Genomic DNA, 144,179 nt, shown 5'->3' with positions numbered 1-144,179 from the left:
CGCGCAACCAGCAAAATTAAAATTCGAATTCAAATTCGAATCTGCTTTTAGAGCTGTCGCTTTCGGAAAAGGGAGTCGGCTCAAAGGTCGCGGACTGACCGAAAATCAAGCTCTCACCTAAGTACAGGCTCTGGTGTCCGAGAAGAGGCGGAATAACCTCCAGCAGTCAACGCCTAGGGGAAATCTGTGGCCTACGTGGGAGCTCTCTTTTCAAAAAGCTGATCCGCGTGTTGGGACAGACCGAGAAGCATCCTTTCACCCTTCTTGTGCCACGTTTGTACAATGAATAGTCCAGCGGGGGGCAGTGCCCCCAAAGGCGACGACCCCTTCAGAAGAAGCTCCAGGATGTCGAGGTCTCCTACGAGAGGAGTTGAAATAACGGTGCAGGGTGCTGGTACCCACGCGCCGGCGGTTGAGAGAGGGGATCAAACGGGCCCCCATACAACGGCGGCGATAACAAGCAATCGCAGTGCTGTAGTAGCTAGCTTGGCCCCGGCAGCAACCATAACAACAAGCCAGAAAAAGATCAGTGATCTCATCAGCGTGCCGACGCAGAATATAGCGTCGAAATCTCCACCTGGTTCGCCAATACGGCCTTTAGACCTGTCAGCGCTCCAGCACGAGAATCTGAGGAGCGTCTTGGACATGATGAATGCCAAGATAAATATGGTGTTGTGCGCATTTGAGACGCAGCGTCATGTCACCAAGGAGACGAAAGGTGCAATAACGGATCTGGCTGCTCTTAATACAAGAGCGATCCAGCTGCAGCAAAGCACTGTCAAAGTAGCGGCCCCGCTAAAAACATCGCTATACAGACAGAGGCAGAGGTTCAGAAGAAGCGTCCAGTGACGTCGGCCTTAAAAAGCGTCACGAAGAAGTTGCCAGTGTTACCTCCTCCAAACAAGGCTCCCAAAGTGGCTGCTACCAAGGCAAAGGTGCCAGCCCAGGCAAAAGGTGCCCAGCCAGCTTTGCAGCGGTTGCTAAAAACACTAGCAGCACGGTTGAATGGACAAAGGTGAAGCCTAAGCGCATACGCAAAAAGCCCGAGGCGTTTATATTAAAGAAAACAGGCGAAGCATCGTATGCCGATGTACTGCTTAAGATGAGAGCAGATCCGAACCTAAGCGAGTTTGGCAAACAAGTGAGGAGAATAAGAAGGACTCAAGAGGGGGAGTTACTGCTCGAGGTAAAGGGCAAAGCCTCCGAAAACGTACCCTTATACAGAGGAGCCATCGAAGAGTCCCTTAAGGAAATGGCGGCGGTACGCACGGGTACGCAGAGAATGGCGCTAACTTGTAGCGGAATGGATGAGGCGACCACGGTTGAGGAACTCCATAGATGCATGGTCTCACAATTTGAAGGCATCAATGTTGCCCAAGAAGATGTGAGGGGCCTGCGCAAAATGCGTGACGGCACACAGATAGCGACTGTGATGCTCAGTGCAAACGATGCAATCGCTGTGCTTAAAAGGGGCTCGCTTATCGCTGCTACGCCCCGCCTAGCGACAGCACTGACCAATTCGAGGAGATGCTGGACACTCTTGTCAATCATGCGAGAGGGCGCTGTCCGATAATTATTGCTGGGGACTTTAATGCCTGGGCAGTCGAATGGGGCAGCAGGGTATCCAACCGCAGAGCGGTGATAGATGCTATGATGATGCTGGACCTGACCTTGCTGAACGACAACCGCGTGCCCACGTTTAATAATGACAGGGGAACCTCATTTATTGACGTCACTTTTGTCAGCAGAGGCTTAGTGGCTAACTCAAGCTGGACGTGGTAACGCTGAGCGATCACGCTCTGATCACTTGTAGCGTCTCTTCGACTGGCACAATCAGAAGTCAACCGAGAAGATCACTGGGGCAAGCATGGGATACCAGGAAGTTCGATAAGGATATGCTGCAATATCAGATCGACACCCTACTAATCCCAACGGGTGACGCAGAGACAATTGCGGCGGAGCTTATGAAAATACTCGTAGCAATGTGCGATGCGATAATGCCTCGCAAAAAAAAGGTGCAGCGTAAGCCCCCCCTATACTGGTGGAGCCCCGTCCTTCAACAGATGCGATCGGAATGCCTCAAGGCTAGGAGGAGAGCACAACGAGCCAGAGGTAGCCCTCATCAAACGGAGCTTCTGGAAGCTTTTAAAGCCAAGCGAACCGCGTTCAAGCACGGAATCTCGGCGGCCAAGGCACAGGCCTACAAGAATCTGCTGGATAGCGTAGACGACGACACCTGGGGTCTGGCCTATAAGCTGGTAAGCAACAAACTGCGGAAGAGAGATGTCCCCCCTTCGGATCCTGATGTCCTGGCCAACATCGTCGCGGAGCTATTCCCGATGCAGTCGACCACATGGCAGCCATTAGCCGCTGCATACGAGGTTGTGGAGGCAGCAAGGCGCATCAAGGCTAACAAAGCCCCTGGACTTGATGGCATTCTGGGAGTAGTCGTCAAAGCAGTGGCGTTGTCTAGACCGGACATCTTCAAGGACACCTTTCAGCAGTGCCTCCTGGACGGAGTCTTTCCAGCAAGGTGGAAAAGCCAGAAGCTGGTACTTTTGCCTAAAGGTAGAAGGTTCAGCATAAGCTGCAGTCAGCTACCGCCCACTATGCCTTCTGGACATAGTAGGAAAGGTATTTGAACGCATCCTATATGCCCGAATAGATGTTATAACCGAGAGCACAAATGGTCTAAGCAGCCACCAATATGGCTTTCGAAAGTGAAAGAGTACCCTCAACGCACTCACGGCAGTGAGAAACATTGCCAAGAACGCGCTCGAGGGCGACAGATGGCTAGGTGGCAGAAAAGATTGTCACGCTGGACGTTAAAAACGCATTTAACACGGCAAGATGGCCTTTAATCCTCGATGCTATGTACACGATGGGTATCCCGGAGTACCTCAGGATCGCTGTAGGCAGCTATTTTAGAAATCGTATCCTCTGGTATGATACGGAAAATGGACCGAAAAGTTACCGAGTCTCGGCTGGTGTTCCACAAGATTCTGTACTTGGACCGATCCTGTGGAACATCATGTACGATGGTATACTGGCAATCAGGAAGCCCTCAGGAGCTGAGCTGCACTGCTTCGCAGATGACGTGGCTGTAACTGCAGTCGCCAAAACGATTATGGAAACCCAGGAGAAGTGCAACGCAACAATTAGAGCGGCCATCGACTGGTTTGAGAAAGCTGGACTAGCAATAGCGGCACATAAAACTGAAGCTGTCTTATTAAGCAGGAAAAAGGTGGAGAGCATCCAAGTCTCAGTCAGCGGAACCCAGGTATCTTCAGCTGAGTCCTTTAAGTACCTCGGAGCCCTCATAGACCACAGGCTATCTTTCAAGGATCATGCTAAGTACGCTAGCAGGAAGGCAGCCATCACATCGGCAGCCATATCTCGACTTATGCCCAACGTGGGAGGCCCCAGAGACCCAGCCAGGAGGCTATTGGTAACCGTAGCAAAGGCAACGCTTCTATACGCTGCGCCAATTTTGAGTGACACCACAAAGAAAGGCTCATACTTAAATGGAGCACGGATGGTGATAAGGTCGATGGCCCTTAGGCTAATAAGAGGCTTTAGAACGTTATCTCAGGATGCAGCATTAGTTCTGGCAGGCATGCCACCAGCCCAATGCCTATACTGCATTGATGCGGTGGAAACGGCGAAACATGTGCTAATGCACTGTTCTAGGTTCTCGGCGGAGAGGGAACAGCTGAAAGAGTTAACTGGAGACCCGCTTAGTCCAAATGGATTGATCACGGCGATGACGGCTAATGTAAATAAATGGGAGCTGGGACACCGCATCATCATAAATATGATGAAACGAGTCCGTGCCGACGAGACGGCCAACAGAGCTGGCAATTAAAACACAGAAGAAGTGTTCCTGTGAGGTGGCGGGATAAGAATACTACCTCAGCGTTCCCGGCTTGTCGTAAAAGGCGACTAAAGGGTGGAAAGAAGGAGCGCTACATGGCCAATACATCAGGAAGGGAGATGGATGGCTTCACATCCTGCTCATCGAAGTCTTACCTTGACTGGCAGTTCCGGTGAGCGTTTATAGGACTGAGGAGCATACGGAGGTTTTTGTTTTAGTACGTAGGCATAATCCCACCAGGGGTTATGAATCGTGCATGCCACCTACGGACGGTAGGTGGTTTCTTTAGAAGATTTTAATTTTCCTACCGTAAGGCAATACAAAAAAAAAAAAAAAAAAAAAAACATCCCGCACAAAACCCCGCACACCCCGCACAAAGAGGGTAACAAAAATTCGGAGTGGACCAAGGTGGCATCTAAGCGAAACCAGAGGCCATCATAATTAAGAAGACTTGAGAAGCCTCGTACACGGACACGCTCCGTAAACTTAAAGCAGACCCGTGCCTGTCAAAACTGGGCAGCCACGTTAAAAAAATCAGGAGGACCCAACAAGGAGAGTTGTTGCTCGAAGTGGAGGGGAAAGCTGCTGCAAGCATGTCCGAATACAGGGGAGCTATCGAAGAATCCCTTTGGGAAATGGCTGCGGTCCGCACGGGCGCGCGGAGAATGGCGTTAACCTGCAGTGGCATGGATGAGGCGACGACTGCAATGGAGCTTTATAGCTGTATGGCCTCTCAATTCGAAGGGATTCAGCTGAAACCAGAAGATGTGCGTGGGTTGCGCAAAATGAGAGATGGGACCCAAGTGGCGACGCTCAGCGTTAACGACGCAATTGGCGTCCTGAATAAAGGGGTCAGTAAATGTTGGCTGGTCTCGCTGTCGCATCATCCAGGACACACGCCCCATAAGATGCTATAAGTGCCTGGGCTACGGCCACAGGGCACTCAACTGCAAGGAGCCTGATCGCTCGGACTGCTGTCTCCGGTGCGGCGAACAAGGTCACAAAGCGAAGGGCTGTGTCAACCCGCCGAATTGCCTGATCTGCAACAGCGACGCAGACAGGAATCACCCGACAGGTAGCTTTACATGCCCTACCGTCAAAGCGAGCACAACAAAAGGAGTCTTAAGTCGCCGCGTTCATGATTAACATGATTACTACAACTAAATGTCAATCACTGCGCAGCTGCACAGAGCCTTCTGTCCCAAACAGCGATAGAGCACTATGCTGACGTCATGCTACTAAGTGAACCGTACGCCCCTGGTGTGGAAAATTCAGGAGTGCTTTTCGACTCTACACGAAAGGCGGCAGTCATATGCTGCAGAAACCTCTACATAGAGGACCAGGAAAGTGTGCCAATGCGTGGCATTGCGTACGCTAAAGTGAAGGGTGTCCACCTATATAGCTGCTATGCCCCGCCTAGTGACAGCCAGGACCTTTTCGAGGACTTTTTAGACAACCTAATACACCACGCTAGGGGCCGCAAGCCTGTAGTCATTGCAGGTGACTTCAACGCCTGGGCAATAGAATGGGGAAGCCGGATATCTAACCTCCGAGGAAGGGCCGTTATTGATGCCATGAACCAACTGGATCTGGTGCTGCTGAACGATGGTGGCAAGCCCACGTTTAACAACGACAGAGGTACATCATTCATCGACGTCACCTTTGTTAACCGAAGTCTAGCCTCCACTGCAAATTGGATGGTTCAGGAGGACGTAACTCTGAGCGATCATGCCCTAATCACATTCAGCGCCCGCTCGTCGTGCATCACACAACGACAGGCAAGGAGTACCCTTGGACAAGCATGGGACATCAGAAAGCTGGACAAGGACATGCTGGCCTTTAGCATCGAGCAAATGGAGCAAACAAATGGGCATGCGGAATCCATGGTGGCGTCGCTCATGAAGATGCTGCATGCGATGCAGCGATGCCGCGAAAGAAGAAAAATGGCAAACGCAAACCTCCGGTCTACTCGTGGAACGGCTCCCTCAACCAGCTACGCTCGGAATGCTTCAGGGCAAGGAGACAGAAGCAAAGAGCCAGAGGACTTCCTCAGCACGCGGAACTTCACGAGGCTTATAGATCGAAACGTGCAGATCTTAGAAACGGCATAGCTGCTGCGAAAGCAAATGCTTTTAAAGAATTGCTGGCAAGTGTCGACGAACACCCCTGGGGAATCGCCTACAAAATGGTTAGCAACAAACTGAAAGCCGCTGAAGGTGGTACTCCACAGGACCCAGTCCTACTGTCAACCATAGTGCAAGAGCTATTTCCAAATCAGGATACCCTATGGCAACCCGCGCAAGAAATCCCTGCCCCGGATTTCACTTGCAGTGGCAAGTGAGGTAATCGAAGCGGCAAAAAGGATAAAGCCCAACAAAGCCCCTGGTCTCGATGGCATCCCAGGTGTTGTAGTTATGGCTGCCGGAAATGCTAGGCCAGAAATCTTCAGGGACACCTTCCAACAGTGCCTGATTGATGGTGTCTTCCCATCCCGCTGGAAGAACATGAAGCTGGTACTGCTGCCGAAAGGAAAGGGACCAACCAACGATGCAGGCAGTTTCCGCCCACTTTGCCTACTGTACATCGTGGGAAAGCTCTTCGAACGCATCATATACGCACGTATTGAGGTGATCACTGAGAGCCCAGATGGCCTACAAAGGCACCAGTATGGCTTCCGGAAAGGTAAAAACACCCTCGACGCTCTCACTGCCTTAAGAGATCTGGCCAAGACCGCCCTTGATGGAGACCGATGGCTAGGTGGCACCAAGGAGTATTGCGCCATCATCACGCTTGATGTAGAAAATGCGTTTAACACGGCTGGATGGCCAAAAATCCTCGGGGCCATGCGCAACATGGGTATTCCTCGATACCTCAGGATCATCATTGGCAGCTACTTGAGGGACCGTATACTTTGGTACGATACTGACGCCGGGCCAAGAAATCACCACGTCTCCGCAGGTGACCCACAAGGGTCGGTTCTTGGACCAATCCTGTGGAACATAATGTACGACGGGTTATTGTCCATTAGCAAGCCCACAGGAGTGGAGCTACTCTGCTTTGCAGACGACGTGGCAGTAGCAGCGGTTGCCAAAACAATACCGGAGTTACAGGACAGGAGCAATGCAGCGATTAGCACAACTATTAGCTGGCTGGAAAACGCCGGTCTAAGTATCGCTGCGCACAAGTCCGAAGTGGTGTTGTTGAGCAGCAGAAAGGCCGTCGAGAGTATACGGGTCTCGGTCAAAGACGCCCAAATAGAGTCAGCTGGATTCCTTAAGTACCTGGGAGTTCTTATAGACCAAAGACTGTCATTCAAGGAGCATGCGAGATACGCCAGCAGGAAGGCAGCGATGACAGCAGCAGCACTGGCAAGACTCATGCCAAATATAGGCGGACCCAGGATGCCGGCCAGAAGGCTGCTCGTGGCGGTCGCGAAATCCTCGCTCCTATACGCAGCCCCCATCTGGAGGAGTGTCACGAATAAAGTGTCGTACTTGGACAACGCGCGTGCAGTATCACGGACTCTGGCCCTTAGACTGATCAGAGGATTCAGAACAATCTCGGAAGATGCGGCCCATGTTCTTGCGGGCATCCCCCCGATCGATCTAGAGATAGAGGCCCAATATCTTAAGCGAGAAGGTATTTCCGGAGAAGAGATCGCAGACTGGCTTCATGGAGTGACTCGCAACAAGGGAGATGGACCTATCAACTGATCCCAGATCTAGTTGAGTGGGCAGGATGCGAACACAAGGAGGTGGACTACCACTTGACGCAATTTCTCACCGATCACGGCTGCTTCCGGGGTTACCTCTTCAGGTTTCGCCATGTGGACTCAGCCCTGTGCCTCTTCTGCAGCGACTCAGCCGAAACAGCGGAACATATCCTGCTGCACTGTGTAAGGTTCCGTACAGAGAGAGAGATACTGGAGACTCTTGCTGGATCTCCGCTCAGCCCGAGGAACTTAGTGCGCACAATGCTGGCGGACAAAACCGTGTGGGTAAGAGCCCATGGCATTATCATCGCCATGATGAAACGAGTTCGCATTGATGAGAAGACCAGCAGACCCGTTGGATAAAGAGCACCCCCGTGTGGTGGCGGGTCAAGAATACCACCTCAGCGGCTCGGCTTGTCGTAAAAGGCGACTAAAGAGTTAGCGAAGGAGCGTTTGGCAGCAACGCAACCAGAGAGGGGTTGCGATCTGGCACCACATGCTGCTCACCGAAGTAATACCTTGACTGGAAGTCCCGGTGAGCGTAGCAAGGACCGGAGAGCGTTCGGAGGTTTTTGTTTAGTACGTAGGCGTAACTCTACTTGGAGAGTTATGAGTCGTGCATGCCATTCACGGACGGCGGATGGTATCTTTTGAAGATTTTATTTTCCTGCCGTATTTGTAATAAAAAAAAAAAAAAAACACCCCGCACATCCCGCACAAAACCCAGTACACCCCGCACAAAACCCCGCACACCCCGCACAAACAGTAAATCCAACCCTGGCAGAAGGGATAAATCTACAACATAAACCTGGCAGTAGGTATAAAATGCATCCAAGTGAGGAATGTCGGTAACTAACATTACTACTCCAGGTGGCAACCACTTAGTTGGAAATCCAGCCGTGGTTAATTCCACGGCAGGGGCACGGATTCTGGCGAGGTGGTGGCAAGCTTGGCCGCCTCGACAGTGATCGCAACAAGCAAACACTATAGCGAAATGGACAACGCGGGAGCTTTTCAAAACAGCAAAAAGATCTTGCGTTCGCCGATCCTGCCAAGATCACCTGGGCCACCACAGACTGGTAGGTCAGTCCTGGCCGAGATGGACAGGACACGCCGAAGCGGGCAAGGACCCCGAGCAGCCCCTCCGGCTCGAGCCGCAGTACACCTTCAAAAAGGACGAAGGCGGATGGGCAAATCCGCTGCGCCGACAAACCCGGAAATCGGACGGGTCCTGGATCAGCTGATAAACCTGACCAACGTAAAGCAGGTGAGGCACATAAACGTGCAGATGAAGGCGATGTTCGCCAGGATGAAGGCCCTCCAAGAAGACGCCAGCCGGGAGCTGGACATGGAGGACGAACAGCGCCACGCCCTCCCAGGGTGCCCCAAGTGTGGGGACAAACGAGTGAAAACCGAGCAAAAGTCGCAGCAGACCACCCCCAGGCGAAAAAGGGACAGTTTCGCGCAAACGGACCAAACGACAAAGGAAAAGAAGCCTGGGGATAAGAGAGCGAGCCCCCCAAGACGGCAGGCGAAAGCAGGCTCAGCCAGCGGGAGTCCCAAGCCGTGGGAAGCCGGACACGTGGACGAAGGCGGAGACTAGGAAGAAGGAACGCCTATCGCGGAGACCCGACGTTGTAATAGTCGAAGCGAAGGGAAAAACCTACAGCGAGGTCTTGGCTTTAGTCACCAGGCGAAGCGACGGACAACTGCAGGAGTTGGGGAGGAACGTGCACAATGTTCGCTGCAAAGCTAGTGGAAACCTCCTGCTCGAGCTAAGCAGGGATGGAGAGAAGAGCGCATCGCTAATGAAGAGCGCATCGCTAATGAAGGGCGATCTGGAGGCGGTGCTGGATGGAGTCGCATCTGTGCGAGCACTGACGCAAGACTCGAGATGCAATTCCTCTCGATCTGCGACTTGGACCCATTAGTCGCTAAAGAGGACCTGTCAAAGGCGTTGGTGGACCAGTTCCAAGTTGAGGCAAGCTCGATTAAGCTGAAAAGCCTCCGACCTTCCTTCAGGGACACCCAAACGGCAGTAGTGGGCCTGCTAGCCATCGCTAGCTGCACTCAAGAGGCCAAGTGCTCCCTATGCACCAGTGCCAGGAGAGCCGACGCTAGGCATATTGCGGGCAGCAGGAGATGTCCTATGAGCACCAAGCCACCGAGGAAATGAAGATCGTCCAGATCAACCTAAATCACTGCGAAGGGGCGCACCACCTGTTGAGCCAAACCATGCGCGAAGTCCAAGCTGACGTAGCGCTAATAAGCGAGCCGTATAAAAAAACCCCCGGGGCAGACTACATATTGGACGGTACAAGAAGCGCCGCGATCCTGATCAACGGGACAAGCCGACCAAGAAACCTGCGCATTGGCTCATTCGTTGTAAGGGGGCTGGTTGGCGACCTGTGCCTGTACAGCTGCTATCTGCCACTACGCCTTTCCCTTCCGGAATTTTCGGCAGTTATTGATGAGCTGGCTAACGACGCAAGAGGCGAGCGAAACGTGGTCATCGCTGGGGACTTCAACGCCTGGGCAAAGCAGTGGGGCTCAGTCCACACGAACGCAAGAGGGCGAACACTTCAGGAAGCCTTCGCGTCTATGGACGTAGCTCTCCTGAACACGGGGACGGAGCACACCTTCAGCCGAGCTGGAGCAAGGTCGGTAGTAGACCTGACCTACTGCAGTGGCTCGCTTTTCCAGCGCGCACAATGGTCCGTCAGCGATGCATATACGGCAAGTGACCACAAGGCGATTATCTGCGACATCACCAGCAGAGGATCTTTCACAGCCCCATCAGCGAAGAGGCACTTCAACCCAAAAACGCTCCAGCGGGACGCGTTCCTGAGGGAATTTGGGAGCCCCGACATCGGTAAGAACGCAGCGGCAAGCGCAATCAGCCTGACTAGAGCAGTCGAGAGGGCATACATAGCAAGCATGAGGGTGTCAAGGAGCCACCACCGCCACCGGGAACCAGTCTATTGGTGGACCGACGAGATCGCGGAGGCTCGCAGAACCTGCCTTCGGGCAAGACGGCGGCAGCAAAGGGAGCACGGCCACCCCAACAACGAGATTCTGAGGCAAGAATACGCTGACAATCGAAGGGCCTTAAAGAGACTCATCAAGCAGTCGAAGAGGAGATGCTTCTTTGAGCTGTGCGACTCAGCCGAGCAGGACCCTTGGGGTTCAGCTTATAAAATAGTGGTAAAAAAGTTAAGCCAGGCAAAACTACTAAAAACAGGCGACATGGGCAAGGCTTTCGAGCGCTGCATCAGCCTCAGACTGCACGAGGCCATCTCCGCGGCAGGGGACCTCTCGGAAATGCAGTTCGGCTTTAGGAAGGCGAGATCGACAGTGGACGCTATAGCAGCGGTCAAGGAGATCGCCTCGAAGGCAATTGAAGGCACAAGATGGCACGGAGGCAGCAAGGAGTACTGCTTGGTAGTAACATTGGATATTAGAAATGCGTTCAACACAGCGAGATGGGGCGTCACCATAAGAGCATTACAGCACCTAGGGCTACCGGACGCTCTGGTGGGCATAGTCAAGGCCTACTTCAGCGACAGAGTGCTACTGTACGACACAGACGGAGGCACACTTGAGCACAGGGTGACCTGCGGGGTCCCCCAAGGTTCGGTACTCGGGCCGCTGCTGTGGAACGCAATGTACGATGGTGTGCTACGGCTGCCACTACCAGGGAGAACCAAAGTGATTGGCTTCGCTGACGATATTGCCGTGGTAATCGTAGCAAAAACCGTTAAAGAAGCCGGGAGCCTCGCGAATGCAGCAATCGGCATCATAGTGGAGTGGCTCTTAGCGGTCGGCCTGGACATTGCTCACCACAAAACGGAGACAACAGGATCCTAGCTAGGGAAAAATGAGCGCATCCTGGCCCTGCGAAGCATAGCCTCGCGGTAGTACCGCAGGGACTCCAGGATTTCTCGCACCACACAACACCTTACACCTCACACCATCACACACACATCGAGTCGCTATAAAGGAGCGCGTAAACAATATAAAAACAGAAGGAGGAATTTTTGCAATCGGACTGACTCTGCAACTTTTTGTTGTAGGTCAGCTGTTAAATCAGCTGTTGGTGCTGCCAATCTATTGCAGTTGGCGATCAGGTCCGAGCGGCGTTGCCAGACAAACGGCGCTACCAGATCTGCATTGGAGATCGGATGGGGCGCGCAACCAGTTAAATTCAAATTCGAATCTGTTTTTAGAGCGGACGCTTTCTGAAAAGGGAGTCGGCAAGACCGAAAATCAACCTCTCACCCTTGCGGTGCCTAAGTAGATGCTCTGGTGTCCGAGAAGAGGCGGAATAACCATCAGCAGTCAACGCCAATGTCGACAATGTCTCCAACCAAAATAGGTATCATGGTGCAAGAAGTTGAAACCGTGCAGGCGACGGCGTTTGGAGGGCAAGTTGGCTCAACAACAACAGCTCCTGTTGTGGAGGACACTTTGGCCTCTCCAAAACCATGCCAAAAGAAAATTGCTGACCTAATCAGCGTACCGATGCAAAAAATAGCGGTAAAATCCCCGACTGGCTCGCCAATCCGTCCTGCAGACCAATCGGATTTTAAAAACGAAGACCTGCGGAGCTTACTGGGCTTGATGAACTTCAGCATAAACTCGCTCCTGACTGCATTTGAAACGCATCGTCACGTAACGAAAGAGTCCAAAGGTGTAATCGCAGAGCTGGCTGCAATAAACACTAGAGCGATCCAGCTTCAGGAGGGTGCTGGTGAGGAGGAGGCCTCCTTCCGAAACACCGCCACCCAGACGGAGGCGCGGCAGGCAAAAGACCGCAAAGCGACGGCGCCGAAAAATGCGTTAGTGAAGCCACATTCACATCCAGTGATACCATCCGAGCCCACCATTACGAAGGAGCCAAAGCCAGCCAGCTACGCGACCGTTGCCAAGGACGCGAGTACAAGGGAGGTGTGGACTAAGGTGATGCCAAAGCGTTTGCGCAAGAGGCCAGAGGCCATTATACTTTAAAAAACTGGCGAAGCTTCGTACGCTGAAAGCCGATCCCAACCTAAGCGACTTTGGAAAACAGGTTAAAAAGATCCGAAGGACCCAAAAGGGCGAGCTACTGCTCGAAGTAGAGGGCAAAGCCTCTGCCATCGTCCCGGCTTTCAGAGGAATTATTGAGGAGACCCTCAAAGAAATGGCTGCGGTACGCACGGGGGCGCAGAGAATGGCGCTAATATGCAGTGGAATGGATGAGGCAACAACAGAGGTGGAACTCCAAAGTAGTCTCGCCTCCCAATACCAAGGCATACATGTAAGCCAGAAGATGTTAGAGGGTGGCGCAAAATGAGGGATGGAATTCAGTCGGCAACAGTGACGTTATGCACGAACGATGCAATGTTCTTAAACGGGGTTCGGTGCTTCAGGTGCCTAGAATTTGGCCACCGGTCTTACACCTGCAACTCAGACGATCACCCGCACACGTGCGTCCGCGGCAATACCAGGCGGAGAGCAGAGACGTCTGGACAATCGAATTCCGTTGTAAACTAAGCACAAATAAAGACCCAAGAAACAAAAACTGCAAGTGTCATTACTGGTAACCGGGTGATCACGTTATATTATAAATTTGGTGGGACGAACGCACAAATCTACTGAGCTAGCCGCACGTATTCCGTAGCAAGCAGACCAAACAAATCAGTTCGTTACATCTGGCGCACAAATAACGTGATTATCCCGGCAGTAAACACAAATAAAGCAGTATGGGTAGAAGTTGGATCTACCGCCTCAAAAAGGAAGATTTCGCATATGTCGCACAGAGGTTGCGCATATCGCTGTCCGGAAGGACAGAGGACATGCGAAAGGCCCTAGCGGAGTACTACGCAGAGACAGAAAACGACCCGAAGCTTGCAGCAGTCTGGACAGAATTGGAGGCAGCATATCCAGACAGACCAGGACCAAGCGTAAAGCTTACGAACCCCGAGGGTGAAGATTTAATCGCCAGCCTGAACATGGAGGAGATGTTGCGAGAAGGTCAACGGAGAGAGACGAGCAGGGAAAGGAGGCCAAGTCCAGAAAGACCCAGGCCCAGCCAGCCGGACTACGAAAAAGTAGCGAAACAAGTAAGAGAATGGTCTTTTCGCTTCGACGGAGAAGAAAAACCTCTCGAATTCCTGGAGCAGGTGGAATGGTCCGCAAACACTTACGGTTTGGACCTAAACATGATTCCCCGAGCCATGCCGGAATTAATGCAGGGAAAGGCTCTGAAATGGTACATTTCAAACAACAAACACTGGAGGACGTGGGCCGAATTTATAGATAGCTTCCAAACGTATTTCCTGCCCAGGGGATACTTCACAAAACTCGCGGACAAAGTGAAACAAAGGAAGCAAGGGTTTAGGGAAGCATTTAAGGACTACATGGTCGAGATGCAGACCCTGAAAAGACCCCTTGGGTATGGGAAAAAGGAAACGCTGGAGCTCATTAAGGAGAACTGCACGCCAGACCTCCGAATAGCGTTGATATCCTACCACGTGGACGACCTAGAGGCACTAATGATCCTGGCAGATGAGGACGAGGAATTGCACAGGGAACGCGAAGCCTTCGCGGAAGAGCATAAATTCAGGTACGCATACCCGGGAACAGTGGGCGCAATATACCCCGGTCCAGTCCAGGCGACAAAACATGACCCTATGGAGGCCACCAGTCACCACCCAGAGACACACTGGAACGACGCCTGGGGGCAACTCGAATCAGAACCCAACCCATATTGCCAATCCGCAGGAAGCGTGTCGGAGGTGCGGTGGACACGACCATTGGGCAAGATGCTGCCGAAAACAGAGGCTGTTGTTCTGTTGGATGTGCGGAAAAATAGGAATCCGAAGCACTGAATGCTGTCAGAGAGCGGGAAATGGCCAGCGATCCCAGCCGCAGAGAGACGAGCCGGGGTCGCAAGATCCCGCCTCTCCAAACCAACCGGAAAACTAATCGAGGGGACACGTACAAGGCCACGATCGACACCGGGGCAACAGCAAGCTTCATAAGCGAAGAGCTGGCGGACAAGCTGGCTGCCCGTGGAGCGATTATAAGGATACGACGGCAGGTTAGGTTGGCAGATGGAAGGTGAGGCGAAATCCACGCAATGCTCGAAATAGGAGTGGAGTTCGGCAACAGGCGACTCAGCATGAGCCTGCTGATATTACCAGGAATAGTGGATGCGTTGGTGCTGGGGTGCGCCGGTCATGAAATCCGGATACCGGCCAGAGGCAGACACAACGGGTGGCTCGAGGACACAAGGATGGCGAAGAAGATGACATAAATAAATTTCTGGAAGCAGAGCTGGCGGAGTTTCACTCCATGACCGGAACATCTAGTATAGCCAAGCACACGATAACCATGAAGGATGATAAACCAATTAAGCAGAGATACTACCCCAAGAATCCAAAGATTCAAGGGGTGATCAATGCAAAAGTGGATGAACTTCTGGAGAAAGGAATGATAGAGCATTCAAGGAGCCCGTACAGCGCACCCATAGTCATGGTAAAGAAGAAAATGGGGACTATGCGTGGACTTTAGGCAGATAAACGCGATAATTCATAAAAGATGCCTACCCGATGCCACGGATAAACTACATCCTCGACCAACTAAGGGAGGCGCGCTTCATTAGCAGCCTGGACCTCAAAGATGGGTATTGGCAAATACCGTTGGAAGAGTCAAGCCGAGACTTCACGGCTTTCACGGTCCCAGGGAAAGGGCTGTTCCAAGGGAGAGTGATGCCGTTTGGGTTACACTCCGCGTCGGCCACGTTTCAACGAGCCCTGGATCAGGTGATTGGACCGGAAATGTCGCCACATGCTTTTGCGTATCAAGGTGACATCATCGTGATTGGCCGCACTCTAGAGGAACACACAAGAAACCTCAGGGAAGTGTTCCGTCGGTTGATGAGCGCGAACCTAAGAATTAACCCAGAGAAATGCCAGTTCTTCAAGCAAGAACTGCTGTACCTAGGGCACCGCGTCACAAGCCAAGGGATAGGCACGGACCCAGAGAAGGTAGCGGCCATAGCCCAGCTAGAACCACCGTCATCGGTCCGCGAGCTGACACCAGAAGGCAGAACGGAAAGGAGGTAGAGAGGGATCGTCACCGACGTAGGCCGCCGTGGGACATAACGGTAAAGGTCTAAAAGGGAGAGGCGAAACCGAGGTGTAATGGAGAGTTGAACAAAGGGCTCGAGTCACAAGAAGTTCGACAATCAAGATGAGCGCAGCAGTAGAGATGCACCGCACAAGGAGGCTGGTCACTATGGGTCAGAGTCTCGAAGGGCCCGCCGACGGTCGGGAAGTAGGCGTTTGCTAACCCTTGGCCCACCCAAGCTCCGAGGCGTGGTGCCGAGGACGATCGGGGAGAAGACCCGGAGCCAGTGGTCACGTCGGACGAGAGCGAGCTGGAGTGGAAGGAAGACCCGGCGGCTTAAGAGGGCCAGGAGCGGAGCCGCTAACCGAATCCTTCCGGGGACCGCACCGGTGTTCGAGGAGGCGAGGCGGAACCCTAGAGGAAGCGGGGAGACGTCGGCAGTCATGGCGAACGCCATCGTTAAGATGCGGAGGCTGGAGGCCGACCGAGTGGTGGCAATAGGAGCCCCGCAACCTGAACGGATGGCAGCCCGGGAGGAGTACGAGGCCGCCAAGGCAACGCGCGTCCGCATGCAGCAGCGGGCAGTCATGGCGGCCATGCACAAAGTACTGCAGAGGTCAAGGTCCAAGGAGGAGGAGGAGGAGAGAAGGTGGCTCCAGGAGCTCAAGAAGGCGAAGGAGGAGGAGTGCGCGGCATGGGAGCTGGTCGCCTGGCACGAGGAGGGAGTAGCCGATGGCAAAGAAAGAGAGGTACCCGCCACCCCGCGGTACATACATACATTCGGAGGAGGAAAAGACCCCGGAGCCGTCCTCACCCCCGTCACCCATTGCGACGGCGAGGATCCCGCCTACACCCCGGTCACGGCACTGGCCACCCAGCCCCCCACCCTACCCGGTGCCGACCGCCCGTACACCCACCCACCCGGAAACCCGGACCCCATGGAAGACAGGGACCCTCCGACCCCGCACGCCCGGATGTCGCACCAGGTGCGGGTTCGCCGAAGGAGGCAAACGATGGCGGCAACAGGTCGTCACTTGGACATGGCCGGTTGGCCCAGAGGTGCCCAAGGAAGAGGAGGCGCCGGTCCATGGCGGTTGGGCTCCGCCAACTCCGGATACTGCGGCCGAGCTGGAGAAGGGGCCATGGGTATGGCCATCACCCAAGGACCGGACTCCAGCGTCAGTCATCCGCTCCAGCGGTGGGTGTCCTGACATCCCGGCCGTCCTGGGTGCGGACGGCATCGACGTCGGAGGTCCTACGATGGGCTCCGATTCCGGAGGCGAAATGGCCCGCGGGAATCAAGGATGAGCCGGTGATCCGGGACGCCAAGCGCCGAGGTAGCCGCCAGTGCGTGGTCCTGCACCGCGGGAGCGAAAGGTTCCGAGTAAGAGTAGCGGCGACAGGGATCCGTTTATTTGGGTTGGTGAGCGATGATCGGGTAGCTGATCACGCCCGGAATTAAAAATAATAAAAGAAAAAAAAAGAAGAAAACGCAAACACAGAACCTAGCACATTATTTAAAAAAAAAGGACGGATCACATGAACGCGCACAAAACATGGAATATATACGAATCAGAGATCGGCACCGGTGCCTGATTTGAGCACTACAAGTATACTCGCATAAAAAGCGGTGGCGCTGTTACTAATACCGCATAATATGCGGTTGCGGAGTTTTACAACCGTGTGGGAACACAGACAATACACAAAAATATGCGACGGAATAAGACACACTCAAAAATGTACTCTGTCTCTTGGGTCTATTTTTCGTTCTGTAAGTCGCACACCGCGTAGCAGAATAGCCTTTTTTAAGCCCGGTGCATTGGTTTTGTAATATTTCTATTTACTGACTTTATTACTCGAGAGTCTTCAGTCGTTGCGGATGTAGCAGAATGTCGGACCACGCATTTATCGCCGAGCAAATTGCAAGTGGCTTTTACTCCATGGAGCCCAAGCGCAAGGGAAAGAGTTTCGTCTGGAATGTTTTAAGCGGTATTATTAAGGATGATGGATCAACTATAAACGACTTGGTTTACTGCCGCTCATGTCGAAAAATCCTAAAATGTGTTGGCAATCAAACTTTAAATTTAAACAGGTAAATCTTTTAAGCAACCAACTGCCCTGCGGATTGTGTCTACTCCAGACAAAAAGGAGGCGTTGAATGCACTTTCGAAGTGGATTGTGGAGGACTGCCGCCCGTTTTCGGCTGTGACTGGATCCGGATTTAAGTCAATGGTCCAATTTTTTATGAAAATTGGCTCTACCTATGGAGAACTAGTGGACATCGACGACCTGATTCCAGACCCTACAAGTATCGCTCGTAAATGCCAAAAAGAAGCTGAAGAGAAAAAGGCAGATCTTAGCACTGAGTTGAAGGAAGTTGTAAGTCGAGGGGGAGCATCACTGACTATGGATTTGTGGACCGACAATTATATAAAGCGAACATTCCTTGGAGTAACGATGCATTTCGAAAAGGATTTTCAAATGGTAAGCCTAATCTTGGGTCTTAAATCGATGGATTTCCAAAGATCAACTGCAGCAAATGTACGCGAGAAGTTAAAGTCCCTTCTGAACGAGTTCGACATAAAAAAAAAGGAAAACATTAAATTTGTAACAGACAGGGGAACTAATATAATTAAATCATTAGAATCTAACACGCGCCTCAATTGCAGCAGCCATTAATTTGCTAATGTGCTAAATAAATCCTTTGAAGAAACAGTTGAACTGGCTGACGTGTTACTTGTTTGCAAAAAAGTTGTCAAGTACTTTAAAATAGCAAATTGGCAACACAAGCTAGTAACATCATTAAAAAATACTTGCCAAACGCGGTGGAACTCGAATTATACTATGTGCAAATCTATTTTTGATAATTGGCCCGAAATTAATAATATATTAACGGAAAGCAATGAAAACCATAGACTGCAGCAAATAAACATAACTACGTTAAATGTGATAGTTGAGCTCTGTAAAAATTTTGAAATTATATTCAATGAAATGCAAACTTGCAGTTCAGCATCAATTTGCTTTGTTATTCCATCAATTTTCAAAGTTAAAAAATTATGCGAAGGAAATATTTTAGATACGGGTCCAATTTCAATCTTAAAAGAAAAAATTACTCATTATGTTAGTGAAATATGGGAAAAAAACTTGCCCATATATCATAAAGTTGCCTTTTTCTTGTATCCACCAGCTATAAATATCCAAGAAAATGATACATATGAAATTAAGAATTTTATTTTAACCAAAATGGAAGAACTAAATTTTAGCTACTTTTCACAACAAACGCCTACAACTAGCGACAGCCCCATAGCTCCAAGTCCACATAGCCCGGCCATATCCTCATCAAAAAATTCCGATACAGATTCTCCTATACTTAAAAATAAATTCTTTTTTTCCGATATGCTGAAAAATTCCTCTTCAAACTTGCTCAGCCTTACCGCTTATGATGAAATTGAAAAATACTGCAATGAAAAAGTCTTACCTAAAATTACTTCTGTTGTCAGCATTTGCGTTGTCACCATGTGCTTAGGGAAGGGGGCGCCTCGATCACAAGGCGGTTGATCGGCACTCGATAGTGTCAATCGATGGGCAGAAATATCGGAATTAGCAGCACATGACGGGTCACACTACGGAAATACCATGGTCACCAAGTGGCAACGCCGCCCCAACGGGAATTATCGGGATCTATCGGTAACAATCGATCAACGGCGAATGGTGTGACCAGATGAGGAGAAGACGAAAATGTGGAATGCGGGAAGAAGAGCGTAGAACGAAGAAGCGTCACGGAAGTACGAATGGGCGGCAAAATTTGAAATTAGGAACGAGGAATATACTCAAAGGAGATCGGTGTGGAACTCGAGACGGAGCTGTAAGCGTCGACGGAATCCCAAGAGTGTTCCGCGGTAACCGCAAGGCCGGATTTTAAACTTTCCCGAAGAAAGGGGGAGATTCGAGGAGTTAAATCTCCGCACAAATGCGAATAGTGATCGCATGAGGAGGGCCTGCCGTTGCCAGTTACGCAACAAGTCAACCCGTTGTAACGGCAGTGCGGAACGGGAGAAAGCGTGTTTGGAGACTCTGAACTGGAGAAAGAGAGTTCGGAGACTCTGAGAGAAGAGAGTTGGGAGACTCTAAAACTGGAGAAAGAGAGTTTGGAGACTCAGAGCCCGGAGAATGAAAGTTTGGAGACTCTGAGCCTGAAGTCAGAAGGTTTGAGGAAGAGTACATGATACATGCACGTACACGGTACATGCTCGACTTTGACCGGGCCAACGGTAAAACCGTGGACTTTGGGATCCGGAGACTGGAGAAGGCCTGTAGAGAGAAGGCCTATAAAACCGGGACTGGCAGTCCCGGTGAGCATGTCAAGGACCGGAGATGGAGCGGAGGTTTTTGTTTAGTACGTAGGCATAACTCTACTTGGAGGGTTATGAATCGTGCATGCCATCTACGGTCGGTAGAAGGTATCTTTAGAAGATTTCATTTTCCTGCCGTATATATAATAATAACAAAAAAACACCCCGCACCCCGCGAAAAAATCCACAAAAAAATCCACTCACAATAGTTTAAAAAATCGCGCGAAAAATAAAGTCTTATTAAAATTGCGCCGAATAAAAATATTGTTTTAAAAATATTGCGCTTATGGGGGTCGTCTACCTTCGCGGTTTGAAAAAATCGATTTTTTTTTTTCATATTTCTGGCGAAGACCACATACCAGGTTGCGAGGATGACGGCCTTGTTGGAGGTTTTCGTGAAGGGGAAGGCGAAGAATGTGGCTGTGTAAGTGGCGTTCCCAGTCACATCGGAAGAAGACCTGGTGGCTTTAGAGCTGAACATAAGCTCAGGGTCCCAAAAACGCTACGTAAGTAAAGTATATATGGTCTAAGTGATCGTAAAATTCATTCTGTGTTTTTATTTTTTTCTTTCAGATGGAAGCAATAACAAAAATTTTAAAGAGCAACCATTTGTCCAAGGCAATAAAGGGCGTTTTGTCAAAAACGCTCTTGTGCGCCCACAGCATAGACGGCCGAAACGGGAAAAAGTCCTTAAAAGCATTTCCCAAATTCTTTTTCGTTCTGATTGGTATGTATGTATATTTGTTATTTTGCTATAATATATTAATATTATTATTAAAATACCTTTCCTTACAGATAGCATAAGCACATTAGAAGGCCAGCAGCCAGCAGAGAAGGCCTTGGCCCACGCACTGTCATGTGTAAAAAAACATGCTAACAAAAAAGGAAAAAAATAGTATAATAAAAGAAAAAATAAAAGTTACCGTTTAAATACATTTTTTACTTTTTTGGAAGATTTTTCTGGATTTACAGGTATATTCCTAAGGAGTGGCGTTAGAGTGGGCGTGGCCACATGAATCGACAAACTTGCGATGCGTATATGTCCCTGAAGTCTGAATGCTTAATCTCAACATTCTAGCTTTTGCAGTTCCTGAGATCAGGACGTTCATACGGACAGACGGACAGACCAAAGACATTATAGTAACTAATGTTTTGGTAGGTGCCAACGAAAAGAATCGAACTTAAATTAGGAAATACAAACTTTTCATGGCGCGTGGCCTTGTTTTTAGGGTGCGTTGACCAGAATTTAAGGCAAACTTTTCTTTAAAATATAATTTTTTTAGGGCGATTTTCTAATATGCAGAAAATGTTTCTATTAGTGCACGGTCTGGTAACATTAACTGATTTCTTAGTTGGCTCGGATGTTTCACCATAAAGTAGAATACTGTTTTATTTAATCTTTTCTTTTGCACTGCACTTGGTTTATCTTTATTATGTTCAAGAGACGTCCGATCGGTTGAGTTGTCACAGAAAGAAGGGAAAAGGAAACACGCAAACATTACTAAAGTGTTACCAAATTTATAAATATTGTGTTGCGATATATATTGATATTATTTATAGGATTTTTTAATATCGATACTTTAACACTTCAATTCAAAATTAAATTTTATATACAATTTGGCAAAAACATTGAAAATGAGGTTAACATATAATTTTATTTATCTTTGCAGCTGCAAACCCCCGCTAGAAGGGCGGCAGCTCTGAGTCTCCGGAGGCCTAAGGCTCATGAACCGATCCTTGGCCGCCGAACTTTTTCAGCCGGAAGAACCGTGCAACTTGCATCATTTCAAATCGGGACGGCGGTGCAGGTAGGTAGGTGGTGAAATATCCCTCGCAGTGGTCATTTTGTGGTAACTTCTACCACTTCCGCGGCAGTTATTCGCAGTTTGAAACCGAACTGATTTCAATTTCAGGGACACTCCACCAGTCATCAAAGAGTGGAATTTAGAAAGTGATTCCCGCGCAGCCGATATTGGTGGAGTCTGCCTGGATTGGGGCAGGGAACTCATCGCTAGAGAAGGCAGCTCGTCGATGGTCCCCGAGCGTTGCCATGAGCGCCTTGTCTTGTGGCCGTTTCGCCGGGACTCGGCCAACTTGGAGCCGCCGGGCCAGAATTTGTTGCCGAGGGCCGCGCTACAATTGAGACCATGGAAATGGTCGCGAATTTTGATTTGCTTTTTTAGTTCCTGGAATCGAGGCGTTAATACGGAAAGACAGACATGGCCAGATCTCTATTGATCCTGATGAAAAAAGTTAACAAAAGAGAACGCTCGATTATCAGATCCCGTTACTCAGCTATTTTGTGCGAACAAATCCACAATCTTTTTGGCATGTCGATAAAAATTTGCAAAAAATATAATAAAATTTAAAAAATTCAAAAAATCAAAGAGTGGGGGTTATGGGCGTTAGAGTAGATTTAAAAAAGTCATAAAACAAAATAAAGCAAATGTCAGTGACTCACAGCTTATTTATTGCAGTGGGAAAATAGCTGTAACTAAGCATATACCTATAACTATTGCTGCGAAATTAAAAAATATTACTATAAGTATAAACATGTTTAATAAAAAAAGAAAATATTTTTAATCATAAAAATAATACTAATATTCAACAAAACCAAAATTTTTCAGTCTTTTTTAATGCCACAGAATATTTTGTACATTTCGTTGCGCTTTAAAGCTAGTATTTAAAACGCTTTCCCATGAAGAAACTAATGTTTAAGTGGATTCTACCGGAATTTTCCCCCACTTTTCTAGGACAGCACATTTAAATTAGTTTTTCTTGGAAATCTTTTCTTATGGTAATGTCCAAAATTTCCCAGAAATTTTCAATCACATTCAAGTCTGGGGACTGTGCATATTGAAAATGTTAAAATTACAAATATTTTCTCCAGTTTTACGAGAAAAACAACCATTTATTCAATGTTAGCGAACTGCACATAATAAGCTAAGGCATAAAAAACTCAGTTTTTGGCCTTTTTTAACTTTTTGTATTAAAAAACCATTAAAAATTGATTTCTTAGTATCTGAAATATAGGAATTCAGTGTTTAAATACCTTCTTTACATTTTTTTCGAAATTTTCAAAAGCACACCAACAGTGGCGATTCAAACTTCTATTTATGATCTTCACAAAATAAGCTGCGAACCACTGTAAATTTTATATACTATTTATATTTTGCATTGAAAAAGAATGTTTACAGGAGGATTTCTACTAATTGATACTTCTAATCAGAGCTCGCAAATAACAGTTGACCGTTTCTTGCAGTCACCAAATAACTGTTTTTTGCGCACCACTTGTGCAAAAAATCAGACAAGAACCGTTCACCAGTGTCTCTTGAACGAATGGTCTGTGCTCAACCAAAAACCAATTTCGTGTTTCCCTTTTGCTCTGCTTATTCGCTGATCGTTTTGCAACGAGCGAAGAAAATAAAAGTCTTTTGCATTTGCATTTGTGTATGTATATGCGAATTATCAGTCAATTTGTAAGTCACACGTGCTTGTGGATTCGGTGCGTTTGGAGTGTTTTAATTTTTGTGCCAAAAATGGGTCGCGAACAAAACAAAAAAGTTAGCAGGCTCTCACGCAACAAATTCAAAACGGCATTTAATTGCAAAACATGCGGAAGTCTTTAATGAATTCGAGATTGACGACGAAAGTCAACAAAATATAAAAAAACGAAAAATTTCATATGAAACCAGTGAAGAATCAATCGTCTCTTCGATTATAAAGATTGTGACCACCGATGGAAAGCCTCTTTTATTTCTGGACAGCGAAGGATTTCGACAGATATTAAACCCAATTTATAACGCGCTTTCGATGAACCCCTTAACTTCTCGAAATGTTATGGAATATGTGACTGTTAAAGAGCAGACCATTAAAGAAAATATAAGTGCGCTTGTTAAGGGAAAGCTTGTATCTCTGAAAATAGATGTTGCTGGATAATGGATAAGGCTACTTTGGGAGTGAATTTACAAATGATACAATCTAATATGTCTAAAGCTGAGATCGTCAACAAGACTTTCGGCATGATACAGCTTCGGCATTCGCACACTGGAATGTACATTAAGGAAAAAGTTATTGAGATCATAAATGACTACGGAATAACCCTAGATCAAATCTTCAGGTAAAATTTGAATTGCAAAATCTGTTTTAAATTACTGTTATTGAAAACTTAAAACTATAATCACAGCATTACATCGGATAATCGAAAAAACATGACAAAAGTCATTCAAATTTTAAATGATGATTCGGAGTCTCTTCTTGGCGATGACACACACGATGACATTAACGCGAATTTTTCATAATATGGATGGAGCTTAAGCTAAAGTGCGAGAACAGCCCAAATTATATTAAAAAAATTACTAGGACAGATGAAAATTCGAGAATGTAAGTTACTTGAAAATGATGCGATGTTAACTGGAATCTACATTGATCCACGCGTCAATTGCATCTTAAATGACCAGCAAAAATGCCTAGCAAAGCAAAATCTAAAAAAAATAGCATATCGTTTATTTGAGCTAAAACAAGTAAGGCTAAGTGTGTTTGAAGTTAAGGTCCTGTTTTATTGTTGTTAATTGCTGTTAAATGTTTTAACAAAGTATATTGTCTATGTAAAAAACTCACAATTGTTCTAAACTAACATTGTGAAAAATATGTTCAAATTTAGTTTTTATTTAAGGTGCATTCCCCACCACAATGTGCGCCATCATGCGAGGGTTATATCCAAGACCAGAAGAAGGAGCTGACATCTGACGGTGGTGAATGTGCTGACAAAGAAGAGGCTCTGTTTTCCGCCTATTTGGGTGGCGTACAACAGACAATATCCGAAACTAAAGAAGAGCCTGCATCTAAAAAACTGGTCCAGATCTATGCTGACATAGAAAATTTCGACCTTATGTATGGACGTTTGCCACTTAATGCGAACATTTTGCAGTATTTTACTGATATTAAGCTGCAGTCGCCACACCTGAATGCGCTCGCACACGTTGTACTGGCTACACCGACTCGGGTGTCTATTGAGAGGGCCTTTTCAGCGCTTCATTACATTTTAAGCGAGCGACAAAGCTCTTTAAGTGCAGAAAATGTTAATTCGCTACTAGTTGTAAAGCTTAATACTGAATAAGTAATAAATCTAATGTTAACATCTAATAAATATGTTAAAATTTTTGCTAAACTTTGTTTAAAAGGTACTGAAGACAAAAGACCGTTTACGATGAGTCTTTCGTTTTTTCGCTCTTCTGCTGACCCTCAACGAGCGAGCGTTCAGTTGGCTCGCTCTCTCTGAGTTGTTGTTGAGTGAGCATAACAAGAATCACGCGACTGAGAACAATTGACCGAAAACCAAAACAAAGAGAAACGAAAAGTTCTGTTCAGAGCGAGAGCACACGCGCATCGTCTTTTTCGGTTGTGTTCGAGTGCAGACCGCAAAACGAACAAGAGAGAACGCTATAGTCGAGTTCCCCGACTATCTGATACCCGTTACTCAGTTAGTGGAAGTGCGAAGGAGAGTCTTCAGCACTGACAGTTTTTGGCGGTTTGTGGGCGTGGCAAAAAGTTTTTTGGCAAATCGTTAAAAATTTACAAGACTAATACAAAAATGAAAAAATATCAAAACATTTTTTAAAAGTGTGGGCGTGGCAGTTTTGGGCGGTTTGTGGGCGTGGCAACATGAATCGACAAACTTGCGCTGCGTCTATGTCTCTGAAGTCTGTATGCTTAGTCTCAACTTTCCACCTTTTGTAGTTCCTGAGATCTCGACGTTCATACGGACAGACAGACGGACATGGCCATATCGACTCGGCTATTGATCCTGATCAAGAATATATATACTTCTGCCTCTTACATACTTGCAACGAATCTAGTATACCCTTTTACTCTACGAGTAACGGGTATAACAACGGTTGACAGTTATTTGCGAGCTATGCTTCTAATGATACTCCTGTGATTTTGGGCTGAGTAATAGTTTTAGTTAAGAATTATGTAATTTATTATGTTTATTTACACGTTGTTGGCGATAGAGATGTAACGAACTATATTTAGGGATAACATTTATGAGATGACAATATACGCGATATATTAAGGTATACGAATTGTGAATGTGCTGCCCATTGTATTTCCAATAAATACAAATGAATTGCGCAGAAATTACAAATACTACATCCAAATAGAACCGAGACGAAATCAATTTCAATGTCACGAAGACGTGAGGGGAAAGCTGAAAAAATGAGGGAGTGAATATTGAGAGCAAAATCTCTCTTAAAGTTATCGGAAAGCTATCGGTTTTAGCTTCGTCTCCTTCTGGATTAAAATATTACTTTCCCCTAGTTGGTTTGGGAGTAAGCTAATACAAAAAAATATGCTGGTGCGAAAAGAAAAAATTACATTTGAAGCCGAGAAATTAAACGCCTTGCCTTTTAAAGTTGGGTTAACAAAAGCCCCTCCCCACCTGTAAGTAGGTATTGCTGGGCAATATTGAAAGAAAAGCAAGATATTTTCCTGAGGAATTCTAAAGGATGTCTCGAGGAACTCTTTGAGTTATTTCGAAAACAAATGCAGGGTAAGTCTTCGAAAATTCCACACGATTTTCTTGTTATTTGCTCTCGGGATTTTCTGGGGAATTGCATAGGAATTCCTTGGGATTACCCAGGGAATTTCCTGAGATTTTCTCTAGAATTATTGCCTCTGTCATTCCTAAAGTATTCTTTGAGAATTCCTCACGAAAGTAATTGTAAATTCTCCGTTTTAAAATACAGAAAAATCTTTCCAAATATCGTACTAAAATTGTTACATTTCATTATATTTTAATATTTTTAATTATTTTTTTTTCTGTAATTGCTTTTTTTTTTTTTGGCATTAGTTTTAACCCATGTCAATGCGTGTGCCCGGTCCTTTTCCAATGGCTGCCGGCATTTCAACAAACTAATACTATCTCTAAAAAAAAAATCAATTAATTGAGGTATCTGCAAAATTGTCAAAATCGGACTCGGCTATTGATCCTGATCAAGAATATATATATTTTATATGGTCTGAAACGCTTCTTTCTATCGGTTTCATACTTTTCAACCAGTCTAGTATAGCCTTTTAGGGGTACAGTAAACATACATATACTAGAAACGGTTTTTTTTTAATGTACCAAAACATTGTTTAATACCCTTCGACCAAAGACATTAGAATAACAAGATGCGCAACGGCCATACATTGGTTTTGCACTATGCAGCCACTTTTTTGGTGACGGCCAAAATTGCTCTCTTTTCGCTCGCCAAAAATTGAGAGCGTAAACTTGCTTGTGAGTAAAACTTGCTTGTGTGAGTAAAAACTATAAAGGAGATAGTGTGTATGTGTGCGTGCTTGTGCTAGAAGGCGATTTTCGGGCCGAAATCAATTTTGATCTAAGAAACAAATTTGATTAATGTTTTGGTCAATTTCGATTCGTAACTATTATGGTTTGAAAGAATTAGCTACCGTTTACATATTTATATTTATATTGATAATTAATAATATGTAATATATCTAATAATCGGTACCCAGGGAACACCACGGGGATCCCATTACAATTGTAATGGGGTCTTATATTTATATGACCTTCGAGTCTATTGAAACTATCAGATAGCACTGTAATCTCTAACACAAAATCTGTATCGATAGTACTTACTGCAGTCACTAAAAGTATCGAATAAAGATATCTCTCTTGTGTATATACTCAACAAAGTCAGACGTGTTTTTACTCAAGCGGAATAAACATCAAGAGAGTCGACTTGAAATGTTTAAATGTTCAACATTAAAACATTTCCATGTTCCCCAACTAAGCTAGTTTTCTAACTATTGCTTTTTATTATATATTGCCTCTTTTTTTAATTATATAATTTAATTTTTTAAGTCGTCAATTATTTGAATGTTTCTTTTTTTTCACTTATGAGATAAAATGCTGAGTTTAGATTGACTTTTTTGTCTATCAGCAATAACAGTCCACTTGCAATGTTTAAATAGCAAAACTTTTATAAGTTTTTTTAAAAGATCTATTTTATGCTCATAACATTCATTTTCTACATGAAACCATAATGAGAAATCACTACTCTCATTTGTGCACTTAATGCATTGGTCTACAATAAATTTTTGTATACACATTTGTTTTTTATTATTTTGAAAAATATTTTCAAAAACTTTAATGTGTATTTTACAAATATGAAAAAATAGATCAGATGGTGCCTTTAGTTTTCCAAAGTCCGATTCTGTCGAGTAGTTTTTCTCATGTATAAAAAGCTCTGATGGAGCTGTTAAATGCTCGGTTTCTTTTAAAATTACCGATCTGCATTTATCGCAACTTGATCCCTTTGCAATATATCCAACAAAATATCTACTCGAAGTTAATTCAATGGGTATATCATTGCACAAAAAATTATCTATATTTTGGTCAAAGTACCTCTCATTGCCTTCTACAATTTCAGAAAATGATACAGAGTATTCTTGCTGCTGTATTTCTTTTTTTCAATGCAAGGCTGATATATAATCGAATCGAACTCTATTGGCAACATCACATCATAATCTGATTCGCAATTTGAATTTTGGGAAAATTTAAAAATGTGTAAATAATATAAGCTTGGCAATTATTATATTAAACTCATTAACTGAAGGATTTCTGCAGTTAATACCTTTTGCTCGAACGCACGCAAATATATTTTCAAGGGGATCCTGGTTAACTCTACTTGTTAAAAAGAAAAAGTGGTCCGTGTGATCCCTAAATATATATTTGACGAGTCCAAATATATCTTCAGTAGTTTGGATCAAGCCATCAAGACAATATATATTATTCCCGTGATATTTTACGCTCTTTAGGTATTCCTGCATTTTCTTCAGTTTATGCCAAACAGTATTGTTTACTTGAAGTGCGCATTTCATGGGGTTTTTGTCAGTTAATACTCTGCTATTCAGGCAATCAAAGTAATCATTAACTTTTTGGACAAATGCAGCAGTAGAAGCTGCAACTTCGGGACTATTTCGATTAAATTGCTTGTTTTGGTTACTAGTTGGTTACAACTGTGTGACTAAGTGTCTGAGTTGCCAAACATCTCAAATCTAGTTGGATTAACGTGACTCTTTCGTAAACTTCTCGGATGACATCAAAGTCAACTCGTCCGTCAGGGGTTTCAAAATTAGCTTTTAGAAAATTATTTCTAATAGACTTGAAAAGATGCGGAATGTCATAAAACATATAATATTTCTTACTATTTAAGGTAAAGTAAGGTTTCTCATTGGTGACTTCAAGTAATGAGGTACATTTTCTGTTGTTACCTCCTTGATCATAAACAACACCCCTTACTTTGAACCCTATATTTTCAGCAATATTAATGTTTTTATAAATAAGCTTTTTGAAGCAATCGCCTTTTATATTTGTTTCCGGCACGAAATAGTTCAATATAAATTTCCATTTCTTTAAAATACCCCGAATCACAAATACGCAAATGTGGCTTCCCATTTTATTAGAGCGATCAATTAAATGCTCTAGTCCATCTATTATATCAACTGATACATTATACGTTAAGTTTTTTTTTATTGCTACTTCATCACAAGTTAATATGCATTCTTTATCCGATTCATTCATTTCCTTAATGGTTTCTCTAAGGGCTGAGTACAAACATTTGTTGTCTCCCGGCTGTAATTTTTAATGCTGTTCCACTTTTGTAATGATGATGGACTGGGAAGATTTAATTTTAAAGAGTCCCTTAAAAACGTATATGTGGAAGTCGACCTGTAATATATGCTCTGAGCAAACAATTTTTCGGAATCATTCCATCTTGTATTTGTGCCTTTTTTTTCTTTCAGAAGCATTTTTGCCAATATTTTTTCATTTCCCGTTAAATTGATTTTATCAATTTGAGAAAGTAGGTTTTTTTCGGACTTAGATACCAACCTTATTATCTTTCGTTTTAAATTTGAGTTTTCTTTCCTCAGCATTTTAATTCGAATTTGTCTTTCATCAGACATTTTTTTATAGGAAAAATATTTTCTTTGAAACACTTTTAATGTTTTAGTGTTTTTATGACACTGACGACATATTTCAACCGGGGACTGTGAGCGGTATCTTTTTTGCGCAGGCGACCATACAGCATTAAAATTAATTTCATCATTATTATTATAATCCATTAGGTTTCGATCTGGAATTGTTCCTTTCTTCAGATATCTTACCCCAATATCATCTGGGGAGAAATGAGCGTGGCATAAAAACAGTGATGAAGTGCTTGCCACAAAATCCTCCGTAAATTGGCACTTTTCCGCCCATTTCATTAAAATTGTTGGATCCTTTTTAGGAAACCTAAACAATTTAAGGGTGGGGAAATCGCGCCTAGATTTTTTGCAGTGGTAAACTTCACTTGTTCCCACTTATGTTTCTCCTTTTCTTTTCGGCCATAGCCAGGCAATTCCAATGGGCCAATAAAATATTTTTTTATTAAAAATAATAAATTTTAACTCTAACCTTTTTCAAAAAGCAGCAGTAGCAGCACCACGTAGTATTAGCGCGTAAAATTACGAAATTAAGTTTAATTCAGTTAACTGAAATTTTCTCTTATTTATCACTACCAATTCGAATTTATAACCCGCACATATATTTCCGTACTTTAGCAATGCAACCAAACAACTTTAATTGATTGTAAACACAATTTTATAGCGAAATTTAAAAAAAATCGAGGAGCTCTACGTATAGTCAGCTTTAAGCAAACGTATTAAGAGAAAAAGAAAACGTATTAAAAGGAAAAACAAAAAAATTTGTGCGCTTTTCTTCCCACCCATAATTGCGCGCTTTTTTAAAAACAACAAAATAAAAAAAAATAATTTATCTGAATCTTATTTGCATTTTAAATATTGAAAATTGGTAATTTTTAGACTAGTAATTTGACTCAATAACTATAATAAATAATAAAAACATATACAAAGTAAATTTTTAAAACTACTGTAATTTAAAACAAAGAATTTTCAAAAAAAAAAGAAATTACATTTAAAAAATAAATATTTCATACAAATAATTCATAAACTAAAATATTATTTATAAAATAAATAAAAATATGGAAACTGTTTATTGCAAAATTGATTTCTTGATGCACGAAGTGCGTAAATAAGCACCGAAGAATCATGGTCTTATATCTTTCACACGTCGCACGCTGAATACCCTAATGACAATTATTCTAGTATAAAGTCATATTTGAAAATTATTATGCATTATTATGTACATAGATTATGCTATTGTTATTTTTTTGTTGAATTTAAATGATTGTTATGTTAAGGCTATGCAAAACTAGAGTTTTTAAGTGGTGGCAATTTATGAAAAATAATATAGATTTAAAGTCTAAGAACTTCTAAAATGAAGGGCATATTTTTTCATATTTACAATGCATGTGCATACGTGTGCACTAATACAGTGGTCAGCTGTCGCTGTATGCGTACAAGAGAGCTGGTGGCTCTAGAGCTCTCCGCTCTCTGGCTTTTGAACAAAATTTCGAGTGAGCCTGGAGCCACTTGAAAAGCCACGACGAAAAAATCGTGTGCAAAAAAATCGTATGGCGTTACGCATCTTGTTATTCTAATGTCTTTGCTTCGACGTTGCGAAGCAAGTTTCCTTGTTATAATTGGATTCGGTTTATCTAGTCATAAAACAAAATGGTGATCAAAAATAGTCAGTCCCTAATGTGTACAAACGAGACGTGAATAGAGAGGGCGGCATCACCCGACCAATGAGATGGCTGTCCCAGCATGCACAGTGCGCCATTGCAGTTATTTTGCATGTGTGTGTGTTTTGCTATCAATGCGTAAGAAAGGGACAGATAGTGAGTACTGGGAAGTTTGTAATGGCGTACAGAACAGTGATGCTCTTTTGACTTTGCAAGTGGTCTTGCTACAGGAAGAGCCATCGCGATATTCACGTGCTAAAAGTTAATAAGGGAGAAGGCTCGACTATCAGATACCCGTTACTCAGCTATTGGAAGTGCGAACGAGAAAGTTCAACAATCTTTTTGGCATATCGATAAAAATTGACAAAATAATAAAATTATAAAAAATAAAAAAAATTCAGTTGGCGTGAAGGTTAGGGAGTAGGAGTAGGAGTGGCAAAATATGTTTGTCATACCGATAGAAATTTGAAAGACAAATAAAATGAAAATATGTCAACACATTTTTCAAAACTGTGATCGTTGTGGGCATTAGGGTGGGATTGGCAACATGGGTCAACGCTCTTGCGCTGCGTCTATGTCTCTAAAATCAGCATGCTAAGGCCTAGTATTCAGGCCACAAAAACAAATAACAAACGTCCAAATCAAACAACTTCATATAAACAGAAGGAACAACATTTTTGGGACAGCAGTGTGGTCGAAGTCTTTGGACGGTATTATTCATTCATTCATTATTCATTATTATTCATTCGGCCAAAAAACCACTATCGAGCACTCTCGATAGACCGCCGCGTTTTGTTTCAAATCTGGAAATGAGTTTTGATCATTCATAACCATTCATTCATTCATGACCAATGCTGCAGCAGCAACTACAGCATAAGTTTAAATTTTTGTAATTACTATGTCCATGTTTATATATGAGTTTTTATTAGTTATGTATTTATACTCGTTACTCGTAAAGTAAAAAGTATGTAACAGGCAGAAGGAAGCGTTTCCGACCATATAAAGTAGATATATTCTTGATAAGGATCAATAGCCGAGTCGATATGGCCATGTCCGTATGAACGTCGAGATCTCGGGAACTATAAAACATAGACGCAGCGTAATGTTGTCGATTCATGTTGCCGCGCCCACAAACCGCCCAAAAGTGCAACGCCCACACCTTTGAAAAATGTTCTGATATTTTGTCATTATTGTATTAGTTTTGTAAATTTCCATCGATTTGCCAAAAAACTTTTTGCGACGCCCACTCTAACGCCCACTGAAGACTCTCATTCGCACTTCCACTAGCTGAGTAACGGGTATCAGATAGTCGGGGAACTCGACTACAGCGTTCTCTCTTGTTTATTTTATTTGACCGAGAAATTTATGGCTGAACTAATTATTTTTGGACCAGTTTCTGTTTGCGTGAGTACTGGACCTAAACAGCAACGAGCTTAAGCTTAGCGCCTCTACCGGAATAGCGCTCTCCCTACTGTTCTTCATACCGTGGTTGGACCCGGACCACCTATTGCGCAGTGAACTGCTCTCTTCATCAATTACTGTCCAGTGTAGGCGCTACTCTTTACCGGTCGTTGAAATAGCTTATCGTCGTGCTATAGACGAACTGAAGAAGCTGCTGCATAATCTACTTCGCAATGCTGATCCCACAAAAGCGCATGGATTTTACCTCTGGAAAGCAGCTAGATCAGTAACACGGCACCCCCCTTGCAGAATCCCTATAAAGCGTGCTGACAACACTTGGTGCAGAAAGCTCCAGGATTCGACGGAAGTGATAGCAGAGTTTCCAGGGCTCTGCCAAAAAAGGGTACGTTTCTCGTGCTCCTGTTCAACTCCATGTTACGTATCCACCACTTCCCTACACAGTGGAAGTGTGCTGTGATATCGATGATGCCAAAGCCAGGCAAACCAGGCATTCAATTGGTCTTGATTATATAAAAAAAAACCCACTTTCTTATGGACTTCCTGCCCAGAACGCATTTCGCTTTCCTATCACGAACTGACAGCTATTACACCAACACCATCAATCTACTAATAGGAAAACTGCAACTAAATGATATTTTCAAGACATAGCTGGCATGAGATCCAAGACAGAATCTGTCTTCTGCTTAGCTCCGATTACGATGTTAGAATGTGGAAACCTGGGTTAACACTAACTTTTACTCGGCATCTATCTGAATCAATCTAAGAGACGATGGTGTTGTTGTGGCTGTTCGCCGTACTTATTGTAGTACTCTTAAAGAACTTTGACTCGATTTTGGATCTGTTTGTTTGTCTGTCTGTTTCTGACACTAATGGGAAACTGCTTTTTGTGGCTTTTTATATACCCCCTTTCGCCATTAACTTCATTTGAGTATATATTTGATTATAATGCTTTATTATAAAAAGGCACACAGAATGCGCGCGTATTACAAGTCAGTATAGAGAGAACGACGCTTAATAATTAAGTGGTGCCGTATCGCTTAAATCTGTCATTATTTTAGGGTTGCCAGATGTAGGTGACGCTACCGATATATCGGTGCCGCCACAGTGCTATGGCGATGTTGGTTGTGAATTTTGGAGCGCTGGCATGGGAGACATAATCTACACCATTTGAGGACATCTTTGTTCATCGAAGGCCAGACAAACTTCTGTTTGATTTGACGGGCAGTTGCTCGCCCACTGGGATGAGATAGATTGTGGATATATGAGAAAGCCTGTTTGCGAAGTGATCGCAGTACAAAAGGACGAAGATTTGGTGTGGATAAGTCACAGTATATCGAACTTTCTCCACCGAAACAAACTTTCTTGAGCTTTAAGGAAGTAGTTCCTTGCAAGACGCGTGTCAATTCAGAATCTGAGACTTGCTCCTCCTCGAGCTGCGCCGCGGTGATCGCAGTTCTGAGTCTCTAAACGGTTCGGAAAGGGAACTCGGCGATTTAACTGAACAGTTCCCGGAGTCTGGCGCGGCACGCAGCAATATTTTTGAGAAACTTTGAAAACGCGTCGAGGTGAACCTCTTGACCAATTCGGCAGTTGCCAAATCGATCCGGAATAGGAAAATAGTTTAAGGTCGTGGTTATTTTTTATGTGTCCTTTTTTTTTAATAGTTATATTTGTAAATTAAATGTGGAACGAAACGAGGCAAAGCAGTTAATTCTAAAGGCGGTAAGGAAAAATGTAATGTAACCAATATCGGCCTGTATGCGTTTGTTCGTTAGATGATGGCGCCATGTCAGCCTGCGGTCCAAGGTCAGCCATAGGTACTTAGGCGTGGGCACGTTGGGGATAGTGGGTTTACCGTGACGGTGAAAACGTGGCTTAGGTAGATTTCCCCGCGTTCACTACGATGTTCCACCTTTTAAGCCAGGGATGTAGCACAGAAGTGTTTCCATATTATTATACCCGTTACTCGTAAAGTAAAAGGGTATACTAGATTCGTTAAAAAGTATGTAACAGGAAGAAGGAAGCGTTTCCGACCATATAAAGTATATATATTCATGATCAGGATCAATAGCCGCGTCGATCTGGCCATGTCCGTCCGTCTGTCCGTATGAACGTCGAGATCTCAGGAACTACAAAAGCTAGAAAGTTGAGATTAAGCACACAGACTCCAGGGGCATAGACGCAGCGCAAGTTTGTCGATTCATGTTGCCACGCCCACTCTAACGCCCACAAACCGCCCAAAACCGCCATGTCCACACTTTTGAAAAATGTTTCGATATTTTTTCATTTTTATATTAGTCTTATAAATTTCTAACGATTTGCAAAAAAACTCTTTGCCACGCCCTCTCTAACGCCCACAAACCGCCCAAAGCTGCCACGCCCACACTTATGAAAAATGTTTTGATATTTTTTCATTTTTGTATTAGTTTTGTAAATTTCTATCGATTTGCCAAAAAAACTTTTTGCCACGCCCACTCTAACGCCCACAAAACCGCCAAAAACTGTATGTGCTGAAGACTCTCCTTCGCACTTCCACTAGCTGAGTAACGGGTATCAGATAGTCGGGGAACTCGACTATAGCGTTCTCTCTTGTTTTTTTTTGTTATCATTAATGCCCACAATAACCTCTAGATTCACAGGAAAATCACCCGGAAGCGCTTTCGTCGTTGGATTTCCCAAAAGTGGGTAAGTGGACATTTTGGTCGGTTTACTTAATAAAAAAAAATGACATAAGGAAGTGAGCTGATTCCACCTATTCACGATCCTGGTCCCACGGTGCGAAAGGAGCCGTAATATTCTATCGCCCAAGTAGGTCTCTCAGATCAAAATGGAAGAATTGGTTTTCAAGGGCAACTCCCCGATTTGTCTTTTCAATTTAATATAATTTCATTTCATTGTTTTTTTTTTCGTTTGGTTTTTGGCTGCCAAATGTGGTGATCTATGCAGAAAATATATGTTCTTATACCCGTTACTCGTAGAGTAAAAGGGTATACTAGATTCGTTGAAAAGTATGTAACAGGGAGAAGGAAGCGTTTCCGACCATATAAAGTATATATATTCTTGATAAGGATCAGTAGCCGAGTCGAACTGGCCATGTCCGTATGTCCGTCCGTCTGTCTGTCTGTCCGTCCGTCCGTATGAACGTCAAGATCTCAGAAAAGCTAGAAAGTTGAGAAGTTGTGTGACGATCTGTCAGTGCTCGGATGGCCAGGAGTCGTCTCAGATATTTATTTTATTCAGGTGGGGTTGCTGGAAGAGAATCCGACCCGGGTCCCAGAGGGGAAGACGGGAGAATGATACAATAATTGGGTCTTTATTCGTGAATAACCAAAGTGTTCACAGTCGCTTCAGATGGGTTACCGTCCTCGCGGCGAGATCGACGGCTGGTTGGGGTGTGACTGCCACCCGGTTGCCTAGCTGCGGCATCCTAAGGTTCGTGGTCGCCCGCGGCGTGTGCGCCACTCTTTGTCTCCCGCCGGCCGTTCTCGTCGTTGTGGTCTCGGCGGGGGGGATCGGCGCGACCTCATTTGATCTTGGTTGACCCATTTTGGCCGGCGCTGTCCTTTTCCGGGCCCCGCCTGGCCTTACCGTTGCCTCCATCAGCTGGGTTCTACTCGTAGCGGCCTCTGTCTTCCGGTGCGATTCTCGAAATTTCTTCACGCTTTCTTGCAATCGTTGCATCTTGGTGCGTGTGCGCTGTAAAGAATTGAATTGCGTCGTTATTCTTATTGTTGTGTAGTGTTGTGCAACGTATACTGTGATGTACATTGGTTAGTGTGAAGGTGTGAATAAATTAGTGTTGGTTTGTAATGAAGCTTAGTGTTGTCTACTGCGTGTTGGTTAGTGTTGTAATGCGTCCTGGCTTTCGATATATGGCTTCGTATCCCCGATATATGCTCGTTTCGTTTTCCGCGTTTTCGTATCCTTTGCCTGGATGATCACTGGTGACACAAATGTATCCACCTTCCATGGTCCATCGTATTTCGGTTCCAATTTCGCGTTGACTTTGTCCGCGGCCTTTGACAAGAGATGAGTGTTGCACCAGATAACATCTCCGACGCACAGTGGTGGTTTGCCTTTTTTTTTGCAGAAATTCGAAATGTTGACCTAATTTACCAAATTTGGTTTGTGTTACTCTTTACTTTCCCCAAGGTGGCCCACAAAGTTTCCATTGATTTGGTCAACTTTTTCATATAGCTGCCATATAAACGATCGTGCCGATATGCCATAAAAATATTTACCTTACCAAAGAAAAAGATTTTTTATCTATATTTAAGTATTTACCAATGAAATACAACATTCATTTAAATTATTCTGATCAATTGTTTTAAATATATGCTGCCTAACTGCATCCTCAGAGCGACTATTGTTGCTCCAAATGTCTTGCAGCTCTGCATTCCCAAACAAATATTCAACTACAAAACCGTGATTTTTTCAAAAAGTAACAAAAAGGAGCATATGAAACTAGTTGTATAATAATATACACATGTTAGTTAATAACTTTAACGTTAAAATTCTTTTGAAGGGGTTTGAGATACAAAAGTTATATTCCACGAAACAGCTACATTTGGTAAGTTGACTGTAAAAACGGCACATAAACAAAACACGATAAAACTACACAAAAACGTATAACATACACAAAAATGTTAGTGAACTACAAATCTACATACCTGTGCTACTGTTTTTCATGACAACACTTTAAACTTTTTTAATTCTCTGACGAAAATATAAGCCACAAATGTTGCAAAATGATTTGCCGCCAATTTTGTCTTACGCATGTTATCGACAATCAGCTTTGAGAGGTTGGCGATAAGCCTGTGTTGCATATAAAAGTAAAAATCGACTTATTTGTATCTAATTAGACTATCCTAAATATAAAATAACCATACATTTTTTTATTCCGTTAAAATTTTTTTTGACTTTCTGCCAAAAAACACACAAAAAAAACAGTGTGCGACGGCCGGTTTCCACTCTCTTTTTCGCAAGTTATAGTGGAGTTTTTGGTGTTCTGCGGCGTCCTTTATGTGTATCGTTGCTTGTCTTCGTACATCCTTAAGCCTCCTTCACGTTTTCCGCCACGTTTCTCGAGGAAATCCAGAGCCTGGCAGGCGAATTCTTGAAAAGTTATATCTTCGTTACCATTGGCGTAGTGGGAGGAGCTTGCTCAGATGTACAGCAGACCATTTACGAAGTTAATATATTCGCCAAGCGATCCAAGCTAATGGAAATCCTTCGCGAGCAAGCGGATGCCACCATTGTGTTCGTAGAGACAAAGCGTGGCGCAGCTTCGTGGCGTGGCGCAGCTTCGTGGCGTGGCGCAACTTTTTTCGTTTAGCTTCGTTCCTGTCAGAGACAGAATTTCCGACGACCTCAATTCATGGCGATCGTCTCCAGAGTCAACACGAGCAGGCCTTGCGTGAGTTACCGACCCATCGGTACATTACATACATATTCACTGTTGGTCTATTAAAGACCAAGAATAAAGACGACAGTCAGTCGATTTCGAACAGCAAACACTGGTGGACACTTTTACTAAATCTCGCAACAAATAGCCGACCGAATTCTCTGGAGACAGCCGCAGCTAGCGTTTACATATTTATATTTATATTGATAATTATTAATATGTAATATATGTAATAATCGGTACCCAGGGAACACCACGGGGAGGACATTACAATTGTAATGGGGTCTTTTATTTATATTTATATGACCTTCGAGTCGACTTGAAATGCTTAAATGTTCAACATTAAAACATTTCCATGTTCCCCAACTAAGTTAGTTTTCTAACTATTGCTTTTCAATATATATTGCCTCGCTGTTTATTAGTTATATAATATTTTTAAAATTTATATATATACTATATATATTTAATTTTTTAAGTCGTCAATTATCACTCAGTTTTTCATTTATGAGATAAAATGCTGAGTTTAGCTTGCTTTTTTTGTTATTCATTTGTTATTTTTTTGTTAATCACAGTCCACTTGCAATGTTTAAACAGCAAAACTTATATAAGTTTGTTTAAAAGATCTATTTTATGCATATAACATTCATTATTTACATGAAACCATAATGACAAATTACTACTATCATTTGTACACTTAATGCATTGGTCTACAATAAATTGTTTTATACACATTTGTTTTTTATTATTTTGAAAAATATTTTCAAAAACTTTAATGTGTATTTTACAAATATGAAAAAATAGATCAGATGGTGCCTTTAGTTTTCCAAAGTCCGATTCTGTCGAGTAGTTTTTCTCATGTATAAAAAGCTCTGATGGAGCTGTTAAATGCTCGGTTTCTTTTAAAATTACCGATCTGCATTTATCGCAACTTGATCCCTTTGCAATATATCCAACAAAATATCTACTCGAAGTTAATTCAATGGGTATATCATTGCACAAAAAATTATCTATATTTTGGTCAAAGTACCTCTCATTGCCTTCTACAATTTCAGAAAATGATACAGAGTATTCTTGCTGCTGTATTTGATAAATAATCGAATCGAACTCTATTGGCAACATCACATCATAATCTGATTCGCAATTTGAATTTTGGGAAAATTTAAAAATGTGTAAATAATATAAGCTTGGCAATTATTATATTAAATTAATTAACTGAAGGATTTCTGCAGTTAATACCTTTTGCTCGAACGCACGCAAATATATTTTCTAGGGGATCCTGGTTAACTCTTTTTGTTAAAAAGAAAAATTGGTCCGTGTGGTCCCTAAATATATATTTGACGAGTCCAAATATATCTTCAGTAGTTTGGATCAAGCCATCAAGACAATATATATTATTCCCGTGATATTTTACGCCCTTTAGGTATTCCTGCATTTCCTTCAGTTTATGCCAAACAGTATTGTTTACTTGAAGTGCGCATTTCATGGGGTTTTTGTCAGTTAATACTCTGCTATTCAGGCAATCAAAGTAATCATTAACTTTTTGGACAAATGCAGCAGTAGAAGCTGCAACTTCGGGACTATTTCGATTAAATTGCTTGTTTTGGTTACTAGTTGGTTACAACTGTGTGACTAAGTGTCTGAGTTGCCAAACATCTCAAATCTAGTTGGATTAACGTGACTCTTTCGTAAACTTCTCGGATGACATCAAAGTCAACTCGTCCGTCAGGGGTTTCAAAATTAGCTTTTAGAAAATTATTTCTTATAGACTTGAAAAGATGCGGAATGTCATAAAACGTAAAGTAAGGTGACTTCAAGTATTAGATTATAGCAAAATAACAAATATACATACCAATCAGAACGGAAAAGAATTTGGGAAATGCTTTTAAGGACTTTTTCCCGTTTAGGCCGTCTATGTTGTAGGCGCACAAGAGCGTTTCTGACAAAACGCCCTTGATTGCCTTCGGCAAATTGTTACGCTTTAAGATTAGTGTTATTCCATCTGAAAGAAAAAAATAAAAACACAGAATGAATTTTATGATCACTTAGACCATATATACTTTACTTACGTAGCGTTCTTGGGACCCTGAGCTTATGTTCTGATCTAAAGCCACCAGGTCTTCCTCCGATGTGACTGGGAACGCCACTTCCACAGCCACATTCTTCGCCTTCCCCTTCACGAAAATCTCCAACAAGGCCGTCATCCTCGCAACCTGGTTTGTGGTCTCCGCCAGCTGCTTCGTGTTGGCCTCCAACACCGTCTCCAATGACCGAACCCTTTGGCTGATCTCGGCCGTCTCCGCCAGCTTCTTCGTGTTGGCCTCCAACACCGTCTCCAAAGAACGAATTTTTTGGCAAATCTTGGCCATTTGGTCGTTTATTGTCGGGAGTTGCCGGGTTTCCATTACCAGATCATCCTCTATTAAATAGAAATTGTACTGATATAAAAATGACTGCAATAACATTTTATATGGTTCACTTACCCTAAAGGGAGAAAACAAATTGGGTGAGCTTTTGGCTAGTTGTCGGCTCTTCAGACATCTTAAAAAGAACTATAAAAAATGATATTGTATTTTATCTGTTTTTCTTGTTATACTTTAATTAAATACGTTTTTTTTTTTGGTCATCGAACCGAGGCAGGTGAATCTTCTAAAGATACCTAAAACGCCGTCGTTTAAGGTATGCCCGATTCATATTGAAAAATACGCCTAGGGACTAAACACCTCCAAAATAAAATTTAAATAAAATTAACAAAGGGAGAATGTAAACCCTACGAAAAATGTATATATTATATTAGTATTTGTGGTGTCTTTATTGTGCCATATTTAAAATCTGTCCAGGCAAGGGACAATTATTAAATGTTTTGACGCGTACGTTGGCAAGGGGAAAGGGTTACAGATCGTGGGATTGTTGTAGGTTTACATAGAAGTTTCAGGATATAAAGCTATCAGGTTAACAGAACATCATTTTAGCAGAATTTCATGGATGTTGTTCAGATGGGTTTAGAGGTGGAGTAGCCGGTATCATCTCGGTGTCATCTAGTTAATCCTGTCTAGGGGGTGCGTCTTTTGCAGTCTTCTGTTGCTGCGTGGCTGGCTGTCGCGTAGTAAATTGGTCGCCAGGGTGTTGGGGTGGTTGGTCAACTTGTCTTTATGCCGTCTGCATGTCTTCTCAATGTCGTCCTTCACCGTGGGAACACCCAGGGCCTCGTGGATGGCCTTGTTGGTGTGATACGGATGGGCTCCCGAGGTCATCCGTAGCGCTTTATTTTGTAGTTTTTGAATGCTGCTGATGTTGGAGTTGCAGGCCGTTCCCCACAGTTGGCATCCGTAGGTCCAGATTGGCTTTATTATCGAGCTGTAGACCAGTGTCTTATGTCTGGTCTTCAGCTTGGACCGTCTGCATAGTAGCCACTGGTATTGCCTTAGTCTATCCTCGGCTTGCCTTCTCTTGCGGTCGATGTGGGCCTTCCATGTAAGCTGCCGGTCCAGCGTCATTCCCAAGTATTTCGGGTGTGGTTCGTTTGGGATTTCTACTCCGTTGAGGGTGACCGGGGGGCAGTTTCCTCGTCGTGGGGCGAAGGTGGTTTGGGATGATTTCTCCTCGTTAACCGTGATGCACCATTTGCGCAACCAGGGCTCAATGGTATTAAGCTGTCGTTGTAGGGTAGCGGCAGCTTCATCGGGTGAGCGGGCGGTTGCCAGAAAGGCGGTGTCGTCCGCGTAGGTGGCCACCAGGAAGCCCTCGTCTTCGATGACTGGGAGGTCGGCCGAGTATATGGTATATAGGATCGGACCTAAGACGCTCCCCTGTGGCACTCCGGCGTTAATGGTTTTGGTGCCCGAGTAGGCTTCTCCACTTCGCACGACGAATGTCCGACCCTCTAGGTAGGATTGTAGCAGTGTGTAGTACGGGAGGGGGAGGTGCCTGCGGATCTTCAACAAAAGTCCCGGGTGCCAGACCCTGTCGAACGCCTGCTTGATGTCCAGCAGCACGGCACAGCAGTAGCTTTTCCTTTCGAAGGCGTCCAGAATTTTACTGACCAGCCGGTGGCATTGCTCTGGGGTGGAGTGAGAGCGCCTGAAGCCAAACTGGTGATCCGGGATCAAACCAGCCTCGTCCAGCTCTGGCAATACTCTACGCAATAATATTCTTTCGAATATTTTGGAGAGGATTGCCAGCAAGCTTATCGGACGGTAGGAGGCAAGCTTAGCTTCAGGTTTGCCTGGCTTGTGGATTAAAATTACCACAGCCTTCTTCCATGGTGCTGGGAAGTGACCTATTTGTAGGCAGCTGTTGTAAACGTTGGCCAGTAGTTGAATGCAGGGTGTGGGAAGGTGCTTGATGGCGGCCGCCTCGAGGCCGTCGGCTCCAGGTGACTTAGTGGATTTTAGCCCACGGATCTCCGCTTCTACTTCCTCAACCGTCACCGGGTCTGTGTCGTGGAGGTCGCTTTGTACCGGCGGTACCTCCTCATGTAGGGTTTCGTTGATTTCTTCGGGAGTACACCTTAAAATCGGGGTGAAGGCCTCTTCCAGGTGACCGGCAAACGCCTCTGCTTTATCTAGGTCGCTTCGACACCAAGTACCATCGGCTTTCTTGACGACCGCTGCCCTCCTGGTCGGTCGCCTGATGCTGCCGGTCACCCTCCACAAGTTGTGCTGTGGGTCTCCTGGCTCCACTTCGCTTAAAAAGCTGTCGAATGCGGCTCTCCGTAGGACAAGGAGCCTGTCCTTGAGACGTTTGGTGGCTCTATTGAGGGCCCTCTTGTCCCGTGGGTTTCGCGAGTGCATCCAAACCCTCCTGAGTCTCCGTTTCTCCGCTACCATATCGGCGACTTCCGTCGACCACAGGTGTATATCCCTGTAGGGGGGCCTAGGTGTGCCTGTGGCCCTTGGTGTGGCGTGCTCAGCCGCGCTGTGCATTTCGTTGGTCAGTTTGTCGATGCTGGCATCGACTTGCTCTGCCGAGGATAGGTCCACGTCCGGGTTTATTGCTTCGACCAGCCACTTGTCATATTCCCACTTGCTAAGCAAATACCTAGAGCCAAAGACGATACAGGCGCATTATAAAAGCTACGAATATCTAAAAATCTCCTACCTATAATAAAAATACCTTCTGCGTCCTGTTCAAAAGAATCTACTTCAATCGAGATGTGTTCTAGTACATAACAATAACTATCTGGCCTTTTATTCCTAAGCGTACATCCCTTCAACTTCAAAACACTACCTTCTAAATTTACGGGATCATTGTCCACTCGAATCCCACTATCCTCAACAATCTTCCTATAAATTTGTTGTAATATTTGTGTCGGCTTTCGGACAAATCTCTTAAGAGTTTGTAAATAGTTCTCGAAATCGTAAGAAGAGCCTGAAACCGGATCTCCGATTTGCTTAATAGTCTCTTTTACATGAAGTAAACCGTGAACATTGTATGAAATACTACTTTCTCCATAAATAATTGGAAAAATTCGTCCAGGAATTCCTGGGGAAAACCCCTTGCTTATTTTTCGATATTCCCGAGGAATACCTGAGGAATTTCAGAGGATTTCCTCGGGAACTTCGAATTCCTCGCTACGAACGCCTGTTGTATGGAAATTCCTGTCAGATTTGTATGGAGATTTCCCCTAGGATTCCTGAAGGGAACTGAACCCTTCCTACTGAAGGGTTCTTTAAGAAGCATTTTCAACCATATTTTTTCATTTCCCGAGAAATTAGTTTTATCAATTTGAGAATGAAAGTAGGTTTTTTCGGACTTAGATTCCAACCTTATTATCTTTCGTTTTAAATTTGAGTTTTTTTCCCTCAGCATTTTAATTCGAATTTGGGTTTCATCAGACATTTTTTTGTAAGATTTTTTTTTAAACACTTTTAATGTTTTCGTGTTTTTATGGCACTGACGATATATTTCAACTGTGAGCGGTATCTTTTTTGCGCAGGTGACCTTACAACATTAAAATTTATTTCATCATTATTGCAAATATTATATTTAATAAGGTTTCGATCTGGAATTGTTCCTTTCTTCAGATATTTTACACAACTCCAGGGGCACGTGTTCGGCACGGGGTTTCATCGAGCAACGTTAAATAAATAAAGTAACACTCCCCTCAAAAACGTTTTTTAAGCACAAACTTCGACATGTTTGATACTGCACAACAATTGCTATGAACACAATGTCATATACTGGTAAAGATGCGCTGTCAGCAGCTTCCAGCAGAGTATTTACTTTGGTGTGTGACTATGAATAGTTGGCTAGCGTCAACTTTCGTAAAACGCTACAAATTAATTCCAACACCTAGTATTTCAATGTTAAAAAAAGACGTTTTCACATTCCTCTCCATTATGAGAATCATCCAAACATTCTGTCATTGGAAGCCATGAAAGCCGATCAATAATTAGTTCCCCGGTCTTAAGGCACAGTTGTTTGTACTTATCCAGGACTATTGGCAATTGACATGACAAGCATATTAAAATTGTCCTCATGTTTAAAATGATTTGGATGTCAACGATAGTTATATCAGAGAAGACCTGGAAGTTGTTGAATGCTCGGCGAGCAGTATTACCAACATTTGTGCTTTCGAATCCTCCTTGTTTTAGTTGGTCAACCCTAAGCGATAGCTTTTTCAAAATAATTGCTGAATGTTCATTTTTCTTTCCGAAACCATGCTTTTGTCGACGGGACTCTCGATTCTTCATTTCTCTACACCGATTTTATATCCAGCATGAAGCACAAATTCAAAAAGCTAATCCAGCAATGTAGTGGACTTACACCATGTTTTAGGTTGCCCACAATCGGTACACACTTAAGGCTCTCAAAATTGTTCTTGCACAAAAAATCTTTTGGAGTCGCATTGCAAATGGGGCAGGCCTGGAATGAGTTCGTATTTGTAAGGGCGTTAAGGACTTTTCCTTCAATAACAGTCAAGTACAATAAAACTTAACGTAAAGGATTTTATTATTATTGAGGATTACTTTGCATGATATTAAATTTTTGATTTCCGTTTGTACTATCAAATTTTCAAATTACATTTTTAGATTCTTTCAGAATCTCGAGTTTGAAAAGCCGACCAAATCGTATGCTTTGCGGGGTACGATTGTTTCACAAAACGTTGCCTGACGAATCTATAAGGCGCAGAGGCGTTACTGTCGTTGCGAAAAGGGATGAATCGTCTTCATCTGACTGTGAATCAGTGTGCGCCTGGTTGTATTAAGATTGTCCAGTGCTTCCATCAAAACCGTAACTTAATATCAACTCAGTGGATCTTGTAGGCTTACTTTCGCTACGGTATCTGTAACATATTGACTGGACGACATCATTCTTTTTCAGCCACTACCTTATAGTTGGTATAAATTGCAGCCTTTCTGTTCTTTGCGTCCTCCTGAATCGAACAGTACTGGTCCTTTGCTGTGTCATCGCACAGAATTTTGTTCGGGCTTGCTTATCCACTTCCTAATAATCTTCGCTTTAGCTGGATTAAAGGCTTTTATTTTTAGTACTGCAGCTATATTTATGTGCAGCTATACTCGACGCTTGCAAGAATAATTCAGGGTTATGTTTCTGGAGTCTTTAGAGGTTGTTTGCTTGATTTCTCTGCCCTGGTATTTTACTGCAAACTTATCCAGCTTTCTCTTGCTTATTTTCTATTTATGCAACAAATTCATATGAAACATGAGCGCTTTATCCCACATGTGATTTTTATGAATTTCAAAAATGCTTTCGTCGATATGCCCACAAATAAATTTGAATATTGCTATCAGTTTTTCACAAGCTACCCATTGCGAGCGCCACACTTCTAGGAGGGATATGAGGCAAATGGCTTTGCTGGATGAATCAACCATAAAAACTGTGGCTTCAAATGACTGTGATGAAACATAATGTTTTTGATTCTCTAACTGAAAAAAATTTCGTATTTTTCATTCATGCAAAATTGTGAATCTACGGATTCGAAGTCTGATGAAAATCTAAATAAAAATTCCACTTGTCTCGAGAATACCGATCCGGTGGCTGAAAATGGTGATAAAATGGAAGAAAAGAAGATTTAGGAACAGATTAGACGCAGTGAGACAACTAAAGGTACAAAAAAATTATCATATAGATTTTTAGAAAAGTGACTGATGAATACCCAGCATGCTTAAATGATATTCCCAATACATATGAGAGAATAAACCTCGTGATGACAGAACCTTGTGTTAGGATGCAATTAAAAGCTTAAAATAAAAAAAAATTGTAGATTGCAAGTGGGTTTTTAGTATAAAACAAGATAGAAATAACAGTTTAATAAAATATAAGGCAAGATTTGTAGCCAAGCGCTTCACCCAAGAAAATGTGATGGATTATGATGAGACTTTTGCACCAGTTGCACGAATTTCAACTTTTAGATATCTTTAAGCTCTTTTAAATCAATATAATTTATCCACCGAAGCGGAATATATGGTCTTCTTCGAAGAAGTAAGGGAAACATTAAGGCTAAAATCATTAAGCAAAGTTAAAAACACAAGCTGAGGCTTCCCCGCTTTAGATCGACTGCTTGAATTTTCTATTCTCTGTAATACCGACAACCACCTTACTGGATTGCAAAAATGCAATGCTTACACAGACAAAAGGAAATCTAGCACTGACTCAAACTACTAGGGGTATGCAGTACGACACAGAAAGCCCTGAACTGACGACAATTAAGAAGACCCCAGGCAAACGCACTAACAAAGACATGACCTCAAAGACCCCGAACAAGAAATTCTGCCCCCCTTCCGCCAATCCTGTCCTAGCTACCCCCAATTTCCTGGAGATGTAAACCCCTATCTTCACAAGTAAAACGGCCAACCTTGTTTCAAAAGAGTCTAGGCTAGCCCCCTCCCGCAATGAACCAACTGCGACAAATATTGCCCCTGTTCGCGACGCCTCAATGCCACCTGCAACTGACACACCACCCCCCAGAGCCCGGCTGATAATCTACCTCCGTGGCGAGTCGCGCCCCTTAGCGGAAAAATTTTCCTCAAATACTCAAATGAACAGGTTATGGGCCCAGGCCATCGCGAGTAAAATAAACTGCAAAACTGTAAAAGTGAAATCCTAAGTGTTCTACTATTGTCAAGTTTGCCTCAGTCGCTTGAAGGTTTTGTGATTGCCCTAGAAACACGAGATGAGTTGCCATCACTAAGTATGCTGAAAATTAAATTGCACGAAGTCAGTTCGCCTGAGAATAGCAACGAATCGGTAAAGACGTGCTATCGGAAGAGCTTCGGTAAATCCACCAATCACAAAAACAAAGTTCTACCAAGTTTGGTAAAAACAAATAAGCGCACAAAGAAGATCTAAGAAAAAAGCACAAAAACAATTATACAGGAAAACAGTTACACAAACGCAAGTGTACCGGGCAGCAGCCCAAGCACAAACGAAATGACGAAACCGCCTGACTTAAATTACCCCGCACTTTGTGGCAAGACCCCCATAACCGAATCGAAGTTTATAACTATCACTAGAACAGACACCAAAACATTTGAAAACGTATCACCATTTGTGATTAAAAAAGTAATTGACTTTACATGCGGAAGCGAAGTAGAGTCATGTAATAAAACTCGGAACGGAACCTTATTAGTGAAGACCAAGAACCTAATACAAGCTAGTAGGCTACTGAAACTAACAGCTTTCCATGACTTTACCGTATCCTCATCTGAACATCAATCCTTAAACTATTCAAAAGGTGTTATTTACTCCAACGAACTACGCAACATTGACGAAACGGAAATATTAGAAGAACTTAAACACCAAAAAGTTATTAACATTGAAAAGATTCGTATGTTTAGGAACAACGAGCTGCAGGAATCTGGACTAATAATTGTCACTTTTGGATCAACTATTCTACCAGAAACAATGATGATCGGATATGAACGAGTTAAGGTTCGACCCCATGTCCCTAACCCACTCAAATGCCGCAACTGCCTCCGATTTGGACACCCTTCTAAAGCCTGTAAAAGCCATAAAGCCTGCAAGAACTGCTCGGCAGAAGAACATACTACAGAAGACCAGGAATGCGACAAGCCAAAATTCTGTGTAAACTGCAAGTACGACATCAATGACCAATTCAACCACAGCCCCCTAGATAAATCATGCCCCGCTTTTATAAAGCAAAAAGAGATAACAACAATTAAGACTCTTGAAAAAGTGGACCATAACACCGCAACAAGAATATACAATCTTCGACATATCCATCAGCCTACTCCGTACTCCAAGATAACATCTGCTCAACAACCTGAAAAAATAATGATGCCAACACAACAGAATGACAAATCCCAAGGATCTACACACAAAAACCCTAGCGCACACCAACTCAATCGCCAAATAAGATCGTACAGCGACATCATCGACACCCAGCCCAGTACCTCATCGAAGTCAATAAACCCAAGAAAAGAATTCGTCGACGAAAAAATGGATACCGAAACTTCAGCAGCCCCCAAGATGACCCACTCTAACAGACTAATTCCAGAAACTGATCGTAAACTTAGAAGCCAAGTTAAAGATAAGTCTAACCCTATTGCAAAACCCTCTTTAAAAGCCAAAAACAAAACCGAAAAAATTAAACCTAACTCCTTAAGTCTGGCAGAAGAATTAAGTAAAATAGCCAATAACAACAGCTCCGAAGAAGAGCTCTAAGCATTTATTTATAAAGTTTAATTCTCATTTCATTTGCATTTTCCCTTTACATAAGTATTTTTGATGATATTAATTGTTCAATGGAACTGTAACGGTTACCTAAATAATTACGACCAACTTCAATTACTATTAAAATATTATAAGCCAAAAGCCATATGCCTGCAAGACACCCATCTTCACTCCCTTCATAACATCCCTATCCCTATCAACTTCACACTTATACACGAAAACACGTCAAATAACACTCACGGAGGAGTAGCAATACTTGTCCACAACTCTATCCAATATGAATCTCTAACTCTAAGTAACGACTTCGATGCGGTTGGAGTACTTTTGCACTCCAAACAAAAAATACGACTTATATCAACGTATATTGCCCCAGACAAAAAAGTTGAATTACACAATTTAGAAAACATGTTTGGAAACCCTAACGACAACACTATTATAACTGGCGACTTCAACAGCTGGCATTAGAGCTGGGGATCGCCGAATAATAACAAGAAGGGCAACACTATTTTTAAATATGTTAGCCAGTCAAACTTAATAACAATTAACGATGGATCTCCCACTCACTTCTCAACACACCATACTATGACACATGTAGACCTAACAATTATAACTCCAAACCTTTTCACTTTCACTAAATGGAAAACTGACCTCGATCTCTACGGAAGTGACCATTTCCCAATCCACATTTCCCTCTTTGAAAATGAGGTAACGGGAACGAACCACCGATTACCCAAGTTTAAAGTAGACTCTGCGAATTGGCCCCTCTTTACATCTCTAACGTTGACATACCACATTGAAAAACCAATTGGCAACCAAGTTAACCAAGAAGCCGCCAACATCATTAAGATTATTCGGCAAAGTGCCAACATCGCAATACCCCAAACAAACCCAATCTTTAATAAAAAACACACTGTGCCTTGGTGGAGTAAAACTCTCGACCAATTAAAAAGAAATAAAAACAATTCATGGTACAAATTAAGAAGGTGTATTAACATCGAAAACATTATACAGTTTAAAAAAGCCAAGGCTTTACTGAGAAGAGAAATAAAGCAAGCAAAACGTAGCTCACTCCAAAACTTCACTGCGGAAATTAATCCCAGCTCATCTCCTTCAAAGATTTGGGCAAACATCAACACCTTTTGTGGCAGAAAGATTAGAAATGACATTCACTGCATAACCTCTCCCACTATTCCTACCCTAAACATTATTGATAAAAAAACCATCGCCCAAATTTTCGCCACCCACTGGTCAGAATCGTCTTCCGACTCTAATTTCAGCGACTCTTTTCAAGCAAATAAGACACGATCAAAAGATATAATCCCCACCTACGAAACATCATCAGAGTCATTTTTGATAGAAAGTAAAATCTCATACATAGAATTTAGAGCAGCACTAAATAGCCTTAAAGGGAAGACCCCAGGGCTTGACCGGATTTCATATCCCATGTTAAAAAACATCAGTTACCCTGTATCACTCCGCCTTATAGACTTATTTAATAACATTCTCGATAGCCACATTCCACAGCATTTTAAGAACAGCACAATACTACCAATCCATAAACCCAACACAGCCAAAATATCCATAAACTCATATCGACCGATTTCTCTAAACCCTTGCATATCTAAGGTACTAGAAAAAATCATAGCAAACCGACTATGGTGGCTTGCGGTTAACAGCAAACTTCTCGATAGTCGACAACTCGGATTTCGGAAGGGAATGTCAGTATCTGAGTGCCTAACTCTGTTAGATTACCAGACTACAGCAGCCCTATCCACTAGAAGCCACCTATCAGTCATAAGCCTTGACTTTGAAAAAGCCTATGATAAAATTGGAATACACAGTATAATCGACGAATTGCATAGATGGAAAATCGGCCCAAAAATACTGAATTTTATAAAAAACTTCCTGACCAACCGAAAAATTAAAGTCCAAGTCAGCAACGAATTTTCAGACAACCAACCACTCTACAATGGGATTCCACAAGGTTCCCCATTATCAGTGGTTCTATTTTTAATAGCCTTCAACAAACTCTGTCGTACCATCGAAGTCCATAGGGGCTTCCAGTTCTTCTCCTACGCAGACGACTTCACTATTGTAAAGAAAATAAACAAAAACGTAAATTCCTTGCAAATCAATCCCCTTTTCAAAGACATAATAAAATGGTGCGAGTATTCTGGAGCGAAACTCTCGATTCATAAATGCCAGCACCTACACATATGCAGAAAACACAGATGCAACTTCAAGATCAATTCTCAGGCTTACCCCCTTATCCAAACTAACTCCCTTAAAATCCTTGGATTAATAATCTCGAACAAATACAGGTGGAAAGACCACATAGAGTCATTGGCAATTCAGATCTCCAAAAGATTAGATATTATAAAATGGTTAGGGAACCAACGACTCAACTGCGACTTCAGATCTCTAGTAAGTACAATAAATGCCCTCTTAATGTCTAAAATCGACTACTGCCTACCGTTTTACGGGAATTGCCCAACCTCATACCTAAAAAAACTGAAAACGCTCTACCACGCTGCCTTAAGGTTCGCTTTTGGTGCCTTCCGCACCACACCTATTAATAATCTTCTCTTTGAAGCTGAAATTATGCCATTAGAGTTAAGACTTAGTCTGACATCTGCAAGAATATGTAAGTCGTTCCATTTCGCAAACAACACTCCTCTTCAAAGCGTCCTACAAAAAATTAAAAAATCTAGACGAAAACCCAGAATTCCTTCTATCATACACAGAGTATCCAAATTTAGATACGAAAATGGTTTATTTATTCCTCCTTTAAAATCAGGAAAACAAAAAACTCCCCCATGGTCTTTTTCAAAAGACACAATAAACTTAACTTTACACTACACCTTAAAATCCTCCACCCCACCAGAAGTATTTCAAAGAAAGTTCCTCTCCCTCAAAGAACACTATAACACCTACACATTCATTTACACAGATGGATCGAAATCTACAAAAGGAGTCTCTTACAGCATTACGACTGACACACACGTTATCAAATCCACTCTCCTACCAGCACATAGCACTATATACACGGCAGAAGTGGCAGCCATTTATGCTGCCTGCCAATACGCGGAAAGCCAGAAGCAGAGATTTATTGTCTGCTCTGACTCGCTGTCATCACTACAATCAATAGGCAATATTAATAATCAAACTTTTTATACGTCCCAAATCAGGGACATCCTTAACCGATGCCAACCAAAAATAATATTATTGTGGATCCCAGGCCACACAAATATTACTGGGAACGACACGGCAGATTTAGCTGCTAGGGAAGCTCATATCTTCCCACAAATATTCGAAATCAATAAAAATTATAAAGATACACAAATATATATTAAAAACTTATTTAAAAAAGAATCCATATTAATATGGGAAAATACATCGGAACACTACAAATACATCAACCCCAACAAAACATCAATTAAAAACTATAATATTACTCCACAAGACAACATCAACCGCAAAGATATGGTGAAATTTATAAGACTAAGGTTCGGACACACCAAATACACAAAAGAACACTTATTTAACAAGCAACCTGCACCCCAATGTGGGCTCTGCAACGCCAGTATCACGATACGCCACATTTTTCTAGAGTGTCCTCTTTTTGAGGCGGAAAGAAAGAAGTTCCTACCAGCTAACCCAATTGATTCCCTATCCCCAAGTACCATGAATATCATCTCTTCCCTGAAATTCCTAAAGGCTACAAACTTATATCACTTAATGTAAAACATAGACAATACTTTTATTCTAACCAATATCTACTCATATTACTATTAAAACTCAATTTAATGTAAATCCAAGTATGTAAATATAGCTTAAGGCCTAGTAGCTATAGCTTAACAATCGGTTAGAGGTAATTTGTAATTGCCCCGGAACCAGAGTATAAATAAAATAAATAAATAAAATTGCACGAAGAAGGGCAAAGACGAAGGGAACAAGAGAATCAAGCAGAAAAATCTGAACAAACGATTTTTGGAATTCGGTCCACGAATGCAAACGAGAAGAGCGAGAATAAACAAAACGGACAAAGAGAACACAAGCAAGCAGCAAACGGTAAAAGAACAGTTATATGCTGGAATTGTGGAGGTAGCGGACACAAAGCTGCAAAGTGCAAGGCAAAGAAAAAATCGCAAGAGAGTTAGAGCGCAAACCCGAAATCATATTCTGTATTCTGCTCTGTCGCTTAGCTAGACAAATTGCCGAAAAACATGTGGTGTTTGCACTCGGGAGTCACTGCTCATTTGTGCTCTGAGAGAGCATTATTTAAAAATATAAGAGAATATAAAGATCGCATTCTCTTGGCTGGAAATCATTATATTGAAGCTGATGGTCGCGGAACAGTTATTTTAAAGTGGAATTCTACTATGGAACTGATTAACGTACTGTGCGTAAAAGACTTGCAATGCATTTTTATGTCGGTAACGCAACAATTGAAAGTAAAATTTGAAAATAAAAGTGCGGCTATCAAAAACAGAGAGAATAAGATTATTCTGGTTGCTGAGTTGAAAAATGAATTATTTTTATTTAAAAATGAAGCAAATGGTGCTAAACAATCATGTTTTGCTGCACAGGCCAATCCATTGGAAATATGACATCAAATATTTGGACATCTAAATTTTGCGAGTTTGAGTAACATGAACACTAAAGAAATGATTTATGGTTTGAAAAAACAAGAATTTAGTGGTACAAAAGAACGACAATGTATCACGTGTGCAAAGAGCAAAATATGCGTGAAGAAGTTTTCAAGAGCAAGTTAAAGTCGTGCCACCGAAGTGCTTGAATTGGTGCATACCGATATATGAGGTCCTATGCAAGATGCTTCCACGAGGGGTGCACACTATTCTGCTACATTCATAGATGACTAGTCTCGATATGTGTCTGTCCTTTTCCTGAGGACGAGAGATGAAATTCTAGCAAAATTTAAAGAATTAAAAGCATTTGTAGAGGATCAGACTAACAAGAAGATTAAAGTCGGGAGAAGCGACAACGGGCGTGAGTATTTAAGTAATGCATTTCAGTCTTTCTTGACAGAAAATGGTATCAAACAGTTGACGGTTCCCCACACCCCTTAGCAAAATGGTGTGGCGGAACGTGCCAACCGAACTCGGGTAATGGCTAGAAGTATGATGCTGGAAGCTGGTGTTGGTGATTGGCAGGGATAATAAATAATAATATCTGGCATCAGGAAGTCATTAGGTAAGAGCTTTTTATTTAAGCTAAAAGTATGTTCTAGTCTTGCTGATATATAAAGTTTGAAACCCTTGCAAACTCACCTTCAGTTCAGTAAAAAGTCTAAACAAATCATCATGAACACAAGATCGAAAGTCAAGCATAACAGTAGACATTCAATATTTACTAGAAGAAAATATATATGTTTTTTAAAAGAGTTAGAACCCATGCCGGCTGGAACTATCATAACTAAATTTTGTCATATTAAACCTCCACTTAACATATAAGAATTGTATAATGAGTCTTTTAAGCATCAACATCTAAATCAGCAGAATATAAACAGATTAGACCAATCAGCTGGAGATATTCCGTATACATGTCTCGTGAAATTAAGAAATGCTATGCAAAAGACTTTGAGGCATTACCACAAAAGAGACAATACTTCCGCGCCCAAATTTGAAGACAGTGCAGCCCTGAGATTTCTACGAACATGCTCACATCGATAATATAACACGCTATCGAACGCCCCGCAGTTGGCCACACTAAACATACCAGCTGACCAAGGCAACTGGGCCTGAACAGCGCGTTATCGGAAGGAGCCCACAATCCCACAGTACGACTTGGGCACACTAGCTGTGGGCTATATAAGCAGCGCAAAATTTCAAGCAAAGCTTAGTCACTTTTGGACGGCAATCAAGGAACATCAGAAGTAGCAGTTGTGAAGATATGTAATCGTATCGATGACATATTAATTTTAAAAAACTTTTAAAAGGGCTAAAACCAATCGATATTGTTACTAGAATCTGCATGTCTAATCTAAACTTTTTATCATTCATAGTTTCCGAAGTCTCGACATTCATACGGACATGGCGAGATCGACTTTTTCCCCTGATTAAGAATGAACAGAATAAATAATTTTTATTAATGTATCCAAACTCTATAAGAACTGAAATTTAAAGTCATTTGGAGTAAATTTACAAAAATTCTTCTTTAAATTTAACCAGAACAGCTGAATCACAACAGATTAATATAGATAGGATTTACCTCACAAAATGTATCCATTTTTAAATCTAAAGAAATTAAATAGTTATTGATCGTTATTAAAACGATAAGGATCGATGCTTTACGTTCAAGGAAGCCAGAGTTCGCCGATTTATCTTCCGAAGCTAATGATGAATACAATAAATCATTTTAAATAACAAATTAATTGAACGTTAATCGACAGAAAGGAAAAAATTCGTTCCACCGTATGTTTGAATTTGATGTCGCAAGGCACAACACGAATCGAAGGAAGCGTTTCCGAACCTTTTACTTTTCAAAAGTCTCATCTATACATTAGCATCTATACATTATGCTTAGCACATAACCATCATTATGTAAAAAATCCTTTTTATCAATACTAGCAAATAATATTTTCATCGTACCATTTCGAATGTGATGTTCATACGAAATATCAACTGTTATTGGAGCTAACTTTTTCAATGAAACATCATTACATTTGACTGTAATCGAGTTTTCATAGGAGTAAGGAAATTTATTAACTAATACAAAATGGATTTTTCATACTATTGGCAAATTTAGAAAAGAATCTCCTTTTTCTTACTAAATTCTCTATATTTGTATACGATAATCTTCTTGCCGAGTCAGCATCAACTTCTCTTCCGTTAGTTAACGGAATTTTATTTTTCATGCTATTAAGAATTACATCCTTATTTATCCAATTTAATGAACAATTATTTCATTTTTAGGGTTTATTTTCCATAGTGAGGAAAAGCTGTTTGCTAATGTATTATTTTCAAAATAAAAGTTATTAATAATTTGCATAAATTTTCTATTTTCATTTGAATTATAGAGCATTGTATACACACTGTCATATATGCGCGAGCTGGCGCCAACCAACTTCATTCTTCTGCTTGCAGGAAAGGATCTCAACTTACCTGTTTGTCTCCACATTTGTTTTTTTTTTTTTTTAATTACTTCTATTCCTCTCGGGAACTTAGGGCTTCTACGAGAGCTTTGTGGTGTTTATTTGGGCTAGTTCTTGGTGAGCGGTTCCAGACTGTTCGCTTTTCTACGAATAACAACACAACACCGTAGACGCCACTCCCCGATGGCGACAGGTGGCAGCCCCACCACTGGGATAAGCCGCATCTGGCCAATCACCAGATCGGTCGAAAAACTTACAACGATTACTGAAACTAATACGAGAAATTTAAACATAAACGGCTCCCCAAATTCGATGACGACCATAGGCATTTCAAAACATTTCTTGTATATATTTATTATTCATCCATATAATAAAAGATTCTTTAACAAATGCGCTTTGATTGCGCAAATTTTCTATTTCATCATTCTTAGCAACTAGTTTGGGCGAATCAAGTCCTTTCATTATTGTTATTATAAAATTGTTAGTTATAGAAACTGTTCCTGCTGATTGAAAAAGCACCTTTCCACTTAATTGATTTAGTTGTAGACATTCTAAAAATCGTATACCATTTATCTTTAAATATTGATTTATTCTAACAATATATACTGCTGTTTGTGGGTTGCTCTTTAAAAAGAATATCGCTCCTTTATATACTTTCCATCCTATGAGATGATCATGTAAATCTCTCATTTTAATGTAGTCGTCGACATTTACAGCGTAATTTTTTCGACGAATAATATTAGGATAATATTTTAAATAAATCATTAACATTATATGATGAAGAGTGAGCACAAGCGCCACCTTCACCGTTAGTTATTTTTAAATAGTTAAACTTACGCTGAGCAGCATCATTTCCTTTAACAAGTCTATATTTATTTAAAGAGAATGGAGACGCGTCCTGCCCTTCAATTAGAGCTAGACTACCGACTTCCACACCCCACGCTACAATTTGCGGATCAAATTCAACCTGCATTTGCTCTGTTGAATTACAGAGGGGCGTATTTTCCGAATACATAAAACTTATTCTACCTAGCAATCCTGCGAAACCGCTTATGCACTTCTGAAACAAATTAAATAAAATCTCACCTGGGTGAAACCATGACACTTCATAACACGCAAGCGGCTGAGCGTACTCGCTCTTCCATGCTTGCATTTGTAAAGCCTGCTCTCGCAATACTTACAGCGGCTATTTTAGTTAGCTTACTGGTATTAATTGGCGAATAATTTATAATGTTCTTGATGAGAGGTACATTAAACATTAATCTTAAATCTACAGATCTAAGAAAGCCATCAAAAACTCCCTGTCCGATGAAAGGCGAGAACGATGGATTAAAAATCTCATAATTATTAACTGCTTTTAAATCATGTATTTCCTTATAAGCCACACTTGAAACGTGATTTCGTGCATCTCTCTCAATACCCATATTATTGATAGCATATAAAATAATTTTTCTATTTGTATCAAGTATATCTTCGTCACCTAAGCACGTTAACTCAATGTGCTTTGGCGGCAATGTTCTTCGTGGTTTACAAGCGTTTTCTATTGTACGGCCAGTAATCGTCTCTCATTTATGCGTTGCCTCCCTAGAGCCGAGTGTCCGCTTGCCGTGTGGAAAATCAAGTTATCAATGTGTACCTTGTTATTTTTCAGAGTCTTGATTCGCATTTGAAGATTTTGCAGTTCATTAGTGTTGTTGACAATCAAGTGCTTCAGCGGGACCACGTTCCATGTCTCCTTGTCATCTATAATTGGGGTTTACAGTTGTGGCTACGTTAGGTGGCTCTTTGCGCTTGCCTGCATTCTTCTTTGCAACAAGCGTTTGCAAACCACTTTTCTTAGAAGTGGCCAAAGCCGCATTATTCACTGCCATAGCGTCTTTGCCCATGGCAACTGCATGCAAAAGCACGTATTTTTAGTTTTGCCTTTTCTGTATATGAATGCGCGTGTGTGTAACGTTATTCCTGGGTTTTCAATTGCCAATCAGGTCACTCGGCCCGTCGATGAGAGAAGGTGGGTCTCTGATACTAAATCGTATAAAGAAGAAGACGTCGGTCACTGACAGCTCCAGCTCCAGCACCAGTGATAGCGAATCTGATAACGGATCCGTGGAACCAGGTGAGGTACGCCAGTTCACCGTGCCCCAAAGGAAAAAGATAGCTAAACTGGCCAAAATCAATGAGGTCAGCGATGCTGAGGAACTGTCGTCAAACAATAACCGATTCGCTGCACTGCCTATAGAAGAGGACGTTGCTGCCAAGGGACCAGCTAAACCAGTGGAGGCAGCTGTACCCAAGCCCCCTCCAATCATAATACCTGTGGTGCACAACATCGCAAATATGCTAGCTGATCTTGGAGAAGTCACCGAGCCAGGTAGCTTCGCTTATAAGGCTACCTGATGAGGTAGCGTAAGAATTATGCCGAAAGACAGCTCGACTTATCGGAAAATCGTTGACCACATGGACAACCACAACATGGCCTTCAGGACTTTCCAGCTCAAGGAAAATCGAGCTTTCCGGGTGGTTATCAAGGGGCTACATTCCACAACGCCAGTTGATTATATCATTGAAGAACTAAAGGGGCTCGGACATATTGTTCGACACATCAAGAACGCCGTCTCAAGAACCACAAAGAAACCTATGGCTATATTCTTTGTAAACTTGGAGCCTTCAACCAACATTAAAAAGGCGTTCGAGCTAAACAGGCTCTGCCACGCTGTGGTCTCAATTGAGGAGCCCAACCAACCAGGTGGATGTGATGACCCACTTTACAACGAGGTCTTACTTCAAAATCCCTGGCTACGAAGGAACAGAGGTGGAGCCACAGTAATCGTGAGAAGTGGGTTGCTGTACGAGGAGATGGAGCCGGTGCAGCTGGACTGGATGCAATGCGCCAGGATTAACTTGTTGACACATTCAGGCAAAACTTGTATCGCGGCAGCATACTTGCCGCCGCGTTACACAATTAGCCATCCCAAATTGTCATCGCTGAAAAACTTGGGACCGAAGTTTCTTATTGGCGGAGACTTCAACGCCAAGCACACTTCGTGGGGCTCCAGGATCGTCAACCCCAAGGGCAGCACTCTGCTGAGGTGCGTCAGAGAGTTGGGCTGCAATCTGCACACAACGGGGGAGCCAACATACTGGCCCAGCGCCCCTTATAAGATACCGGACCTCCTTGATCTAGGCATCAGTAGAGGCATTGATCCGGCTAAGGTATCTACAGCTGGGTGCTACGAATTGTGCTCTGACCACAGTATGGTACTACTTAGGACCTCCTTCCTAAGGACTCCCGGAGGCACCAAAATGATTAGGCGAAATACCGACACAACTGTGTTTAGAAGATGGCTGGAGGAAAACGTTGACCCACATCCGGCTATCAGCACTGGAGGAGACATCGACGATGCCGTTGCTAGTCTTACTGGCAAAATCCACCAGGCGACAAGAATGGCCACACCCACACCTCGTACCTACAGTGGAAGACCCCAAGTGGCCCGCAGGGATAACCACCTATGGTCGACTGAACTGGCGTCGCTGGTATCGGAGAAGTGGAGGTTGAGGAGAGTCTGGCAGTCCAGCAGAAATCCATCTGACAAGAGGGCTTACAACAGAGCCTGTAAGCAGCTCAAACAGATGCTCCTTGACTCGAGGAGCAAGGCGCTTGAGGAGTACCTGGAAGAACAGGAGCCTGGCAATGCTGAGCTTTCGTCAAAATGTTTAGGAGCTCCAATTAGAGGTCTTCCCACCAGAAAATTACCCGGCGTTAATATGTCCTCAACATCGTTTTCGCTCCTTAAAGTGACTAATGGACGCGAGTTTAGAACTGCTTCGATTTGACATAGCAGCGATGCAAATTCTTCATATGTAAAGCTGTTTCACTGATTTTACACCGGCTTCCCATGAACCTCCCATGTGCGGGCTTCCGGGGGAATAAAGTGCCACTTGATGCCTTCTTTTTCTAGTGTAGGTGCTAACTCATTATTGTTTTTAATGGCAGCTACAGATTCTTTGTCCAATACTCTTGAAGCTCCCACGAAGTTTGTTCCATTATCTGAGTATAGGTTCTCACTCTTGCCTCGTCTTGCAAAGAATCGTCGAAGAGCCTCCAGGAATTTGTCTCAGGAAAGGTCGCTAGTAGCTTCCAGATGTATCGCTTTTGTTGCCATAAAAAATAATACACAAATGTATCCTTTATACGTTTTTTGACCTCTTCCCTTTGAGCAGCGAATCTGGAACGGTCCGGCGTAGTCTATTCCAGTATTTTGAAACGAGTAATCAGCCGTTACTCGATAAACTGGTCAATTTCCCATCAGTTGACTGGACATCTCTTGCTTGTATCGTAGGCATACAATACACTCCCTTAAATATTTCTTTAAGGAATTTTGAATGCCAAATATCCAGAACTCCCTCTGAATATAAGTTCTCATAATGTTAGTTCCGCCATGCAGAGTTTCTTTATGAGCATCCTTTGCAATTAACCAAGTCAAATGTGACTTATCCAGTATAAATGGATGTTTTACATTATAGGGTATCATTGCGCTTTGTAGTCGTCCACCAACTCGAAGTACGCCATCACTATCCAAAAACGGATTTAGCGCCTGTAACTTACTCTTTGGGTCTAATGGTCTTTTGTTTTTGAGTAGTCAGACTTCGTGTCCAAAATCCAGCTGTTGTTGTATCTTTACGACGGCAATCTTCGCTAGCTTTAATTCCTCCACCTTAAGATGTGACGGCTGTTGCGATTTTCCTCTCAGCTTTGTTATGAAGCGTAATACATACGCCATTACTCTAAGAAGTTTGGCGATCGATGAATACTTCGATAAAAAATGGTTTTGCAGATATTCGGATGTTATCAATGTGGATACCACAACAATTTCCGATTCCTCTTGAGTGGGCCAGTGTTGTGCATCTATAGCTAGCCAATTCGGCCCTCTCCACCAAATTTCACAGATTTTAAGAGCTTGCGGTAATATCCCTCTGGAAGCCACGTCGGCTGGATTTTCTTCCAATTTAACGTAATTCCATTTGACATTGGGAATTAGTTTATTGATTTCTTCCACTGTAGTTCTGACGAACTTATCTTTGCTGCGCTTGTTCTGTATCCAAGCAATAGTAATTTGCGAATCACTCCATGCATGCGTTGTAATCTTGTTGCTCCATATAGCCTGCACCTTCGCTAATAACTTTGCTAATAAATGCGCAGCACGGAATTCCAACTTTGGAACTGTTTTCCTGTTTTTATAGGATTTACTTTGCTTTTTGCTGCTAGCAAAGTAACTCTGCCGCCTACTTTTGTATAAACAGCCGCTGCATATGCTTTCTCTGATGCATCGCAGAATCCATGTAGCTCCATAATACCTTTGGAGCATCCAGTCCAGCGTGAAATGCTAATTTCTTCTAAATATGATAGACCTTTAGCATATTCGATCCACCAGTTAGCTAAGTTGGATTCCAATTCAACGTCCCAAGTCATCGGTAACTTCCACAGTTGCTGAATGAAACATTTGCCTTGAATCGTGACAGGTGCCAACCATCCTAGTGGGTCGAAAATTCTGGTCAACTGTGACAACACTAACCGCTTTGTTATGCGTGTTAGCATTGGGTTTTCTGCCGAAAACGTAGATGTATCCTTTTTCGGATCCCATTGAAATCCCAAGGTTTTGATCGATTCATTCTCCTCAATGCAGATTTTCTCCGTGGCACCGTCGTCCTGAATGTCGGCTAAAATACGTTTGTCATTTCCAACCCATTTTCGCAGATGCATGCCGGCCTTCTCCATCACTTGTCTCAATTTCCTTTAAAGTTCATAGCATTCGTTGACTGTGTCTCCACCAGTTATGAGGTCATCCATATAAAAGTCGTCTCTAATTGTTTCTGCTAAGACGCTATCCTCTTGGCAAAAGCGATCTGCCAACTCTCGTAGACATCGGACTGCTAAGAAAGGTGCTGCCGATGAGCCATAAGTTACGGTTGTTAACTTAAACTCACTGATCGGCAATTTTGGATCATCTCTCCATAGGATATATTGGTATTCTTGGTCTTTCTCAGCAACCTTTATTTGGCGATACATTTTTTCAATGTCAGCTACCATAACATATTGCCACTTGCGCCATTTAATTAGAATATTGAATATATCCTTTTGAATCTTAGGACCAGCTATAATAACGTCATTTAGGCTTAGTCCATTTGTCGTCTTTGCGGATGCGTCAAAAACTACTCGTAGCTTCGTAGTTAAGCTTCCAGGCCTGATGATTGCTTGATGGGGTAAATAGTATTTACCTTGACCCGTTGTCTTTACAGATTCCATATGTCCCATCTTAAGGTATTCTTTCATGAATTCGTTGTATGCAGCCCAGTTTTTTGGGTTTCTTTGAAACTTCTTTTCCATTTGCATGAGCCTTGCCATTGCCTGTTTGCGAGAGTCCCCCAGCTTTGCCTCTTGGCGGAATGGAATTGACACCACAAATCTGCCTTCCTCGTTGATGACAGTTGTTTCTTGGAATTTTCTTTCGCATTCTGCATTGTCTGTAATCGTCTCATCGGCTTCATCTTACAATTCCCAAAAGCGATCCAGGTCCTTTAGATTTATTGTTGTAGTGGCACTTATAATTTTTTGCTTTGCTGCTCGAGTTATATTTCCGGGCACAATCCATCCAAATCTGGTTTTTGTCTCAAGATTCCATTCACAGTTTTTATTTTCTCCATCATAATCAGGGGAAATAGATCCACACCTATCACCATGTCCATTCTGCTTGGCTCGTTGAATCGTGGATCTGCTAGCCTGTAGCCCTTCCACTCTTTGTTGCTATCAATATCAAACTTTTTGCTGGGAAGGGCTCTATGGAGTGTTGGTAAAACCAATGCTTCCGTTGATGCTTTGAAGCTGCTTGGAATTTTTGGTTTGATCGTCAGGTGGACACTATTTTTTGATAATTGAGTAGTCTGGGAGATACCTTCGACCTCTATAGTACTCCTTACTCTGGGAATCCTTAATATTTGTGCTGCTTCCTCTGAAATCAGCGTCTTCTGGGATCCACCGTCAATAAGCGCCCTCAACTCGTTGTAACCTCCAGCTTTGTTTTTCACTAAAACAACAGCTGTAGCCAATAGTGTGTCTTGGCCTTGCTTGAGACTATTGCTGTTGATACTACGTTTTGTGTCTTCATGAAGAAGGCTGATGTGTCCTTTTGAGCATCGATTGTATGTAATTTCCTTTCTGCAGTCGATAGCATTATGCTTTCTTGTAGCAAGCTGAGCGGTATTTTTGGTAATGGCATTTACTGAGTTGTATTGTTGCTCAATAAACTCCAGTACGTCTTGTAAGGACTGTATAGCTCTTGACTTTTTTACATGCTGTTCATACAGCTGCAAGGCTTCTGGCGAAAATTTCCGCAGTAGAATTTCTGCTAAAATTACGTCAGCAGAGCTTTCTATTTTTCCTTTTTCCTTTATGATGAATATGCTCTCGGTCGCAGTATCCACTGCTTACTTTTGAACTGTTCCAACTTCATTTGAAGTACTATCTCTAGTGCGGCAACTTCAGATTGCAGAATGTCTGCCTCATCTTGATCAAAGGCAGTTCTGTCATACTTGTTTCCAAGCAGTTTCAGTGTTTCCGTCACGTTGGACCAATGACTTTTCATCATTGCCAGCTGCTTGACTAGTTCAATCTCACTTGAACTATCTAGGGTTTTGTAGATTAGGCTCATCTGTTGCCTTACCCTGTCCGCTCTTCTATCCACCAGTTGAACTAGATTATCAACTGGACTGGAGCTCCGAGCTGATGCGGTATCAGATAATTTTGATCCGCTTGGTATATTTATCTCTTCAAGTGTTTCTACCTTTAATTGCGACACCTTGTAGGCCTTGACAGCATCCATAGTTTTAATAAATATTTTGTCATTAAAATATTGATGATCGCCAACTCCCAATTTTACCAGCGCATTGTTGTTAGTAGTAAATTGGTCTACCAATGCTTCTATTGCTGGTATAGATGCCTTGTCCTTGATGGCTTGCAGTATTTTGCTCTGCAGCACTCCTTGGTCTTGCATCAATTTCACAGATCTTTCCGACAACATCTTGGGAAAACAATCACTGTGACTTGTGCTTTCTGCTTGTATTCTTTGGCGTGATCCGTTGGAGGATTTTTTGCTTGGTCGCCCAGTTGACCTAGCTGTGCCTCGACTCACAGCTGATTGATCAGCCAAAGAAAAGCAAGAACACAATGTTTCACCTTATAGTCCTAGTACTTTAAGGCGTGGTCTTTTATTCTGGGTTTCTTACCACTGGTGGGGGAAACAACAGAATCACTCGAATAACCTTGCTCTTTTTACTTTGAAGCGCTGGTTTTTTCTTCTGTGTTTGAATGGAATTGAATGGAATGAGAACACAGTAAATTGAGACGCTTCATTCGAATGATTCGAGTGACAACTGAAAACAATGAAAAAGAAATTAAATTTGTTTTTATAGTTGTAAATAGTAAATTAAAACAAAACGTTACACAAATACATACAGATTTGTCGGCTTCTTTTGAAAATAATGCGTCCATTATTGCGTCTTTGAAGTACAGCTGTCAAGAATAAGCAAAGGAATGGACCGAATTCGCACGCAACAACTCGAATCATTCGAATGTTCTAGGCATTTCCAAATGTTTCATTTCATTTTACGCCTCATTCATTTACGTTCATTTCGTTGCAGGTAGTAAGTTATGAGTGGAATGAGAACCTCTCACTCATACAATGTCGTTTCATTTCGTGCGTTTCACTCATTCAATTCAATTCCATTCGAATGTATTCTATGTGACGTATGTTATGAGTGGAATCATGCAGATGTTTAGTTTGAATCTAACTTACTCGCTACTTCGAGGCCTTCGCCTTTTATTCATTCTTTAATAGGTTCTTATTATCTAATTATATATAAGACGCCGCAGTCTGCGTTTGTAAATGCAGCTGAGTTTTATTCTTAAATTTATGTTTGAGGCCTATGACCGCGCTAATCACCTCCCGCGTGGTGACACATCGGCAATAGGCTGCTGCAATCGTACTTATCTGTAGTTGCCACTTATGCTGTCCAGTGACATGTTTATTTGCCTATTTATCACGTCTAAACACATATTTAGACAACTTGTTGTCCTAAAATGAAATTCAAACACAAAAGTGGTGTAATCCTAATAAATATCTCCCGGACTCACAATCGAATTTAATTGCGAAAATTGACTGATTTCTGATTTCCTAAATCTAAAACTTTGCCTTATTGAAGGCAAGCAGGGATAATAAATAATAATATCTGGCATCAGGAAGTCATTAGGTAAGAGTTTTTTATTTAAGCTAAAAGTATGTTCTAGTCTTGCTGATATATAAAGTTTGAAGCCTTTGCAAACTCACCCTCAGTTCAGTAAAAAGTCTAAACAAATCATCATGAATATCAAGCATAAAAGTAGACATTCAATATTTACTAGAAGAAAATATATATGTTTTGTAAAAGAGTTAGAACCCATGCCGGCTGGAACTATCATAACTAAATTCTGTCATATTAAACCTCCACTTAACATATTAGAATTGTATAATGAGTCTCTTAAGCATCAACATCTAAATCAGCCGAATATAAACAGATTAGACCAATCAGCTGGAGATATTCCGTATACATGTCTCGTGAAATTAAGAAATGCTATGCAAAAGACTTTGAGGCATTACCACAAAAGAGACAATACTTCCGCGCCCAAATTTGAAGACAGTGCAGCCCTGAGATTTCTACGAACATGCTCACATCGATAATATAACACGCTATCGAACGCCCCGCAGTTGGCCACACTAAACATACCAGCTGACCAAGGCAACTGGGCCTGAACAGCGCGTTATCGGAAGGAGCCCACAATCCCACAGTACGACTTGGGCACACTAGCTGTGGGCTATATAATCAGCGCAAAATTTCAAGCAAAGCTTAGTCACGTTTGGACGGCAATCAAGGAACATCAGAAGTAGCAGTTGTGAAGATATGTAATCGTATCGATGACATATTAATTTTAAAAAACTTTTAAAAGGGCTAAAACCAATCGATATTGTTACTAGAATCTGCATGTCTAATCTAAACTTTTTATCATTCATAGTTTCCGAAGTCTCGACATTCATACGGACATGGCGAGATCGACTTTTTCCCCTGATTAAGAATGAACAGAATACATAATTTTTATTAATGTATCCAAACTCTATAAGAACTGAAATTTAAAGTCATTTGGAGTAAATGAATAAATTTAACCAGAACAGCTGAGTCACAACAGATTAATATAGAAAGGAATTACGTCACAAAATGTATCCATTTTTAAATCTAAACAAATTAAAAAGTTATTGATCGTTATTAAAAAGATAAGGATCGATGCTTTACGTTCAAGAAAGCCATAGTTCGCCGATTTATCTTCCGAAGCTAATGATGAATACAATAAATCATTTTAAATAACAAATTAATTGAACGTTAAAATCTCTTAATAATTTAATTTCTTATTTAATTTCTTCAAACATTTTAAGATAAATGGCTTTTTATAAACGCGCGAGATCAGTCGTAACTTTTCCCGTCTTGATCCGATGTTCCTCGAATCGGCCTTGGCTGTTCTTTTGATGTGCCTTTGATCCTTTCTTAGGTCCTCTTGAAGCTCGTTGAGATTTAAATTTCTCGGTAGTGGTTTGTCCCTCCTGAAGTGCTTGATTATAAATCATTTCCATGGTAGAGAGTGATGGTCAGACAAGTCCGATATCAAAATTTAAAAAATGTATAATGAAATTGAATGAAAAGTCTAATTTTAAAAATTAAATGCAAGAATTGTAAGAAAGTCTATAAACTTTATTATTTGAGTCGATGCTATACAAATCTTTTGTTTAACTTATAATATTTTAACAAGATATTAATGGCCTCGTCTCTTAGCATCAGAAGCCTATGACACTGGCACGTATCCGGTCCTTCCGAAGCGTCATCATCACTCCAGGGACAAAGCTTGTAGTGGAATCCATACTTAGAGTGGACTTATCCACTCCAAATTCTCCATAATGCGCTTCAAATATTTAAGCTTCGTCACGTGCTCCTCAAATATCATCTCTTCGAACTTCCACCTCATCGGAAATTTGTGCCTTTAGTTTGATCATGTGAATTGACTCATTTATAGAGTCCATTTACATTCTTAATTGCCTAGCTGAGTTGGCATTCACATTGTCAAGCTCAAGGAGGCGATTCAGTTACTCTGAAAATATTTTTCTTTTATTTTCATACCGCTTGATTAATAACTCCCAAGCGGCATCATAATTCTCCCCAGAGCCCAGTAACAGGTGAGATACCACGTTTCTGGCTTCTTCCTTTACTGAGATCTTGAGATAATTAAATTTTAAGGTCGGACTTAAATCCTCCCTTAAATGAATAAGTTCAGTAAACAACTCAAAATAGGTCCCAATCTTTGGAATCTCCATAGAATGTGGGAACCTGTATTTTTTGAGTTGGCAAATCACCAATTTTTGATTTCCAACATATACCTTTAATGGCACACTTCCTTGAAGTTTAATATTCATATCATTCTTCATAGTTGAAATATCGAATCTCGAATCATAATTCCTATCCGTGACATCAATCTGGGCGGCTTGTTTTAAATTCACAAGCTTTTTCCAATAAAAATAAATTTTCTTCATCCTAATCTCAAAGGTTTTAAACGTATCCTCCTGAATCGCGCTAAGCGTTTCCTCTAAATAACCCTCTAATTGTTCGAGTGCCTTTTCTAAATTAAAAACTTCTGTTTTAGCCTCAGTTTTGTCTGCCTTTTCTAATGCAATAAAAATTTTTTCTTTAATGACTTTGAAACATGCCATCATCTCTTATTTCATCTGCTTATTTTTGAAGTAGTCATGATCGACTACTCCAATACGCAACAGTGCCGAGTGATTTCGTACGCATTCCGACTTTAAATCGTCAAATTGCTTTAGGAAGGCAAAACTGAGGCTTGAAAAATTAAGTAATTTTCTACTGGCTTCGGTAATTTTAATTTGCCTTTTTATAAGGGCAACCGTTTCAGCGGACATTTGTATTTTATTTTTGTAATTTGAACTTCTGTTTTTTTAAGATTTCTTTTTTGTTTGAATACAACTAAATTTTGTTCTTATATGTATGTGTGTATAAATTTTCTTTATGTATAATTATTTTTGGGATTCACTTTTCCCAACACTTTTTTTCGATGTTTATGGCCCTGAAAACGTCCACTATAAACACTTTGATTATGTCGATTTCTTGACCACAAAATTTATATTAACCAACCAATTTTGTAGTTGGGCAATTTTGTTTTTAAACAATAAAGACTCTTTCTATCCTTTTGCTTTTCTATTTGTACTCTATTCGTTACCATAGAGGGGGAACAAGAGCCAATTATTTTGCTTCCTTTAGCTGCAAGTGTAGTTTTGCGTTGCTTTAAGGAGCTGGCCGTTTTTCTGAGTCCTTACCTCTGGTGGGGGGAAACTGCAGAATTGATCGAAGGCTCGATTGACCAAAATGAAAGAGAGTCAAAATAATAAGACTTTCCTCATTGAGTTTTTGTAAGAAACTGATTTTATTTAGAAATATCTTCGGTTTAAGTAGGTGACATGAGAATCGCATGTTAAAGTAAATGGCCTACGCAGAGGCCTAAGTAAATAGTCCCCGCCTTTTCGAGGTCCCACGCTCCGTCACATCTGCATATCTTGAGCGGCGAGGACCTTATCTGTGGTCTCCCACTAAGGGACTAATTTTAGGAGACGGGGAACGATCTCAAGTGGCTGACTCATGTGGTGTGCACTTAGATTACATGTTTTTGAGCACTGCACCCATTTCGCCTTAGATAACAAAATCCTAAATATTGATTAACAATACATTTTATTACGTGCAAAACATACGACATAGTTATTTTATTCTTAGATTAAGGAGTTTTCTGGTTGCGTGCGTGCGCGTAGTCTCTGACGACGGGTCAATCCAGGTCGTAGATTTTGGTCAGGCTGGACGGAAAATATAGAACGTGTAAAGTTACGTCCGCAACACTTCATCCAAGGATGGGGATCCTTCAGCGGTGTGTCCTCGCCCCTGGGTGCTGAGGCCGAGTTCTGTTGTGGATCCCTATCCTCCATGAATTCGGCACGCAAGAATGCTAAACGGTAGCTGCTCATACTGAAGTCACGGTCCAACGGCTCCCTCTGGTTCTCGTTTCTACCAAGATCTAAGATGCAGGGGTCGAATAGTAAAAAGTGTGAATAACCCTGCCGCTGGTCTTCCTGATTTGTAGCCATGTTTTTATAAGACGTTTACGTCCGATTTTGGTAAGCACTGAGCAAGGAACAAAAGCTACTAGTAATCAGGAGATTACAGTTCCCGACAAACAAAAACAAGTATTTGGTAAACTAAGCGGAGTTGCAGTAGAAGATCGGTGCTTGTACCTACTAATGGAATGCTACAAAGAAATAGACCAGCAAGGCGGAGTATAATTAGTGTTGGACAAGACACACTTGTACACTACTTCTACCACGGTAATATGATAACAAAACGCTTAAAACATTAAAAAATAATGTATTTCTGCATTTCATATTGAATGTTCGCCTTATGTATGTACCAAGTACAGAGTGGTGTTAATATTCATAGTTAAGGTAACCACCCAAGTTCGTACCAAAGTACGTATTAAAGTATGCAGCTTAACTTATGTGATAAATTTAAATTTAACACATTTAACACCCTCGATTCATTTACACAAGATATGAACGGAGCCCAAAATTGTAAGTCTATAAATATATTCGTGTTCGTCTGAACATCTGCTTTATCCAAAAACTGAAACCCTGAGAGGGGTAAGGGCTGACTCATAGCCCACCCATATAAATTATTGGCATCAATATAACTTAAAAAATTGGTCGGTTTTTTTGGATCGAAGTTTTTTAAGTATTTATTATTTGCTATAGAAATGCGCTGAGTGCATTAAGTCAACCCTCCCCGAATTGCTCTATTTAAAAAATTAAAAAATTATTAAATTTACATTAGTGGACTTAAGCATAGCATCCCATGATATTGATGGCGCAGTAACATAATTAATGGGATCTAACTTATAAATTTTTTTGCAAATTTTCCTAAAATTTTCAAACACATCTGCTAAAATTAAAACGTCGCTTTCTAAGTATAGTTTTAAATAGTCATTAATAGTTCTACAGTTAAATGTCTCCCATACTTTCTGTGCGAAATTAAAGTCATCTATACTACAATTTTCTTCACTAAGAGAATTATAAAAACTATCAATGCTTGGAAGTTGGGTATCAATAAACTTTTCAAAACTATCTAAGTAGTCATAGGGAAACACCCCCTTCCTACTCATTTGCTTAAATTTTTCTCCCTGAAATTTCGTACTTAGAATTTTAAAATCTTTATCCTCCATATAGTTTGATAGTTTTTCTAAACTTGAATTTAAAAATCTGACTGAATCTATGTATCTTATTTTGTGTCTGCTTGTAGCATTGATTTTAATAGTTTGCGTAAGTGCTATATAGAGCTCTTTATTGCAAGGTATGGGACTTAAGTCCCCCTCTAATTCAGTAATAAATAAATGGATATCATATTTAGATAAATTATGGAACACTACAGGAAAGAAAGGGTCACTTAATCTAAACTTAGGCTTACAATTTCTATGGATAGGACCTACGTATTCTCCAGAAAATTGATCGAAGAATTTGTCCAGGTCGCTCACATTTATTTCTTTCTTACAGGCGCAACAATTTCCCTTTTGAAGCTGTTCATCAAATGAGTCATACCTCGGTTTCTTGGAGTAAACCCAATATTTGTAATGCAGGCTTAAAGTTTTTTCTTTAAGAGTTTTACAAAATGTTTGTATACAATAGACGCCTATAAAATTATAAAATTTAAAAAGGTTAGTTAAATATAATTTTATAAGAATGTTGTTCTATTTACCTTCGTAGGTCCACAGCTCGTTAAGATTCGTATAATTATTATGGGCAACATAAAAAGATATTGCACATGCCGTATGCTTTTGTACTTCGGTGGTTGACGAAGTAGCAGAAGAATTCAAGCATGTTTTGTAATTTTCAAGAACAGCCTCAATGTCTGCATAAATTACCACTGGAGGAGGTAATTATTTGTGATACCCTTTAAACGATGTTGTCGTATTAGGGTCAGGATAAAATGAGGACACTTTTTCTCATTCAAGTTTGTTGTGAGAAGTTCTTTTCACGTGATAACACTGAAGACAGTTCTCACAAAAATATCCTCCCGCTTTTCCTTTAGAAAATTGTGAAGAGTAATATATAAATATTTGTTATATACGCATAATGCATAATGTTTTGGGTAATATTATAGATTCCCAATATGTTAATGTGGTGTGTTAATGTGTGCTAAAGCGGACATTGTTTTTCTCAAAATGTCGAACTCCTATTTTTTCGATTGGAAATTTAATTCCCAAAAAATCTAAAGTCATTCCGCCATACACAATAGTTTCATCGTTAATATTAATGTTATAGCTTTGAGGCTTTGTCATCCTTTCTCTCGAATATTTCCTTTGCTGGGGGTTTGTAAAAGTCATATTTTCATGGTTTTGATTAGCTATAAATGCTAGTATACACCACTTGAAACAAAATACGTCGGCATGCATTTATAAGCGCATTTCGGGCTCTTATTTTTTTTAGGAGCTTTAATGTATCAGCTGGCAAGAATGTTTTCCAGTTTTATTATAGTGGTTTTAAAATAGTTAAAATTTTCAATAGCCCAGCCTGAGTCTTTTTCTTGAAATTCGCTGCTCAATGTAAGTAAGCAATCTATGGCCGAATTTAGCTCATCAATAATGTCTTCATTTATGTATACAGATTTGTAGGCAGTTTTAAAGTGCTTCATTGTTTCCACTGTAACTCCTTCATCTTTTGCTTTATATATGTACCATATACACTTAGGTTAAATTTAATGGTTCTGTAATCTATCATAGAATGCTTTATAACTTCAACTATATTTTTTTGACACTGCTGATAAAACTCTTTTAAATCAATCATATTATTAAATGGACTATCAATTCGATATGATTTTACTGGAAATGTCGTCTCAGATGTAAGCAATATGATATTCGCATTGTTCTTAACTTCTCTGGCCGACGCATTTTTATGTATATCGGTTAAAATATGTTGACGTTCTCTGGATGCCGGGTACTTTTCACTGCAAGTAGGACATAAGAGTTCCCTTATTAAGTCAATTGGTTTTCTTTTTGGGGGGTTAGATATTTCATTATCCTCTTCCATCCTCAATCGTTTTATAGACTTAGCTTATGTCATAGGGTGGTCTTCTTGATGATTTGTCCGGTTTTGTAGATCATCCAGTTTTCCTCTACCCATTAAAATGATAAATGCATTTCGGGGTCCTTCACAGCGTTGGTAGTGACCATCATGCTGTTGCTACAGCTGTTGCTGCTTCTGCTGCTGGTATTGGTTTTTTTTTTTGTTTTGTTTTTGTTTTTGGCACGTTTTATTATTTTTGTAGTTCAGTCAGATTTTTTGTTTTTTAGCCATTTATTTCGGCATTTATGCTCTTTTGGCATATACACTGCACTCAATTTATGAGCTGATTTAATGCAATTAGAGCATTTATAAGGCACTGTTTTCAGGCCCTTTTTATTTAATTTTTTAATTTCACAATTTCACAAATATATCAGGTATGGCCTCAAGCACGCCTTACCACAATTTATAATGGTACACAAAGCAACCTTTAGCTATAGACTATAAGGTGCTTGTTTTATTTAAAACATAAAAGATTCTTTTGTATCTTTTTGCTTTTTATATTTATCTCTGTTCCTTACCATTAAGGGGGAAACAAGAGTTAATTATTTTTGCTACCTTTAGCTGCAAGATTAACTTAGCAATGCTTAAAGGAGCTGGCCTTTCTCTGAGTCCCTTACCATATAGGGGGAAACTGCAGAGTCGATTTAAGGCTCGATTGACCAAATGTAAAATCCAAAATGAGAAGACTTTACTCGTTGAGATTTTGTAAGAAACTAATTTTATTTGGAAATATCTTCGGTTTAAATAGGTGACATGAGAATCGCATCTTAGAGTAAATGGCCTACGCAGAGGCCTAAGTAAATAGTCCCCGCCTTATCGAGGTCCCACGCTCCGGCACATCTGCCTATCTTGAGCGGCGAGGAACTTATCTAAGGGACTATTTTAGGAGGCGGGGAACGATCTCAAGTGACTGACTCATGTAGTGTCCACTTAGATTACATGTTTTTGAGCACTGCACCCATGTCGCCTTAGATAACCTAACCTTAGATCCTAAATATAAATTATCGCTCTCGATTCATTTACATAAGATATGAACGGAGCCCAAAATTGTAAGTCTTTAAATATATTCGTGTTCGTCTGAACATCTTCTTTATCCAAAAACTGAAACCCTGAGAGGGGTAAGGGCTGACTCATAGCCCACCCATACAAATTATTTGCATCAATATAACTAAAAATAATTGTTCGATCTTTTTGGATCGAAGTTATTTTAATATTTATTATTTGCGATAGAAATGCGCTGAGTGCATTGAGTAAACCCTCCCCGAACTGCTCCTTTTAAAAAATTACATATATCACCATCACTTATTAGTCCTAAATTTACATTTGTGAACTTGAGCATAGTATCCCATGATATTGATGGCGCAGTTATATAATTAATGGGATCTAATAACTTATACACTTTGTTGCAAATTTTTCTTAAATTCTCAAAAACATCTGATAAAATTAAAACGTCGCTTTCTAAATATAGGTCTAAATAGGCTTTAATAGTTCGACAGTTAAATGTCTCCCATACTTTCTGTGCGAAATTAAAGTCATCTATTATACAATTTTCTTGACTTATAAAAACTATCAGCGCTTGGAAGCTATGTAGCATTAAACTTTTCAAAACACCCCCTTCCACTTCATTTGCTAAAATTTTTGAACCACCAGCTCCGCATTTAAATTTCCCGCCTCTTCATCGCTTCACATCCCTGGCAACTCCACTGATACTCTCCATGATCGACTTATCGATGTTGGCGACCGGCGTTGCCACCTCCGATTCCAACCGATGTTGTCCCATCGCTGATTGCGCGATCGAGTTATCGATATTGGCGACCGGCGTTGCCACTTCCTGTTCCGATATTCCGATGTCGTGCCGATTGCTGCCAATAGTGTGGCAGCGTGTTGAAAATCAATATCAAATCCAGTATTTTTTGTTCCCTATCGATCTCACTTTCGATCGACCGCTATTATCGTAGCGCCCCCATCCCGATTTTCTCCAGACACGTGGATTTCGGAGTTGCAGCTCAATGGAGGTAAGTTACGGAAGTTCGCGTAAAAACCCGCCATCTTTACTCATCCTCTCTTCGTTTCAGCTCTTCGAATATGACATGATGCCCCTTGATGCTCCAGGGTTGCTGGCCCTGGACACGGGCACCTGGAGGCCCTTCTGCAGGGATCCCTGATGAACGCCCCTACATGCTCCGGGCGGCTGCCCCTGGCCCTCAAGCGCCCTGGAGGCCTCCTTTTCCGTCTCCGCGCCTGCGGCAGCCTCGCGTCGATTTGCCGGCCCGCGTGCCTGTTGGCTGCTGCAGATGACTCGCCCCTTTTTTTTAATGTGAGCAATGTGTGCCCTTACCCGCCCCTGACCCACAACTCTCTTAGTATCGTTTTCGCTGTCTGTGTTTATTGTGGCACATATACTCGAATGTCCCCGCCGCGACGCACCTTCAGCCGGAACCGCTGGCCGTCCAGCACGAACAGCTTGGCCCAGCGGTCCTTGTGGCTTCTGCCCGCCTGCGCCTCGGCCTCCTCGACCACTCTGGGTGACCACTCCGCGCGCTCGAGTTCTTTCCATGGCTTCTCGCACAGCGACTGCTGCCTGCGGAGGCAGGGTCGCTGCGGTGGCTGTCTTGCCTCGGGGCACGACTCCTGCCGCGCGAGCTTCGGTGGTGGTGGTGCGGGCCACACCCACGGACCCTTCTCCGGGTTCTCTTCCGCGTCTCCGTCCTCTATCCGTGCGCGAACTCGCGGGTCGCACGCTCTCTTCTCCACCGGCCTCCATCCGACCGCGCCCACCTCCTCCCACACGCGGGCCTCCGGCGTGTCCTCCGGCGGTGCGGGCCATGTCCATGTCACCGTTTGCTGGTGCCACCGGCGGCCGCCCAGGCCGATCGTAACGATCTGCTCTGACTTCTTTTTGTAGGCATTTATCAATTTGTGACGCACAGAACGCGCACATAGTAGTAAGACATAAATAACGAAAATGAAATAAATTTAAGTAAAGAAACACACACACAACCCGCATTTAAATTCAAACAATGCGCGCGCGCGCCAAGATCGTGCGCGAAGCTCACACTGGCCCGAAATAAATCGGCCACACTAATGCAGCCTAAAATCAGTTGGGATATGCGGGCACACTACCCTCCTCCCAAACCTCTATATAAGGCGCACCCCAGCCCTCCGGAGGGCACTCAGTTCGTCCGGCGATCGGCGACAAGACCTCCGGAAGGGACTAGCAGGAACGGAGCAAGATCAGCGGTAAAGAGTCAACAGAGCCATAGGAGGCGGTAGAGCTGCAAAAAGTCGATGTTTTTTTCTGAAAAACAACTTTATTAGGGAGTTTTTTTTTTTTTGGAAAGTGTATTTTATTCCGCATAAATAAATCAAATGGATATGTTGTTTATAAAAAAATAAGCTTTATTCGAGATCCATAGTTTGCTTATAGTTTTTATTTCTTAAACCTAAAAAGGTAAAAAACAAAAAAAATTAAAATGAAATAACAATTCAATTGATAAAGAAATAAAAAATAACATTGAGTTCTACTCAAAGAAAAAAGCTACATAACTAAAATTAATTAAAAAATGAATGGATACATTGTTGTTTAAAAATAAAATCACATTTACATTTTTGCTTTTAGCGAGCTCCGCTTTTCGCTTACAACCTGCCTTGCTAAACATTCGTTCACTTTCTGTGGAAGTGGCCGGAACGTAGAAGTACTTCAAAACGCATGTTTTGAATGCGGTGTCATTTGATATCTGTTAAAAGAAGAAATAGGATTATTAAGTTGGTTACAATCTAAATTATTATTTTTTGTACCTTCCAATAATCTAATGGGTTTTGTGCAGGCTCCAAATTAGTACCATTCAAATAATGGCGTAGAGCTAGTATGAAATCCACGCGATCGCTTTGAATTTGTTGATTTTTGTTGGCTTGTAGAAACTGAATAACAGGCTGGAGTTCTGGTGCTGGCGGGTTTGAAGATTTAGATGATTTTGTTTGAGCATTGATGTGCGACAGATCCCTCCTCTAAAGATTTAACTCCTTGAGAGGAATGAAATGGGTTCCAAAACCCCTCCTTCTTAAAGCGAGGGTCTAATATTGTGGTCATTCGAGTCACAGTACGAGATTCATAGGGGACCAATCTTTTATTGACCCCTTGAAGAAAGTTATCGCTTACATCTCGACCCACCTTTGTCTGGAGTTTCGATTTCAGGGCTGACAGGTTGTGTAATATACCGCAAACAACAGGAATCACTGATGACACTGTCACAGACGTACTTGAGGATGTGTGCACTGTTGCATGCTCAAACGGTGAAAGTAATGCCTTCAAGTACTCCAGAATGGATACTTCATCCGAGGTTAGCGCCATTAACCCCTTGGGCGTGTTCAGTAAAACGCTTGCGATGGCAACCTTCGTAATCAAGATTCGTTCCACCATGTAAAAGGCGCTGTTCCACCTGGTTGGACACACTTGCTTCAAACTATATGAGCGTTCGCAATTCTGCGCCTCTCTAAATTTGGCATAGGCAATTGTGCTACTTTTAAAAAATATAACAATGCGCTTACACTTTTCTAAAATGGGTTTGACGTTTTCAGATGCCAAACAGTCCTGCACTGTCAAATTTATTGAGTGCGCAAAGCATGGAACATGTCTAATTTGCAGGATCCCACATGCTTTTATCATATTTTTGGCGTTGTCCGTGACCATAGCAGTAACCTTTCCTAACACACTCCATTCCTCAAGCACTGCGCGTATGGAGATTGCTTTGTTTTCCGAAGAGTGGGTCGTTTTAGACGATGAGCTTCTCAGTGGCGTTGCGCAATTCGAAATCCGCTGTCACGAAGTGGCACGTCACAGTAACATAACTCTCGTTTGCTCTTGACGTCCAGCAATCGGAAGTAAGTGCACATTGCTTTAGGTTTTTAAAAAGTTCGAACAACTTGGCCTTCTTTTCTGCGTATGCATTTGCCATCGAAACGTTTCTCAAGGTGGTTCGTAAAGGCAATTCATACCTTGGATCATGGTGGCTTACGAAATTTCGGAAACCTTTATTTTCCACTACTTAAAAAGGACGCAAATCTGAGGTAATGTAGGAGCATAAGACACTGTCCATTGTTTGTTTTCGGTTCGACGATGTTTCATTTTTTTTGTCAATGAATGACAGAATTGACGGCTGTTGCCTTTGTGGCAAAACACCTACTGTTAAATTAGGATGTATCCTTTTTATGTGGCAAGATAAGTTGGTCGTATTCCCACTTGTTTGATATGTCTTGCTATCAGCCGATTTGTCAAAATAATTCCAAACAGAAGATGTCCCATATTTTTTTTCTCTTATTTGGGAGCATATCCTCGGCGGCGTTGTTTTCTTCGTCTTTCCCGGCAACTACATTGGCAAAAAATTACATTACAAATCATATAATTGTAACTGAATAGTCTACTTACCATTGCTGTTCTGCTCTTTCAATGTCTTCTCCATCCCAAATGCCGCCAACACCAATATTAATCACAATCTGTAATAATCTGATCATATATTTTAGTTAATTTTATTGAATTGATAAAAAAAAAAATCGTGTTCAGCTTACCAAATCTTTCCCTGCAAAGTAGTGAACATCGAACATCGATGTTTTAAAATCTCGATGTTTCCGATGTTTTGAAAACATCGATGTATCGCCGAAGTTTTTTCCAGCTCTATATGACATATTAATTTTAAAAAATTTTTGAAGGGCTAAAAACAATCGATATCGTCTGCATGTCTAATCTAAACTTTTTATCTTTTATAGTTTCCGAAATCTCCACTTTCATACGGACATGGCGAAATCGGCTTTTGCCCCTGATTAAGAATAAACAAAATAAATGATTTCTATAAGTGTATAAAAACGGAAATTTAAAGTCAATTGGAGTAAATGAATTCTTTAAATTTAACCAGAACAGCTTAATCACAACAGATTAATATGGATAGGATTTATCTCACAAAATTGATCAAGATTTAAATCTAAAGAAATTAAGAAGTTATTGATCGTTATAAATAAGCCAGAGTTCGCCGATTTATCTTCTGAAACTAATGATGAATATAATACATAATTTTAAATTACAAATTAGTTGACCGTTAATCGACAGAAAGGGAAAAATTCGTTCCACCGAATGTTTGAATTTAACGTCGCAAGGCACAACACGAATCGAAGGAAGCGTTTCCGAGAGATCACTTCGGACCACCTTTCATAAACTATTTCCATGTCGTTGCTGAGGAAGATCGATTTCCTCCCTTGTGGAGTCATTGCGACCGCTCCTCTAACAAACTTGGGAGCATGCTTCTGTAAGCTGCAGAGCCACGGGTTAACTAACAACGCATCTCGTTGTAGCATGTCGTTGGTGTATTGGGCTGGAATCATATCATCGCATTGTTCTCCCAAACAGTGCCTGGTATGCCACACCTTGCGGTATGGCTACGTCGCTAAGGGCTTCAACAACAGCACGTAAGTTGCTGTAATAGACATTTTCGGCTACTGGAACCAACCTGTCTTTCTTGTCACGTCTATCAACTGGGATAAACGGTAAAAATACATCGTCTGAGCATGTCACAATGCCAACGGAATCGATGATCTTTTTAATTGGCTCAGGAATGATAGTAACCCTATTGTAGATTGCTTGCACGTGGCATCTGCCTTCAAGGTCGCACAAAATTTGCTATATCTAGCGTTTATCGGGTACTGGCCTTTCTGTACCTTTCCTTCAAAGGTTGCTAACACAACACGGTACAAGGCGTAAATGTTGGAAGTACGGATTTCAGGTGCATAAGAAACGGATGTATACACAGTTGTTGTCAATGCAAGTCCTATCCCCCGTGTGGTCACGGATAACATTTGAGCTCTTTTAGCTGCTGTCGATTTTATGCGACCTTGTAAATGTAACAAGAAATCTCTTAAAAATTTCTTCAACCATTTTAAGAGAAATTACTTTTTATAAACGCGCGAGTTCAGTCGTAACTTTTCCCGTCTTGATCCGATGTTCCTCGAATCGGCCTTGGCTGTTCTATTGATGTGCCTTTGATTCTTTCTTAGGTCCTCTTGAAGTTCGTTGAGATTTAAATTTCTCGGTAGTGGTTTGTCCCTCCTGGGGTGCTTGATTATTAATCATTTCCATGGTAGAGAGATGGTCAGACAAGTCCGATATCAAAACTTAAAAAACTTATGTATAATGATAAATTAATACTTGAAATGTTAATGCTGAAAAGTCTAATTTTAAAAATTAAGTGCAAGAATTGTAAGAAAATCTATTAACTTTATTATTTGAGTCGGTGCTATATAAATCTTTTGTTTAACTTATAATATTTTAACAAGATATTAAAGGCCTCGTCTCTTAGCATCAGAAGCCTATGACACTGGCACGTTTTTAGTTCGTCCGAAGCGTCATCATCACTCCAGGGACAAAGCTTGTAGTGGAATCCATACTTAGAGTGGATAAGTTCTTTATCCTCCAAATTCTCCATAGTGCTCTTCAAATATTTAAGCTTCGTCACGTTATCATCTCTTCGAACTGCATCAAGAAGAGCTCAATTTGTTTCAAGTCCATTTTAGGTTAAATGTTTCACTCTTTAAGGTTCTTTTAAAGACTGATGTTTGATTAAGAAAACTCAAACATTTATATGGGAAAATTTCATTTACTTATTTATTTACTGATAAATATTTAATTCGCACAAACCTATTTCTGTTTTCAATATAGGCAAATTAAAAACCTAGATCAATTAAAACGTCTAGTAATGAATGGTCATCTTCGTCCTTCCTTATTCGTAAATAAATGTTGGGTTGACTTGGCTCGATGAACTGATCAAAGATATGATCATCATCAGGATGCACATTGCATTTCTTGGTCATCTCTATTGCCTCGTATAAGATCATTTAAAACGTCCTGCGTTGCCGCTCCAAAAGGAAAATCGCTCCACTCAAGAGACGTAGTAGTGAGGGTAGATGACATAGAAGGGTCAAATACTCCTCTTAAGAATCGATCTACCGAATCCTCTGTCTCGGTAGCCTCCACATAATCTTGCTCCGAGCCTTCAATTATTTCGACATCAGAGTCTTGGGTTAATGGAACATTTATTCCATTTACTGAGTCGACAAACTCTACAATTAGATCCATTAGTAATGATTTTTATAATTTTTTTTTTTTTTTTTTTTTACGCGCGAGTCCCACGGCCACACCTCTCGCCCAACCGACCGAGGGGCGCTGCCGTGTATCGTACGGCTCGAATCGCGGGAAGATAGACGCGATATAGAAGACAGTAAAGGCCGAGGAAATATATGTATACTAGTAGTAATATCTAAGAATTCGTTAAGTACGTTAGTATTGATCGCTTTCAAAACGGCAGAGAGTCAGAATTAGAGATAATAGGATAGAATCTATTATAGTCAGAACATAATACTCTGTAGGGATCATGCAACTCATAGTTAGATCTACAATGATTTAAAATTAGAGGTACGTAATTTCTAGTAAATCTGCTTGGAACAGTGAAGTTTAGCCGACTAACCAAGTCGGGACTGTTCCAAGCATCGTTCTACGGTTAGCTAAGGATTGCATTGAGTTGGCACGACAAAAGGTCATAACTTTACACTTAGAGCCATTTAAGTTCAATACGTTATCACGGCACCAGGTTTTAAAGCAATCTAGATCGGATTGTAAGTCCAAATAGCGAGAAATGTCCTTATATTGCAAGCATAATTTTACATCATCAGCGTACATTAGTACACGCGAATGATTTATTATTAAGGGAAGATCGTTAATAAATAAGGTAAAAAGGAGCGGACCTAGGTGGCTCCCTTGTGGGACGCCGGATGTGACTCGGAGAATACAAGAAAGAGAATTTTTAAAGAGGACCCGTTGCGTCCTGCCATTCAGATAACTTAGAATCCAATTTAGGATATCAACAGGGAATCCTAATAAATCAAGTTTTTTTTATTAAAAGTGAATGATTAACAGAGTCGAATGCTTTACTAAAATCCGTATAAATGACATCTGTTTGAAGATTATTTTTGAAACCCTGTACTACGAAGGAGGTTAGCTCCAGAAGGTTAGTAGTTGTTGATCTGCGTTTCATGAACCCATGCTGACATGGTGATATAATTGACCTACAAAGGTGCTGCAAATGAGGAGTGATAACGTTTTCAAAAAGCTTAGGGATAGCAGACAATTTGGAGATTCCTCTGTAATTGCTTGCATCCGATTTGCTACCTTTTTTATGGAGAGGGATCACAAAGGACTCCTTTCATATTTGGGGGAACTGTGTAGATTCTAGAGATAAGTTAAACAGTTTTAGTAGAGGTTTGCACAAGGCTTCCGCACAGAATCTAAGCACACAGCCAGGAATTCCGTCGGGACCTGGCGAATAGACAGGCTTAACTCGCTGAAGATCATAAAGCAGTGAGCTTTCGTTTAAAGTAGGACAGAATATTAAATTTGACTTTGATACCGCGTAAGAGTAAGGTCGTTCGGAATGAGGTAACGTAGAATATGTGGTTTGAAAAAACTTGACAAATAGATCGGCTATTGCCTGATCCGATGTTACCGTAGTACGAGTATATTCAAAAAATAGCGAGGAAGGGTATTTGGTTGTTTTGCGCTTAGTGTTAACGAAATTATAAAACTGTTTGGGTTCCCTTGCGAACTGGAACTTTTTTTTTATTTTTTTTTTTAATTCCTTCTATTCTTCTCGGGAACTTAGGGCTTCTACGAGAGCTTTCCATCTAACTCTATTTTGAGCTGTCTGTTTTGCACTTTCCCATGTGGTGTTTATTTGGGCTAGTTCTTGGTGAGCGGTTCTTCTCCAGGTTGCTCTTGGCCTTCCTACTCGCCTGCTTCCTTGGGGGTTCCAGTCTAGTGCCATCCTCACAACGCTACTCGGGTTTCTTCTGAGAGCGTGCCCTATCCACATCCATTTTTTCTTCCTTATTTGTATGTGAATCGGGGACTCGTCTGTAACGCGCCACAGTTCTGTGTTGGCTATTTTGTTTGTCCAGAATACCCCACATATGACTCTCAGGCATTTGTTGCTGAATGCCTGTAGCTACTGCGTTATTTTCTTCGTGGCGATCCATGTCTCACTTCCGTATAGCAGTATGGATTTCATACACGCATTGTAGATCCTGAGCTTTGTTCGTCTGCTGATTTGTCGGTCTCTTCATATGCGGTATAGTCTCCCAAATGCTGAGCGGGCTTTGCCAACACGACTGGAGACATCATCATCCACTCCACCACTGTTGGATATGATGGTGCCAAGGTATGGGAAACTGGTAATGAACTCGATTGGGTTCCCATTTATGTTGATGTTTCCTTGGCTGGAGTGGTTTAAGCGCATAGCTTTTGTTTTCGCTATGTTTATCTCGAGCCCTACGCTGCTGGCTATCCTGACGAGGTCGTCACTTTTCCTCTGTATGTCGCCGAGTCTGTGCGATATGAGACATATGTCGTCTGCGTAGTCCAAGTCCTCAAGGTGTCTGGTGAGGTTCCACGAAATTCCGCGCTTGGAAGAGCATACTTCGCTCATTAACTCGTCGACTACGATGTTGAAGAGGAGTGGTGACAGCGGGCATCCTTGCCGAATTCCGGTGTTCGTCTGGAAAGGTGCACTAGTTTTTCCATTGTCAGGTACCGCCAGGTTGGCATCGTCATACATCGATTTGATGATGGCGATGAGGTTTGCAGATACTCCTTTTCTTGCAAGTGCTCGCCATATTGCTGCTCTTCCAAATGAGTCGAATGCCTTCTTGAAGTCGATGAACAGGAGGTAAAGCGGGGCTCTCCATTCCACAGCTTGCTCGGTTATTATGCGTAGTGTATTTGCCTGGTCTACGCCACTCCTGTGTGGTCTGAAGCCTGCCTGTTCGTCTCGTATTGTTGGCTCCATTTTTTTCCTGGAGGCGTTCGTTCAGAAGTGTAGCTAAGATCTTGTAGCTGGTGTTGGAACTTACAACGGTTTAAATAATTCTTATAACACTGAGCATTAAGCACGTTAAAATTTAACCGAGCACTTATATATTTAGAAATTATAGATTGAGAACCGGTATTTTTAAATTTTATATAAAATATTTATGGCATCGGCCATTATGTTGCAAGAATATAGATCGGACCAATTAAAGCCAGGTATAAAAAGATTTAGCCTCCGAAAGTTTGCCTTACGAAAACAATGAATTCGTTTGGTTGACTTAAATGGCCTCTCTGTTATTACGGTACCTGTGTCGATTGTCACCTCGAAAGTTGGATGGTATGGATCTTCTGGTTGACTAAGAGGTGCTACTCTAGTCAGAAACAAACTTTCAGGACTTTTGACAAAACATAGATCCAATAAACAACCAAGAGAATTTCGAATATAATTAACTTGCGACAACGATATGTCGAGCAAGCCGTCAATAAAGTCATGCTGTACTATAGGCAGGAGAATATTTGACTGTTCCTCTGTGGACCACTTAGTGCCTGGTATATTAAAGTCACCTAGGACAACTAGTTGGTCCCTATCGGACAGTCTGTTTGTAACGGATTGGATAGCGGACAAATGGTTAATATATTCAGAAGACGGCGGAATGTACGAGCACGTAATATAAACATAGCTATCAGAAAATGACAGCTTTACGCATAAGAATTCTAAGTTACGGAAATCGTCAAAAAGTACCTCCTCTGACGTGAGGATAAGCCTAACAGCAATTAGGACTCCACCTCCCCGCCTGGAGGGACGATCATGCCTGTATATTGTGTACATACCTGGGAAAACTTCGGAGTTAAGTATCTTCGGTTTTAACCAAGTCTCTGTAAACACAGTAATATGGGATGCAAAGGAAAGGCTATTGGAATACAAATTAGTTAGCTTACTACACAAGCCTCTTACATTTTGCTAACAGAAAGTGAGACTAGATTTTAGTTTTTTGAAGATACCTTTACCTTTATTGGTAAAATCAGCAATAAGCATTTTTGCTTGCCCCCGGGTGGAATTTTAATTTCAGGATGGTAAATAATTATGTAAATCATGTCTATTGCCAGGGTACTCTAGATCAGATGCTTTATTTTAAAAAAACTGAAACCCTGAGAGGGGTAAGGGCTGACTCATAGCCCACCCATACAAATTATATGCATCAATATAACTTAAAAAATTGGTCGATCTGTTTGGATCGAAGTTATTTAAATATTTATTATTTGCGATAGAAATGCGCTGAGTGCATTGAGTAAACCCTCCCCGAACTGCTCCTTTTAAAAAATTATACATATCACCATTACTTATTAGTTCTAAATTTACATTAGTGAACTTGAGCATAGTATCCCATGATATTGATGGCGCAGTTATATAATTAATGGGATCTAATAACATATACACTTTGTTGCCAAATTTCCTAAAATTCTCAAAAACATCTGCTAAAATTAAAACGTCGCTTTCTAAATATAGGTCTAAATAGGCTTTAATAGTTCGACAGTTAAATGTCACCCATATTTTCAGTGCGAAATTATAGACATCTAATATAAAATTTTCTTGACTTATAAAAACTATCAGTGTTTGGAAGCTAGGTATCATTAAACTTTTCAAAACACCCCCTTCCACTTAATTTGCTTAAATTTTTCTTTCTGAAATTTCGTACTTGGAATTTTAAAATCTGTATCCTTCATATAGCTTGATAGTTTTTCTAAACTTGAATTTAAAAGTCTGACTGGATCTATGTGTAAAGATCCCAAATGAGACTTTACTCGTTGAGTTTTTGTAAGAAACTAATTTTATTTGGAAATATCTTCGGTTTAAATAGGTGAGAATCGCATCTTAAAGTAAATGGCCTACGCAGAGGCCTAAGTAAATAGTCCCCGCCTTTTCGAGGTCCCACGCTCCGTCACTTCTGCATATCATAAGCGGAGAGGACCTTATCTGTGGTCTCCCACTAAGGGACTATTTTAGGAGGCGGGGAACGATCTCAAGTAACTGACTCATGTAGTGTTCACTTAGATTACATGTTTTTGAGCACTGCACCTATATCGCCTTAGATAACGAAAAAAAATATATATATATGAACGGAGCCCAATATTGTAAGTCTTTAAATATATTCTTGTTCGTTTGAACACCCCCTTTAATTTAGTAATAAATAAATGGATATATGATATGTAGATAAATTATGGAACTCTACAGGAAAGAAAGGGTCTCTTAATCTAAGTCTAGGCTTACAATTCTTATGAATAGGACCTACGCATTCTCCAGATTTAGGGACAGTGTTTTCTACCGACTCGCCCTTAATTTTTTCATTTTTATTTTTAATTTTTTCTAACACTGCTTCGTGTTGAAATATTCATGATCGACAACGCCGATCTTCAACAAATTGCTATGATTAGAAATGAAACATTTTAGAAGCTCATTTAAATTTAGAATTTCTACATCTGTTAATGTTGGTTTTACTTCCAACTTTCTAATTTCCAAAATAATTTCGGACTGCTTCTTAAGGAATTGAAGTCTTTTCTGACATCATTTAGAAAATTTTTTTTTTTTATATAGATGGGCTTGATTTGATTGTAAGTTCTTAATATATATAGTACGTGTGTATGTATTGTATATGTATTTGCTGCTGTTAGAGGCTCCTTTGAATTTGACTTCCTTCTCTTCTTTAAGGCTCCGTTGACGTCGATGTTTAAAGTTAATTTTTTTTTTTTTTTTGGCACGTTTTGTTATTTTTGTAGTCCAGTCAGATTTTTTGTTTTTTATCCATTTATTTCGGCATTTATGCTCTTTTGGCATATACACTGCACTCTATTTATGAGCTGATTTCATGCTATTAGAGCATTTATAAGGCACTGTTTTCAGGCACTTTTTATTTAATTTATGCTCTTTTGGCATATACACTGCACTCTCTTTATGAGCTGATTTAATGCTATTAGAGCATTTATAAGGCACTTTTGTTATGCACTTTTTAATTTCACAATTGCTGATGTATGGCCTCAAGCACGCCTTACCACAATTTATAATGGTACACAAAGCAACCTTTAGCTATAGACTATAAGGTGCATGTTTTATTTCTTTTGTATCTTTTTGCTTTTTATATTTATCTCTGTTCCTTACCATTAAGGGGGAAACAAGAGTTAATTATTTTTGCTACCTTTAGCTGCAAGATTAACTTAGCAATGCTTAAAGGAGCTGGCCTTTCTCTGAGTCCCTTACCATATAGGGGGAAACTGCAGAGTCGATTTAAGGCTCGATTGACCAAATGTAAAGATCCCAAATGAGAAGACTTCATTCGTTGAGTTTTTGTAAGAAACTAATTTTATTTGGAAATATCTTCGGTTTAAATAGGTGACATCAGAATCGCATCTTAAAGTAAATGGCCTACGCAGAGGTCTAAGTAAATAGTCCCCGCCTTATCGAGGTCCCACGCTCCGGCACATCTGCCTATCTTGAGCGGCGAGGAACTTATCTAAGGGACTATTTTAGGAGGCGGGGAACGATCTCAAGTGACTGACTCATGTAGTGTGCACTTAGATTACATGTTTTTGAGCACTGCACCCATGTCGCCTTAGATAACCTAACCTTAGATCCTAAATATAAATTATCGCTCTCCATTCATTTACATAAGATATGAACGGAGCCCAAAATTGTAAGTCTTTAAATATATTCGTGTTCATGTGTGAACATTCTGCCAAAGGGCCAGCAAAGCTGAGATGTACTTTGTAAATTAGTTGCATTTATAACAGTAGTGGACTGTATTTATTTGATATACGTTCATTTATTTTGCAACTAAGATTTCAATGGCCCTAGTTTTCAAGGCTTTTAATTTTATTGGATTACAATTATGGTTTTTATTATTTTTAATTCAACAATTTGTACTCAATTAACTTATTTTAAACATTTCGCTTTTTCTATGTAGAAGTACATTTTCTCTTAAACAACGATATAATGGACTGTATATTTTTTTTGTTATATATGTATAATTTTATTTTTTATTTACTATTGATATTTATAGTACTGCCAACGGACCTCCAAAGGTTATTGCTTGCATTTTTTGTTGCACAGCACATTTCCGTATGAAATATATTATTAATACTACCATTATTATTAAAGCAATAATTAATCCAGCATGTCCGGAAATATGATGGAAATCTAAATCTTTCAATTTTTGATGATTCTCTTTCATAAATTTAATTTCATTATTCAATCGTTCAAATTCCTCAGTATGATTTAATATTGATAGTTTCAGCGGATCCCAAATAATCTTCAGCACTTCACTAACTTCTCCTATATAAGGTGTTGATAATAATTCTTCACTTTCGGACTGAATGTTATGGTGGGCAACTAGAATTTTATCGTCGGTTCTTGCCGTACAATATGGCGCAATGCTTAAAACTCCTTGCTGAGGCAAATCAAACAATTCAATTTGAGAGCCAGTACATTGCAGACGGACTTTTGAATTCACAGGAACCTTAAACAACCAACTACTTTTCTTTTCTAACTCTACCCAGTAACTTTTAGAGTCGACTACTGTTTTATAGATGCAGTTCGCCGCTTTATTTGGCTTTAGAGGCTGAATCTCACATGCATTATCATTGGCAGAATTCCAGGGCCAACTTCCTTTGCATATTCTCTTATTTAGTTGCCATTTCTGACATTGATTTAATGTGGCTTCCGTCATTATGTGATAGGAATCTATCTCAAAATTATAAATTAAATATTCGGACGTTGTATGCACCATTATTATCCGATCTTCATTTCGAATTGGCACCGGAATAAGCCTGAACAATTTGGATGGATGCCTGCTAAACAGAGGCACTTTTGCACTAATGATCAATTTATCGTCGATGAATAAACCCCTGGCTGTTAACAGTGTATACACCTCCTTAAGTTCCGTACCTGACCGTTTTCCTGGAATTACTAAATTCTCCGAAAGGTTCTGCTGAATTTTGGCAATTTCCTTTTTGAGCTGATTTGGCCTAAGAATATTTGTATTTAGCCTACCGTGATTAATATCAATCAACAGGCTTATAATGCCTGCTTGAATTTTGTCGCCTTCTTCAATCAATGAGTGTAGCTGTTTCGTAATCATAAAGAATTTTATTGATTCCTTATAAACATAATAATTTTCTGATGACTCCAAACCAATGATGACTCTCTCGCCGATACCCTGATGAACTCCAGCTGAAGTGCAGCAACTCCCTGGACCTTGGAATAAGACGGCGGCGCGGGAATCCACTGCGCTTTGGACCTTTTGACGACTGGCGATGAGACCCATGGGCGGGTTGGCAGCCTCCTGCGAACTATCTGGCAGACTCGGCGCTGCTGGCAACAACAGACTCCACCAAAAGCGATGTTTTCTTTGCCCTAAATAAGCAGACTCCATCGCCAAATGTTGCCAGCGGCTCCAAGGAAATCAAAATTGACGGCAGCGCGGGATCTTCACACGAAGCTGAAACACTGACGACTGGTGAAACTGCTGAAACCAAAATGAAAACTCAAACGCAAAACAACGGCCGCTGTGGTGGTAAAAAGTACCACATTTGACAGCTGGCAAAAATTTCCACCATGAATGTTACTTACCAGAAACGCCGGCCCAACTCAAATTCGAAATTTGCGCGCAGCCTGCGGTTGCAAAGAACTGGGACAAACAACTCCCATTCGTCTTTCTGGCGGGGGTACCTGAAAATAGAAACAAAATTAATTTTAAACTCAATTAAATCGACGTATGTAAATTTCCTGCAATTCTAAAACGTAAACAAAGCAAAACCATATGTTAATGTTACCACCCACGCAATGTTAAAAGTAAGAAAATACCAACACATTTATACTTACCACACCTATCTCACCAATGTACAAATTCAAAAACGAAAATAATTGTACCTCAATATTGCACTCGGTGTAATCAGAGGCAAATAAATGCGTGGATGCGGGGCAGAAATCATACTGTCTCCGTACTTTCACCAGAAAAGTAAAGATGTTTTCACAAAAGGCGGCTCGCTGGCAATCGCTTTATCCTTGCGCTGGATGAGGACAGCAGGATCGAGGAACAGCAGTTTCTTCCAATATACGCCTGCGCGCAGATTTGCCGGTAGTTGCTGCGCGCAGATCTGCTCGATGGTCTCACAAAAGGCGGCTCGCTGGTCAATCGCGTCATCCTTGCGCAGATGGAGGACAACTAAATCGAGGAGTAGCAGCTGCATGTTCCAATTAACGCCTGCGCGCAGATTTGCCGGTAGTTGCTGCGCGCTGATCTCCTCGAGGTACCACAAAAGGCGGCTTGCTGGTAGTCGCGCTATCCTTGCGAAAATGGAGAACAACATAATTGATGAGCTGCTGCCGTTTCCCAAATTACGCCTTGCCTAGACCCGCTGATCGCTGTATGAGCACAGAACTGCTTGATGACAGACCCCGCAGCGAAACGACGACGAGATTTCCTGTAATGAAGAGAAGAAGAGAGCCATTAGTTATCTCCTCTACACGTGCGGCACCTTATAAAATGTATTCCTGGCCACCTGCTACTATGCCGCAGCACCTCTACTTACTCCAAGGCCGGCACGGCTGCCAGTCGGAAATGCGGCCAAATGTTTATGCTGCCGGCTCACACTTGCGCTGTCCATGCGCGAGTTAAGATTCAGGATGCTTGTCCTGAATAATGTTGGTGGTTCTGCGAGTTTGTTGAAGGTTGGTCCGAAGTTCCGAGTTTGGTCTTTTGATAAGAAGGCGTGTAACTTGTTCGAATGTAAAAATCAATCTGATCTTTATTTGCAGCGGCGGTCACAATGAGACCTCCGCTGAGAAAAGTACATAGGAAATACATAGGGTCTTAAATACTACATGTGTAAGTGTTATAGTTAAATGCTGCGTCGCACACTCTTAAGTGGGTGAGTCGGGTTGCCGAAAATGTGGAGTGCTGTGTGGTCTATTCTTGAGTGGGTCAATTCTTGCTGATGTTGTGCTCCTATTACCCAGTCCGGAGAAGTGGGGGTTTCCTGTGTAAATGTCATGTAAACATTTCCCCGCTGTTGACAACGGCCGTTCGCTGAACGGTCGTTGGGTGGCCTAATTTAAACCATTGCTTATACATTGGTTACTCTGTACCAACTCCAGGGTAAGCCGGGGTGGCTTCGCTGGAGGGTTTGTGTGCCGGTTGGAACCGGTAGCTCCTCCCCTCCCGGATTGAAGTGACGGCCACAGCGAAGGAGTTGTCGTCACGAAACTTGGCTCTGGTATTGTAGTAAACTCCACCCTCCTTCTCGCGTAGATAAGGCATGTTGTCGTCGCTGCTCCAACTATTAATAATATATATAATGCTCCCAGATTTATTGTTGTAAAGTTCTTCCAATAAATAATTGAGTTAGAAGCGTGGATAGATCTTAATTTAACCTTTTGCAAATTAATGTCTTCTGTACTCTCGGTGAAATTTATATTCTTTATAATTGGGATATGGACGTCTAACTTCTCCTCATATGATGATAGTTCCTTGTCATAAGGAATCTGGTTTATCAAAACCTTGCAGTTTTCGAACGTTACTAGAGCGGAACCTTTTATGGAAATTCTTGTGGTACAATTAGATTCAATAACTGTGTTTTGTGTATTTAATATTAAAATGTGTGCTGGTTCTATTTCAGTTATTATTTTTTGTCACATATTTCATGTTCATTTCATCCACCACTACATCTCTAGCTGTCATAAATTTTCTCGAGTTCTTATTCCACAACTTATAGCCATTTGGCTCATATCCGACAAGTATAGTTTTGATCGATTTCTCGTCAAATTTTCGCTTTCGCACTTTATTTAGTGCATACACTGTCGAGCCAAATATCTTTAAATATTTCAAAACCGGCTTCTTTTTATGCCACATCTCAAATGGTGTTTTTCTCATATTTTCTAAAGCTCTACTTGGGGACCTGTTAATTAAATATGTTGCTGTTAAAACAGCTTCACCACAAAAACTTTTATTTAGTTTAGTACAGTTAATCATAGAACGAGCTTTTTCAGTGATTGTTCTAATCATCCGCTCTGCAACACCATTTAGTTGTGGGGTATGAGGAACCGTCAAATGATAGCTGATACCTTTTTCTACACAAAATTCACGCATTTCATTAGAGAGATATTCCCTTCCATTATCAATATATAGATTAACCATTTTTAGATTGAAATGAGCCTCACTCTTCGCTACGAAATCTTTAAATACAAAAAACACGTCCGATTTATAAGTTATTAAATACGTCACAGTATAATGTGTATATTGATCAATAAATACTACATAGTAATTTTTATTGTCAATAGTTGAGGGCGTAATCGGACCACATACATCCGAATGAATTACAAATAGTGGGCGTTGAATATTTTCTTTATTTTTGCATTTTTCAAATTTTAGTCTTGATTGCTTTCCGTTAATACACGCCTCACATAATTTACTACTATTTACTTTTACGTTTTTTATAAGTTTACTATCTTCAAACAAGCCATCTCGCTTAATTTCTAAGAATTTTCCTACACTTATATGTCCCAATCTTTCATGCCACAAGCGATACTCTACATCATTTGATATTACAGATGTGTATAATTTACTATTTAAATTAAATTTAACAGTCGGTACATTATACTCACATATTCCTTTGAATACCAAGTTACCGTTTTTGATTACTTTAATACCATCCGTATTAAACTCAACGGACATTCCAGCATCTATCATCTTTTTTACAGATAGCAAATTGTGCGGGATTTCCTTACGTTGTGTAATGTAATGTTGCTTCCAGAATTGTTAAGTTTAACTTGTCCTTTCGCAGTAGCATATACAAATTCTCCACGCTTTGCAATCTCAATAGCTACGTTTACTTTTAAATTCTCATACTCAGAAAATAAATTCATATCATTCACTAGGTGGTCTGATGCCCCCGAATCTAATATAAAATTGACTTCATCTGGCTTTTCCGTGTAATTTGCTAATTTCACCATAAATGCAACTGCGCATTTTCGCTGTGTTGCTACCTTCTGCGTCTGTTTCTCTCTAACTCCTGAATTCATCAGAAAAGCAAACGCACGTTCTGGCTGTGTGCGTGTTTCTGCCGCCATCTGAGCCTGTCTCTCTCTAACATTATTTCCATCGGGAATATTCTGGTTTCCTGCCTGCCTTTTCAATAGAAAACAATCTTTTTTTTATGTGTCCCAATTTGTTGCAATGAAAACATTTTTGTTTGGGCTTATTCTTAAAAGGTTTCTTCATAAATTTCATAGCTTTATTTTTGAATGTATTTTCCCTATGCTCTCGATTGCCTATAGCTTGCAGCACTTTAGCACTTGTGTCTTTGTTAATTCCTTTTAATTTTATTTCATGATCGAGCAGGCGTGTCTTTACGAAGTCTAATGTTAAATTGCTCTCAGTAAGAGTTTCTATAGCTGTTATTACCCCTTCATAGTTGGTCGAAAGGGTATTAAGCAGATGAGCAACTTTGTCCATTTCGTCCAACTTTGCTCCGGCCGCAACTAACTCCGTTATTAAATCATCAAATAAATGAAAATGGTTCACTAACTGAGTATCACCCTTTAATTTTAAAGAGAATAATTGCTTGCGTAGTGACAGTTGAGATGCCAAGCTTTTACGCTCATAAATAGAATCCAATTTTTCAAAAATCTGCTTTGCCGTATTTTTATTGTTGGCAAATTTTAAAAAAGAATCACTCAGATATTCTATTATGATCCCCTTTGCGTTTCTTTCTGCCCATTTTACTTCCTCGCTTATTTCTGTTTGTTCTTTATCTATTACATCTAGCAAATCGTTTTCCTCTAACAGTGCCCTTATTCGGAACTTCCATATAGAATATTTTTCACCATTAAACGGTTTTATGTTCCTTTTTCCTTTATCCATGTCTTTCCTTTCCTTTCCTTGACTAAAACTAACTGTTCCTCCTCTTTTTTTTTTCTTTTCTTTTTTCTGATTGCTTTGCGCTTCTTAGAATCACTTTTTCGATGCTGCACCGCTTTTAATACTTAACCAGAATTGTTCACCGTTTCTGTGTATCGTCATACATACACATGTATGTATTTCGTAGAATTCGTATGTATTGGTTTTTCGATTTTATTCGTTGTTCGTTTTTATTTTCACAATTAATTAATTTCACTGTTAGGCCGAAAGTGTGACTGGGCCCATAACCTTTCGAAGTTATGATTATAATTCACGTTTATGTTTATTATAATCCAGCCCTTCAGCCAATCAGTGAAAACACATTTATTTTATTCTTGTTTGATACTTCCTTTATTAAGCCACCGAACCGCACTCATTAGTAGTCTGCAAGCGAATAGAACGATAACTTTATAATGAGCATGTAAGAGGCAACAAAGAGAGAGAACAAAGAGAGCAATAATAGAGCGCGTTCTCTCCAAGATCTCCCATCACTATCGCATTCACACAGACTTGCATAAGTGTGACTTTTGTATTTTCAACAGATTCCTTATAAACATAATAATTTTCTGATGACTCCAAACCAATGATGACTCTCTCGCCGATACCCTGATGAACTCCAGCTGAAGTGCAGCAACTCCCTGGACCTTCGAATAAGACGGCGGCGCGGGAATCCACTGCGCTTTGGACCTTTTGACGGCTGGCCAAAAGCGATGTTTTCTTTGCCCTAAATAAGCAGACTCCATCGCCAAATGTTGCCAGCGGCTCCAAGGAAATCAAAATTGACGGCAGCGCGGGATCTTCACACGAAGCTGAAACACTGACGACTGGTGAAACTGCTGAAACCAAAATGAAAACTCAAACGCAAAACAACGGCCGCTGTGGTGGTAAAAAGTACCACATTTGACAGCTGGCAAAAATTTCCACCATGAATGTTACTTACCAGAAACGCCGGCCCAACTCAAATTCGAAATTTGCGCGCAGCCTGCGGTTGCAAAGAACTGGGACAAACAACTCCCATTCGTCTTTCTGGCGGGGGTACCTGAAAATAGAAACAAAATTAATTTTAAACTCAATTAAATCGACGTATGTAAATTTCCTGCAATTCTAAAACGTAAACAAAGCAAAACCATATGTTAATGTTACCACCCACGCAATGTTAAAAGTAAGAAAATACCAACACATTTATACTTACCACACCTATCTCACCAATGTACAAATTCAAAAACGAAAATAATTGTACCTAAATATTGCACTCGGTGTAATCAGAGGCAAATAAATGCGTGGATGCGGGGCAGAAATCATTCTGTCTCCGTACTTTCACCAGAAAAGTAAAGATGTTTTCACAAAAGGCGGCTCGCTGGCAATCGCTTTATCCTTGCGCTGGATGAGGACAGCAGGATCGAGGAACAGCAGTTTCTTCCAATATACGCCTGCGCGCAGATTTGCCGGTAGTTGCTGCGCGCTGATCTCCTCGAGGTACCACAAAAGGCGGCTTGCTGGTAGTCGCGCTATCCTTGCGAAAATGGAGAACAACATAATTGATGAGCTGCTGCCGTTTCCCAAATTACGCCTTGCCTAGACCCGCTGATCGCTGTATGAGCACAGAACTGCTTAATGACAGACGCCGCAGCGAAACGACGACGAGATTTCCTGTAATGAAGAGAAGAAGAGAGCCATTAGTTATCTCCTTTACACGTGCGGCACCTTATAAAATGTATTCCTGGCCACCTGCTACTATGCCGCAGCACCTCTACTTACTCCAAGGCCGGCACGGCTGCCAGTCGGAAATGCGGCCAAATGTTTATGCTGCCGGCTCACACTTGCGCTGTCCATGCGCGAGTTATGATTCAGGATGCTTGTCTTGAATAATGTTGGTGGTTCTGCGAGTTTGTTGAAGGTTGGTCCGAAGTTCCGAGTTTGGTCTTTTGATAAGAAGGCGTGTAACTTGTTCGAATGTAAAAATCAATCTGATCTTTATTTGCAGCGGCGGTCACAATGGGACCTCCGCTGAGAAAAGTACATAGGAAATACATAGGGTCTTAAATACTACATGTGTAAGTGTTATAGTTAAATGCTGCGTCGCACACTCTTAAGTGGGTGAGTCGGGTTGCCGAAAATGTGGAGTGCTGTGTGGTCTATTCTTGAGTGGGTCAATTCTTGCTGATGTTGTGCTCCTATTACCCAGTCCGGAGAAGTGGGGGTTTCCTGTGTAAATGTCATGTAAACATTTCCCCGTTGTTGACAACGGCCGTTCGCTGAACGGTCGTTGGGTGGCCTAATTTAAACCATTGCTTATACATTGGTTACTCTGTACCAACTCCAGGGTAAGCCGGGGTGGCTTCGCTGGAGGGTTTGTGTGCCGGTTGGAACCGGTAACTCGCGCGTTGGGAATCGCAGAAGGGATGAGGTGCAGGACTTACACAAGTGCGCAGTTACGATGGCGGTCCAGTCCAGTTTTCCAGCAACAGCCAGCAAAAAGGTAAAAATTTGCAAGCGGAACACGTGCTTTTACACCAAGCTAAGCGAAGAGAGACCGTACAACCGACGCCGTTAAAACGCATGAATGAATGAGACCGCACCACTACAAGACCGATTAATACTAGGACAACACTAATTAAAAATACCAACCGATATACACACGCTTAAAATTATCGCCACTATCGATTATCCGATAAAACCAAAGTAAGACCAGACAAGTCGGACTCGATACACGTTTAAATGACGAGACCGATGAATACTAGGTCAACACCAAATACCAGACCGATAAATTCATAACCTAATCGAGACCCGTTTAGTATTGGAAAATGTCAGACCCGTTTTAGTGTGGTAAATAGGTCAGACCAGTTTTTACTGAAAAAAAAGAGAGGGAATTAGAAGGTGAATCAACCACAGATGTTTGTTTTTGAATTAGTTTATCAAGGTTGTTCTGGTTATCTAACAAATTCTTCATATTTTCTTCTAATTGCTCTCTATCATCTTCATCCATTATACCAAATAAAATATGATACAAGGAACCCATAAATTCGAAAGGAGCACGCTTGCTTCTAGATCTAGACTGCATCCTAAACAATTTATTGTTTTCTTCAAGTTCCGATAACTGACTTTGCATATTATCTAAAACTAGACTACATTGCTCTTCAAAGCTATGAAGTCTTTCGCAAACTTTCCTCATACTTCGTATAAGCGCATTACCCTTTGTTATCATTTTAAAATATGGATCCATTTTATAATAGATAACCAAATTCCAAGAAGTACTCACAATCTCAACATCTCCTAGCGGGTCTAGATATATTGCTGAGGTTTTATTTATTTTGTCTATAGAATATATTGGTGCTATATCTTTAGGTAATGCGCTAGAAACTTGACAGCTTAACACAAACAACAACATTGCCATGATGATTCCGATCTTGGACATTCCCGATGTCGCTCTAGTTCGCCTTTTTGGCCATTGGTCAGCCTCATTTTTGTCAACAGACTTTATTCCTTCCAAGGGACAAATTTTAGTAATGGGTCTAGTGATATATCCTTCCTGCATCTTTACTTTAGCCACCCGGACGTTATCATCATTCCCCTTATGGACCTTTTCCACCTTTCCTAAAGGCCATCTTGCAGGATGACAATTCTCATCCTTCAACAAAATTATTTGCCCTTCTTCTATATTAGGAATTTCCTTTTTCCATTTATTCACTTTTCCACTTAACCCAAAAATCGTTCCTCATTTTTTGGATAAGTCTCCACCTATTTTCATCTTCCATTGGTTCGACTATTTCTAAAGGCGGTCTTCCAATTAAAAAATGACCTGGTGTTAAAACCTCTTGTTGGTCCATCTCACTAACTATAGTGTATAATGGCCTTGAATTTAAGCATGCTTCTATTTGACATAAAAGAGTTGACATTTCTTTGTAAGTCAAAATAGTGTCGCCGATTTTACGCTTTAAATGGTATTTCATTGACTTAACCCCAGCTTCCCAAATACCTCCGAAGTGAGGTCCTGCCGGGGGAATAAAATGCCAATCAATCCTGTCCTTTTCAAGCTGCGCTGCAATCGTTATATTTTCTTGTATTGCATTAAATAACTCTTGATCTAATTTTCTTGCAGCTCCTACAAAATTTGTTCCGTTGTCTGAATAGATATTGGAACATTTTCCCCGTCTAGCAATAAATCTTCTGAGTGCTGCTAAAAATGCGTCAGAAGTTAGATCGCTTACCATTTCTAAGAGTATGGCTTTGGTGGCCATGCAAACGAATACGGCAACGTATCCTTTAAATGTTTTTTGGCCACGATTTTTTGAACATTTAACATAATAAGGACCTGCGTAATCTATTCCAGTATTAAGAAACGGGAATGTCATCGTCACTCTATATTTTGGCAAGTTACCCATTATTTGCTGAGCTGTATTTCGTTTATACCTTGCACACTTTACACATTCTCTTAAATACTTTTTCAACGAATTTTTCAACCCGAAAATCCAATACATTCTTTGGATATAGTTTCGCATAAGGTTTATCCCTCCATGCAATGTTTCCGTATGAGCATTTTTTATTAATAAGCTTGTTAGGTGGCATTTTTCTAAAATGATTGGATGTTTAACATTAAATTCAGCATTGGAGTTTTGCAATCTTAGAACCCCATCCTTGTCCAAAAATGGATTCAATGACAATATTTTATTATTTGTCTTGATTTCCTTTTTGATTTTAAGGCACTTTATCTCTTGCCTAAACTGGTATTCTTGTTGTTTCTTAATAACAACTGTTTTCCCTATTTTTATCTCCTTTACTGAAATAATTGATGAATAGGCTTTATTTTTTGTTTTCATCTGCACGAATCTATTTATGTATGCTATTATACGTATAAGTTTTTCTATACTGGAATACCTTTCTATTAATTCGTAAATCGGATCATCTATTTCGTCATTTAATACCGTATTTATTAAGAGTAGCAGCTGCATGTTCCAATTAACGCCTGCGCGCAGATTTGCCGGTAGTTGCTGCGCGCTGATCTCCTCGAGGTACCACAAAAGGCGGCTTGCTGGTAGTCGCGCTATCCTTGCGAAAATGGAGAACAACATAATTGATGAGCTGCTGCCGTTTCCCAAATTACGCCTTGCCTAGACCCGCTGATCGCTGTATGAGCACAAAACTGCTTAATGACATACGCCGCAGCGAAACGACGACGAGATTTCCTGTAATGAAGAGAAGAAGAGAGCCATTAGTTATCTCCTCTACACGTGCGGCACCTTATAAAATGTATTCCTGGCCACCTGCTACTATGCCGCAGCACCTCTACTTACTCCAAGGCCGGCCCGGCTGCCAGTCGGAAATGCGGCCAAATGTTTATGCTGCCGGCTCACACTTGCGCTGTCCATGCGCGAGTTAAGATTCAGGATGCTTGTCCTGAATAATGTTGGTGGTTCTGCGAGTTTGTTGAAGGTTGGTCCGAAGTTCCGAGTTTGGTCTTTTGATAAGAAGGCGTGTAACTTGTTCAAATGTAAAAATCAATCTGATCTTTATTTGCAGCGGCGGTCACAATGAGACCTCCGCTGAGAAAAGTACATAGGAAATACATAGGGTCTTAAATACTACATGTGTAAGTGTTATAGTTAAATGCTGCGTCGCACACTCTTAAGTGGGTGAGTCGGGTTGCCGAAAATTTTGAGTGCTGTGTGGTCTATTCTTGAGTGGGTCAATTCTTGCTGATGTTGTGCTCCTATTACCCAGTCCGGAGAAGTGGGGGTTTCCTGTGTAAATGTCATGTAAACATTTCCCCGTTGTTGACAACGGCCGTTCGCTGAACGGTCGTTGGGTGGCCTAATTTAAACCATTGCTTATACATTGGTTACTCTGTACCAACTCCAGGGTAAGCCGGGGTGGCTTCGCTGGAGGGTTTGTGTGCCGGTTGGAACCGGTAACTCGCGCGTTGGGAATCGCAGAAGGGATGAGGTGCAGGACTTACTCAAGTGCGCAGTTACGATGGCGGTCCAGTCCAGTTTTCCAGCAACAGCCAGCAAAAAGGTAAAAATTTGCAAGCGGAACACGTGCTTTTACACCAAGCTAAGCGAAGAGAGACCGTACAACCGACGCCGTTAAAACGCATGAATGAATGAGACCGCACCACTACAAGACCGATTAATACTAGGACAACACTAATTAAAAATACCAACCGATATACACACGAGGGGGGGGGGGGTGGGGGGGGGTGGGGGGTGGTTTGATTTAGGGACAGTGTTTGATTTAGGGACAGTGCTTGATTTAGGGACAGTGTTTGATTTAGGGAGAGTGTTTTCGACCGACTCGCCCTTAATTTTTTAATTTTTTCTAACACCATCATTATTAAATCATACTGCTTCGTGTTAAAATATTCATGTCTCCACCTATTTTCATCTTCCATTGGTTCGACTATTTCTAAAGGCGGTCTTCCAATTAAAAAATGACCTGGTGTTAAAACCTCTTGTTGGTCCATCTCACTAACTATAGTGTATAATGGCCTTGAATTTAAGCATGCTTCTATTTGACATAAAAGAGTTGACATTTCTTTGTAAGTCAAAATAGTGTCGCCGATTTTACGCTTTAAATGGTATTTCATTGACTTAACCCCAGCTTCCCAAATACCTCCGAAGTGAGGTCCTGCCGGGGGAATAAAATGCCAATCAATCCTGTCCTTTTCAAGCTGCGCTGCAATCGTTATATTTTCTTGTATTGCATTAAATAACTCTTGATCTAATTTTCTTGCAGCTCCTACAAAATTTGTTCCGTTGTCTGAATAGATATTGGAACATTTTCCCCGTCTAGCAATAAATCTTCTGAGTGCTGCTAAAAATGCGTCAGAAGTTAGATCGCTTACCATTTCTAAGAGTATGGCTTTGGTGGCCATGCAAACGAATACGGCAACGTATCCTTTAAATGTTTTTTGGCCACGATTTTTTGAACATTTAACATAATAAGGACCTGCGTAATCTATTCCAGTATTAAGAAACGGGAATGTCATCGTCACTCTATATTTTGGCAAGTTACCCATTATTTGCTGAGCTGTATTTCGTTTATACCTTGCACACTTTACACATTCTCTTAAATACTTTTTCAACGAATTTTTCAACCCGAAAATCCAATACATTCTTTGGATATAGTTTCGCATAAGGTTTATCCCTCCATGCAATGTTTCCGTATGAGCATTTTTTATTAATAAGCTTGTTAGGTGGCATTTTTCTAAAATGATTGGATGTTTAACATTAAATTCAGCATTGGAGTTTTGCAATCTTAGAACCCCATCCTTGTCCAAAAATGGATTCAATGACAATATTTTATTATTTGTCTTGATTTCCTTTTTGATTTTAAGGCACTTTATCTCTTGCCTAAACTGGTATTCTTGTTGTTTCTTAATAACAACTGTTTTCCCTATTTTTATCTCCTTTACTGAAATAATTGATGAATAGGCTTTATTTTTTGTTTTCATCTGCACGAATCTATTTATGTATGCTATTATACGTATAAGTTTTTCTATACTGGAATACCTTTCTATTAATTCGTAAATCGGATCATCTATTTCGTCATTTAATACCGTATTTATTAAGAGTAGCAGCTGCATGTTCCAATTAACGCCTGCGCGCAGATTTGCCGGTAGTTGCTGCGCGCTGATCTCCTCGAGGTACCACAAAAGGCGGCTTGCTGGTAGTCGCGCTATCCTTGCGAAAATGGAGAACAACATAATTGATGAGCTGCTGCCGTTTCCCAAATTACGCCTTGCCTAGACCCGCTGATCGCTGTATGAGCACAAAACTGCTTAATGACATACGCCGCAGCGAAACGACGACGAGATTTCCTGTAATGAAGAGAAGAAGAGAGCCATTAGTTATCTCCTCTACACGTGCGGCACCTTATAAAATGTATTCCTGGCCACCTGCTACTATGCCGCAGCACCTCTACTTACTCCAAGGCCGGCCCGGCTGCCAGTCGGAAATGCGGCCAAATGTTTATGCTGCCGGCTCACACTTGCGCTGTCCATGCGCGAGTTAAGATTCAGGATGCTTGTCCTGAATAATGTTGGTGGTTCTGCGAGTTTGTTGAAGGTTGGTCCGAAGTTCCGAGTTTGGTCTTTTGATAAGAAGGCGTGTAACTTGTTCAAATGTAAAAATCAATCTGATCTTTATTTGCAGCGGCGGTCACAATGAGACCTCCGCTGAGAAAAGTACATAGGAAATACATAGGGTCTTAAATACTACATGTGTAAGTGTTATAGTTAAATGCTGCGTCGCACACTCTTAAGTGGGTGAGTCGGGTTGCCGAAAATTTTGAGTGCTGTGTGGTCTATTCTTGAGTGGGTCAATTCTTGCTGATGTTGTGCTCCTATTACCCAGTCCGGAGAAGTGGGGGTTTCCTGTGTAAATGTCATGTAAACATTTCCCCGTTGTTGACAACGGCCGTTCGCTGAACGGTCGTTGGGTGGCCTAATTTAAACCATTGCTTATACATTGGTTACTCTGTACCAACTCCAGGGTAAGCCGGGGTGGCTTCGCTGGAGGGTTTGTGTGCCGGTTGGAACCGGTAACTCGCGCGTTGGGAATCGCAGAAGGGATGAGGTGCAGGACTTACTCAAGTGCGCAGTTACGATGGCGGTCCAGTCCAGTTTTCCAGCAACAGCCAGCAAAAAGGTAAAAATTTGCAAGCGGAACACGTGCTTTTACACCAAGCTAAGCGAAGAGAGACCGTACAACCGACGCCGTTAAAACGCATGAATGAATGAGACCGCACCACTACAAGACCGATTAATACTAGGACAACACTAATTAAAAATACCAACCGATATACACACGAGGGGGGGGGGGGTGGGGGGGGGGTGGGGGGTGGTTTGATTTAGGGACAGTGTTTGATTTAGGGACAGTGCTTGATTTAGGGACAGTGTTTGATTTAGGGAGAGTGTTTTCGACCGACTCGCCCTTAATTTTTTAATTTTTTCTAACACCATCATTATTAAATCATACTGCTTCGTGTTAAAATATTCATGATCGACAACGCCGATCTTCAACAAATTGCTATGATTAGCAATGAAACATTTTTGAAGCTCATTTAAATTTAGAATTTCTACATCTGTTAATGTTGGTTTTACTTTCAACTTTCTAATTTTCAAAATAATTTCGGACTGCTTCTTAAGGAATTGAATAGTCTTTTCTGACATCATTTTGAAAATTTTTTTTTTTTTTTTTATAGATGGGATAAGTTCTTAATATATATAGTACGTGTGTATGTATTGTATATGTATTTATATATATATGTATGTTTGGATAAACAGAAAATTCTTGTTTTGACTTAGCTGATGTCGCCGTTGTTGCTGCTGCTGTTGTTGTTGCTGTTGCTACTGCTGTTGCTGCTTCTGCTGCTGTTGTTGTTGCTGCTTCTGCTGCTGGTAGAGGCTCCTTTGAATTTGACTTCCTTCTCTTCTTTAAGGCTCCGTTGACGTCGATGTTTGATTTTTTTTTTTTTTTTGGCACGTTTTGTTATTTTTGTAGTCCAGTCAGATTTTTTGTTTTTTAGGCATTTATTTCGGCATTTATGCTCTTTTGGCATATACACTGCACTGTACACAAAGCAACCTTTAGCTATAGACTATAAGGTGCTTGTTTTATTTAAAACATAAAAGATTCTTTTGTATCTTTTTGCTTTTTATATTTATACTCTGTTCCTTACCATATAGGGGGAAACAAGAGTTAATTATTTTTGCTACCTTTAGCTGCAAGATTAACTTAGCAATGCTTAAAGGAGCTGGCCTTTCTCTGAGTCCCTTACCATATAGGGGGAAACTGCAGAGTCGATTTAAGGCTCGATTGACCAAATGTAAAGATCCCAAATGAGAAGACTTCACTCGTTGAGTTTTTGTAAGAAACTAATTTTATTTGGAAATATCTTCGGCTTAAATAGGTGACATGAGAATCGCATCTTAAAGTAAATGGCCTACGCAGGGGCCTAAGTAAATAGTCCCCGCCTTATCGAGGTCCCACGCTCCGGCACATCTGCCTATCTTGAGCGGCGAGGACCTTATCTGTGGTCTCCCACTAAGGGACTATTTTAGGAGGCGGGCGATCTCAAGTGACTGACTCATGTAGTGTGCACTTAGATTACATGTTTTTGAGCACTGCACCCATGTCGCCTTAGATAACCTAACCTTAGATCCTAAATATAAATTATCGCTCTCGATTAATTTACATAAGATATGAACGGAGCCCAAAATTGTAAGTCTTTAAATATATTCGTGTTCGTCTGAACATCTTCTTTATCCAAAAACTGAAACCCTGAGAGGGGTAAGGGCTGACTCATAGCCCACCCATACAAATTATTTGCATCAATATAACTAGAAATAATTGTTCGATCTTTTTGGATCGAAGTTATTTAAATATTTATTATTTGCGATAGAAATGCGCTGAGTGCATTGAGTAAACCCTCCCCGAACTGCTCCTTTTAAAAAATTACATATATCACCATCACTTATTAGTCCTAAATTTACATTTGTGAACTTGAGCATAGTATCCCATGATATTGATGGCGCAGTTATATAATTAATGGGATATAATAACGTATACACTTTGTTGCAAATTTTCCTAAAATTCTTAAAAACATCTGCTAAAATTAAAACGTCGCTTTCTAAATATAGGTCTAAATAGGCTTTAATAGTTCGACAGTTAAATGTCTCCCATACTTTCTGTGCGAAATTAAAGTCATCTATTATACAATTTTCTTGACTTATAAAAACTATCAGTGCTTGGAAGCTAGGTATCATTAAACTTTTCAGAACACCCCCTTCCACTTCATTTGCTTAAATTTTTGAAATTTTGTGCTTGAAATTTTAAAATCTGTATCCTTCGTATAGCTTAATAGTTTTTCTAAACTTGAATTTAAAAATCTGACTGTATCTATGTATCTTATTTTATATCTGCTTGTAGCATTGATTTTGATAGTTTGCGTAAGTGCTATATAGAGTTCTTTATTGCAAGGTATGGGACTTAAGTCCCCAATTAATTTAGTAATAAATAAATGGATATCATATTAAGATAAATTATGGAACACTACAGGAAAGAAAGGGCCACTTAATCTAAGTCTAGGCTTACAATTCATATGAATAGAACCTACGTATTTTCCAGAAAATTGGTCGAAGAATTTGTCCAGGTCGTTCGCATTCATCTCTTTCTCACAGGCGCAACAATTACCAATGTTCATCAAATGAGTCACCCCTCGGTTTTTTGAAGTTGGCCAAATATTTGTAATACAGACTCAACGTTTTTTCTTTAAGAGTTTTACAAAATGTTTGTATAAAATCAACGCCTATTAAATTATAAAATTTAAATATGTAAGTTAAATATAATTTTATAAAAATGTTGTTCTATTTACCTTCGTAGGTCCACAGCTCGTTAAGATTCGTATAATTATTATGGGCAACATAAAAAGATACTGCACATGCCTTATGCTTTTGTACTTGCGTGGTTGACGAGGAAGCAGAAGAATTCAAGCATGTTTTGTAATTTTCAAGAACAGCCTCAATGTCTGCATAAATTACCACTGGAGGAGATAATTATTTGTGATACCCTTTAAACGATGTTGTCGTATTAGGGTCAGGATAAAATGAGGACACTTTTCCGCATTCCAGTTTGTTGTGAGTAGTGCTTTTCACGTGATAACACTGACGACAGTTCTCAAAAAAATATCCTCCCGCTTTTCCTTTAGAAAATTGTGAAGAGTAATGTATAAAGATTTGTTATATACGCATAATGCATAATGTTTTGGGTAATATTATCGATTCCCAATATGTTAATGTGGTTCCGTTTTCTTTCTTTTGTTTTAATCGTGGGACCAACAATTTTTTCACCTGCTTCATCAATTTCATAAATATTTATGCTAAAGTTTTTCTCAAAATGTCGAACTCCTATATTTTCGATTGGAAATTTAATTCCCGAAAAATCTAAAGTCATTCCGCCATACACAATAGTTTCATCATTAATATTAATGTTATAGCTTTGAGGCTTTGTCATCCTTTCTCTCGAATATTTCCTTTGCTGTGGGGTTGTAAAAGTCCTATTTTCATGGTTTTGATTAGCTATAAATGCTAGTATTCACCACTTGAAACAAAATACGTCGGCATTCTGCACGTTTATAAGCGCATTTCGGGCTCTTATTTTTTTTAGGAGCTTTAATGTATCAGCTGGCAGGAATTTTTTTCCAGTTTTATTATAGTGGTTTTAAAATAGTTAAAATTTTTAATAGCCCAGCCTGAGTCTTTTTCTTGAAATTCGCTGCTCAATGTAAGTAAGCAATCTATGGCCGAATTTAGCTCATCAATAATGTATTCATTTATGTATACAGATTTGTAGGCAGTTTTAAAGTGCTTCATTGTTTCCACTGTAACTCCTTCATCTTTTGCTTTATATATGTACCATATACACTTAGGTTAAATTTAATGGTTCTGTAATCTATCATAGAATGCTTTATAACATCAACTATATTTTTTTGACACTGCTGATAAAACTCTTTTAAATCAATCATATTATTAAATGGACTATCAATTCGATATGATTTTACTGGAAATGTCGTCTCAGATGTAAGCAATATGATATTCGCATTGTTCTTAACTTTTCTGGCCGACGCATTCTTATGTATATCGGTTAAAATATGTTGACGTTCTCTGGATGCCGGGTACTTTTCACTGCAAGTAGGACATAAGAGTTCCCTTATTAAGTCAATTGGTTTTCTTTTTGGGGGGTTAGATATTTCATTATCCTCTTCCATCCTCAATCGTTTTATAGACTTAGCTGATGTCATAGGGTGGTCTTCTTGATGATTTGTCCGGTTTTGTAGATCATCCAGTTTTCCTCTACCCATTAAAATGATAAATGCATTTCGGGGTCCTTCACAGCGTTGGTAGTGACCATCAAATTCAAAATTTTTTACTAGATTAGAGCATAAGTCACATCTAATGTTAGAGTTTAACATTAAAGCCTCGCAGGCTTTACTGGGTTCTGAGCACTTCGCGTAATGAGAGTCAAACTCACTAATTTCGATGCATTGGTTGCCCAAATCACAAGCTACTGATGATTCCATTTTGAATTTTTTATAAATATATTTTATTTATATATTTTAATTCGTTATTAAAATTTTTCACAGTAAATGGTTGAACGAAATTATATTATAAGAATGCAGTGCTGAGGTATTATAAAAACTGATCCTGAGCAATTTAAGGGGATCCATTTTTATACGCGAGGATTAGAGAGTTTGACATCTACAGGGGGTGTCTACTCTTAGAATCCACCTGATTGGTTATCGAATTAAGGAGCCTTCACAGACTGCAGAAAAGACTCACAGAAAAGGAGGGCGAGCTATGGGTTTGGATGCAGGTAAATAGCCGCTTGACTTTCTCGCCCACCCTTGCGATCATCCTTATGACTGCTTGTGCGCGCAGGTACACCCCCTTCCAAGATTGCTTGTGCGCGAAGAAGTGTATTCTTAAGCTGACAGTCCTATTTGGAAACGGAGAAAGATCGAACACCGATCCAAAGATTAAACTTATAAATCTATAAAAGATAAAGAAAAAAACACAACAACAAAAACACCAAGACCTATAACTCGGGCTGAAGCCCTTAACTAACAATCATGACAGACCCACCAGACATTCATAATTTCACCGCAAAGTCTTACCAATCCCAATTAGGCAACCCAAAATTTATTGTCATTAAAAGGAAAGATAACAACTCGCTTGAAAGAATACCACCTTTTATCATTAAAAAATCTGTGGACTTTGCCTGTGGAGGAGAAGTTGAGGTATGCAAACGTACAAGAAACTACAAGCCAGAAAACTCCTTAAACTAACAACAATCGCAGATGTGGAAGTAACAGCAACTGAACATAAAACATTAAACTTCTCTGAAATGGAGTGGGCGGAATTTGTCCAAGATAATTATTGACTTCTGGGGGATCGTGATGTGGTCGTCTCTCAGTGTATGTGTCGTTGATCGTCGTTGTTGTTGTTGCGGCTGCTGCTGCTAATTCCTCCAGAAATTAATCGACTTCACTTTTGAACTTTATTAGAACACTTGTAGATTAAGACTAACTTAAAACTAACATTGGAAATACCGCGGGACCGCGGAGTGGTGAATACCTTGCGGGAAGGAGGGAGAGCGAGAGGAGAGAAGGAGAGCGCGAGCAGCGGTGCTTGCGAGCCGTGGAGGAGCTTTGAGTACAAGCATTGGCCGCTTACACTGCCGCTCAACTGTTTGCGCCCTTCTGGCGTGAACATTCTCTAAGGGAGTTATCTATTGCAACGACCTTAGATATATCGACGAAGACACAATTCTACAAGAGTTAAAACCACAAAAAGTAACTGAAGTAAAAAAAATAATGAAACGACAAAACCCCAACTCTAACTCTGATAGCAACAACACCACCTTAATTGAAACCGGCCTGATCATTATAACATTTGAATCACACAAACTCCCTGAAATATTACGAATCGGCTACGAAACAGTCCGAGTACGAGACTATATTCCACTTCCACTCCGATGCAAAAAATGCCTTCGCTTCGGCCACCCAGCACCAATATGCAAAAGCCTAGAAACCTGTACCAATTGCTCAGAAATAAAACACACAAACGACGGAGAAACATGCACAAACGAAAAAAACTGCTTAAACTGCAGAAACAACCCAGAAATCAATCATCAACACAGCCCACTTGATCGCAAATGCCCCACTTTTATAAAAAACCAGGAATTAACAGCCATTAAAACCACACAAAAAGTAGACCATAAAACTGCTCAACGTATTTATTTTGAACGACACGGCTTCCAATTGCGAGGCTCCTATGCCAAAACACTCACAAACGGCACAACACAGATGAAAACAAACACTCAAGCACCTAATATCGACGCAAATACACACACAACCCAATCGCAAAACCAAAATTTGTACATCACACCCACATCAACAGCACATACCACTTCATCGAAGACAAGAACAACTGGACCAGCCAAAACAACTCCACTATCAAACCAACCACTTCAACACCACCATCATCACTGCTACGACAAACCAGAAGACATGGATACTTACCACCCCACTGACCACCCCACATCTACGCCATACTCATCACAACACACAGAGGACCTAAAAATAAAAATTTTCTCAAAAGATAAGTCTAATAACCTATCTACTAACCTCAAAGCATCCAAAATAAAGGCCAAAGCTCTAAACAAAAAGAAATACACTAACAACAGCGATAGCGAATCCATATAGAATCTTAAGCCCTACACAGAACTTAAACTAAACCGTCAACACCACCCTTAAACTAAGATATAAGCTTTTATCTCCTCCCAAATGTCCCTTACTGTAATCCAATGGAACTTAAAAGGATATGTAAACAACTACAGCCAACTCCTTATTCTCATTAAGAAATTTCCCTCCAAGAAACCCACATACAATACATTAATATCATTCCAACTCCAACTAAGCTATTAACCAATATAGCCACCAATAGATTTGGGGGCGTAGCACTACTAGTTCATAAGTCAATCCAATACACTACCCTCAATATCACAAGCGATCCAGAAGCAATAGCCATAAACATACAATCTAAAATAAAACTAAACATATTTTCCACATACATCTCCCCTACCAAAAACATTTCTGACCAGTCACTCCAAAACACATTTAACATTCAGCAAACACCATCTCTAATTACGGGAGATTTCAATGGATGGCATCCGTCTTGGGGCTCCCCAACAACAAATACACGAGGGAAAACAACTCAAAGATTCATCGACAATACACACCTTATTCTACTAAACGACAAATCTCCCACAAACTTTTCAACACACAATACTTACTCACATATCGACCTCACACTCTGCTCTCCAATCCTAGCCCCTCACGCAAACTGGAAAATTCTAAACGATCTTCATGGCAGCGACCATTTTCCTATCATCACGACCCTATTCCCAACGACTAATACACAAAAATTCAACAGACCCTTTTTTAAACTGAAAGAAGCCAACTGGGACCAGTACAGCGCACATACACAACAAATAAACGAGAAATACCCTACCTCCCAAAACGTAAACAAAGAAGCCGCCCAAATCAATATAATTATCTTATATAGCGCAAACCTCTTAATCCCACAAACCTCACCAAACGCACATCCCCATACAGGGTTCCATGTTGGAACAAGCACCTCGACCAACTACCACCTCAACCATCCATCCCACTACCCCCTCATCCAAAATATGGACCAATATAAGACGTTTCTGCGGACCTAACCCAATAAAACAAATTCATGCCATATCCAGCCCAGAAAACAACGAAACGACACTAGCTAGCAACGAAATTGCTAACATATTCGCACAACACTTTTCTGAACTCTCCGGCGACTGGAACTTTTCAGAGGAGTTCCGAAACAATAAATACAGAAACAACCTACAGAACTATACCCCCTCTCCAATAGCCCAAACCATTGAAAAAAACATAACATATCTCGAACTCATCTCAGCGCTACAAACATTAAAAGGATCAGCTCCAGGACTCAATAGAATTTCATATCAAATGATAAAAAATAGCTCCCCCACAACAAAACACAGAATAACAAAACTATTTAATGAAATATTTACTAGCCACATACCACAAGCCTACAAAACAAGCCTAATCATCCCAATCCTCAAGCCTAACACCGACAAAACTAAAACTACGTCTTACCGACCCATTTCTCTCAACTGTTGTATAGCAAAAACACTAGATAAAATTATAGCTAAAAGACTGGTGGTTGGTGACACATAGCAACCTACTTAACGAAAACCAATTTGGATTTAAAAAAGGCAAATCGACTTCGGACTGTCTACTCTATGTAGACTATCTCATAACGAAGTCAAAAATGCACTTCGATCGAGTAGGTGTGCACTCCATAATCCACCAGCTGCAGGAATGGAAAACAGGCCCAAAAATTATAAACTACATAAAAACTTTATGATTAACAGAAAAATAATTGTCCGTGTCGGTCCGCATACATCAAACCCACTACCCCTATCCAATGGAATCCCCCAAGGTTCACCCATATCCGTAATACTCTTTCTCATAGCTTTTAATAAATTATCTTATTTCATATCCCAACGAAATAAAATTTAACGCATACGCCGACGACTTCTTCCTTACAATAAATTTCAATAAAAACACAAACATCAGCCTAGGCAACCTATTAAATGATATAGGGAATTGGGGCTCCTACTCAGGGGCATCGCTATCCCTATCAAAATGCCAACACCTCCACATATGTAAAAAATATCACTGTACTTGCAAGATAAGCTGCAAAACATCCAAATTCCTACCGTTACTTCCCTAAAAATTCTACGTATAACCATAAACAACAAATATAAATGGAATACACACATATATTCACTCTTACCCAAACACTACAATAAGATAAATATAATAAAATGTCTATCCAGTCTCAAATTTAATTGTAACACGTATACACTACTTAATGTAGCAAAGGCAACGTTCATCGCCGAATTAGAATATGGCCTGTTTCTATACGGCCACGCTCCCAAAAGCATTCTAAACAAAATAAAAACACCATTCAACTCCGCAATCCGCCTAGCCCTCGGAGCCTATCGCTCTACCCCAATAAAAAATTTACTATTCGAATCAAATATTCCCTCTTTAGAAATGAAACGAGACCTTCAAATAGCCAAGCTATCCCAAAACCTAATCTTTTCGATAAACACGCCAATTCACACAAGAAAAATCCCCAGAATCATACAGAAAATTATTCGAACACACAAAAAATAAGCTAAAGCCACATGGTTTCATATTCACCGACGGTTCAAAAATTAACTGCATTATAACATTCACCATAACAACTGACACAAACATCTTGAAACAGGGCATACTGCCTCCATACTAATGCGACCTCACCTCCGAAACAATTGCCATACTAGAAGCAATAGAACTAATTAAAACCCGAAGAGGTAAATTTATTATCTGTTCCGACTCCTTATCAGCAATCAAAACCCGAACAACAACAGCTTTTACCCAAACCGAATCAGATCCCTATTAACACAACATGCCCCTAAAATTAAAATAATGTGGATTCCTTGGCCATTCAGGAATAAAAGGAAATTAACTTGCCGATCAAACTGCAAAATCCGCAAGCAATATGCCACTAATTGTCACCCCAAACATAAACAACACAGATATAAAAAGACATCTTAAAACTGAACTTGCGACAAAACAAAAAGAAAACATTATAAACTGCAATCAATGGTACCAATCACTTAACATAAGTAACACACACACCTGCGATTACCTTAAACAATCTCACCAAAACTGGACCAGACTCGACCAAATAAAAATAATACGACTTCGACTAGGACACACAAACATAACCCACCAACACTACCTAAATCCAAATGCAATAATAGTTTGCTCTTTTTGCCAAGATCTTTCAATAAGCCACATAATGAACTCATGTCCATCCCTTATACAAACCAAGCAAGCCATATTTAGCAACTCTAACCCCCTAGACCTTCTTAGCAAGCCCAACCCAGAAAACATACAAAAAATCATACGTTTCCTAAAAAAAACAGAATTATACCACCAGATTAAAACAAAAAAAAATCAAATGTACCACAACAAACACAGTAATCATTTAACCAACTAAAATTAAATAAAAATTGTAAACCAACATAGCCATTGGCCCTGCAGCCAGTGCTATATTACTTAAGTTAGTTTAGTTTTGTAAACTGCTCTATCTATTATAATAAATCAATAAATAAATAAATAAAAATTATATATATTTTTTTAATAATCACTGCAGTATAAAGTTTAATTGGCATATATCGGGGATACGAAACCATACATATATCGAAAGCCAGGACGCAATACAATACTAACCAACACTCAGTAGGCAACACTAAGCTTCATAACAAACGTACACTAATTCATTCACAACTTAACACTAACCAATGCACAACACACAGTATACAGTACACAACACTAAAACGCTGTACAACACTACACAACAATAATAATAACGACGCCGTTAAATTCTTTTACAGCGCGCAAGCAAAAAACAAAATGCAGAAGTTCCAAGAGAGTGTGAGAAAGTTTCGTGAGAAGCACCAGAAGATGGGGGCCGCTACTGGCAGAACCAAGCTGGTGGAGGCAGCGGAGATGCCAGGCGGAACTAGAAAGAGGACGGCACCGGCCAAAATGGGCCGTCCAAGACCCGGTGGGGACGCGCCGTTACCACCCGCCGAGACCACAACGGCAAGAACGGCCGGCGGGAAACAGAGGGTGACGAACACGCTACGGGCGAGTACGAGGTTTAGGATGCGGCAGCCGAACAACCGGGTGGCGACCATACCCCAACCACAGCCGCAACCGCAACTGCAACCAAAACCGCAACCAAGACCGCAGAAACCGGAGACGCCACCGAAGCCGGCTCCGATCACACCAACGTGGTACGGCGTCGCCAGACCGCGATGTTCTGGACATAAACACGAAGGAGCAGAACTGGTACTGGCACGTACAACCGGGGGCGCATTTATCGACGGGGGCCATCAAAGGGATCAGTCGAAGAGTGGAGAACAAAAGATACGGGAAGCAGATGTCGTGCCTATATAAATAACGAAAATGAAGTAAATTAAATAGATTGAAGTAAAGAAGAAACACACACACAACCCGCATTGAAATTCAAACACATTTGAATGTAGGTGTGGCTTGACATATGTAGCACTTCGAAGATGATGTCTCACTTAAGGCATTGCACACTTTGCCATCCACCATAGTGAGTTGGAGTACATGTTCGATGTAGATTTTCCGGTTGGTAGCAGTGTTAAATTCAGTGGGAGTCAATTGTTGAATTTTGTTATTAAAATATAGTTCTTCGTTTTTAATTAAATTCCTTTTTAAATTGAATTCGAATTTGGCGGCAATAACGGGTAGACGATGACCGTTGGTTTCTCCAAATAATTTTCGGTTCGTTATCAGAATCAGATTTTACGATAAGTGTACATACTCTTTTATAGCAGCCCCAATCAACCCTGTGATATACATATGTATATGTGTGTAAAACGATCGATCGAACGAAAGGAAAGAAAGGACAAAATAAAAGGATTCAGTCTTGCGAGTGATTTAGAAATGAACGGACGTGTTTCACTCTGCTACAATATCAGAAGTGGGCGCGAGACTTCGTGCCAAAAGCCAGTCCTGCAGACTTTTAATTGTGAAAAAAACAAAACATTTATAATGGAACCAATAAGCGCAAATGATTTTACGGGCAATCAATTACGCAATTGGTGTTCGGTCTTGAACTTAGCCACTCATGGAAGTAAAAGTACATTGGCAGCACGATTGAGTGAAGTGCATTTTCGCAGAAAAAGTGTCCAAGTTTACCAAAAGATACGATACTTTTCAATAAAAGGCGACATCGAATGAAACGAAGATTGCACATAATGTTCCAGTTCACGATGCGTCCTCTTTGTGCCTGTCCAAAGTCCGCACCGTTACCGTATGACCTCTACGCCCTTGGCGGGTTTGAGTCCAAGGTCCAGCGCGGTACCGTTATTTCACGGTCTCTCCGCTTTGCCGGGGTCCAAGGTCCATTATTTCCCGTTTGACCTGACCGCCCTTGACTCCTCTCGCATTCCAGCCGTCTTCGCTGTTGCTACGCCGATCTCCTGCACCCGGATTTGTGGGGAGTTTTAAGACTCCTCACATCTCCCCCTTTCTTCGGAAGCTTTTGAAAAGGATGTTGCTTCCGGCGGTCCTCTGCTTTGGTTCCTCCTTGCATAGGCAACTTCCTCGATCTCCTCTCGTCGACCCTGCGCCCTTCGTTCTCAGCCTGGCAGTCGCAGCTTATTAGACCCCGTCGTTCAGCGTCTTGACTTGGCATCTTGAACATCCTTGCGCCTTCCTGATCGCAGCCTTTACGTCTCAGCCTGTTCGAGCATCTCGACGTGCCATCTTGATCCTCATCGTTTCTTACTCCTCACGTCGACCGGCGCCTCCTTGATCTCAGCCCGGCAGCCTCAGCCTAGTAGACCCTGTCGTTCGACGTCTTGACTCGGCATCTTGATCCTCGCGGCCCTCTCCAGCTTCCTGTATTTGTTGCCGTCTGCCTCTGGTCACCAGCTCCGCATTTAAATTTCCCGCCGATGAGCGCTTTCCATCTCTGGCAACTCCACCGATACTCACCATGATCGAGTTATCGATGTTGGCGACCGGCGTTGCCACTTCCGATTCCTACCGATGTTGTCCCATCGCTGATTGCGCGATCGAGCTATCGATATTGGCGACCGACGTTGCCACTTCCTGTTCCGATATTCCGATGTCGTGCCGATTGCTGCCAATAGTGTGACAGCGTGTTGAAAATCAATATCGAATCTAGTATTTTTTGTTCCCTATCGATCTCACTATCGATCGACCGCTATTATCGTAGCGCCCCCATCCCGATTTTCACTAAGCACGTGGATTTCGGAGTTGCAGCTCAATGGAGGTAAGTTACGGAATTTCGCGTAAAAACCCGCCATCTTTACTCATCCTCTCTTCGTTTCAGCTCCTCGAATATGACATGATGCCCCTTGATGCTCCAGGGTTGCCGGCCCTGGACACGGGCACCCTGGAGGCCCTTCTGCAGGGATCCCTGATGAACGCCCCTACATGCTCCGGGCGGCTGCCCCTGGCCCTCAAGCGCCCTGGAGGCCTCCTTCTTCGTATCCGCGCCTGCGGCAGCCTCGCGTCGACTTGCTGGCCCGCGTGCATGTTGGCTGCTGCGGATGACTCCTTTTTTTTTAATGTGAGCACTGTGTGCCCTTGCCCTCCCCTGTCCCAACAACTCTGTTTTCGCTTTCGTTTTTGTCTTTGTTTATTGTGGCACGTAGACTCGTATATCCCCGCCGCGACGCACCTTCAACCGGAACCGTTGGCCGCCCAGTACGAAGAGCTTGGTCCGGCGGTCCTTGTGTCGTCTGCCCGCCTGGGCCTCGGCCTCCTCGACCACTTTGGGTGGCCACTCCGCGCGCTTGACTTCCCGCCACGGCTTCTCACACAGCGACTACTGCCTGCGGAGGCAGGGTCGCTGCGGTGGCTGTCTCGCCTGGGGGCTTCTGCCGCGCGAGATTCGGTGGTGGTGGTGCGGGCCACACCCACGGACCCTTCTCCGGGTTCTCCTCCGGGCCCTCGTCCTCCATCTGTACGCGAACTCGCGTGTCGCGCGCCCGCTTCTCAACCGGCCTACACCCGACCGCGCCCACCTCCTCCCATACGCGTGCCTCCGGCGTGTCTTCCGCTGGTGCGGGCCATGTCAACGTCACCGTCTGCTGGTGCCACCGGCGGCCGCCCATGCCGATTGTGCGCAGCGTCTGCGCGACGTGCGCCTGGTCCACTTCCCAGGACTGCTGCCGCTCGCACCGGGGCCCCTCCTCATCCTGGGGTGGCGGTGTCGGTGTGCGCGGTGGCGGCGGCGTCGGTGGTTCTGGCGGCGGTGTCGGCGTGCGTGGCGGTGGTGGGGGCTGCGGCTGCGCGGGGGCGACTGTGGCAACGACGACGGTGAGTGTGGGACCCACAGCGCCTCCTCCTCCTCCCGCCCCTCCGACAGGCGTTTCTGCCACACGGTCTTGGCAGCGGCTGCCTTCCGCTCCACCATCATCCGCTCAAACCGCCGCAGCGTGGCGTTCCGCGCGTCCGCGAACTCGCGCAACTCCCGCAGGTCCTCCGACGGCATCGCGTCTCCTAGCCGGATCCGCCCGTGGCCCTGCGTCGCCCGCCGCACGCTGCGGTAGGCCATCCTTGCCCTCGCGCTCCGGCCTTCTTCGTCCTCTTCCGAGGACACCACCGGGGTGACGGTCTCACCCCCGTCGTCCTCCTCGCTCTCCGAAGAGAGGGACACATAGTCCACGGGTCCTTCGGCCATCGCCTCGTCCTCCGACAGCTCCGTGTCGGGCACCTCCTCCGTGTCCTCCTGGACCGGGGAGGGGAATGGGGCCCCCAAGGATGACGCCAGAAGCTGGAGGTAAGACTCGTCGTCCGCCCTCCATATCGCTCCGGGCTGTTCCCCAGTGCCGGTCACCCTCACCTCCCGGTTGTTCTGCGCGTTGCTCCTCATCTTGTGCCGACTTGATCTTAAAAGAAAGCCTCTAGCTTTTTCCGCCGCGACGAAACCTCGGTTTTCGATCTACTCCTTTCCGCCGTTATTCCCCGGGGCCTGTACCGGTAACGGGATTCTCCTCCGTGCACCTGCCTCCCACGGAGTTCGCAACTGTGTGCGTTAGCCGTTAACGGTTTTCCGGCTGTGTACCCTCCCTGTCCCGCTCTCGCGCTCCAACGGGCCTTTTGTGTGTGTGTGTGTGAGTGTTTATCTGCGACTTTCGACTTTTCGATACCCTGTATCGTCTTCCCCCCTTCTTCGCGAAAGGGTTTTATTGTTGTGTGTCGCTCTCGTTGTCCTCTGGCCCGCCGGCGCCCGCGCTTCCCGGTTTCAAGTCGCTTATATGAGCCGTTTTTGTTTTCCTTGTTGTTGCGTTTTCCAAAATACAAATTACAGGCGACGTGAATTTTTTTATTTTGAAAGGTCCGTCGAACCTTGGTGCCAGCTTTGCCGCGAAGCCCTCAGCTGCTTTTGACAGGTGGTGCTCTTTGGCCCATACAGTTTCTCCCACGCCGGTGACTTTGATTTCCGGGGCCGGTCTCCTTGCGTACTCCCTTTCCAACGCCTCCAGTATGGCGACCGTTTCGGGCTCGTCTGTGGTCTGCTGGATAAATTCGGACAGCGTCTTCCGCATATCCTCGACCAACCCTTCGAGCTTAATTCCTAGGGCGCTCGCTATTGCGGGAAAGTCATCCCTCTTCAGGCTGTATAGCCACGATTTCCCCATCTTCTCCTCTGTTCTTTTGGTCAGGACAATCACGGTTGGGCGCCAGATGTATCGAACTGATTTTCTTATTTCTGCTCGCTACGAAATGCAACGGCTAGCTCAGAGAGTTTGTTTGTTCGTCCCACCAACCTGCGGGCTCGACCGGGGCTTAGGATGTTATGGGGCAGGGTGTATCGTCCGCGAGATAAGCTAGCGCTCCTCTCCGAACCACCGTTGCGACCACTGACTCCACCGTCCCTTTCTGACCGCGCTAGGTCCTGGTGTTTGCTCGTCCCTCGCTGATCTTCACGTGCGGCGATCCACTCTGGATGCCCGCTTGACGCACTTGTGTTCCCGTTGTTTCACTGTCACTCGGTATGGCCCTTCGCGTACTTCTAAACTGTCCGTATGTCTGTATGGCCCTTAAAGTCCGCACCGTTACCATATGACCCCTACGCCCTTGGCGGGTTTGAGTCCAAGGTCCAGCGCGGTACCGTTAATTCGCTAAAGCGAATTTCACTTTAGAAAAACTAACTCACCGATTTAGTGTAGAATATCAAAACAAAAAAAAATTAGCAAGAAAACGTGGGTGTGGTTTGGGTGGTCGCACTTGTACGTCTGATCAACTTGATCAACAATGGCGTTCACTAGTAAGATCAGGCTGCGTTTTTTGTTTATTCCAGTGTAGGCTGGCAATTTCGATATAACCAAGACTGCATTGGTAGATATAGGTTAATGGGTAGGTGGCCCTACTTAAAGCAAGTTCTTAACCCCGATAATTCTACTTTCGAACTATCCCAAAACCGTGACAAGCGCCACTTCATTGTGCAACGTATACTGTGATGTACATTGGTTAGTGTGAAGGTGTGAATGAATTAGTGTTGGTTTGTAATGAAGCTTAGTGTTGTCTACTGCGTGTTGGTTAGTGTTGTAATGCGTCCTGGCTTTTGATATATGGCTTCGTATCCCCGATATATGCTCGTTTGGTTTTCCGTGTTTTCGGATCCTTTGCCTGGATGATCACTGGTGACACAAATTTATCCATCTTCCATGGTCCATCGTATTTCGGTGCCAATTTCGCGATGAATTTGTCCGCGGCCTTTGACAAGAGTCTTGCCAAATAAAATCTCCCACGGCCGGTTTCCACTCTCTTATAGTGGTGTTTTTGTTGTTCTGCGGCGTCCTTCATGTGTATCGTTGCTTGTCTTCGTACATCCTTTAACCCCCTCCACCTCGCCTCCACGTTTTCTGCCACGTTTCCCGAGGAAATCCAGCGCCTGGCAGGCGAATTCTTGAAGAGTGATGTCTTTATTACTATTGGCGTAGTGGGAGGAGCTTGCTCAGATGTACAGCAGACCATTTACGAAGTTAATAAATTCGCCAAGCGATCCAAGCTAATGGAAATCCTTCGCGAGCAAGCGGATGGCACCATTGTGTTCGTAGAGACAAAGCGTGGCGCAGACTTTTTAGCTTTAGCTGGAAATGCACGTTCCTGTGGAAGATACTCCACTTATTTCTGTCTGTGAACGAAATTGTTTCAATTTTAGAATCTGTGCAGATTCTTCTGAAATGATTGTGCTTTGAGAACCACTATCAATTAAAGCTCTTAGTTTTTCAAAACCTCCATTCCTCGACTTCACTTGAACCAAAGCCGTGGCTTACAAGGCTTGACCTGCTGTTCTACACGTATTCACTTTTTCTGGATTATGACCTGTAAAGTGAAGCAACGTGTGGTGAGGTATTTGACAAGTCGAACAAAGCAGACATTTTTTATTAAGAGGATGCCTTAGACATCTTAGGCAAAACCGATTTTTTCTTACCCAGTCAGACCGTTCTGCTGGATTCATTATTTTAAATGTATGGCATTGAATTAAATAATGCCCTGGTAGTCTGCAATATGCACAATTATCATTTTTATTCATGCTAGTATTACTAATTTTCTTTACAGGTTTAACTTCCTGTGAAAATGACGAAATAGAATTGAGCCTTTGCTCTTTAAAGTCAATGACATCAGAAAGTGCCTGGATTTCTTTAGTTTTTTTGACATGGCTTTTAAAAAAAGAAAGCGACTCTTTGTTAAATTTTTAAATTTTAAATTTTTCTGCTGGGGGTTGTTGCGGCTGAGAACTGGATTGTTCTGACTTGAATTGAAAACGCAGAGGCGAGGGTTGTGGTTTCTCCAAAAGATAGTCTTTATTCAGTGGTTATATATGTGTATAAAAAAGGTTGCTCCAAAATCGTGTCTTCGTGTTCTTGTAGAAAAAAAGTAAGCAAAAAAAAAGAAAAGGTGTGGCCAGCGGTCCCTAATGGAAGAATACTCCCTTTTTCAAAAGAGAGTGGGTGGATTCCCTTCTCCATTTAGGGAGGCGTGGAACTGGCACACGGGATCTGGAGTAAACATCCCGCCCGCCTTGCAATGCCACAGATTGCAAAAGAATCCGCGATGCATCAGTGGGTGTATGTTCCGGAGAGCATCCATCCTAGAACCGTGCTCTGTGCTATGATGCGCCCGTTCTGGCTGTGCATGACACCAGGTTGGATGAGCGTGGGATACACATCCGCACCTAGCACGACGGAGGTACCAGCCGGCCTGTGGAAACTGGGGTCCGACAGGATGAGGTTGGTGAACACTGTTTTGGCGGCGTCAGGCAGCTCTCGGGCAGGAGTCCGCATTCGCAGCTGCTCCTCGACGTGGAACACCACCTCAATCCGTGGCGTCTCTGTATGAATCGGGATGAGAGTGGCTCTGCACACCCTCTCATCACCGACTCCCAGGATAGGGAGGGCCATGGCCTCGGCCAGTGATCCGTCAATGCGGCTCGAAGTAGAGCACGCATCTACCATGGCCCGCACATCGAAGCGCTTGTCCCCGATGTCGAACCGCAGATTGACGGTGGGCAGGATAGCCGTTGCAGTGTCCGAGAGCACTGCCGAGAGGCGGGGGTGCTCGGTGTTGGCCATCGGCGTCTCGATGGGCCTGTCCGCGCTAGCAGACCGCTCTCGCTTTTCCCGCCGATGGAGATGTAGCAAGGTGTGATGAGCGTCCCCACATACTCGGCAGCGACACTCACTCCGGCACGAGCCTCTGGAATGCTGGTGCGCCAAGCAGTTCGGGCAATATTTATTGATGAGGACCGCACGGAGCCGCCGCTCTGCATCTAGCCGGAGAAACCGCGAACACGTCCGAAGCGGATGAATCCCCTGACAGACTCGGCATCGGAACGAAGGTTAGCTCCAGAAGGTTAGTAGTTGTTGATCTGCGTTTCATGAACCCATGCTGACATGGTGAAATAATTGACCTACAAAGGTGCTGCAAATGAGGAGTGATAACGTTTTCAAAAAGCTTAGGGATAGCAGACAATTTGGAGATTCTTCTGTAATTGCTTGCATCCGATTTGCTACCTTTTTTATGGAGAGGGATCCCAAAGGACTCCTTCCATATATGGGGGAACTGTGTAGATTCCAGAGCCAAGTTAAACGGTTTTAGTAGAGGTTTGAATCTAAGCACACAGCCAGGAATTCCGTCGGGACCTGGCGAATAGGCAGGCTTAACTCGCTGAAGATCATAAAGCAGTGAGCTTCCGTTTAAATTGGGACAGAATATTAAATTCGACTTTGATACCGCGTAAGAGTAAGGCCGTTCGGAATGAGATAACGTAGAATATGTGGTTTGAAAAAACTTGCCAAATAGATCGGCTATTGCCTGATCCGATGTTACCGTAGTATTTTCAAAAATAGCGAGGAAGGGTAACTGGTTGTTTTGCGCTTAGTGTTAACGAAATTATAAAACTGATTGGGATCTGGACTTAACATTTTTTAGATGTGTCAACTCTTTATTAAACCAAGGAGGTTTGTTAGAGATAGACGGATAGTACATCGGAACACAAGAGTTGAAAAATGATTTAGTTGCAGTATAAAAAATATTTATGGCATCGGCCATTATGTTGCAAGATGTAGCGAACTACGAGTATAACTTCCCCGAGCAGATGGTAAATTGCAGTTGGGCGATCAAGCACGCGCTGGTTCCGGCTACCAATTCTCGGTAGAGTAGAGGGGTGGAATATTTGACATCGCGACTACTTGCTCGTCTCGTATCACACTCTTATTTATTTTGCGTGCTTTGGAATTGATCTCCACAAGAAACACTAAAGGACTATCGGACGACAGGACTGAGGACAAACAAGGACATAGCACTCTCGTACGACAGCAGCTGTTAAGCTGTCGACGCCCACCCTACTTTGACCACCACTAACCATTTGACATAACCGGTGATTCCTACAAGTATGCTACATTTTACACGACATACACCTTCCGACGCCGCATGGCACCCCTAGCGATATTTACTCGGATTTAAACATTATACAATTTAATTTTTAACATAGAATAAACTTAAAAACTGGCAATGCTTTAATTGGAACAGGTTTAGACAACATATCCTAAATGATTACCCTAACTTACAAATTTTAAACATCTAGATTTACATTTTTTAAAAGAATTTTTGGACTGTGGCGTTCATGTAGATATTATCGCAACAGAAATGTATGTAAAAATTTAAAGTTTTTTGTTTGCTTAAAAACAAGGAATAATTACGCTCGGCAGGGCATTTAGGATAGGGAAAGTAGAGTAGATAGGTTTGTGTATTTTAATTTTTAAATCTTTTTGTTTTCATTCTTTTAAGATTTTAGAAAAGCGAAGATTGGGGCAAGGGTAAATTTTAAACATGAGCAATTTTCATTTCAATTTTGAATTTCTTTTTTTTTAAATTTATTATTGATAAACGATGGACTTGGAAACAAGTAGCGCCGCAGTAGCTAATTATTTGATTTTCTTTTTCGGCAGCTGCTTTCTCATTTATGTAAAACAATTTAAATTACTCACTTTGGATTTCCCACGATGAAGCGCTTCAAGTGGTTGCCTGTGAAAGAGAAATCAGCTTACACCGCCTTTTAATCCTAAGAGAGCTATTTATTTTCGATCTGCTCTTTTGAGCTGCTCTCCTACTGCGGTACTCTCTCTCTTCTTTTACTTCATTCTTGTACTCACGCCAGTTTAGGCGGGCTCTTGCTTATGTGGTAAGAGGAAGGAAAATGGGATAAAGGGAGAAGGAAAGAAAAGAAAAGAAAAGAAAAGGAAAAGAAAGGAAAGAAAATAACTTAAATTAGTTTCCTAACATAAGGCGGAATTTATTTTTCCGATCGGAATAACTTTTGATGATCTGCTTGTCTGGTTGCCGATCTGCTTAACAAGCAGTGGGTCAAGTGTAAAGCGGTAAAGCGCTGTAAGGTAAAATATCTATAGATGTAGATAATGTAACGATGGTAAATTCAATTTAATAAGGTTTTTGCGCTTAACGGTGGCGCTGCTGACTGATGAAATCCAGAAATAGACCTCCTGGTCGGCAATTTATGCTTCCCTCACTGGCCTCAATGGTTATTTTTTGGAATATAATATTCTCCTAGGTGCCACCTGTAATTTTATGCCCTTAACAAAAAAATTCTAAACCACAACACACGCACAAAACTTACCCTCTAGGGGTTGGCACTAAAGTTAACGAAATATAAATTTTCCGATTCACTGGGTTTTCTTCTCGATCGAAATTTGTGAGTTTTGGTTGAATTGTCAATTTCTCTTTTTTTTTGTAATTTTTTGAGAGATCACTATATTTTATTTTTGGATAGCTCGGACGCACTTTCTTGCTCGCTGGTTTAAACTCAATTAATGCCCAGTGGCTACCGCTTCCGGTCTAATTAACATTTTTCCCGACCTTAAGAACGACCTAATTAAGTGCCTACTTTTAGGCCGAGATCAACAACAAGCTACCTTACAAACTATTCCAGCCAAGGAGAGTATCAACATTGTCAAAGCAATGAAGAACTTTATGGCCCTGTTCGGAATACCAAAAAAAGTAATTTGCGATCAGGGAGTTGAGTTCTCGTCGAACCTCTTTAAGGATTTTTGTAGGCAGTACGAACTCGAACTGCATACAACGTCCTTTCAACAGTCGTCGAGCAACTCCACAGTCGAAAGACTGCACTCCACTATTACACGAAGAGATATTGAGCGAAGCGTTTATAACTTACAATAACGCCATTCACTCAGCAACGAAGCTGACTCCTCAGGAATTATTTACAGGCAGAACAAACGAATTCCAGAATAACGTGTAATTCAATAATGAACACGATTATTTACAGAAAATCAATGCGTTCCAGGCCGAAGTATATTCCAAAATTAAGCAACGGGTACACGATCAGAAAATTAGGAGATTCGAGGCACCAAACACAGATAGGCAGGAACCGGATCCAATTCAAGTTGGAAATACCATATTTAGGAAGGAAAACAGGAGAGATAAACTCACTCCTAGGTTCTCTAAACACAAGGTGTTGGAGGACAACAACATAACACTAACAACAACCAAACCGCAGAAAATTCACAAGGAAAAGATCCGAAGAATTAATAAATCGAACGAATAACATTTTTTACAGGTGGTCCATTGCCGTTCGAAATAATACCCGTGGAGTGGAACGAACCGTTGGCTCAGTTAGAGTCGGGAACGGCAAGAGTGATACAGTCGTATCAAGCCTTTATCCACATTGTGAAGCTACAGGAATATAAGGAAATAATAGATGGGATGGAGAAAACGCTTGGGGAGATCTTAGAGGAGTCAGGAACAAGAGATATAGTCAAGTCACTGAAGATTAAGTTGCAGATGATGGAATATGGCCCAGACATAGAAGAACAAGAGGGTTGGTCAACGGATTGGGTTCGGTAGTGAAAGCAATAACAGGGAATTTAGATGCAGACGACGCCGAGAGGTTAGAGGAAGAAATAAGAAGGATGAGAGAGAAAGAGGAAAGGCTAACGGAAAGCATAAACGCACAAGAGAAAACAGGCAGTAAGGTCAACTTTATGTTTAAAAATTTGACTAGGTATATCAACGAAGAACAGAGTAGGGTAAATACATTTATTAATAATTACAACAATGGTATAAGTAAGTCACTTGTAGAAGAGGATAGGAGGATTTATAGGCTAGAATATATTGATAGAATCTCGCTTACGATAGACATGCTAGGATTGAACTTGAACGACGTTGCTGAGAGCCTGTTGTTGGCTAAGCTAGGAGCGATTTCCAGGTTCCTATTCGACAAGGAAAAAACAAACAAGTGTGTCCACGAATTAGAGAGTCAGGGGATACAACTCTTATCAGAAGAGCATATGTATGAATTTTTAGAGTTGAAAGCAATTATGAACAATACAGATATTTTATTTTTAATAAGGTTACCGTTATTTAAGAAAGTAATATTTTTATTCAGAAGATTAATACCACTTCCCATGAACAGCACAGAATTTGTGATAACTCCAAATTATGTGGCGATTCATGGGAATGAAATACATTATTATAAGGAAAAATGTCAGTTAATAAGGAACGTCTATATATGTAAAAATGATAGAAGTATAAGTCAAATTAATTTAAAATGTATTACAAGGCTGTTAAGTGGAAGAAAAGCAGAATGCGAGACGAAGGACGTCGGATTACTCGCAACAATCTTCGAACCAGAGGCCGGATACGTCGCAATCTTCAACGGAAGAAATGTCAAACTGCAGACGGATTGCGGAGGCGGCGAAACATTGAATGGATCAGTTCTGATTAAATTCGCCCATTGCAAGGTGATGGTGAACAACGTGCAGTACGAAGCGGTGGAGAGGCTTGGCACAGCAGAATTGAAGTTGGACATACCGCGGATAGAAACGATTAAGAGGAACAGGTCAACCCAGGAGCTGGGTATACACGAGCTGAGGATAGAGGATCTGGAAACAAAAATACAGATCAACAAGATACAGTGGGGAACCACTATCCATACAACAGTGACTTATACGATGCTTATTAATCGTATTATTAATAACAGTATTCGCCGTGGCCTGTTTCCCGAGGAGGACAACAATATTCACACCAGAGACTACACCGCATGTCACCTTCACTCCCACCATCGCTTCGCCTGCTACAGTAACAGCAACTATATCCCCTGAGAGGGGAGGAGTTACCGCCTCGTCATTTACCCTCGGCGGCACCCCGTCAAAACCCCCTCGACAACCAGAGGCTTAGTCGACACTTTTATATCGACCACCGAAACGCTGAGCTACACCAACAGAATCGCATCCGCTCCAATTTCCACTTAATGCCAAATCCACACGGGCACCCCACGGACCTACAATCATAACTCGCGCGAGTTACCACACCCCCTAAACCCCCACGCCTACACCAATGGGAACATCCACACCCATGGGCCCTCCGGTACATCGAACCGGGAAACAAATAAACAAGTGTGTCAACATTGTATTACATTGTATCGATCAGCATTGTACCAACATCCGGCCAAATGCTGACACCAACAGCAGCAAGACCAGACGACAAGTACGCTGACACAACATCTACCAGCGGCAGAACAATCTAGCATAACTCTTATACATAAGCCCCATGTACTTAGACTTTAGGTTTCATGAACAGAACGAAAGAAATATAAATTCACTCTTGATATTGAACTCAAAGCGTAAACTCGTCTTTATTAAAAAGGTCCAATTCTATACAAGTGCCAACAACTTACAAAAGTAATACACCAGCAAACATCCAACATCTTTACTCCTGCGGACTTAATCCTGTTAACTCACCTCCCATCATTCAGCCCGAATGATAACTCGCGCACACACGCAAGATAAATGCAGCGATTCCAAGAAAGCGTAATAAAGTTTCGAGAAACACACCGGAAAATTGAAGCCGCTACGGGCAAAATCCAGCTGGTGGAGACAACAATAATACCAGGCGGGGCCCGGAAGAAGACAGCGCCAGCCAAAATGGGTCACCCAAGAGCAAAGGGGGACACGCCGACACCACACGCTGAGACCACAACGGCGAAAACGGCCAGTGGAAGACAACGAGTGGCGCACACGCTGCGGACAACCACGAACCCCAAGATGGCCCAGCTAGGCAACCGGGTGGCTGTCACATCCCAACGGCAGTCGAGATCGCAGATCTCAACGAAGCCACCGCAGCCAGCTCCGATAGCACCGACCCCACGCCAACGTGTCACAGCGTCACCGGATCGCGACATCCTAGAGATAGGGACGGAGCATCAAAACTGGAACTGGCAAATTCAAACACAATGCGCGCGCGAGTTACCGCCTCAGAAGCTACCCTCGGCGGTCCCCCACCAAAGCCGCCTCGACAACCGGAGAGCGAGAGACCCGGAGAATAAGTTGGACGACCCACTTGGAATGCAGAGTCGTCGGATCGGATGACCCGGAGTGCTGAATCAACAAACACCAGACCAACAAACACCACACCAACAAAGTTGCCGGTCGCATCCGCTCCAATTCCACTTTGCAGCCAGTCAGCAGTTTAGGGCTAACACATTGCATTCTAAAGAACCAAATAAAGAAGCATAATTCATTCTGATTTTGAAAAGCAACCGAGACGGTCTATTAATTTTGGTGGGCAACCATTCCAATAAATTCAGCAACTCCCGTATTCCCCGCGGATACATCATACCTGGCGCAGTCGGTACACCTCAGGCCGAAGGACGAGTCATCGAGGGACTCGTGAGGACCGAGGAGAACTAAGGAATTATACAAACCAAGGATGTTAAAGATAGCATTAACCATACTATTGATGTAAGCAACAAAGTGAGTAGAGTGAAGTGAGTGGAATGGAGGTGCCGATAAGAAACGTCGCAAATAATTGTAAAACAATGGCATGAGAAAGAAAACCAAAGTGAAAATAGAAACTAGCGGTTAGCAAAGAAACGAAACGGACAAATAATTGTCAGAATTGGGTGCAGGTCGAAATGGATAATTTAAATAAAATAAAAAAAAAAGTGACAGTGGCAAAGAAAATAGTGAGCACAAAGAAGTTGGGTCGGCACGTCGAACGATCGGTCGTGGTTCGATGGCGGTTTCCCAACGAGACCGCGAACTCCAACTGCGACCGACCGTGTCGTTCGGCATGGCATCGGCTGACGTTCGTTCGCTCGACTTTCTTCGGCACATCGAACCGGCGACAACCACCGCCGTTTGCTGACGGTCGGTAGGTTGATCGAGCCGGGTGTGCCGCCATTAGGTTCGATCGGACGCGGTTCGATGGCAAGCCCCCAACGAGACTGCGAACTGCAACTGCGATCGTCCGTGTCGTTCGGCATGGCAGCGGCCGACGTTCGTTCGCTCGACCTCGTCGGCGCGTCGAACCGTCGACAACTATTGCCGTTGCCGTGGCATGAGGTTCGGTCGAACGTTCTCGCACAGAGTCACAACATCGAACCTTGCACACAAGTACAGGGACGGATTAAGAAAAACACCGAGGGCCCGGAAAATGAGAAAAATAAAATATTATAATTAACTAACGTCGTGGCCATCCACATGTATTAGACGGCGCACTGTAACGCAAAGGGCGGCCGCCTAGCGTAGGGATGGTTGGCGTAGATCGCACACAATATTACAAGTCAGAGGGGATACCGAACAATGACTGTCCGCATTTGGTTCCAAAGCTGTATCGCACAGCTAAGGGGCTAGCTTCAGCATGCGAGGTGTTGAGCGTAAAGAAGAAATAAAGAAAGGAAAACATAATAAGATGCATACAACGAAAGGCGACAAGTATTACGAAACCTCATTTTGCTAAGGAAAATTTTGAATGTCAAAGTTACTCATAATGATTAATTCCAGACTCCATTCCACACACGGAAACTCGAGGATTAACTCACACTCAACCACACTTAACGAGCTACACAGAGTACGGCATCTTAACACTGCTTACTAACTTATAAGATCGAATTAAGTACAACAACCTACCATTTAGAATTAAACACATCTCTCTAATAGTGATAAGAAACGACATTATTACACAGATATTATACGTGAGATAGGAATGTCAGTCCAAGAAACAGGTATGGCGACGACAAGCGTATTAGAAGCCATCAAGATAGTAGATCTGGTAGAGATCATTCCCAAGTATGACGGTGAAGGAGGGAAGCTAGATGGATTTATAGCAGCAGTTGAGCAAATACTGGGTCTAATTAAAGGAGAGGAGAGATCCAATATAGGAGTCATAGCACTCCGGGCAATTAGGAGTAAGATAGTAGAGTCTTAGATCTAGATGAGTCGGAACTGAATTGGGACCAAATTAAAAGGATTCTGAAAACCCATTTCAAGGACAAGAGATCAGAACAGGACCTGATAATGGAGTTAACGCACATAAAGGAGAAGAAGTTAGAATTAGAGCCGCTATACACCAAGGTTATGACCTTGAAGAAGGCATTGATGAGCTTAGCCAAGTCAAGCGAAAGCAACATACTGTTGAAGGGAGAAAAGAGCAAATGGTACGAAGAAATGGCATTAAACGCCTTCGTCTCCGCCTTGAAAGGGTCGATTGGGGTAACTATTAGGAACATGGGAGTCCCGAACATAGCAAAAGCCTACGAGATAGCTTGCAGGGAAAAGAATTTAGGAGCTCTAGAAGAAACCGAACCGGAACCAAAACCACAAGGGTCAACGGAGTCGGTAGACAAAAGCACTAAAGAAACTCCGAGTCAGGGACAGGAGAGAGAGGAACCTCAACGACAAGGAAGTCACAGAGAAACAACCGCCTGGACACACTATCAGTGGGGTAATAACCAGCCTTCGTTTCCAGTGCCTTTCGGCATGCCAAACTTTAATGGATGGCCGGGATTCGGGCTTCCATACCCGATGATGGGCAACCCATTCAAGGTAGACAACTTCAACCAGGGAGAGTCCTCAGGGTACCAAGGGCCATACCGCAACCATCAAAACGGGAATTCTAGATGGAACCAAAGCTATACAAACTGAGACAGGCAGTGGAACAGGTATAACAACGGTTATAACAATAATAGTTACAATAATGGTTATAACAATAACAACGGCAGGAGGCAGTTAGCGATTGAGTCACCAGCCAACGCAGAAGGCAGTGGACAATCAAGGATGACCAGAAATTCAAACAGTTCTGAGCAATCAAGACAATCATACAACTCCAACAATTCGAGACGGTCATACCATTCAACCAACACTTCTGATAAGAACGACAACAGATCTTCTGTCGGGGGGCAACTCCAAAACATTCAAGAGGAGGGCCCAAATTTTCCACAAGCAGCCTCAAACAACCAACAGGATACTTAGGGACGAGGAAGGGTCACTCGACACTGCCTTATTTGTTGATTAAAATTACACCACAAAAATATATAAAATTGCTTATCGATACAGGATCCACATTTTCATTTATTCGCCCCGAGTTAGCGCAACCACAGTACATAAGAAAACTAAAAGACCCGATAGCTATTAAGACCATCACGCAGACACATAAAATCGAGAGAGACGCATTGTTATCGATGTTTGCGGAACTAGGAGGAGAGAGTAAAATAAGAATGCTTCTTTTCACATTTCATCCGTTTTTCGAAGGGTTGATCCGAATAGACGTACTACAACAACTAAAGGCGATTATTGATATACAGGACGGTTGGTTTCAAGTAGCAAATATGAAACAGAAAATTCATTTTGCGTCATATAGACCGTCGGAACTGTATACAATAGAAGCCGAGTCGAAAAATGAAATATCTATTCCGGTACAATTATAGGATGGAGAGTTTTTATTAAATGGAACTATAATAAAAGAAGACCTAGAGTTTTCTGAAGGCATTTACAGAGCAGTGTCAGGACAAAGTCTGGTGGAAGTAACAAACTATGCAGAAGAGGACCAAGAATTGTTTTTAGAAGAGCCGATACACGTGGTGGAATATAAAGCCACCCAGCATTTTGAACTAAATAACATAGAAGGAACAAGGGACAGCGGCGGTAGCGTCCCATTCGACAAAATAAGACCAGGACATCTGAACAAGGAAGAGCTCAGGGAACTATACAGAATTTGTAGGAAACACCCAAAGATATTCCATGAAGAAGGAGATAACCTTTCCTTTACAAACGCGGTCAAGCACCAGATAAGAACAAAGGACGATATCCCCATCTATACTAGGCCATACAGATACGCGTTTAAAGATAGACAGGAGGTCAGGAAGCAGTTAGAGAAGCTGCTGGATCAGAAAATAATTAGACACAGCCATTCGCCCTGGAGTGCACCGGTGTGGCTAGTGCCGAAAAAGAAGGATGCCTCAGGCGAGAGAAAATGGCGAATGGTAGTAGACTATAGAAAACTGAACGAAAAAGTGACAAAGGACAGATATCCGTTACCAATTATAAGCGACGTACTGGATAGCTTAGGCAGAGCCAAATATTTCTCGACGCTAGACTTAGCTAGCGGATACCACCAAATCGAGGTTCAGGAAGCTGACATACCAAAGACGGCCCTCTCCGCAGAGGGAGGACACTTTGAGTATGTGCGAATGCCGTTTGGCTTAAACAACGCCCCCGCAACCTTTCAGAGGTTAATGAACAATATCTTCGGGGAGTGGTTGGGCAAATGTTGCCTCGTATACATGGATGATATTATGGTGTGTGGAAGGCGGCAAAGATTACACACGCGACAGTTTTATTTCTTTCTATACTTCTTCTTTATTTGACTCGCAGAAACAGATTGACTCTTAGTGTTAATTACATCAGCTTAACATTATCTTCACCTAGGTTTAACATGGGTTTTACATAGGTTATCGTGTAGTGTAAGTATCGATATATGAGTGTGCCCAGAGGGTCAGCCTACTACAATTCAGCCATCCTGACGATAAGGATCCCCTGATCCTGGTTTCTTAGAACTAAACATTTATGTTGTAACAATTTTTTTTTTTTTTTTTTTCTTTTAATACGAAACATAAAGTTTTTCCAAATATTTTAAGCTGGCTCTTGTTTATTCCATGATACACTTGGTTAACTGCTTTCAAAGCTACTTCAACTGGAATTTTGGATTCTTTAATGAATGATATCGCGCTCCCTGAATCTATGAGACACTCTGCAATAATGGGTAAATTATTGAAATAAACAAAGAAAATTTTTAACCTTCTTAAATAGTTGTTAGTGTTGCTGTTGATGTTGCTTTTCCTTAGACGACATTCTCCCACAAAATGGCCCATTTCTCCACAAGCGAAGCAAGATCCAGGTGCCCTTGCTGGTTTGCGGCAGTCTTTGGCGAAATGGCCCTTGGAGTTGCAGTTCCTGCAACGCAGGTTGTTGACCACCGCCTCCGATGTTGACTTCTTTGGTACGCAGCTCCCAGCTTGTTGCGGGAGGCGTACATTTGCAAATGCTAGCAGCATTTGCTCCGGATTGGCGAATCTTTGGCTGCGAGCTTGATCGCGTAAGCTCGCCGATGGGATCCCCTCAATGAGATGCTCGAGCAGTTCTTCCATGTCCATGTTGACGGTTTGGGACATCATTTTCTTTTCCTCGAAGTACATGGTAAAACGCTCGTTCCTTTGCCATTTTCGCTGTTGAAATCTTCGGCGCAGCTCTGATTTCGACGCTGTTTCTCCAAATGCTACGATCAGCTGCTCACACAGCCTTTCGAAAGTTTCTAGCATCCGAGTTGGGTTGGCGTGTAGCCAACGCTGTGCGTTACCTTTAAGTTTGGTAACGAACAGCATTCGTAGGCAGTCATCTGTTAGATTGTAGATCAGTCCTATATTTTTGAGGTGCTCCACCCAGTTGCGTGCGCAAATGTTCCCTTCGAAATCGATGGCAGCTTCTTTGGCATGAGAAAGTGAAACTGTTGATCCAGCCCTGGTAAATGGCCTCTCTCCCTGGTTGCCATCAGGGTTGCCACCCAATCCATTTCCAATAGCGATTGTTGGGGCATTCGAAATGTTGACGTTGCCACTTGATCCATAGTCTATTGTGTTCGTTGAGATGTTTGAATTGTCAGCGTTGCCACCTGGTAAATTTCCAATTAGGCTGGTAGGGCGCAAATCGTACATGTTGGAAACTGTCTGCTCTTGTTGTAACTGTGTGTGTGTGGCGGCACGCGTCTCTTCTTGCTGTTGTGTGTGTGTGGCGGCGCGCGTCTCTTGCTGTTGTGTATGTGTGCCGGCGCGTGTCTCGTTCTGCTGTTGTGTATGTATGGCGGCGCTAAGAAGCTCTAGCTGTTGTTGTTGCAATGCGCTACGCGTCTCTGCTTGATGCAACGCATTTTCCTGCGTAATAAGCGCTGTTCGTAGCTGTGTGATAATTCCGAGAAGTTCATTTTGTTCTGGAACATTCTCGGAAACGCCTGTGACGAATTTGTTTCATTTTCAGGATCGATGATGCTTTGCGGTCCGGTGCCGGAGGTGCCGGGCTGATCTTCTTCTGGCATATTTCCTCGCTGTACAAGCGGTACTTGCCCTAGGCGAGCCATTAACTCCGATTTAATACCTTGGGTTGGTAAACCCAACGCCGAAAGCCACCTTTTTAATTGGGTGACGGAAAATTTGTTGAGATCGGCCTGATTCATTTCGTAGGTTCGACCACTTCTGAATTTTTGGAAGACGGCAAAGATTACACACGCGACAGTTTTATTTCTTTCTATACATCTTCTTTATTTGACTCGCAGAAACAGATTGACTCTTAATGTTAATTACATCAGCTTAACATTATCTTCACCTAGGCTTAACATCGGTTTTACATAGGTTATCGTGTAGTGTAAGTATCGATATATGAGTGTGCCCAGAGGGTCAGCCTACTACAGGTGTTTTCGCCATCCTTGCAAGAACACATTACAGACCTGGAAAAGATTTTCAAGAAGCTTACAGAAGCAAACTTTAAATTACAATTGGATAAGACAGAATTCCTGAAGACGGAGGTCGAATATTTAGGACACGTAGTGACCCCACAGGGAATAAAACCGAATCCCGGAAAGATCGAATCAATTAAGAAATTCACAATTCCGAGGACGAGGAAACAGATAAAATCCTTCCTAGGATTATTGGGGTACTACAGGAAGTTTATTAAAGACTTCGCTGCCATAACAAAGCCCTTGACAAAACAACTTAAAGGGAAAAAGGCAGTACAAATAGATGAAGAGTATACAGAGGCATTCGAAGTGTGCAAAACACTTCTATGCAACGACCCGATATTAAAATTCCCTGACTTTGAGAAACCATTCATCCTGACTACTGATGTCAGCAATTATGCTATTGGAGCAGTCCTATCGCAGGGAAACCTGGGATCGGACAGACCAATAGCATATGCAAGTAGGACATTGTCAACGTCCGAAACAAATTATGCCACCATAGAAAAAGAAATGCTTGCCATTATTTGGGCAATAAAACATTTCAGACACTACTTGTTTGGCACCAAGTTCAAGATAGTCACAGATCACAGGCCACTAACATGGCTAATGAGTATAAAAGAGCCCGACTCTAAACTGGTGAGGTGGAGGCTTCAAATGTTAGAGTACGATTTCGAAATAACGTACAAAAAAGGCTCTTTGAATGTAGTGGCGGACGCGTTAAGCAGAGTTCAACCGGAGCTTAACGTCGTCGAAAACGCCTCAGAAGTAGCAACCAACGGAGAGACCATACACTCCGCAAAAGAGGACCTACAGCTAGGATTCCCAATTTCCGAAAAACCACTAAATGAATTCAACATACAGGTGGTTTTAGAAAAAGGGAAAATAGCCAAAATAACAAAACAAGTCCCATTCAGAAACAAGATAAGAATAATATGGTCAGATAATACATTCAATGACGAAACGATTGGCAGAAGGCTTAAAGAAATATTAAAGCCAAAAAGAGCAGTGGCGTTGCTGATACCGGAAGAACTGGTAGTAACCATTCAAGAGGTATACAACAAATATTTCGCATTTAGCAAGTTATATAGAGCAATAAGGTGTACAACCTTACTACCGGACATAAAGGAAAAAACCCAACAAGAAGAAGTAGTTAAGGATTACTATTTCAAAAGTAATCACAGGGGAATAGAGGAAACATTAGCACATCTGAAAAGAAAAATCTTTTTCCCTCAGATGAGGCAAACAATAACGCAGACGATCAACAACTGCGACAGTTGTCAGATCCAAAAGTACGATAGAAGACCCCAAAAAATCAAGTATAGCGTAACCGAAACCCCAGAAAGACCCATGGAAATAATGCATATTGACTTGTACTTTGTCAATAAGAAGAACATCTTCACGATTATTGACAAATTTTCAAGATATGCATGGGGGGTAACTATCCCGGCCAAGGAGAGTATCAACATCGTTGAAGCGATGAAGAACTTCATGGCTCTGTTCGGAATACCTAAAAAGGTTGTTTGCGATCAGGGAGTGGAGTTCTCATCGAATCTCTTTAAGGATTTTTGTAGGCAGTACGAGTTCGAACTGCATACAACATCCTTTCAGCAGACTTCAAGCAACTCTACGGTCGAAAGGTTACACTCTACGATTACGGAAATTTACCGATTAATCGTAGAAAGCAAGAAAGAAAAGAAATTGGAGATTAGACATGACGAAATACTGAGTGAGGCGTTTATAACATACAACAACGCCATCCACTCAGCAACAAAGCTGACGCCTCAAGAATTATTTACTGGCAGAACGCATGATTTTCTGACGAAAGTGTCATTCACCAATGAACACGACTACTTACAGAAAATCAATGCATTCCAGTCCGAAATCTACCCCAAAATAAAAGAAAGGGTAGAGAACTGAAAAATCAGATGAATTGAGGTTGCAAATACATAGGCAAATACATATAGGCAAGAACCAGAACCGGTACAGGTAGGGAACACGATATTTAGGAAAGAGAATAGGAGGGATAAGCTCACCCCTAGATTCTCAAAGCACAATGTGAGGGTGATAATGTTGTAACCATAACATCTACTAAACCACAGAAAATCCATAAAGAAAAGATCAAAAGAATTAACAAGCCCAATCAATAATATTACTTACAGGTGGTCAAATACCATGGCCGAGGAGAGCAAGTTCGAGGTAATAAACTTGAAGGGAAATGAACCGCTAGCCCAAATACAAATGGGAGCGGCGAGAATAATTCAAACACACAAAACCTTGGTGCACATCGTGAGGCTACACGAATATAAACAAATAATAGAAGGAATAGAAATAACACTCAAAGAGATAGTTGACGAGCCCGAAACTAGGGACCTAGTTAAGTCATTACAAAATAAACTACAGATGACACGAAATAGGCTAGAGAGCATATGGCCCAGACACAGGAGAGCGAGGGGACTGATCAACGGATTAGGGTCAGTAGTCGAGGCAATAACAGGAAACTTGGATGCGAACGACGCTGAAAAGTTAGAAGAGGAGATAAGAAAAATGAGAGAAGAGGAAGAAAACTTGAGGGAAAATATAAATGCACAAGAAGGAACAGGTAACAAAATCAATGTAATGTTCAGGAATTTAACTAAATATATTAATGAAGAGCAGAGTAGGGTAAATACGTTCATTAATAATTACAACAATGGCGTTAGTAAGTCATTGGTAGAAGAAGACAGGAGAATTTACAGATTAGAATACATAAATAGAATCTCCCTCACGATAGATATACTAGGGATAAACTTAAACGACGTCGCAGAAAGTTTATTACTGGCAAAGCTAGGAATAATTTCAAAATTCTTATTCAACAAACAGGAAACAGATAGATGCGTTAAAGAATTGGAAAGACAGGAAATACAATTAGTATCAGACGAACATATGTATGAATTTTTAGAATTAAATGCGATAATGAACAATACAGATATATTATTTTCAATTAGGTTACCTTTATTCAAGAAAGAAATTTTCTCTCTAACAAGATTAATTCCACTCCCCATGAATAACACAGAATTTGTGATAACTCCAAATTATGTGGCGATTCATGGGAATGAAATTCATTATTATAAGAACAAATGTCTATTTTTAAGAAACATTTTTATATGTAAATATGATAAAAGTGTAAGTCAGGAGAATGAGAAATGTATAACTAGGTTGTTGAGTGGAAAGGAGGCGGAGTGCACGACAAAAGACATTGGATTCATCACAACAATATTCGAACCGGAGGCCGGTTACATCGCCATCTTCAACGGGGAGAACATCAAGGTACATACGGACTGCGGATTTGAGAAAACAATAAATGGATCGGTACTGATCAGATTCAACCACTGCAAGACGCTGATAAACAACGTGCAGTACGAAGCAGCGGAGAGACTGGGTACAGCCAGCTTGGAACTGGACATACCCCACATACAAAAGATCAGGTGGAGGATCTGGAAACCAAGATCCAAATCAACAGGATACAGTGGGGAACCACAATCCACAATACCACGACATACACCATGCTCGGGGTATTAATGGTGTTGATACTCACCATGACCTGGTTCCCCAAGAAGACAAAGATATTCTCGCCGAGTACCACACCCCTTGGCACCTTCACACCCACCATCGCTCTAGCGGCTACTATAGCATCAATAGCCCCGCTATGGTCGGTAGTTCAGACTGGGGGGGGAGGAGTTACCGCCTCAGAAGCTACCCTCGGCGGTCCCCCACCAAAGCCGCCTCGACAACCGGAGAGCGAGAGACCCGGAGAATAAGTTGGACGACCCACTTGGAATGCAGAGTCGTCGGATCGGATGACCCGGAGTGCTGAATCAACAAACACCAGACCAACAAACACCACACCAACAAAGTTGCCGGTCGCATCCGCTCCAATTCCACTTTACAGCCAGTAAGCAGTTTAGGGCTAACACATTGCATTCTAAAGAACCAAATAAAGAAGCATAATTCATTCTGATTTTGAAAAGCAACCGAGACGGTCTATTAATTTTGGTGGGCAACCATTTCCAATAAATTCAGCACCTCCCGTATTCCCCGCGGATACATCATAACTCGCGCGCGCCAAGATCACGCGCTAAGGGTTACAATGGCCCAACATAGATCGGCCACACTAATACAGCATTAAATCAGTTGGGATACGCGGGCACACTATCCTCCGCCAAACCTCTATATAAGGCGCACCCCAGCCTTCTAGAAGTCATTCAGTTCGGCCGGCGATCGACGACAAGACCTCCAGAAGGAGCTACCAGGAACGGAGCAAGATCAGCGGTAAGGAGACGACAGAGCCATAGGAGGCGGGCAACGATGTGGTAACTAACTAAGCATAGCAGTCTTTGCTGGAATCAAATAAATATCTGAGACGACTCCTGGCCATCCGAGCACCGACAGATCGTCACAACCCTACGAAAAATGTATATATGGAACTAGCACTATTTCGCTTTTATATGGCATCGCTACCGCTTTCCTAACCATATTAGTAACCTTAAATCTTTCTAAATCGTGTGCCATATTCCCACTTGCTAAGCAAATACCTAGAGCTAAAGAGGATACAGGCGCTTTATAAAAGCTACGAATATCTAAAATTCTCCTACCTATAATAAAAATACCTTCTGCATCTTGTTCAAAAGAATCTACTTCAATCGGGATGTGTTCTTGTACATAACAATAACTATTTGGCCTTTTATTCCTAAGCGTACATTCCAGCAACAATACCAGTGTATAACAAAAATTGCCTAAACTCCTCGGCTTTCCAATGCGGCAATTAATCCAACGTTCTTGGTTTTCGAGCAAACTATTGTGGGACGCAGCTGTTTCCTTCGTTTGGAAACCCTATATTCTTGCTCTATTTTATTTTCCACTATTCTTTTTAAAAATTTTCGCATGACACCCAAATCAATAAGGTGCATGCAATCTAAAGGGACTTGAGTTACAATTAGAACCCCAAGTTTTTCTTAAGCGGACTGAACAGTTAAATATTCTTTATGGTGGTTACGATATGTCCTGTGCCTAAAGTTTTCATCTGTAATCAATTCACCACGTTCAGTGCTAAATGTCAATACAGAATCTACTTTTCGTCCTACCTGGGTACATTTGCTGCAACCATGGCTCCAGGCGTGGCAGTAATAAATGCTCGAGCAGGAGCATCACAAACTATGGCTCTAAATTCAAACCAATTTTTTTATTAGAAATTGTTAAACCATTTTTAATAATTTCGGAAGTTTCGGACACAAATTTCTCTTCGTTATTATAACGCTTATTATGTCCCATAAAAACTCCAATTGGCAATACGGGGCGGCCATGGATATTATTTATTCTTAGAAGAATGCCCTATAACTGTGCCCTAGAACTTTTAAAAATTGGAAGTCCGTCAATGTTTATATCGATGATCAGTACGTCCGGCAATTGGAGAAACACTGATAGTTTTTTTAATTGTTTTGCTAAACCGACTTTGTATTTTAAAGACTTTTCGCAAAGTCATGCCGTTTGGAATGCAATTAGCTACGCTAATTTATCAACACGAAACCCTTTAAATACCGACTTTATATATTTAACGTTGAAAATGTTTCAAGCAAACACCACTTGTCACTTTCTACAATTTAATGCAAATTCAAAAGAAAAGGGGGACGGTAAACGAAACCGAAAATTCTGACAGGCGGGTGCCAGGGTATTTCCGACCATAATGATCCCGTGTAATTAGAATTACAGAGACAAATAATTAAAAACGTAATTTGCGTTGCCTATAGCGACAGTTTAATTCTTACAACACTTAAAATCCTTAAATCAACAAATATAAATTATATATACACTTAAAACTATATAGAAATCGCACCAATTATTACAACGGTATTCAGTAGGCTATACATAGCTTTTTTTTTTTGTCGACTCGGATTTTGTCTCCTCTCACTCTCATTTTCGGTCATTGCTCCGAACTACTTCGAAAAAAACCAATAATATGTTTCATAATAATATGACAGTTTTTTGCTCGCGATGGTACATATAAAAATACTTTTTTTTTTTTTTAACTTTACTTGTGGAAGTACGGAGACAGAATGACTTCTGTTCCGCATCCACGCATTTATTTTGCCTCTGATTGCACCGAGTGCAATATATAGGTACAATTAGTTGCATTTTTGAATCCGTACATTGGTGAGGCGAGTATAAGGGTTGGACAAGTGTGGTAAGTATAGTTTAGGTTTAAGTTAGTATTTTCTTGCCATTGCGTGGACTGGTAACATTAACATATGTTATCTTTGTTTACATTTTCTAATTGTGTAAATATTTACAAAAGTTTTAAGTTTTGAGTTTTAAATAGATTTTTCTTTTTCTTTACAGGTACCCCCGCCAGAGGGACGGAAGCACCAAGTCGCTGGAATCCTCTGGAGTCGTCGTCGGTGGAAATTTAAAGATGTATGGCCCAGTTTGTGCACAGGGTGCGCGCCACTTGCGAATTTAAATCGGGCCGGCTTGCATTTAAGTAAGTTCATGGTGGACTGCGTAGATGGTAACATTATCAGCTGTTTTCTTTGTTAACATTTTCAAACTGCCAAATGTTTACAAAGTCTTTAGGTTTGAATTTAATATTGCTTTTTATTTCTCTTTACAGGTACCCCCGACAGAAGGACGGAAGCACCAAGTCACTGGAGACCTCAGGAGTCATTGCCGGTGGAGAATTGGGGATGTTTGGCCCAATTTGTTGCAGTCGCAGGGTGCGCGCAACTTGCAACATTTGAGTTGGACCAGCGTTGCAGGTGAGTAATTCGTGGTGGATATTTTAACGCAGCTGTCGTATGTGGTACTTCCTACCACAACAGCGGCCGTTATTTTTCGTTTGCAATTTTCATTTAAATTGCAGGCACTCCGCCAGTCGTCAACATTGAAGTTCCGATGTGGATCCCGCGCAGCCGTCATTGTGGTCATTTTAGAGTTGCTGGCACCACCGGGTCGTGGTGCACCGTTTGGCGGTGGAGTCTGCCTGAATTTGGGCAGGGAACTCATCGCTTTAAGTGGATTCGTTACGCGCTACGTCTGCCAATAAGCTGCCAACCCGTTCTCTGGTTTTTTCTCCAGTTGTCAGGAGGGTCCAGAACGCTGTCAGTTCCCGCGCCGCCGTCCCGTTTCAGGGTCCAGAACGCTATCAGTTCCCGCGCCGCCGTCTCGTTGCAAGGTCCGAAAAGTTTCTGCATCTCAGCTAGTGTCCTTCAGGAATCGGCAGGGAGGTCATAATTGACTTGAAGTCGTCAGAATTGCCGCTTTCGTAGGCCATCTCGCCAGGAATAGAGGAGCATCTTATAATCGCCGGGCCAAAATGCTTTGCCGTAGGCCGCCGCTCGAGAAAGTCCATGGAATTGGATGTAGAAAATTGTGCCTATGTGTTTAATTTTTTGTTTTTGTCTGATTGGCATTTGTCTTTTCTTTTACAGGTCCAGTTGTCCGGGAGTTTTTAATTTGGAAATCAAGGGATGAGAGGCTAATAAAAATGTGCAAATTCGTGTAGTCAGACAACAGGCATTTTGAAGAGCCTCGGACCCTAGTTATTTGTTTGTATTGGCAGAGAGGGGCGTTGTCGTTGTTATTAATTTCCAGTTGTTTTTCTGGTTTGTAATTTATTAACAATTGCTCTATTTTTTACAGGAGAGCTGCCGAGTTCGATTTGGAAGTAGCATGGGCTGGATATGCAGTGCCGTGGATTGGACGCAATAGTTGTCACTGGAAGTCATTGAGGGGAAAAAGACGAATTTGGAGTGCGCGAATTTTTTCACTACCGACATCAGCAGCGCCACGCACTGTGGTCCACTGTGACGAGGGTAGACTGTGGCATGGAGACGCCATTAATTCTCGTCAGTTTGCTGCGACAGTTGCGTTGCGCTAGGGTTACGCATGTAAAATGAATTCGTCTATTTAAAGGTAAGATTTATATTATTTCTTGTTTCTAGTAGTCAGTTGCGTAGTTTTATGCTTTAACTAATTTATTTTCTTCTTTTTCAAGGGTTTCGTCAGTGTAACCTTGCTGCGGGAAAAAGTCAAATTCGAGGGTCACGATTTCGACCTTTTGCCGGGTCAGCAGCGCCTCGCCTAGGGTCCAGAAAGTCGAAGGGGCATCCCCACATGGAGACGGTATCAAAACATTATACGTTTTATATGTTTTAAGTGCCAAAATCTCCATTTTCGGTTACGTCGAGTCGGGAAGTAGTCAGTTGCGTAGTTTTATGCTTTTATTGATTTATTTTATTCTTTTTCAGGGTCAGCGTCAGTATTCTAATGCTGCGGGAGAAAGGTCAAAATTTAAGGGTCACGATTTCGACCTTTTGCCGGGTCAGCAGCGCCGCGCCCAAGGTCAAGAAAGTCGAGGGGGCATCACCACATGGAAATGGCATCAAAACATGATACGCTTTATATGTTTTAAGTGCCAAAATCTCTATTTTCGGTTACGTCGAGTCGGGAAGTAGTAAGTTGCGTAGTTTTATGCTTTTATTAATTTGTTATATTCTTTTTCAGGGATGTTGTCAGTATACCGTTGCTACCAGGAAAAAGTCGAATTCAAGAGTCACGATTTTGACCTTTTGCCGGGTCAGCAGCGCCGCGCCAAGGGTCAACAAAATCGAGGGGGCTTCTTAACATAGAGACGGCATCAAAACATTGTTAATGTTTTATATATATTATTATATAGCTCTCTGTTTTATGTTTTGATTAAATTATTTCAATCTTTAACAAAGATTTCGTCGATATTACATTTCTAAGGAAAAAAGTCAATTTCAAGGGTCACGATTTCGACCTTTTGACGGGTCGGCAGCACCACGCCTAGGGTCTATAAAATCGTGGGGGAATCTCAGTATGGAGATGGCATCAAAACATTGTATGTTTATTGTGTTTTAAGTGCCAAAAAGTTAGTTTATCCATTTCGCCAAGTCGGGTCGTCTTTTATCGTCGAGTACGGCTTTCGGAGAGATTGCAGCTGTTGTTTCAGGACATTTCGAAGGATATTCATCATGTTTTTGCCGCGCGTTGAATTCATCTATGCGGGTCCTAGTGGGTGACATCCTTCACGTCCTCTTCGTAGGGATCAGCAGGAATACATCGTCAAGAGGCTTTTCGTCCGGATTGCTTGCTGGTGAGTGGCGTTTTGATATTTTATATAATATTATTTATAGTTATTTCCTTGTTTACAGGTTGTCAAGAGGGAAATTAGGCGAGTTGTTGCCGCTATACCCTAGTTGCTGCTTCGCTTTTCGTCTGAACATGCCATTTTAGTCTTTTTTCAGTCTTTTAGCAGTCTTATTTTAATTAAAGTTAAATCGACGTTTCCATATCTGGGTCATTTTGTCTTCCTTGTATAATTAAAGCCATTAAAATGTCAATCTTCTTTTCCAAATTGTCAACTCTATTTGCTAGTTTAATGACGGGGTCGTCGGGGTGACTATTTTTCGGAAGAGTGTTGGTATTTTCAGGTGAAGTTTTCTCCTTCACAATCCTTGGCTTCAGATTTGCCATGGCAGCTCTGCTCGTTGTCGGGGGGCTGTCGTCATTTTCCTGTTTGCGGTTCGTTGTTTTTTATACATTTTTCTGTTCCTTATGCACATTTTGTTCATTTCGAAGCCTGTTCTGGAATTTTTCCAGATGTCTTTGCGCTGGGTTTCTAGCCATGTTTGGGGCCTTGACCTTGGGATTGATCCTGCCATTTGTGGAGACCTTGTCTGCATTCCGGCGCCATTTATTTAGGCGTGTTTGTATGGCAGCTTCATGTAAAGAAAAACGTGGTTGATTTGGTCTACTATCCCTCACATTTTGCAGGAACGGATTCATTGTAGACTTCCTGGCGGCTTCCTTTCGGGCTTCGGCTATTTCGGTACTATATGGTAGTCGGGGGGTCTTGTTGAATGGGAGGGGGGGCTGCCGTTCATATTTGTTGGTTTTTACGTCCATTGTTGACCTAATTTTGTGGAAATCTATCCTGTTGACTGCTAGTTTTTGTTTCTTTGCCTTATAGGCAGGGCACCCCTTGTATGCGCTGATGTGGTTTCCGTTGCAGTTAAAACAGGAGGCGGGGGTTGATCTTGGCTTTGTGCATTCGCTAGACCAGTGCTGGCCGGCGCACTTCATGCACCTTGGGGGCTTCATGCATGTATTTCTAGCATGCCTGAACCCCTGGCACCTGAAGCACTGAACCGGCTCCCTCGTCCTATTCTTCCTTTCAACTTCCACCCTTTGCCCGCCTAGCTCTTTTATGGAGAGAATCCGCTGGTGGCTGCCATCCTTGACTTAGACAATTTCTAGTTCGTGCATCCGCATCGGGCCTCCAGTTGCAGGATTGATCATATTCCGTGCAAACTTGGACTGGAGGCCGAGCTTCTGCAACTCACTAGTTATCCATGTGCAAGGGGTGGAAGGGTGTAAATGGCGAATAACTACTCTGAAGCCGCTTTCAGATTTAATCTGGTTGGAAAAGAAGGGGGTGTCACTCTTTGCTAGGATTTCTTTTTGATTGATTTCTGATTGGCGCCGAGGCGCTGCATGCAGTGGCTTTATCACAGGGGGTTGGGTGGCGGGGGGCTTTGATTTCCTCTACAATACTTTGGGCCGCCTTGCTTTTGAAGATGGGGGTATTCAGGGGGGGAAAGATGCTTGGGGTAGCAAAAACGGAGGGCACGCATGCCCTTTTATTTGGCGTGTAGTTGTGTAGTTTGAGCTGTCCATATCCACATTTGGTCGCTTGCCCGGGGTTTTCATTAGTGGTGCTGGATCGGAGGGTGCCACAAATCCTAATCCAGATCCAGTTACCACTTCCGAGAAACTCATTGGCTGCACGCCCTTGCTTTTAGGGGGTGAGTTAAATAGATCTCGCTTGGCAGCAGGCCGGCTAAGGGTTCGGGATGCTGATGTATTTCCCATAGTATGCATGGCGATAGATTTGGGTTTTGACTGTAATTTGTCTTGAGCAGGGGGGCTTGGGGAAACGCCCTTCCGGTGGGGGGAAGTGGTTATCTTCCCAGAAATTTCCTTGTCAGTGGTGGGTTTCTTGTTTAAACTTAGTTTGGCAACATCCGGTTTATGATTTAATTTAAAGAAAAAAGCGCTGCGTGTTGTGTATTTACTGCAACCCTTGGTTGCAGTCCCT

At 41.9% G+C, this 144,179-nt stretch overlaps 4 protein-coding genes and 2 long non-coding RNA genes across 9 annotated transcripts; 2 read left to right on the top strand and 4 right to left on the bottom strand.

The window, feature by feature from the left end:
• Positions 1-76,186: 76,186 nt before the first annotated feature.
• LOC122624075 lies at positions 76,187-76,917 on the bottom strand. Its single transcript, XR_006326439.1, has 2 exons — positions 76,406-76,917; positions 76,187-76,344 (listed from the first exon to the last, which is right to left on the bottom strand). It is a non-coding gene; the product is annotated as an uncharacterized LOC122624075 (long non-coding RNA).
• Positions 76,918-98,133: 21,216 nt separating this feature from the next.
• On the bottom strand, positions 98,134-101,156 carry LOC122624972. The gene is made up of 4 exons (XM_043804781.1): positions 101,010-101,156; positions 99,408-99,492; positions 98,746-98,909; positions 98,134-98,637 (listed from the first exon to the last, which is right to left on the bottom strand). The coding sequence occupies exons 1-4, from the start codon at positions 101,154-101,156 to the stop codon at positions 98,599-98,601; spliced, it is 435 nt and encodes a 144-aa protein (XP_043660716.1). The 3' UTR covers positions 98,134-98,598.
• Positions 100,767-104,620, bottom strand: LOC122624971. The gene is made up of 4 exons (XM_043804780.1): positions 104,570-104,620; positions 102,041-102,125; positions 101,379-101,542; positions 100,767-101,270 (listed from the first exon to the last, which is right to left on the bottom strand). The coding sequence occupies exons 1-4, from the start codon at positions 104,618-104,620 to the stop codon at positions 101,232-101,234; spliced, it is 339 nt and encodes a 112-aa protein (XP_043660715.1). The 3' UTR covers positions 100,767-101,231.
• Positions 104,621-114,895: 10,275 nt separating this feature from the next.
• Positions 114,896-116,021, top strand: LOC122624970. Its single transcript, XM_043804779.1, has 2 exons — positions 114,896-114,965; positions 115,026-116,021. Exons 1-2 carry the CDS (start codon positions 114,960-114,962, stop codon positions 116,019-116,021), a joined length of 1,002 nt encoding a protein of 333 aa, XP_043660714.1. The 5' UTR covers positions 114,896-114,959.
• A 6,458-nt stretch (positions 116,022-122,479) lies between these two features.
• LOC122624528 lies at positions 122,480-123,405 on the bottom strand. Its single transcript, XR_006326482.1, has 2 exons — positions 122,847-123,405; positions 122,480-122,787 (listed from the first exon to the last, which is right to left on the bottom strand). It is a non-coding gene; the product is annotated as an uncharacterized LOC122624528 (long non-coding RNA).
• Positions 123,406-139,403: 15,998 nt separating this feature from the next.
• On the top strand, positions 139,404-141,688 carry LOC122624252. Of its 4 annotated transcripts, none has more exons than XR_006326457.1 (5): positions 139,404-139,541; positions 139,671-139,815; positions 139,920-140,604; positions 140,699-140,971; positions 141,054-141,688. XR_006326457.1 is itself a non-coding variant. In XM_043803737.1 (5 exons), exons 1-4 carry the CDS (start codon positions 139,566-139,568, stop codon positions 140,559-140,561), a joined length of 534 nt encoding a protein of 177 aa, XP_043659672.1. In that variant the 5' UTR covers positions 139,559-139,565; the 3' UTR covers positions 140,562-140,971; positions 141,054-141,688. The 4 variants fall into 4 exon arrangements, 2 of the variants coding, with proteins under 2 accessions (XP_043659672.1, XP_043659673.1); XM_043803737.1 differs by lacking the exon at positions 139,404-139,541 and adding an exon at positions 139,559-139,568 and having other exon boundaries at positions 139,920-140,231; positions 140,488-140,971; XR_006326456.1 differs by having other exon boundaries at positions 139,920-140,971.
• The last annotated feature ends 2,491 nt before the right edge of the window (positions 141,689-144,179 follow it).

This window comes from Drosophila teissieri, chromosome X (genome assembly GCF_016746235.2).
Source record: "Drosophila teissieri strain GT53w chromosome X, Prin_Dtei_1.1, whole genome shotgun sequence".
NCBI lineage: Eukaryota > Metazoa > Arthropoda > Insecta > Diptera > Drosophilidae > Drosophila > Drosophila teissieri.
This window is presented reverse-complemented; position numbering and strand designations above follow the sequence as displayed.

Coding starts and splice junctions, on each gene's coding strand:
- LOC122624972 (XM_043804781.1), bottom strand. CDS start 101,156: ATGTTGTTCTCCATTTTCGCAAGGATAGCGCGACTACCAGCAAGCCGC. Junction 99,493..101,009: donor TGCTACTCTTAATAAATACG/GTATTAAATGAC, acceptor TTGGTGTAAAAG/CACGTGTTCCGCTTGCAAAT. Junction 98,638..98,745: donor GCAGCCGGGCCGGCCTTGGA/GTAAGTAGAGGT, acceptor TCTTCATTACAG/GAAATCTCGTCGTCGTTTCG.
- LOC122624971 (XM_043804780.1), bottom strand. CDS start 104,620: ATGAATGCGAACGACCTGGACAAATTCTTCGACCAATTTTCTGGAAAA. Junction 102,126..104,569: donor ACCAATTTTCTGGAAAATAC/GTAGGTTCTATT, acceptor TTGGTGTAAAAG/CACGTGTTCCGCTTGCAAAT. Junction 101,271..101,378: donor GCAGCCGGGCCGGCCTTGGA/GTAAGTAGAGGT, acceptor TCTTCATTACAG/GAAATCTCGTCGTCGTTTCG.
- LOC122624252 (XM_043803737.1), top strand. Junction 139,816..139,919: donor GAGTTGGACCAGCGTTGCAG/GTGAGTAATTCG, acceptor TTTAAATTGCAG/GCACTCCGCCAGTCGTCAAC. Junction 140,232..140,487: donor CGCCGCCGTCTCGTTGCAAG/GTCCGAAAAGTT, acceptor TTTCTTTTACAG/GTCCAGTTGTCCGGGAGTTT.